Source organism: Dermacentor variabilis, chromosome 7 (genome assembly GCF_050947875.1).
Source record: "Dermacentor variabilis isolate Ectoservices chromosome 7, ASM5094787v1, whole genome shotgun sequence".
Taxonomy (NCBI): domain Eukaryota; kingdom Metazoa; phylum Arthropoda; class Arachnida; order Ixodida; family Ixodidae; genus Dermacentor; species Dermacentor variabilis.
In genome coordinates, this window is record NC_134574.1 from 43,561,635 (window position 1) to 43,686,728 (window position 125,094).

Genomic DNA, 125,094 nt, shown 5'->3' on the forward strand with positions numbered 1-125,094 from the left:
TTCATAGTGCAACCATGAAGTTTACACTCACTAACTCGACTTTTGAACGTGGGATACTAGGTTCGGAACTCGTTACCGCCAACCTGTTCCTTTTCTTATTTTATTCATTTTTTCACTTCGTTTCCTTGTACTTCATCTTTGCAGAGGCCAAACTAGAACGTAAGCTGGAGCTTGCGCGAACAAGGAACGCGCGGATAACAAAGGCTACTGAGAGCGAGAGCAAGGCGGACGTGGCCTCGCGGCCAAACCGTCTCCCTTACGCAACAGCCGGCGCGCCAGCGTGGCATCAGGTGTTCCCCTTTGCTGAGCGTACACAGCTCGACTCGTTGGTTGTGAATAGCATTGTGAAACATCGCCGGTGAGTGAAAAGCCGGCGTTCTTGTTGCTTCTTCCTCTGCTCGTCCGTGTTTACTTGTGCACTGTAACGATGTTTCTTATTGCTGTGCCATTTTGCCCGTTCTGCTCCGACGAGGCATGCACGTGACGTGGCATCATGCCCAAAGGGAATTCAAATGTCGTTTCATTAGCATAGATGACGGCTTTTCTTCTCACGGAGCCATCTGATGGTTTGGCGTCAATAAACGTAACTTCAGAAATGCGATGTTTTGCTACAGCATTACGATCAACATTCTTCGTGATATGAGTTCTTGCATATTGTTTTGCCCACAAGGACACCCTCTTATCTTTAAATGCTGTCTATAGGACCAAATACACATTGACTTAGGTTTTAATATCACGCCATCTCACATGGCTTCTAACAGCGATGGTGTTCATTGTGACGTGCTGCCGCTTCATTACTAGCGGCATTTATACAATACTATCATGATAGATCAGGACGTAGAACCAATTGCTTCTTCGCAGTGTGCTTCATAAGCTTTTATAAGCATTTTATAAAGCATTTATAAGCTTTTACCACAAGGTATTATGTGCGTCATCCGACCCGTCGGTGTATCTCCCCCTTCTGGATGGCTCCTCCAGCTGACTCCACCTTATAAGTACCATAAACACAATTCCAACAAATAAAGTGTTTTCTATGGAAGCCAAGATCATCGTGGTACCTCTCAATGAGTGTTAGTATAGTTGAAAAGGAACGTACTTTTCATCATGTAACGAGTGCACGGAATAGTCCTTCTATCCAAGCCACTCACTTGGTCACGTGGAGCAGGTGCAACGTCGATGTTCATTCGACAGTTTGGCACCGGTTGTGGAACTGTCTCGGCCTTGTGAGGATTAGAGGCACCCGCAGTGAACGGCGCTATACGTCCCTGGAGGCATCGACGACAACACCACTTCAGGCCTATGCCCTGGAGTTATGAAGTGCCTATGGCAGTTTCGTGCGAGAGAAAATAAACTTTAGTATAAAACAGCCTATATTCCAAACGTTTTTCACGTGGAATGCCGGCCAGTTATGAACGAGTTATTTCTGTTATATCTCAAAACTCATTTTATTAAGCCCACTACGGACCATCATCCAAGCTTAGGCTGCGCACCATCTTTCTTTGTGAAGTTTCTTTAATATATATATATATATATATAAGACCATTAATGTTTCTGCATCCAGGCAAATATATACAGTGAAGTACATGACGATGGCCGGGGTGCGGCCATCGTCAGCATCATATTATTATCTTATTCATCATATTATCAATCTTAATATTCCTCAAGGCTCTCTTTTGGTTACACTTGATGTGGCATCCTTGTACACCAACGTTCCACATGAAGATGGCATCAGGGCAGCCGTCAATTCTTACGAAGCAGCATTACCCGAGAAACTAATCAACAGCAATATGTTATTCACTTTGCTGACTCTTAATTTAGAACTAAAAAGCTTCGAATTTCAAGGTCAATACTATGAACAGGCTAGTGGAACGTCAGTGGGTACGCGAACTGGCCTAAACTACACCAATATATTTATGGGTGAGCTAGAAAATAAACTTTTGCTAAAACGGGCACTAAAACCTTTGTATTACAAGCGTTACATCAACGATATTTTTATGATTTGGTCACATGAACAGAAGCTGCTTTCGTTCATTTCTGACTTTAACAATGCCTATCCATCGATATCGTTTTCTCAGATGTATTCTGCATCTACAATTCACTTTCTTGATGTCAGCCTTTCAGGGCTAAATAATAAATTTGTCACCCCTACAGCACATAGCTCCACCTATGGTGCTACAGGCGAGCATCCTGAGCACCGCCACAATGTAGAAGACATATGCCATAGTCTAAGCCTGGATGAAGTTGGTCTCCTTAAACGCGGTATGAGCTTGTGTCCCATCAACAACGCAGTAAACGAACATGAACTCCACAAATGTATACCAGAGGTTTCAAGAAGCATGCGCATCAAGGAGTTCTTTATCGATAGACCGGACGTAGGAAAACAAGATAAAGACTTTCTTAGACCACCTAGCACGTGGACACCGGAAGCCGAACAGCGTGCATACTTGGATTTATAAATAAAGCTAATCTCAAAGGAAATTCTAGGGTCAGCGTGGCATTGGCGGAAATGCAAAAGTTGGTCCCCCGCTCAGCACCAAATCCTTAAAAAACTCGCGGAAAGGAATAATACTATAGTAAAAGGAGCAAACTAAGGCGGTCGTATCGTAATCGTATCTGGCGTATAGAGAAGTGCAAGCATGAGGCCTCCAAACAACTGAGCTACCAGGCTGATTATATGAAACTCGACTCTAACGCACCTTCAGGTTACACCAATACTGTCCAAAGCACAGTAGTGGAGTTCCTGTCTAGGGAACTAATCACACAGTCGAATATCGCTTTATGATGCTCAATGACAAAAAAACAGGCCGCTTTTATCTTCTTCCTAAAATACATAAAGTGTACGTCAAAGAAATATTTACGACAGAAATCCCAGGCCCACCAACTGTGCCTTTTAGGAAGACACCTACCGAGTCGCTACATAAATTCTTATATCACCACCTGTCAAACATCCCCACCTCCCTCCCATCATTTGTTCAAGACACGCCGCACTTTCTTCGAATTATCGAGGGCACCAACGCCAACCAAATTCTTTCCGACCCCGGTATTCTAGTCAATTTGGCTGCTTCTGCCCTTTACACTGACATACCCACGAGTGAAGGAATTGATGCCGCATTGAAATCTCTCACAATTAACCCCCAAGCGCACGCTCCTGAAGATTACCTGTCGCTACTTACATTAGCTCTCCCACTCTCCTATTTCGAATCGGGTTCTATTCAATATCTGCAAACTTTCGGCACTAGCCTGGCAACGCTATTCGCTCCCACGTATACGAACATTTTCATGGAACAGCTTGAGGTGGACTTGTTGAAATCCTACCCTTTAAACCCCGACACCTATCTTCGTTACATTGACGACATATCTATAATGTGGGAACGTGGCACAAGCCTGTTAAACAACTTAATTAGCTATTTCAATAGCTTTCATCCGAGCAATAAATTTACTGCTCACCACTCACCTAGTTAAATCAACTTCCTCGACCCGACGGTCTGCATAGAAAACGAGAAACTGAGAACGACTCTTTGCCGGAAGGCTACGAATAACCAACAATATTTAGACAACAACAGCCATCATCAGCGACACTGCCAGCAAGGCATTTTTGTCGGACGAGCGAAGCGAATAAGAACAAGGTGCATCGAAGAGAACGATGATATCCCCCACCCAAGTGACCTTGAAACAACGTTCGCAGAAAGAAACTATCTCCCCAGGTTGCTCTCAATAGACCTTATGATGTCGCGCCAAGATTGAAGAGACAGTGGGCATTTGGTACACCAGAGTCTGACAGACCGGCAACTTTTACAACAAAATATTCTAATGCACTCCCAAACATAAACAACATCCCACAAAAATAGCACTCAATATTACAAAGTAACGAGTGTTGATAAAAAACGTTCCCGGATGTATCAAGGGTGACCTGTCACCTCAACAAAAACTTTGAAGATATCTTACTGGACGCAAAAGTCAGCCAACACCATTCCCCCGTAATAAAACCATGTCGTCGTCCCAGATGCAAGACCTGCAGGCACCTTCAAAGTTCCATTAAAATTAAAGCACCGCAAATAGTCGTGCAAACCAAGTCAACAAAAGCTTTACTTGTGCAAGTTCGAATGTGATTAATGTGCTTGAATGTTCATTCTTTATGAAATATTATGTCCGTGAAATCCGACAATCAATGAACATCAGATTAAACGAACATCACGCAGTCACAGCTAAAGAGCTTCCCAAAGCCATCGCCGAGCATTTCAACCAACCAGGTCGCAACGTTGATGAACTCAAAGTCTACGTACTCCAGTCAAATTTTAGTTCTGAACCACAAAGAAAATACAGAGAATCATAACTTATCTGCAAGTTCAAGACATTGTAACTAATAGGAATAAACATTTCAAGGGGACCTTTTGAATCTATTCGGTATGCTAAATTTCTGCCTGTAGGCAACCACAGGTTAAGGTTGCTTAGTGTCTTTTGTTCTCTTTCCTTCCTTTCATTCCTTTCATTTATTTTGTCGCGAAGCACTTTGAACAGTAAGCGTTCGCGACTAGAACGTTGGAGCAGCGAGAGGTAGTGTAGCCGACCGAGCACCGAAACAAGGTTGTTCTTTCTCGTCGTCGTAGTCTCTCTCCTAGCCACAGCCCCACTGCTCCCTATTTTACAGTACAATTTATTCATTTCATTTCTATAGTTTCAGCTTATTTTTCCCAGCACCGGTCGCTCTTTCTATCATCTCATTCAGACACACGATAGCCCACGACGACCAGCAATGCAGGTCATAGCGGGTCGCTGTGCACGCCGTTGACAGGTGGCTGACAGACGGCCCTGTCAACGACCTTGCGCACTGCACTCCTTTATTCTCAATGCTACACTTTCGCCGCTAACACACCTTCGCTCGTTGGTGCTACCCTTTAGGGGAACCTTACCTATATAAACTGTGCCGAGGAAACCATTTGTCGCCTTGAAAAAGACAAGTCCACTTGTCAAAACGTTGTCTCCCGCTTTCACATTGTTGTTGTTTTGCTCACGGTCTTGAATTTCCATCTGCCGCCATCCGCCTCTTTTGCTTGAATATTGCGTGCAGTATTCGCGCTATCCATGTAGAAAAATAGTACTGGTAAGCTTTAAGTGGGAGAGGCCTGATTTAAAAGAAAAGTCTGTAAGACTCTCTTTGTACAATCAAAGAAGATCGAGGAGAATAACTTTTGTTTTATTACGAAAACGGATACAAAACACAAAAGACACCAGCCACATGCACGCTCTGTTCTGTATGCGCAGAATCACCTAAGGTTTAAGGCAGCATGGCGTCAACACTGTTTTTCTTAAGCTTCCTATCTGTGTTCGTGAATTTTTGTGTCCTTGCTCCAGCGACACGTAAGTACAATACGCAAGTTCACTTGTGCTTAGGTTAGTGGGTAACCAACCACATGGTTAGCAATCTCCAAAATGGAGCGATAGGGCCACTGGCATTTACATTACTGTGTGCGTGGGCAAATGTGAAGCCTTATTTGCTGAATAGTTTCTTTTTCGTAACTCCTCGTCGTCTCTCACTTTGCCGTTTCATTTCATAAGACAATCTTCTCAGCTCTTGTCTATCAACGGCCTGATGAACACGCGTCATGTACACCCCTTTGATAGAGTACGCGCAGACAGGAACGAGAAAACGGAAAATGTTTATTTTAGAAAATGGCGAGCTTCTCGTAAAAGTAAAACTCTTTGCTATATGACTTCTTAGAAAATAATATTGCAGAAAATGAATATCATTGTTATGGTGGTCGGCGCATCTACAATTTTATTTATGCTTCAATGTTTATGATAATGAATATTTACCTTTGAAGATCGCATAAAGTAAGAAACGCCATATAGAACCCACATTCTATGCGTCGTCGTGTCGGTGCTTCTGCCTTGTTGTACTGTTCGATATTCTATATGTTAAATCATAAGCCCAAATTCTGATGGCTTTCTTTATGTAGCTACGCATGTATAAGCAGACGAATATATCGTAAACATTAACGTTGTTTATGTGAAATTTTATGGTGCCCTTCAATGAAGAGACGGAAACCAAATATTAAAATTTAACAGCAACTTTTCATCCAGTAGCTCCACATTTGTGGATAAGTAGGAATACAGGCGGCTTTCACATACACTGCTGTGCCACTGATTTTTCATTATGGGCGTTATATTTGTTATCAGCAGCGGTCTACATTCAGAACCGTGAAAGATCTAATGCGCCCTATAGTACTTCATATCAAGATCATCACGCCATATACCCCTCGGCTATGGTGTTAGGCTGCTGAGCACGAGGTCGCGGGATCAAATCCCGGCCACGGCGGCCGCATTTCGATGGGGGCGAAATGCGAAAACACCCGTGTGCTTAGATTTAGGTGCACGTTAAAGAACCCCAGGTGGTCAAAATTTCCGGAGTCGTCCACTACGGCGTGCCTCATAATCAGAAAGTGGTTTTGGCACGTAAAACCCCAAATATTATTATTATATACCCCTCTTTTACATCTCCTTCCTTGCCCTCTGATTAGAGTATCAGGATGGAGAATATAACTTCAGACGAACATCTCTACGTTTTCTCAATAGGTTCTCTCCTCTTTCTCACGTAGGACAATACGCAAGGGATTTGCACGAGTAAATGAGTGCTAATTGACGATGTTCAAATGTGAAACAGAAAATTATCGCTCAAGATTTAGTATAATGATATGAAACAGTGATAACAGTACGAATATGCCTACGCCATAGTGGGAAAGTTCAAATGTCATTTCGTGCTGTGCAGGTTGATTGTTGCACCATTTTATCTTTGTACACTAAAACATATTACGCGAACACATGTGTGAAGATGCACCAGAAAGTTAAGGAAGGTAAATGAAGAGTCACTAGAGAGATTTAGTAAACAGTACACTTCGACGTGCCATAGTTGCCCGATGCGGCATCGATGGCAACTGCGCGGTGCCAGAAATACGCTTACAGTAAGATATAGGTAACAAACTGGAGGAATGATTCGGTATTGTTGGGGAGTTAATTCCAAGAAACCGAGATATGCAAGGTATGGCGCTGCAGATCGCGCAAAGGCGTTTTATTCAAGTCAATTGCATTAAGCAAATGGTAAAATTTTTCTTGCACACTCTAGTGAGCCTCCAATAGAGGAATTTGGAACAATAAGTGATTCGAATCTTGGAAGCAATGGAAATTTGTTAAGCAATTAAGACGGGCATGACAAATTATGCGCGATTTCGAAACACTTTGAAGTTTCCCAGTTTAAAGAAAGATTGTCTAGGTGATTAGGGCTTCAACGGCAGGGCACTGCTTGAGATATGTGTGCGCATGAAATTATACAAACATGGACCCTGAGTTTGCGTCATTTATTGTTCGTGTATGACTCGACAAGCGCGCGTCCATTGAATCGACAATGACGAACTAGCTAGCCTATTATAGCACCTGAGAGAATATTTGGGCGTCCGCGTCAAAATGTGAATGTATGGGTTGGGCAGTGTTGAAGCTCCAAAGGCATATCTTATATATTGTGCTGTTTACACTCCCATTTGCAAATTAGAAGCAGATTTTAAAATAATGCGACATTCCTCCTCAGCCTAAATGAATTATTTGCTAATATAGATATATTATGCAGAAATATTGAATAACGAATTCAATATTTATTACAGTGTCGATGGCGCATCATTCAGTCCACTATTAAAAGAAACAATATCAGTTACCTTATCTGTTTGGTTCAAATATAATAGGGCTGACAGGTGCGCTTGGACATTTACTTTAATTTTTCGTGATTTGTGAGATATCTATAAATACAGTGGCCAGGTTTACCTAACGGTATTATCCAGTTATTTATTTGATTTCAGCAAATGAAGCTGTCTTTGAGTGCCTGTGCTGGTACTCTCAAATTCATACGGCGACATCATTGATATAAATGAAGTTTTGTAACCAGCCTAGGAGATGTATTGTGTGACTAAGCATTTCGTGCCACACAGAACGTTAGCAGAAATCCCATTTCATAGATTAAGACGCGCATAAAATATCGTAGAAAGTCAACTAACTTCTCTAATGGATGACATCGACAAGGTTCCTCGCAGGGTATATTTATTTACAAAACACTTACACGTGCAAAGAAATTCCGTTTGTAGGCCCGTATGAAGCGCTGCAACAGTAAGTACCAAAATATTAGGCCTTCTGCTTATTTTTCCTATGCGGCAGCTGCGTCATTATGGCTTTCTACTACTAAAACGAAGTTATGGGTTTAATAACTGGCCCTACAGGGGAATTGTGGCAGTATAACGCGAAAAAAAAACGCTCGTGTAACTTCGTTTTACAAGTCAAGAGTAAGGAATGGGTTTCAGCCACATATACTAACTATACAGACTCTCTCTATTTGCGCCGCTCTCAACCCACGCCTTCCATGAAACACTTCAATGGGCGAGATGAGAAACGTAATCTGACAAGCTCCACGTTTTACTAAATATGAAACATCTGAATCTTTAATATTAGATAAGCATACGTTGCCTTCAATATGTTTGTTTTTGCTTCATTGTATGTTTCCCGGTATGGTCGTGTTCATCACATCACAGATGTAATCTACATTGGCCAGAAAAGCAGTGTCTTTTTAGAAAACTTGTCTTATAAGGTGCCTTTGTTCAATATAGAAGTTCTCTATCCCAGAACAGTGATAAAATGGCGCGGTTCTTTCCACGTTCCAGTGACTGTGCCAAGCCACCATGATTGGGAGGTTAACATAGTTCTCATCGAGGATGGAATGAATCAACACCCTGGAACTAGCGTGCATTCGAAAGAAGCATACTACCAGGAGGTGTTTCTATCCGTAAGATCTGAACTGCATATTGTGTATTCTTCGGTGCTAAGTGGAGGACCATTAGTTTTGATGGGGTAACGACATCGTGGTATTGTAATGATATATATATATATATATATATATATATATATATATATATATATATATATATATATATATATATATATATATTTATATATATATATATATATATATATATATATATATATATATATATATATATATATATATATATATATATAATTATATTCCACGACAGTGCTGGAGTTTATATTAGGCGGAGCTTCAGGCACTCATTTAACTAAACAATCGGTAATTTACGCCAATGCATAGATTTCCTTTTTGTGTCATTCTTGGCAGCTTGTATTTTGCAATGCTTATGTTCATTTTTCAAAAGGTTAGGATTTATTCTGCCTGAATTTCCTCTGTGCTCTACACCGCTCTCTGCAGGCATCAAACCAGGCAGATAAACGATGTTAGTAATCTGCACAGCAATGCCACAAATACGGATGAAGATGTATGAAACACCCTGAAGGAATAACGTTGATGGCATGTTTATTCAGAGACATGCATTAGGGGGCTACACTTCAGAATTGCGTACCTCTTGTGCCACATAGGCACGTAAGTAATGTGGAGGATTGCTGAAGAAAGGACGTACACCCGGCGACACATCGCGAAAGGTTAAACCAAAGAATGTTAGGAATGTAAATTATCCGTTGATAGTATTCCACACTTCAATTAACGGGACGGCATACTTTAGAAATACCTGTTAGCCCACATGATGAGTTGAGTTTTTTTTGCAGGAATCATTTTGGTTACGCAGTTCAAATGTGCGGTTACTGATACTAATTTGGCTGTCACCGTGAAATTCATAAAGAAAGAAAGGCCTATTCATACTTGAATTCGCAGCGCATATAACGTTCGTACGAAACCTTCACTTATAACCTTCAATCAGAAACTTATTGGCCGAGATAATTACCGATGCAGCCGAAGCAGTTCGCATGTCCAACTTAGGAATATTCAATATAAAGCTTCAGTTTAAGATCACAGCATAGCTGATAGGATTTGCTAGCGTTACACTCGCTGTGTAATTTCCAACACCGGAAGCAATCCAACAGTAGGCCAGAACGAGGCTTCTTCTAGAACTTTAGCAGCATGGACCGTAAACTAGGCATGCTCCGCATCTATACCAAAAATTATTTGCCATACTGAGCAAACTTACAGAAAAGAAGAGTTTTTTGGTTCATTGTTCTTACTGTGTGCTGGCCCCACATGTGTAGAAGCTAGAACGCCAGTCGTTCGCCAATGCTCATAGCAAATCGTCTTTCCTTTTCCGAATGTTCGTCCATTGCAGGCTTTCCCTCTTAAGCTAGAAAATTTGGCTCTTAAACCTGGCGTCACTTTGAACGTTCCACTCATGCGTGACGTGGCACCAACGCACACACTAGAATTTGTATGGAAGTCCTCTCGTTACAGCAGGCATGACCGGCATAGCAAGTGAATTAAAAACATTGCTCCATAGCGGTATTCAAAACATTCTGTTAGGCCTCGCTGCGTCGTTCCTTCGTGCGACCAGAATATACTGAAGCCGCAGACACCATGGACGCGAAGCAAGAAATACAAGGTGCCGTCCACCTGTTGCTCGGAAACGCAACATACAAGAAGAACGAGATGAAGGAAACCGGCTGTTTTCGAAGTAACCACAAGCTGAAAAGCTACAAAAATTGTGCATCAGATAGACAATTCGTCACAGACAATACCTATTCATTTCAAAGCGCCAAGTTGCAAATCGCATATATGAGTCAGAGCAATCTGGAAATTCAAGAGATACGGAGGATGCGAAGAATATGGTAGATAAAATATATTGTTGTATCTGTACATAACATGTAGAAAGAGAAAACGCGAACAGGTCGGAGAAAGCACCAAAATTATTTTTTTTTTGCCATAGCCAAAGCGTTATTCTTTTTTTGCATTTGCTGCATGTCAAATTGAAAAACAAGCAATACTTGTACCACTGTTACTATAGTAATCTTCTTATTCCAAAAAATGTGTTTTTCTTGCGAACGCTACATTTGTTTGCGTAATATAAAAGGGTGCACTAAAAACAAAAACAGCTCTGGAATGGGACCTCGAATAAAACACCGCTAAGCTTGAACGGGCTTGTCTTCCGCAGACGAGCGCTGTGAAAATGTTATGGAGCAACTTTATACTGACAGCTGGAAATTCAACTAACAAGTTACACGATACAAATTGCAGTCTTACTTTTATCCTTGCGGTCCTGCCTTTTTTGAAGGCTTGTCATTCACAATGACATGGCTAAATAGGGACAGCAGCAGAAAAGAAGATGTGAGCCATAGTCTAGCAGATTGTCCTTTTGGAGAAGCTCCGTGCATACAGTTTTAAATTGGCGGATGACGGTGGTGACTAAAGAATAATAATTAGTCAACACAGTATGAGATATATGGAAAAGCAGGGAAACACATACTTCTTGTGTTTCAACCTCGGGCTGCTTTTTTAAATCATGGAATATATTTTTTTTACCATAGTAAAAGCCCACTTTCAAATTTTATTATTGTCGATCTCGTCCGTGCTTGTGAGGTACAACTACACCAGCGGCGCTTGTAAGTGCGGTAAAAGGGATGTGGCAGATGAAAGAGAAACTGCCAATGTGCACAAACCGTCGAAATGAAGTGTGTTTAAATGAACCATTTCTGTGTACAGCCTCCCTAGGTCCGCATGACTATACATGTATCGTCCGCCGAATGGCTCGATGTTTTAGCTGAAGAAGCAGACAAAATTATGGAAGTTGGCAACCGAGGCATCGCTGCCGTCCACCTATTGCCGCCGACGCACCATTTCTTGATGACTATCTTGAGAGCATCATTGAATCGAATGCATACGTTGCATGACAGGTCGACAAGCTTGCGACTAAGCTGGCTGGATTTCGTCCACAAGCTGCTCGTTCATTACTCGAGCCGCCATTATATGGGCGCAACTACCGAGTTTCTCCTTCACCACCTCGGTCATCTTGAATCTGTTGGTACCACGCTCATTACAACACCCTACTCTACGGTACTTGGGCTACTCAACGCTACGCCCTAGGACTTTAAAGTGGTGGTAAAGGGTGTAACTACATTGTATCGACTGACCGTCTTAAAACAGCTCAATTAGACAACGAATCGATGAGCATACATACCACCGCAAATGCCTCCGAACGTATATATAGCCATCCTACCAGCCGTTTTGCTACAGATAAGAGATTCATTTTATTTCCTGACGCACCACTCAGCATCCCCTTAGCTTAATAAAGGGGAAATGAGAAACCCGCTCAAACGTAGCATTTACTATAAAGGCAACCTATCCGTCTTCCTCGAAAGGAAAGCCTCGCCGTTGAAGAAAAAACACTCTTTTCTTCAACTGCGAGCTTTTTCTTCCGACGAACCCGTATGGGTCTCCTTTGCAGCAATTGCTACGTTTGGGTGGGTGTTCTCATTTTTCCTTGCTTATTCTCTCCACCTTGGGGGTTTCCGCAGAACTATTACGTCAGCCCCTTAGGTTCCCCACTAGGCGCAGGATCTGTCGTGTCTACTTCTTTTCGGTGTGCCGGCTCCAAGGGTGAACAGAAAGATGAAGCCGCACGCGCTTAGTGTACTGCTTGTTCCCCTATCGCCATGTGTTAGGGAGGGTAAGTGGTAAAGTATATTGTACCGGGACTGTACTATGTACCGGTACTGAATGCGCCTCTGCATTACCTACACTCTTTCTACGCCAACTTGAGCAACTATCCATGTACCATTGGGAATGTTCCAATCTATAATACAGAAAGACTGCTTAAATTTCCTTAATGCTGAGCAGAATCAAACCCGCCATAACTTTTCCTCGATGACGTCAACGTGACGCTTTCGCAGGCTGCACCATATATTCACGTGGTAGTCCCAGTGCCTCGAGTTGATGATTAATTCGCCCTCGCTCTGTGATCGGCTAACCTGCTGTTCTGCCCAGATGGTAAAGCGACTGCCCGGGATAGGCATTGGTCCCTGGTTCAACTTACGGACTAGGAATAACTTGTTTTTCAACTGCAAGGCTTTCTTTCTGAGAGACCCGCATGGGTTTCCTCTGTAGCTTCGTGCTACAATTCGGATGCATGGCAATTTTTCCTTTTCGTGTACTTTCCTCCACCTTGCGGGCTTCCGCAGAACTGATTAGCTATATTCAGGGTCCCAGTGCCGTGAGTTGGCGCCTAGTTCACCCTCGCTCTGTGATAGACAATCCTCCTCGATAGCTCAGTTGGTAAGGCTGAACTGATTTGCCATATTCAAGTGGTATGTGTAGCTGTTCAATGAACGACTTTCACGCCAACGCTTTAGCGAGCTGCGCGATGAATGAACTGGGTATCTGGACCTGGTCAATGAACCTCTCGCCGACTTGATTCACTACTACATAAAAGTGTTTTTCCGAGCGTGAAAGAAAGCCGCAAATGCATACAAAATTTCCGCGCGACGCGCTGCTCGAAGCACTTTGCGTGTATTCGCGAGCTTCTATCGCGCAGCGAAAAACACTTCTATGTAGCATGCATTGGGCAACAGAAAGTTGTATCGGGAGTTTTTCACATTGGTATACAATTTTCTCATTGACACTTTTCATCTAACTATAACATTTGAGAAGTGTAATAATTAATTAGGGTTAGTTACGCAATTATGTAGGATGAAAAAATTTTCTCAATTGCTCGAAGCGATGGAAAACAACATTACCTTGTGTCTGTCTAGCTACATGGCATTCGAATATATTAAACTATGGCTAAAGTTAGCTGGGACATATTATAATTGCGCCGTAAGGCCCGGTTTACTTGCAGGCTATTTACAGAAAATATGTATACAGATTACCTACTGGAAAAGACGACCTAAAGAACGAGATGTAGTCTTGAGAAAGAGAAGGGACACAAGAGAAAAGGAGACGTGTCGGTCGCTGCAGTTACGGAGGTCCTTCCGAGGCCCGCACCTCACAAATGTGCGATGAGGAGGTAAATAGACTAGGGGTAAGGCGTATTTTGTAGGAACTAATTCCAGGTAAAGGTACTCATGATTACCGCAGAAAAATCACTTCCCCCATTGTTGCGACGTTTTTCTTCTTTGTTACTACGTCGAAACGGCTAGTAACCATATCCTTGCTGTCAAAAACCCTCTATAAATAAATTTCAACTTTGGTTCGTGACGTAAGGTATACCGCCGTCCCTCGTTTGCTACATCTTGGTACCGCCGAAAATAAAGTTAATTGAAGATGCGGGACACCTGCAAAATCACGTGCAATGAGCAATACACGACATTCGAGGCGTAGTCGAACTGCTGAACACATCACTTATCTAAGCTGCGAGCATTTCATTTGAAATTTGTTTGCAGCTCTCACAATGAACAAAAGCTTCTTTTTTTCTGTGGTGCAGCACGTATTTTAGTCACATCCTTTAGAAGATAGCAATCCCTCGGCATGTGCATTATTGGCTATTGGCACTGCTTTTGTTGGCAGTATATTGAGCCAGCACCATTGTTGCCCCAAAGGCGTTTAAAAAGCAATGTATATATAGCGCCTCTGCCCCGTGTGGATTAACGTCCTTAACTAGCATTCCGATCAACAAACCTTGTACTATAATTTTTCATTGGAGGAGTTATATCTGTGCCACTGTTCTCCATATATAATAATAACGTTAGCCTCCGTTGAATATAGTCAGTTTAGGTAGCTGATCACACCTGCTTATATCGAATCCCAAGGTGTAAGTAAAATATTAAAAATTTGGAATGAAAATGAGTGCAAGTGCAGTTTATTGAATGCTTTCAAACAGCACAATGCACGAAATAACAGTACAATGAGAAAGCAGTTTTATATATAGCAATATTTTCTTGCGTAAAAAATGCAGCACTCAAAAACCTACAAACATAGACAATGTTAGCAAGGGGTAGTAGATATTTGCGATATCTTTGTTGCGAACATCCTAGCCATTAGTGAGTGTATTACCTAAATTTTATGTTGCTCTATGTCGGACTGGTTGCGCAAGCGCCAGACGAGCATATCAATTATCACTGCAATAGCTATGATCATCATCAGCAGCAGCACCCGATTTATATGTGCACCGCATGTCTAATGCCTCTCCTAGCGTTCTCCAATTAGCAAAGCCTTGTGCTACCTGATTCCAACTTGGGCCTGCAAATTTCCTAATTTCGTCACCCCACCTAGCTTTCTGCCAATATCGACGGTGCGTCCCGCCCTTTCGCACCCATTCTGCAACTCTAGTGATTCACAGCTGACCCACTCTACGCATTACACGTCCAACGCAGCTCCATTTCTTTCGCCTAATGTCAACTAGAATATTTGTTATTCCCATTTTCTTTCTGGTCCACATCACTATCTTCCAGTTTGATAATGTTAAGCGAGACATTTTTCATTCAATAACACTTTGTGCGGTCCTTAATTTGTGTTCAAGCTGCTTTGTTAAAATTCAAGGTTCTGGTCCATATGCTAGCATTGGTAGGATAAAATGATTGTACAATTTTAATTTCAATGTATATTGGTGGCATGCCCAATTAGAATTTGGTAACACCTGTTGTATGCAAAACACTTTAATCTTTTGTAAATTTATTTTTCATATTCATGGTCACCTCTGAGTAATTGACTTAGGTAAATCTACTACTGCGCAGAACGCACAGGCTCTGTGTGTTCATGAACTCTTCTTCCCTTCCGAGGCTTAACAATACTTTCTTCTTCTTCGTATTATTATTCAACCCTACTTTTACACTTTCTATGATAAATTCATCAATCATTTATTGCAATCGTCAGTATTGCTGAACCGAACAATGTCATCTGCATGCCGAAGATTACTGGGATCTTTGCCGGGGATACACACGCCTAAGCATTTTCAGTTTAACAGACTAATGCCTTCGCAATCTCGGTGCAGTGAGTAGCAATGTGTCTCCTTGCCTGTCCACTTCCTTCAAAAGCAATTTCTACTTTTCTTGTGAAAGGCAACAATCGAATTATTGTACATATTGACACGTGTACTTGTCTTTTTCGAGTGACCGCTTTTGTCCGTCTAACAAATGTCATCACTATGCACGGGACGTGCCCGCACATATCGGAATTTTCTGTCACCGAATATTGTGTAATCTGATTTCATGTATGCATGACGCAAATGGTGTAGAACTTTCTAGAAGTCACGCGGGCACCAGCGATTACTCTGGAACCTTCGATGACTGATGTATAAAAACCGACTCGCTTGACCCGCTGATCAGACTTTAGACGCACGTCGACTGTGTTTGCCGCTGTCGCCGTTCTTTTAGTGTAGACTGTTTTAGGGCCCTAGTTCGCCCAATAAAACACGAGTTCCGTCATTCCCAGTTTTGTGGCTTTCTTTACCCTCACTACTACGTGACATCTGCCTTGTTAGACGGCGGAAAGCGGTCACCCGAAAAAGACAAACAAGTACACGTGTCAATGTATTTATGTGTATGACTGGCGTTGCGGGGAGAAATAGTGGCCTGGTGAGGGCGAACGGAACGGCTGTTGAGAACTCCACTGAGTGGCGGTGAAGTAGTCGGCGATGTCATAAGGGCGCTCTCCAAGCTGTGGACGCGGCGAGTTGAAGGCGAACCCTCCCATCCACAAGTCACGATATGGGCATCGGCGGTACACATGACCTTCTTCTCCGCAGTGAAAGCAGAGCGCGTGGTTATCGGCGGCTCGCCAAATGCCCGTCTTCCTCGCGTAACTGCGCTGGGTGACGGGTGGGCGTCCTGGCGGCGGCCGCGGCGGTGGACGACGGAATTGCGGCGTTACGGGGCTCTGGCGCGGGCACTGAGGGGAACCTTGACGGCGGGCGAGGGCGGCATAGGTCATCGCTTCCGGAACTGGAGGGGACAATTCGGGTTCCACTTCGAAAACGCCCCGTGACCGTCGAAGTTCGTCCTGCACCATGTCAGTTACTGAGGACACCTGAGGTTGTGACGAAAGTAACATTTCGCGCTGCTCTTCGCGCAAAATGACCCTGATAGTCTCATGGAGGTCACCAAGCCCAGTGCTTGTATGGCGCACTGCGGCATGAGCACTTGGCGATTATATTGCCTAGTGCGCATTTGCAGAGTTTTCTCAATCGTGGTTGCCTCTGCCAAAAACTGAGCTACGGTCTTCGGTAGGTTGCGGTCAGTTCGGCGAAATATTCTTGCTTTATACCTTGCATCCAGATGTGGACTTCTTTGTCTTCGAACATTTCTGGGTCGGCGTGCCGGAAAAGACGATTCATCTCTTCCGTGAATATGGCGATGGTCTCATTGTGTAGTTCTCCTCTGGTTTCCAGCACAACTTCGGCCCTTTCTTTTCGGACAATGCTCGCGATGGTCCTCAAGAAGTTGCTGCGCAACAGGCACGTCCCACGTTGTAAATGTGGACTCCCGAATCTCGAACCAAGTCCTCGCGGCATCTTCCAAGAGGAAGTACACATGGCGTAGCTAATTGTCAGAGACCCAGCAGTTCAAGGTCGAGTTCCTTTCGAAGGTTTCAAGGGAGGATTCTGGATCATCCGACGTAGCTCCACGGTAGGTAGCGGGCTCTCTGGGTCGCTGAAGCACGATAGGTGGCCCTGAGGCTGCCCATGTTGTTCTTGAGCTGGTCATGGTTTTCCTGGTCGTATCAAGCAGAAGTCTGTGCTTCGGGGGCAGTCCTTGTAGTATGCGGCTAGCTCGGTGGCCTTAGGTGACGTTGGTATGTTCCTCTGGCTTCGGGCATGAATCGCGGCTTTGCGGGGGCGTTAGGTACAAGAACGCCCTAGCACATCCTCCAGATGTGACGTAGCTGTACGGTGAAGAAAGCAGCAAAACTGGGAATGACGAAACTAGCGTTTTATTGGGCGATCTTGTGCCCTCGACAACAGGCTACAGTCGAAGAACGGCGACAACAAAGAACACAGTCGCTGATGGCCGAAAATCTGATCAGGGGGCCAAGCGCGTCGGTTTTTTACTTCTCCGCTATTTCTACACTATTACACTTTTACACTATTTGCGTCCCGCATACATGAAATCAGATTACACAAGGTTCGGTGATAACCGACAGGAAAAGAACCATCGATAACATTCGAGAAACTTCCGATGCGTGCGGGCGCGCCCCATGCTGAGATTTAACGTTTCTTAGGCTATGAAAAGTGGTCACCCGAAAAAGGCAAACAAGTACACGTGTAAATATTCTTCAAGATAACCTCATACACCGCCTGCACTCTTTCATTACGCATCTCTCCCATTGTTGCTAGTATCCCTTCTAAATAAAATGTCATACCATAATATATAAAACCCACATAGAGATAGATGTGCAGAGTTCAGGAACGGCGACCGCCGGGGCTCTCCGACGCCTAACGTTAGTCAGCGACGTCTAACGGTATCTGCTGGGCTCAAAATAAGAAGCGCCTTGGCACGCATGGCCGACGCATCTAATATTGGGCCCAGCCACTACCGTCAGAAGTCGCTGGCTGGCGCCGGAGCGCCTTGGCGTCAGCCGTTCGCGCGCTCTACGCAAGGGTGACGCGCACTGTACTCGTGAAGTTTTCCAATCACCTGATCGCTCACATGGACGTGAGCTATTGTAGAATATCCTATTATGAAGCCACCCTGTTTGCTTCTGAGATTCAGTTATGGTGTTCGCCTCATTTCCCAGAAAATTATCTTGATTATTATTTTCTACAATACAGAAACAATGTTTGTGGGCATATATTCTTCAATTCGTTAACGCCTCTCAACTTACGAATTAGTACGTTGTTGGTAATCTTCCAGCTCTCTTGTACATTTGAAGTCACGTGGAATTGGGTGTAAAGTGCTGTCTAAGCATGTATTCTCCCCTTTGAAACACACACGAGGCCTATTAGAAAGTATGCGAGGTGCGGACACCTGATGGATATGAAACAAGCCCGCTTGCATCAGCCGACCTCGAACCTTCGTGCGCATGTACGAATTCGTTCCCGCCTGCCGATAGCGTCAGTCGCTGGAACGCAGCGTTTGAGGGAGGTAGTGCGCAGTGCTCTCATCGGTTTTTTATTGCAAGGAAAATGGTGGAGCGACTTGAGTGGCGCTACTCTATCAAATTTTGCCAGTAACTAGGTCACAGCCAAGTAGGAACCGTTCGGAAGATTCAGACGGCTTTCGATAACAATGGTATTAGCAGCACACAGATTAGGCAGTGGTAGAACCGGTGTAAAGATTGCCGCACATTGGTGGAGAGCTCCGGTCGGCCATCAACAAGCCGAAATGACCAGGTCATTCCCTATGTCAACGCTGTGGGGATGCGTGACCATCGTGTGACTATTCTAGAAATTGCGGACGAGGTGGGCATCAGCAGTTTTTCTGCACATTCCATTATGACCGAAGATTTGGCCATGAAGAGAGGTGCGGCAAAATTCGTGCCGAAGCTGCTCACGGCGGAGCAGAAGCAACTTCGTATTGAAGTCTCACAAGACATGCTGGACACCACAAAGAGTGACCCGGACTTCGTGAACATCATAATCACTGCTGACGAGTCTTGGGCGTACGGGTACGACCTGGAAACCAAGTCCCAGTCGTCACAGTGGAAGCATTCCACGTCACCAAGACAAAAGAAGCCCACCAAGTGCGCAGCAACGTCAAAGTTATACTGAGTGCTTTCTTTGACTCCGGCGGTGTGGCACGCCACAACTACACATCCCAGGGTGAAAAAATCACAAAAGAGTACTACAGGGATGTCCTCCGTCGCCTACATGATGCCGTGTAGTGCATGAGACCGGAGTTCTGGCGAACAGGAAATTGGCGCATCCACCACGACAATGCTCCTGCACATCCCCCGCCCTGGATTCAGACTTTTGTTGTTCAACAAACTCCTGTTGCTCAACAGGCTCCTTACTCTCCTGATATTGCCCCCTGCGACTTCTGCCTGTTTCCCAAAATAAAGAGGCCATTGAAAGGAGCGCGATCTCAGACAAGAGAGGCCATTATGGCTGCAACGACAGCTGAGCTAAACTTCATTCCGAAATAGGGCTTATCGGAATGCTTCCCACAACGGTAGCACCGCTGGGAGAAGTGTGCATAGTCCCTAGGAGACTACTTTGAGGGTGATTAGTTTCCAACGCTCCAGTTCTGTCAGTTTTTTTTTCTTCGTCCAAAGGTCGGATACTTCTTTAACAGACCTCGTAGACTTTTATTAAATCTTTTCCTACCACTTTTCCCCGGACATGTCTTGCAAGACCCAAATAACCTCGCCGCTGGTTATAGAATGAGCTTGTTATAGGCTACTTCTACTTAAAGGGGGTGTGGCTAATCTGGGTACTGAACAGGTCCGTAAAGAATTCTTCTACTGGTTTACTATATCATTGAAATCACTCATGAAATTACCCTGCTTATATTTCATTGGTTACGTCTAGCCCTATCTTACGCAAAGTTATGTACTCACGGTTATCATGTTGCGGCTATTTTGCAAACTTTGTCAATTTCTTCAGTGTTACTTCAAATATCACCTAGTTTCATCTTCTTTATCAAGTTTGACAGTTTAGCGAATTCTGTCTGATTTCATGAGTTGGACACTATTGGGCTTTGTCGGCTTTCACAGGAGTCAGACAAGAGTTCTGAACAGGTTTCCTGAGGGTATGTAAAGCTTCGCCTGGTTGGCATGAGCAGGAAAAGTGGATAGGCGACGGTTGTGATGAAGGCTGGGAATTGCGGCTAAACGAAATGACACAGGGCCCAGAACGTCCGCAACACGGAAAGACCTAGAAAACCGGGGTAAGCAATTTTCCGCTTCCTCGATGTAAACGTAGTGTACTTCGAACCATGACTAAATCACCCGGCTAGAAAGAGCAAGCAACACTTTTCTGAGAATACTTGTTGAACTGCCCTTGGTGGCGCAGGTTTTTTAGCCGAGGTCTGAGACGAGCTGGTGCAGGGTCTTGCTGGAATCTACTTTTGCGGGGTGTTTTTGCAGAGACGTGTCGAAGCAAAGGAGGTGTTCTTTCGATAACCTTGATGTCCTCCTGTACAGCAGCTAAAACGGCGTAGTACGAGCGACTTCATGTTGGGACGTACCTCGAGTGAATACCACAGCGCAGTCCTCGCAGCTGTAGTGTGTGGTACATACGTAGAAATGAATGCTGTCTTATTTAGTGTGGCTAGTGCACTCAACCCGTCCATTTGTTTGTCGATGTTGAATGGGGCGTGGCGGCTTGTCATATGAAATGTTTAGGCAAGAAAATATTGAAGGTACGCGACCTAAATACCCTGCCACGTTCGGAAATCGCGAACTTCGGCGTCACCGGTCAGCGCCGCAACCGCTGTTGTAAATTTAACCTGTAAATAGTTGCTCGTCTTACTGACTCGCCCTTCGCGTAACATTGTGGTGGAGGTGGAACGTTCCCTGTCCTCGCCATGAAGCTCCGAAGCGGCCGCACCGTCCTCTTCTCAGCCATGGCTAGCGATGGAACCACCCCGAAACCGAAACCTGCGGGGACCAACCACAACGTACGTTACGGTTCCTAGTCTCCATGATCCTTGGAAATTCTCTGTGCAAAATGACGTTGATGTCGACGACTGGCTCAGCATGTATGAGCGTATTAGCCAAAGCCACCACTGGGACCCTTCCATCATGCTTGCCAACGTGATCTTTTATCTGGACGGGACACTGCGTCTCTGGTTTCGCACCCATGAGATTGAGCTCTCCAGCTGGGACATTTTCAAAGCTGCTTCGCGACCTATTTTGCAACCCGTCAGGTCGCCAACAGGCTGCGCGAAAAGACCTAGCCACCCGTGTCCAGTCGCCGACCAAATCGTATGTGTATGAGCACATACAGGAAGTGCTCACGCTATGCCGGAAAACCGACGAGCACATGACCGAGGTTGACAAACTGGACGATACCCTAAAAGGCATCGGTGACGACGCCTTCAATTTACTCGTCTACAACGACTTTTCTATCGTCGACGCCATCGTCAAAAAATGCTGCAGCTTCGAGGTAGCCAAAAGCCGCCGCGTCGTCTCACAATTTTCGCGGCTCCCAAACACCCTGCCACGTCCTCTCGCTCCGCTTTAACCGCCACACGACCATTTGAAGACACCGTCACACGTATCGTTCGCCGCCAGATTGAAGTGGCGCGTCCGGCCCCCCCTATTTCACGACCCCCTGACGGTACCTTTGATTATGCGGTCCCCACTATTTCTGTTATTTAAGCAGTTGTGCGGCAACAAATTGGAAACCTTGGAATCTCTACCACCTGCTTTTTCTGTCAACCTCATTCGGCACCCATTCCCATGTCCACAACCTGCAATGACCAGTATTTTGCTCCCACTCAGTTGAATATGACAACAGAGGTTGCCTTCACTACTACTGAAATTTCTGTTGTACAACAGGATTTTTCTGTAGTTACTACAAATTCCTGATAGAGCGACAAACTTTTCTGATATACAACAGACATTTCTTGTTGTGACTACAGAAGTACACTTTGTTGTATGTATGTTGTTACAACAGAAAGCTGAAGCTCTACAACAGATTTTTGTAGTACTACAGAAGAATTTGCCATCAAAACAGGCACCCTGTTCTCACAACAGATATGTTCCTGAAGTAACCCGACAAACTTCTGTAGTGCTACAGAGACCTGTTGAAATACTACAGAAACCTAGTGTGGCAACAGGCCCCCAATTGTCACAACAGAAGCGCTCCTGAAGTAATGCGACCAACTTCAGTGGTACTACAGAAAAAATTTTGTAGTACGACAGAAATCTATCGTTGCCACAGGCCCCGATTGTCATAACAGAATTGCTCCTGGAGTAATGCGACAAACTTCTGTTGTAATAGAAAGAACTGTTGCTTTACGACAGAAACCTATCGTCGCAACAAGCGCCTAATGATGACAACAGAAGTGCACTGAGATTATGCGAGGTCACAAGCTCTGTAGTGCCCAGTTCAGAAAGACCACAGGAATTCCTGTCGCAACTACAGAAATTTCTGTTGTACGACAGAAGTTCCCGACGTTTCTGTAGCTGTGACATACATTTCTGACGTTACGCCAGAAATTCTGATGTCGCAACAGAAGCATTCTGTCGCGAAGACCAAGAGTTCTGAAATCGCAACAGAAATGTTCTGTTGCGACAACAAGAGTTCTGAAGTCGCAACAGAAGCGCTTTCCGTCGCGGGCCTTTAAAATTGTATGTCAACTTCGCATCAATGGTGTACACTGTACTTTTCTCTTGCGCGGTATTCAATCGTGCTTCTCTCAAGCAGGCAATGCCGATAGCACCGACACCGGTATTAAAGTCGAAGTGGCCAATCGTTATAATTGTGCCATGACGACGCGGCACCAGCAACGCGCTACCGGCCTCCTCAAAATCGGCCGCTGATCAAAATTATACCATCTGCGGGAGTGGCTGCGTATTCGTTTTGTTTTATTTGGTAAGATGTGGCACACAGGCCTGTGAACTTGCACGTGCGGTTACACTGACACATTTGTTAATTTCCCGGAAATATTGCACAAGCTTATGCGAAGCGAAAAAGAAGTTTAGGGTTGTTCCACAAAGTTCCGTGAAAAGCTGTCTCGCTCGGGTCTCATTAATCTGGTACAGATTAATGAGAAGCCAGTATACTGCCAGAATAAAGACTTTTAGTTTAGTGTTTACGTAGCTATCTTGAATAAACACACGAATTATATGCGCGCTCAAAAGTGTAAAGAGCGCGAGACAACTGTCGAAATTAGCAGTAGCAACACTAACAGTGTACACGGTCACCATTGTCTATTTCTCAATTTATTATTCAATGTGGATATCGTACAGAAAAATCGAGGTTCTAGCACTCCACGATGTACCTGTCGATGGTAACAACACTTTTGCTCTTCTAGAGATGCTGCAGTTGATGCGGTGGAGTGAAAGCGCATCTTGCCTTTTAAAATACAAATGTAAACAGCAACGTAGACAACAATTTTTACTGTTGACATAGCCAAATGTACTTTGACAGGCATGTTCAGCGTGCTGCGTGTGCAGCCTCAAGTCCGAAGTTCGAATCCCAGGCGGGAAGCTTTCTTTCTTTATATTTTTGTTTTTGTACTAATAAATTTACATATCCAAACGAGGTATCAGTCAATTTTAATTAAATATTGATCAGGAAGTACAGAACTTTCGACTACAGGACGTCACAATACAGACAACAGAACGTCAGACAACAGAAATACAGACAACAGGACAGAAACAACGTCCCAAATTACGACAGACTGAAAATTTCCTGTTGTGTTTTTCAAGTGGGCAGTCCACGCAATCCTGCAGAATGGCAAACCCCAGACTACAAACCGATCTGCTTCCGTTTCCACAGCGTTGGTCATGTATCCCGCCACTGCAACCCAACCTGGATGCCGCCGCAGTGGAGCTCATGCCCTGCCCTTTGCCCATACGCGGACGCTCGCCGTTATTCACCTCGCCATCTGCACCCTACTTATGATGCCCCTGACAGCCGCTCCTCCATGCGATGAACGTCGCTTTTCCTCCCCAAACCGATGGACGGGAAACAAGGCCATGCAGCTCTTGGAGGCAGTGTTTCATCATGTTCGTCCTCTTCAAATCCTCCATTGACTCGCCTCACAAACATGAAACTAATTGAAGTAGACGTAGATGGTGTACCGTTGACGGCATTAATTGATACTGGAGACCAAGTGTCCGTAGTGCTAGCTAACCTTTGTCGTCACCTCAAAAAAGTTCTTACGCCTGCCATCCCTCGAGATGTACGTACGTGTTGTCAATGGCACCACTGTTGCCGTCAGGGGTATATGCACTGCTCGCATAGGAATTGCTGGCCGCCAAGTTCCAGTCCTGTTCACCGTGCTGACCAGTTGCCCTGATGACCTAAACTTCGCGCTCGGCTTTCTGAAGACGCTTTCTGCCCTTATTGAATGTACCACCGGTACGCCATGCCTAGAGCTTCCGCTTAGAACTTGTTGCTGGGCGAGTTGGTTGGGATCTGAAGAATACATTGTTGCTTCAAAAAAGGAAAATAAAGACTTGAGAAGGAAGAGTACGAAAAGACAGATTGAGCGCTGAATCTCAGCGCTCAATCTGTCTTTTCGTACTCTTCCTTCTCAAGTCTTTATTTTCCTTTTTTGGCGCAACAATGTATTCTTCAGCTTCCGCTTGTTCAGACGTTCCCCCCGAAAAACCGAACACCGTCTGCACTACAGAATTTGTTCGCTTACCTCCAAAAGCCCTAACCTTCGTCGAATTGGCCACAACAGCAACCGTTCCTATAGGTGCGACTATGTCATCGCACCTATTTGTCCTCCTGGGGCACGACATCTCTGTGCCACACTCCATCGTAACACTTGCTGCTAATCGGATTTGTATCCCCGTTGTTAATTTTGGCTTGACGAAGCAAACCTTACCTGAAGGCATAGCGGTGTCCACGCTCCGTTCAGTGACAGATGACCACGTCACTGCTTTGACAGCCGACGCGTCTCCAGATCCTACTGATTACCCGCAGGATGCCTTGAACCTCGACAGCCCATTACGTCCCACGATCGCTCCGGACCTCGCATCTGACTAAGCAGCCGTCCTATATTGCCTTTTGCTTTCCTACCGGCACATATTTGACAGTGACAATCGATCACTTGGTCAGACGTCCCTTGCAAAGCATTGGATAAACACTGGTGATGCCAGTGTTTATCCTTCCCGACCATAGCGCGTCTCCACGGCAAAGCGGCAAGTTATTCAGCAGGAAGTAAAGAGGCTCGCCAGAGGCATTGTTAAGCCCTCGTTGAGTCCTTGGGTGTCCCCGGTCGTGCTCGTCAAAAAGAAAGATGGCACGGGGCGTTTCTGCGTTGATTACCGCCACTTAAACCGAATTACTAAACAAGGACGCTCGCACTTTACCACGAATTGACGACGCTCTTGATTGTCTTCACGCAGCCAAGTAGTTTTCGCCCATCGACATTGGATCTGGTTATGGCAGATTTCATTCGATAAGCAAGACCATGAAAACACCGATGTTGTCACTCCAGATTGCCTCTACCAAATCAAGGTTATGCCGGTCGGTTTCTGCAATGCTTGCACCATGTTCGAACGGATGATCGACTCTCTGCTTAAACGTTTCAAGTGGTCAACTTGGGTTTGTTGCCTCGACGAGGTCCTTGTGTTCTCTCCTACATTTCAGACGCACCTTGAGCCTGTGGCTGGTATCCTTGACTGCTTTAACAAGGCTCGGTTTGAATTAAACTCATCGAGGTGCCACTTCGGGAACTTCGATGAGTACCTGAGTACTCATCGCCGTCCGTGGTTTTGTGGGGCTCTGTTCTTATTTCCTGCGGTTTGTGAAAGATTTCGCAGCACTTGCTCAACCACTCAGTGAAGTTCTGAAGAAAGAAGTGCCTTTTACATCGGGTTACCCTCAGACTGCCGCACTTTCAAGCCTTATCATGATTATCACCAATCCGCTAGGCTCGACCAATTTTGACCCGTCCGCACCTAGAGAGGTCAGAACCGGTGCCAGTGGTTGTGGGATCGGCGCCGTCTTATCGCAACGCCAACACGGGCACGACCGCGTTATATCCTACTCTAGCCGGCTACTGACAACTGCAGAGCGCAACCATTTGGTTACCGAGCGCGAATGTCTTCCTATAGTGTGGGCTCTGTCAAAGTCCTGCCCATATTTATATGGCAAGCCCATCTCAGCAATAACAGACCATCATGCGCTCTGTTGGCTTTCATCGCTCAAGGATCCTACCGGCCGGTTTTGTCGTTGGGCCCTCCGACTACAGTAATATCCCTATACAGTGACTTACAAGTCGGGACGCCAACACCACGATGCATATTGCCTCTCTCAATACCCAGTCGAAGACGCGACCTCTACGTCTGATATTGACAGCGACGCCTGTGTTTTCCCTGTTTTTCCACTGCTCCATGGCACCGAAGAGCGGCGCCGTGAGCGGTCCTAGCGTGTTATCATTGACCGCCTGGAATCGTCGCTTTCCCACAGTTCCCTTCGCTCATTCACACTTCAAGATGGCATACTCTACCGCCACAACGTTTACTCCGATGGCACTGCGTGACTCCTTGTGATCCCTAAACACCTTCGCTCGGCTGTTCTCCACGAACTTCACGACCTGCCCACTGCCGGTCACCTGGGTGTGTCACGTATCTATGAGCGGATCCGCCGACGCCTCTTTTGTTCAGGGCTTCCTCGCTCCCTTCGAAAATACGTAGCTGCGTGTGAGAAATGCCAGCGACGCAAGACACCATCGACGCTCCCTGCTGGGTATCTTCTACCAGTCGACATTCCCGAGGAACCATTTTTTCGGTCAGGTGTGGACTTACATGGCCGTTTTCGTTTTTGTACCTCTGGGAACAAAGGGATCGATATGGCCACGCATTACGCCACGGGCTACGCCATCACCCGAGCACTTCCTTTTAGCTGCGCCACCGATGTCACTGATTTTCTTCTACGCGACGGGATTTTCTTACATGGTGCTCTGCGACAACTTCTCACAGACTGTGGCGGAACATTCCTATGAAAAGTTATCGCGGACATCCTGCAGTCCTATGCTCCGACGCACGAGCTATCCACGTCATACCATGCCCGAAATGGCCTCACGGAGCGTCTCGTTCGTGGTCTCACAGACATGCTCGCGAAATATGTCTCTTCAGATCACACTGACTGGGACGTCACTCTACGGTGTGTCCCATTTGCTTATAATTGCTCGCGCCTTGACACAGCCGGTTAATCCCCATTTTCCTTTTGTTCGGTCGAGGACCAGCACTGCCCCTCAAAGCAACCCTCCCAGTTCACGCGGTACCGACCAGTGTATATGTACTTGACACCACCGCCCGCTGCGCCCACGCAAGGAAAATTCCCCGTGACCGCCTTCTGAAATCCCGAGAGAGTCAAAGGCGTTTGTACGACCGGCGACATCGAGACGTGCACTTTCCACCTGGTTCTTGTGTGCTTCTGTGGTCTCCGTCGCGTCAGGTCGGCTATCAGAAAAACTGCTGTCTCGCTACACAGACCCATACCGAGTGCTTCTTGCCGTGATTCCCGTCACCTACGAGATCACCCCTGGCGCCCCATCTGCTTCCCAGTCCAGTTATATCGTGCACGTTACACGACTGAAGCAGTATCACACTCCCAGTGATGACTTTTAGACGCTTGGGACGTTCCTTCTGCCGCCGGGAGGAGGAGGAGGAAACAAAGGAGAGGAAAGACAGGGAGGTTAGCCAGTGTAAGTACCGGCTGGCTACCCTGTGCTGGGGAAAGGGGTAAAGGGAATAAAAGGAGAAAGAAGAAGAGGGAAAAAATGGAAAATGGATTATGCTACACGCGTGGGGTATTTGATTGTATGAACAAAGCGCGTGGACGCGATCACTCAAGAAAAGAAGAGGAAGAACGAACTGCGCTCGCGCTGTGAAGCTAACCGGTGTTGTAAATATAACCTTGAAATAGTTGCTCGTCTTACTGACTCATTCCTTGCGTAACGATATCGAACGGTGCGTGAGGAGTGTCTATTGGCTGTAAGGGAACATGTTATAGGTTCGTGACGACCTTACGAGTTTTAGAAATGATGCAGGGTGACACGCACAGGTAGACGTCAGCACGCGTGCGAAAGCACCAAAACCTTTGCTTAACGCGAGCAAGGTTCTTCTGCTGACCATGATGGCCAGCAGAGGGAGCGTCATGACACAAGAAAAAGATGAAATCTGGGTATGTATAAGCTGATGAAAGGCTCTCGAGGTAGTGATTAGGTGCCAGAGAGGGGCCGGAAGTTGTAGCAAATTTTGGTACTCTTTCATTGTGCAGCTCAGAGATCGACTACTACAAATGCCGGTGCAGAGTAACTAGTATCCCCACAGTTGCGTGAAGAATGACAACCCTTGGTGGCAAGAAACACTGCGGTAGACAACCGTGACGCTGTAGTCTCTCGAAACATGAGGGAACACCGAGCACGCTTGGTATTTAGGTCTTTTTCTGTTTATAGCCAGTGGAATGCAACACTGTCCCTAACAATAATGAATTGCTCCCTGTAGACGTAGGGGAGATACTTCTCAATGACCCAGACTACCGCGACACACTCAAATTCTGAAGCGTGGTATCGGCTCTTTAGTTCACGGAGGCGGTGGCTGGAATAGGCAAGGGTGTTCTCGGTCTCAGTCGGAATGTTGAAGAACCGCGCCAAGGCCAAGACAAATGATGGATGATGCTAGGTGCGTCCTCTTGATAGGGTGTGACGGTCGGTGGAGCCGTAGGGCCACTTTAATGTTCTGGAAGGCTGGTTAATGGTTGGGGCAACAATGCAACTCCTTCTTTTTCTTCGGAAGTTTATTGAAGGGCCAGCGTGAGGGGTGAAGCGAGGGACGAAACCGCGAATGTCGGAAGCGAAGCCCAAAAGCTTTTAACTTGTTTGGCCATTGTGGGAAGAGTAATGCTTGATAAAGCTTTTAGGATCGGACGGTCCTGGCTGATGCTGTGGGTGCTCACAACATGACCCAACTTCATAATTTCTGAGTAGTCGAACAAACAATTTGAAGGCTTCCTGCGGAGCAGGCCATCATCTACAGTGCATAAGACGAGTTCCAAATACCGTTGGTGTTCGGGAAACATGGGGACGTAAATGATGATATAATCCAAATACAGAACGCCATCAATCCCTTAAAGTGTCCAAGGCACCTGTACAAGCCGTCGATTGTGACAAAAAGCAGCCTTCTCCACGTCTTTATTGTCGTGCCCGACCTGGCAGTAGCTTGAGCAGAGGTCGAGTGTAGTAAAAAATCTGGCCCGTGAAGCCGATCTAAGAGGTGGGCGAGGCCTGGAAGTACTTATGCTTCCGGTTTGGTAACACTGTTTAGGCGGCGATAGTCTACGGGAAATCGCGTTGTGATGTCCTTCTTGCTCATGAGAACTACAGGGGCCCAGCAACGACTGAACGAGAGATACATGATGCCACGCTGTAACATATCTGCTACTGAAGTTGTAATTCCAGGGCGTTCACAAGCAGAAACACAGCGACAGCTGTGTCGAACGAGTGCGTGAGAACCGGCAGGCAATTTCGTGCGGTTATAATCTCAAGCGCCTTTCAAATTTCACCATCAATACTTTTATTTCAGACTTCTCGGACGACGTCAGGTTTGGGCCAAAAGGAAATGCAGTCTTGTCGTCGAAGTCATCGCCCCTCTCAGGAGAAGTACAGTGCTGCACTGTTGTAAGGATGGAGCAGCGCTAAAGGGTGACCCTGGACACCACCACGCTTCTAGAGTGTAGGTACAGCGGGCTGTCTGATAGGTTGGAAACCAAGATAGCAAATGCAGAATAAGAGGAGCACAGTGAAGCCGTGGGATGGCAAATTTATTGCCTGGTCGCGAGCAGATATAGCAGTCAACAAAGACATCCAAATCTAAGCATGCGTACATGTCGCAACAATCGGGTACCCACGCTGCAGACGACAAGGCTACATTTACCGTAGATATTGCCAATACAGGAAAAGAAAGCGGTGGTAGCGGACGTATATGTTCATTTTCTCTGGCTTCGTAGAAACATAGTTGTTAGCGCACATACATATGTTAAGAGGGCGCATATTCTCCTACAAGAGCACAATAAATGCTTGCGCAAGGATCAAGTGCTATTGCTCAGAAAGGAGCTAGCTCCTGCGACGGCATGGCTGACCGACCTAAATATGTAGCGCACATACAAGGACACTGCGACTGTGTTACCTTCTAGGTGAGATGTTTGATCGTGAGGGAGCTGCAGCTGCAATCAGATGCAGCCAAAAAATTTAGTATATGCAGAGCTTTCCCCCGCAATGAGAATGGACGCTTACACTTTTCTGAAGAACAGATATGAGGCTCGCAGTCTCGACTGTAACGACCGACCTCATTGCATTGAAAGCAGCGCATGCATGGACAGCGCTGGCGCTATGTGTCGGAGCGGCTCACTTGACAGCTGAGGCTTGCTGACTTGGAGAAAGACAGGAGCGGGAAACTGCTCAGGAGCGTTCCACTATGTGAACCTCTGGCTGCTGTCACCAGATCTGAAATTCAGCGGCAGGAGCACGAAGGTCAGCCACGAGGATTTGAGCTTTGTGATGGCGTGACCTGGAGTGAAGTGGAAAGCATCAACTGGCTCAAACTGCATACGAAAAACAGATCATGATGTGCTACCTTCAAAGGTAGGTGAACTTCGAAGGAATCCCCGACAATGCTGCGTGGCGTAATAAGCAAAGCGGGATTGAGGTGGTGAGGCACGTGTAGTTTGAGCAGTGGAAGAAGACGATAGGAGGCTGGAAACACGTCTGGGGAGGTCATCGATACGACTCTCTGCGGAAGACATACGCTGGAATAAACAATTCTGAAAGGCAAGCAGTCCCTTCTGAAGGCGTCGTTCAAACCAGTCCAAGGTAGTCGCTAAGCCATGCGCATGCTTGCGGCGACTGGAATCCGAATTGGCAGGGTGAATGTTTGAAGGTAGCGTCCCAGAATCAGAAGCCTGAGATGGTGGCGATGGCTGCGTAGTGGTGGCGTCGCTCAGTCCAGTCGAGTGTCCGATGACGGTGCCGTCATATATTATGGTACTGATGCGAGTGAAGGCATCGTACTGGAGGAGGTCTTGCGGCGGGTTAGCATGACCGCTGCCACCAAAATGTACAGTTCCGGGCCTTGAACCGTTGTGAAGTGGTAGACAACGCACCCAAATCTATCTCGTCTCAAAATCAACGAATGCCCTGACCCACTGCTACTGTATTGTGCTCCTCGCCCTTGACTTCCTCTTCTTTGAGTTGAGCCGTTCTTCGTGTCCGGTACAATACTCCAACTCTTCATGAGTCCTTTTATACAGGGCAGTTTCTGAAGTGCTGCTTCAGAGTAGCAAAATGTGACCCATCTTGGAACTGTCTCTTGCAGGAGGTGTTGTACAGCAGCACGCAAGGCAGCAAGCTCCGCCGTCATTGATGTCATGTGTGACAGATTGAATTTGATTGAAGTTCCCTTAGCCGGAATGACAACGCCAAATCAAGAGTTTGTAGATGCGACCGAACCACTTCTATCAATGTGTATTCGGTCCCCATATGTCGCATTTAGTTATAGCAACGCCATCTGCTTCAGATATACTTTTGGATGATTTACCTTTATTACACCCGGAATACTTAGGCACACTTGCGGCTGTTGGAGGAACCACATGGAAAATGAAGACCTTGCAACTGGTGGGTATCTTGAGGGAAGGCAATGTAACTTGGTTATGCGAATTCTCTGCAAGGGCGACCGAGGACGCGGGAAAGATAATGAATGTGTGCCGTCAGACGATCCGCACCAACAGATCGGTGGATACAATCATCCTTGGCGAGCACTATTGATGTATGTGTTGATCTGCAGCGAGGAAGACCTAAATGCGTGCACAGTGCATGACAGTGTAAGCTATTGTGTAATAAGAAATTTTAGTTGCGTGCATGGGACAAAACTGAAAGGCTGTAGTGCAGAAATACTTGAAATAGAGCTCTGAATAACTGAAGCATGGAGCCTACACTGTGCCCCAAGCTTTGCTACATATTTATATCAGTACATGGGTAACCGACAACAGCTTTTCTTCAGACATGCTCTATGAGGGTTGCAGAAAAAATATCGGTCGATTAATGCAGTCAAAAGTCCATGAGTGTTTGCATAAGTGCTACCGTGTCTATTGAAGGAGAATGGGTATCGTACCATAGGTTTACATGTGAAAATTATCAACGCATATTTCTCGGTTGATACTGGAAATCCGCTAGTTGAAAGTAGGCTGATGTCAAGATTGCTGCCCGCTGCAATCGCATATCTACCTCAAGGACAGCAACCGCAGGAATTCAAAGGCAAGTGGACATCTGCGTATATCGTGAGGTAGAGTATTTTTGAAAAAAACTTCAGCTACTTCAGTGAATGTCACATTGAACGACGGGTCACTCCAAGCTCCTTCCTGAGGCACGCCGCCGTATGTGCAGTTGTGCGCACCGCCTACCTTCTCTTCATAGAAAAAATGACTGGCGAGTTACGAATCCAGATAACGAAAGAAGCATATTGCCGCCGATTCTAACAGTTGCCAGGGTGTTGATGGCGTCATGTTCAACGTTCTCATAAGCGCCTTTTACGTCAGGATAGAGCGCAACTGATATGTACTTACGGCTTTTCGACAGTTGCACAAACGTTGCGAGGTCAATGATGCTCTCAATGCTCGAACGGCCCCGACCAAAGCCTGCCATGAAATCGCGGTAGAATGGTAAGGCTCTATATACTGTTCTAAGCGTCCAGGGATTATCTTTTCTATCCCCTTTCCGACACAGTTCGCCAGAGCAATGGGGCGATTTGCCGCCAAATGTAATGGGGATTTTGCGGGCTTTAGCAATCGTTCGAGCTGACTCAATTACCACGGTACTCAATCTCCATGCCATGGGTTGGTAAAACTGTTGAGAAGTGCTGCTCTTACCTCTTGTCCAAGGAGCGAGAGGGCAGCATAGATAGGCCTTTGGTGCCTTGAGAAGATGATCCTTTAGAAACAGCCAGTGGAGCTTCAAGTTTTTCTACAGTAAAATGCACGTCCATTCCTGGTACCAGCGCAGTAGGGGGAACGCGTACATAACCGTTGTGCTGGCAGGATCAGCAGTGTTCCTCACCCAGAAACCCGCGCCACATCAAGCTAAGTTCGGCCTTCATGGAGAGCCAAAGATGCAAATGGGCTGCCTTGAAGACCACACACTGTGTTCTAAATATGTGACAGCGGTTGGCGAGGGTCCATTCATTCAGAGAATGTCTTCCATTACTAAGTCTATTGTGTGAATATGCGACGCTAAATTTTCTTATTAATGAGTTAATGCGTCTCGCAGATGATAAAATAATTTAGTCTCTTTATCGTTGTTTCGCATGCCATCGAAGAGCACGTAGTTTCTCAAGCTCAACGCCGAAATCCATTCCGTTCGATGGCAGCGATAATGAACACCTGGCAGTTTTCATTGTCGCTGATATGGTATCTTCTATTTTGATGTAGCGCAGGCTGAGCGACAGGGGTAACAGAAAGGCACATTTGACACAACGCTTTGTCGGTGTCAAATGTGCCTTTTTGTTGTAGCTGTCGTTCAGCTTGGGCTAAAACAAAATAGAATGTATCATACCAACAGGCCCGTATAGCTACCCTCAGCGATGGCATGGCCACGTCGACCTGTTTATACTCTTCTCGCGAGAGCTTTACACCGTCAAAGAAATGTTATCGGTCAGCGCAGAACGCGCCTGCATGTATCTTAAGTTTCTCGAAGGGTGTCGATGGTTCTGTCCACTGACCATCCTCACCGAACTTTGTGTAAACTAATTTAATGTATGCGCCACAGGAACGGCGTAGAACGTTCTGGAAGAAACGCGGGCACCAACGATCACTCTGCAACATTCGATGACTGAAGTATCACCATGACAAGCGTAAACCAGCTGACGTGAGGAAGTATAATACGGATACAATTGAACATGCTCTCCGGAACGGAGGAAGCCTAAAAGCAGTGACGAAGAAACTAACAATGGGCAAGAATCATACGTATGCGTTACGAGACAAAGCCGGCAACATGAATGCTAATACGGATGAGATAGTTCAAGTGGCTGAGAAGTTCTATAGAGGTTTATAGAGTACCAGTGGCTCCCACGACGATATTGGAAGAGAGAATAATCTAGAGAAATTTGAAATCACACAAGTAGCGCCGGAAGAAGTAAAGAAAGCCTTGGGAGCTATGCAAAGGGGGAAGGCAGCTGGGAAGGAACAGGTAACAGCACATTTTTTGAAGGATGGTGGGCAGAGTGTTCTAGAGAAACTGGCCACCCTGTATATGCAATGCCTCATAACCTCGAGCGTACTGGAATCTTGGAAGAGTGCTAATACAATCCCAAGAAAGGGGACACATGAGACTTAAAAAATTATAGTCCGATCAGCTTACTGTATGCTTCATACAAAGTATTTATTAAGGCAATCGCAAATAGAATCAGGAACACCTTAGACTTCTCTCAGCCAAAGGACCAGGCAGGAGTCCGTAAAGGCTACCCAACAATAGACCATATTCACACTATCAATCAGGTGATAGCGAAATGCGCGGAATATAACCAACCCTTATATACAGTTTAATTGATTATTAGAAAGCGTTTGATTCACTGAAACCTCAGCAGTCATGGAGGCATTACAGAATCAAGGTGTAGACGAGCCGTATGCTAAAATACTGAGGTATCTATAGCAGCTCCACAGCCACCGTAGTCCTGCATAAATAAAGCTACAAAATCTCAATAAAGAAAGCGTCAGGCAGGGAGATACGATCTCTCCAGTGCTATTCTCAGCGTGTTTACAGGAGGTGTTCAGAGACCTAGATTGCGAAGAAGTGGGGATAAAAGTTAACGGAGAATACCTTAGTAACTTGCGATTGCCTGATGATATTGCCTTGCTTAGTAACTCAGGAGACCAACTGCAGTGCATGCTCACTGAGCGGCAAAGCAGAAGGGTGGGTGTAAAAATTAATCTGCAGGAAACTAAAGTAATTGTTAACAGTCTCGGAAGAGAACAGCAGCTCACGATAGGTGGCGAGGTACAGGAAGTGGTAAGGGAGTAAATCTCCTCAAGACAGGTAGTGACTGCGGTCTGGATCATGAGACTGCAATAATTATAAATATAAGAATGGGCTGGGGTGGTCATTCTGAGGTCATGAAAAGCGGGTTGCCATTGTCCCTCAAGAGAAAAGTGTATAACAGCTGTGTCTTACCAGTACTAACACATGTGCCAGAAACCTGGAGGCTTACGAATTGGGTTCTGTTCAAATTGAGGACGGCGCAACGTGCTATGGAAAGAAGAATGATGGTTGTAACGTTAACGGATAAGAAAAAGGCAGATTGGTTGTGGGAACAAATGCGAGATAATGACATCTTAGTTGAAATCAAGAAAAACAAATGGGCATGGGCAGGACATATAATGAGGAGGGAAGATAACCGATGGTCATTAAGGGTACGGACTGGATTCCAAGGCAAAGGAAGCGTAGCAGGGGGTGGCAGAATGTGAGGTGGGCGGATGAGATTAAGAAGTTTGCAGGGACAACATTAGTACAGGACCGAGGTAGTTGGAGAAGTATGGGAGAGGCCTTTGCCCTGCAGTGGGCGTAACAAGGCTGATGATGATGATGAGTGAAATAGACTTTGTTTTACTTACGCGGAGGCATACGTGTTGGTTGTACTCATGAGGCTAAACACTCTGCGAAACATACGTGAAGTCTGTGCGTATATAAGCGAGGACTTTTCTCCATTCGTGCCATGTGGAAAAAGCAAAAACTTTACAGCCAAATGTACTGTGAGGAGTGGATATGCTTATTTCGCAAATTACAAGTATGGGAAAGCGATTTTTGAAGGCAAATTGGCGAAAATATTAGATGCGTTGCTTCGAGCGTATGGTGTTCCATTGAAAAATCACCGCACTTCTAACTTCTGTGCGAAACGAGTGTATTACGTAGACCGTGGTGCTTATACGAGGCTAGCAGTACTGGCGTTATTTTATCCATTATTTCCAACACGATTAGAGCGGCCTGTGTTTGCCGCTTGTTTAGTAGCACGCAAATTGTATTTATTAGGGATCGCACAAAACAAACCGCTCTCGATTCCTGTTCACCAACTCACAGGAAGGAGATGCCCGGGTTGTTCTACTACCATCGGCTTGCAGCGATTATGCATGTCGTTGCTGTTTTGGCAACGCAAGCCAGGCTTCGTTGTCCATATGCATCTGACAAGACTTGCCCTAAGCATATTTTTCTGGTTTGCATGGCCTGGGTGGCAATGGTAGAGGGGACCTTGGACGCGGCATATGCTTCGCCGATGCAGGGGCTTTCCTTAAGGAACGTCAGTGACGGGAGTCTCCCTTTCTTTGTTTCGTCGACATTTCTCGATGAGAGGAATGATTCATTGCCACCTCTTTTAAGATAGCCATCTCCTTTCAAATCCTTGCGCAGTCCTGGGCTGAAGCCGGATGAGATGCGTAGCAGTTGTGACGTTTCGTGACAGTAGCGGTAAATTTATCAGTGGCGTGTGCCTCAGCGCAGCGTGGGCGCAGTGTTTCGTACTCACAGACGCTGTTCAAGTGTCCGAGTTCCTTGCAGTTGCGGCATGGCAGAGGCTTCAGAATAACAGACCGGACAGGATAAAGAAAGTTGCCCACCTTAACGAGCGACGGGAGACAGTCGCCCCCGAAGGCAATCTTCGTGCAACTTTAGTTGCCTAGGCGAAACATATAAAGAATGACGTCATGATCACTTGCTGCTTCATGCCAGAATCCGCAAATTGTTGCTGAGGATGGCAGAGCCTAGGTCCTATATTACACTGTTTATGACATCAGAGCCCAGCGCAATGTGACAGCGCACCTTCGTGCCATCAAGGACTGCTACTTTCCGTAGCGTGCTAAGAGCACCCGCATGCTGTACATAAACCGCCAGCACATTTTCGCATGTATCCACTCTAATGGCCGTGAATTCATTTGGAACTACGATCTCTAGCAGCGTCTAGTCAGATTGGCTATAAATCCGCGTCTTGTTATTGTTGTGTACCAGAAGCATAAAAAGGATAGTGTCGCCGTGTGAGCTCTGTGTAAGTCCAACAGTTCTCATAATGGAGGATGAAAAGTGCCTGGTGTCTTTTCCCTTCGCCTTAAGGCTCCTCGCAATATCGAAGTCATCCTGGTAGGAAGGGTCCTCGCTACTGAGCTAGCAGACATGGGTACCTACCCTCTAGCTGTCAGTCTGTAGCCCGGTCCCTTTCATGGAGATGGCCGGTGCTGACGCTGCCGTTTCCGGCAGACATCCGAGGAGGTTCATTTCAATCGCCGCTGAACAAGGCCTGACGGCTAATACATACTCTGAAAATTTCAGATAAGTAGCCAGAGGTATAAATAACAACACTCCGCAAGAAACGCTTGGTCGCTGTCCCTGGGAAAAGCTGAAGAAACTGACAACCTTGGCTTCTAAACTGTAGCGTTGAAAACAACCAACGCTTGTTTTCTTTAGCCTGTACCCCTGTCGGAGCCAAGGGCTAAGCCAATTGCGTAACTAGGTCGTCTAGCACCCAGGGCCCATAGGTCTTCTGTTGCCCCCCGCCCAAGGTGTAGTGGGAGGCGAGTATATCAAAAATTCCGGGGAAGGGATTGATGTTTTAGCCCCAACACAGCCGCCTTGGATACCGCGCATGTCCCCCCCCCCCACAATTTGCTTTCGTTCCCAGAGATCGCGAATGCAGGTATACACGCTGTTCTATTTTCTGCTCCAAATAACACAAGGTGCTGCAATAACAACTTGTGATAAGCGCAATTGTACATCTGTTGTCGAATGTAAGGTTTGGCAGCCAATACAGATGCGGCATCGTGGAAAATATGGATCCCAAGTAAAGTAAAAAAATATTTTAATAAAGTTGTATTTAGAGATTTTAGAGGAAATATTGCATTCGCAAAATTGAAGCCGGACACACATATGTTGCCCAACAACAGCTTCACAGAAATCGTCGTAGGTACTACTGCGTGCAGTTTTTCTTTTGGTTGCGGGCTGCTCTGGATCCAAACGCAAAATTAAATAGAGCGTCAGTGACGTTGAACTCCCCTATCTATTAGAAAACGCTACCTGCTTCCATGCTGCGCGGGCGGCAATGCTATGACAATTACGAGTTGTCCTCATTCTGATCCAAGAAGCCTTTCTTTATTTATCCGAGCTGCGGTACCGTCAGAAGGTTCTGAATGAAATAGAGCACGCTTCGAGATGATTTCTGGCGTCACCAGGCAAAAAATGAGTGTGTGAGAGAGAGAGAGAGAAAGAGATAGGGAGAGAGAGAGAGAGAGAAGGACGCCATCACACCCGTTCCAGCGAAAGCTTGCGCGAATTTTCGCCTGCACTCGCGACTCGCGCCGGACGTGGAACGTCCTTCTTTCCGCAGGTGTCACGTTGTCGTGACACCTGCGGCAAGAAGGAAGTTCCACGTCAAGGTTCCACGCCGCCAAGGTCTGTGAATGGTGGCGCTGGCTAACACACCCAGGATTCTACTAGGACACATCAATACCCAAGAAAGTGGATGGGGAAACAGCGCCGCGGTAGCTCAATGGGTAGAGCATCGCACGCAAAATGCGAAGGTTGTGGGTTCCGTTCCCACCTGCGGCAAATTGTTTTTTCATCCACTTTAATTTCCATTAATTTATCGTTGCTTCGTTTCATTGATTAAGCACAAGTAATTTCCCCTATATTGTCCTTGGTGTGAGTGTTTGTTGGCTTCTTATGATGTGACTATATATATATATATATATATATATATATATATATATATATATATATATATATATATATATATAGCTTCTCGTCTACTAACGATGGCCCGTCTTATAGTAGCTGCTTGGACCTGACATTCGTTTCCTCGCAACTACAGTCCTCTATTAGCTGGTTCAGCGATGTGGAAGCACATGGCAAAGGTCAGATATCAACGTATACCTGCTTGAAGTGGTTCGCACCTACCACTTCGTCTCATGTGCGGTGCACAGACTGGCCCACTTTCAAGACTTTGGTGGAGAATTCCTGTGTGGATCTAGACTTACCAGACCAAATAGAAGACTTGATCACCTCCGCCCTCGGTGAGGCCACGCGGAACATATGTGCACCTACACCGGGGTCTCCTATCGACGAGGAATTTGAGAGGTTACGCGCAGTCCGACGGCGCGCTGAAAGGAAATACAGAAGGATAAAATCCTCGTACGATCTCGACCTTTATCGCCGAGCTCAACGACAAATAAAGCGCCGTCTTGTGAAATTAGGAAGGAAGCGCTGGAGAAAGTTCTGCTCATCATTGGATGCTCGCAAGCGGCGTCACGTATTTAGCATGTAGTCAGGAACCTACGTTTTCCCCCACAAGAAAGGTACCCTTTCAGTGCTCTGGTCCTTTAACAACGCTGCAACGATGTTGAGAAGTTGCGGACAACTTCTGCAAAATGATTGTCGGCACAACTCAACCAGCCTCAATCCAAGTCGAAGTTTTCGAGCCACCTTCCCCAAGTGACCACTCCGACTTGCTCTTTACGATGCCCGCATCAGAGGCTGATCTTGCGTCGTGTCGGCATTCATCTGCCCCTGGCCCTAACGGGATCTCGTACACGTCTCTCTCTCACATTGGCAGAGCAGGTCGCACTGCGCTGCTCAATTATTACAACGACACATGGGTCTCCGATATTGTTCAGGAGCAGTGGAAGATCAGCCGCCTGGGTGCTCTCTTGAAGCCTGGAAAGACTCCTTAAGAGCTTACCTCATACCGGCCAGTTGCATCAGCCAGCTGTGTTGGAAAAGTTATGGAAAGAATGGCGGGGGGCGAGGCTCGAATGGTTTCTGGAGAGAAATGATCTTTATCCGAACATGATGGCCGGTTTTCGGCGGAGTCGTTCGTCGATAGACAGCGTAATTGACGTCGTTACGACAGTGGAACATGAAAAACGTCGACGCCGACATGTCGCCGCTGTTTTCTTAGACATTAAAGGGACCTACGACAACATCCTTCATGATGCCATGCTCGATGCCCTTGATGACTTGGGTATTTGCGGCCGGCTCTACCTCTGAATTGTGAGCTACATCAGCTGCCGTTTCTTTTACATGTCCACGCCTGACGGAGAGACTAATCAGGTATGCCGTGGAGTTCCTCAGGGAGGAGTTCTCAGCCCAAAGTTATTTATTGTGGCACTGATTGGCCTGGTGAACAAACTTCCACCTCATATCAACACTAGTGCATATGCAGATGACATCTGCATCTGGGCTTCTGGTACAACACGCCCACCATTACGTGCGAAATTACAACGTGCTGTGTCATGTACTTTACATTACATACGGCATCAGGGTTTGCTCTTAGCCGCTGAAAAATGTGCTGTGGTTGCATTCACGCGCAAATCCGTTTGCCGCTACCCGATCTCGATTAACGGTGTTATAATACCTTAGGTCTCCCACCACAGATTCTTGGGCATTATCATTGACCGCGGTTTGCCATAGTCGAGGCATCTTAATATGTTGAAGCAAAAACTTAATCTGTTTTGCCATGTTCTTCGCTCCGAAGCAGTCATGAAATGGGGCCCCACGGAAGGCTCATTACTACGACTTTATCAGCCTCTTTTCGTAGGCTACATTCGATACAGCCTTGCGGTACTCTCAATCTTGAGCATTTCCTGCTTACGGACATTAGAGAGCGTTCAAGCGCAGGCGCTCAAAATATGCCTCGGCTTGCAACGGCGTGCCTCCAACAAAGCACTATTGAGGAAGCCCGCGTATGCCCATTATCGATATACCTGTCCCACCAACCACTTCGTGTGTGTTTACTCTTACTGACACGACACCATTGCCATCCATTGACGTCGGTTCTACATGATAGGCAGGACAGCAGTTTCACAAGTGCAGTCCGGGGCCATCTACCCCAGATAACATCAGCCTATGCCCTTCCATATCACCCCGTCAAACGACCCTGGGTGATGGTTCTACCTTCCGTATGCGTGCATCTCCCCGGCATACGAAAGAAATCATTGGTTCCCGTTAGCGGACTACAACACCTTGCTCTGGAATACATCTGGTGAACATACCAGACATATGTTCATGTTTACACAGATGGCTCCACGTCACCAAAGGCATCAACAGCAGCTGTGGTGATACCAGCCCAACAGATGACTCGAGGTTTCATACTAGATCATAATTTTGCATCAACCGCTGCAGAGCTTTTGGCTATTAGGGAAGAGATTCGCCACATCTGCAGGGAAAGACCTCAAGAGTGGTGCATTTTCACGGACTCAAAACCCACGCTGGAAATTTTGGGATACTTCCTGAGCCACGCCGCGTATTAGGTTCTGGCACTGCAGATCACCGAGCTACTTTCATGCGTTCAAGAAAAACACCACAGCATAGTGTTCCAATGAATCCCGGGACACTGTGGGCTCAACAGTAATTAGATGGCCGATGCTGCAGCAAGGCGCGCCCTCAGCAATGGCCTGCGAACTGTAGTGCCATTCTCCAGACTAATTAATGAGGAGTGCGACGTGAAGATACTGGGCGCAGCCAGAGGCTCGTCACGTCCGCCTTAAAAGGCTCGATCCCGATTTGAAATTTCCTGTTCTGGGTGGAATTCCACGCCCTCATACATGCCTGCTACACGGACTGCGATTAGGTGTCGCCTTTACGTGCAAATACTTGCACATCATTGGACTGAGAGACTTCCTGGACTGTTCAGTGTGGGGCACGGTACATACTATCGACCATGTCCTCGGGGTGTGCCCTGAGTGTGCGCGCGAAGTAGTGACAATTGCAAATACCTTGAGACATTTACACAATAGACCACTGTCGGAGGATCTCTTGCTAGGCGCATGGCTACAGAGTTGGCAGACGATAGAGAAAAAGCGTGCTCTTTCACGTTTTTTAGGCGACACGGCCTGGACTCACGCTTGTGATACCAGTTATGCAATGTGTCCTTCACCTTGTTCCTCCCATTATCATCCCCCATTGTGACCCTTTTTTCCCTTCTTCCCCTTCCCTTACGTAGAGTAGCAGGCCAGATGCTCCAATTTCCGGCCGACCTCTACATTTTCAAGTCATTAAACTAGTATACTTCTTCTTCTCGTCTGCGTCTTGCTAAGTAACAATATTTTATGTCCTGTTTGGGTCGGTGTTCAGAAAGCGCTAGCAGGACTCACTCTTGGTGGCGCACAAAGAGCACACCAGCGGTTTTATCGGTTTGCTTATTCTAGATCAATCCGGTGGTTTGCTGTTCATTATAGCGAAAGCTCTGTCTCAATAAACCCATGCCTGCTATCAACCAATTAACAATGCATACCTCGATTACCAATACATACAATGCGATTAACGAAAGCATTGAGATTCACAATATCACCACATGCCAAGTATTGGCAACAAAGAAAGCGGCGGCAAGATTATCTCAGCCGTGCGTCATGACTCTGAGTAGTCGATGGACCTTAAACACGGCTTCCATGTGTTCTGTCGTCGAAAACGTATAGCGGCGGCGCGGGTGAGCTAAAGCTATCATTTCATCAGACAAATTAACGAAAGCGGATAACTTACTCATAAAATTCAGATTTTGCGAAGCACATTTAAGAGGAAGCTTTAGCTCGAGTGCTCCTATCTAAATACATGTAAAAGGAGAATTAGTTTTTCTCGGCAACCACTGCACCAAATTTGACGAGGTTTGTTGCATTTAAAAGACAAACTTAAAATCTAGTGACTGTTGGTTTCGAATTTTTGAGTTAGATTGTCAATTTTTTATTAAAAATTGGCAAAAATCGGAAATTTTCATAAAACGAAACGATCAAGTTTACAACTCTGTAACTTAACCACTAAAAATGATAATGCAATTCTTTGAATTGCAACTAATAGTACATCTAAAGCGGACAAAATTGATGTTTACACATGAATATAAAAAAAAATTAATGATAGGGAAATACAACTTTTGCAAAACCTTTGTAACCAACGTAACAAATTCACGTAAGATGTAAAATGATATATTGAATTTGTCCGCTTTGAATAATCTAATCAATTCCGTTGACAGAACCGCGATATCAGTTCTTGATGCAGAGCTATGAACTTGTAAACTTCGTGATTCTATTTTTTTCAAACGGTCAAATATTTGAAAATCGTTTTAAGAAAATTCAAGCCCTAAATCGAAATTCCGCTTCCAACAGTCACTAGAATTTAACTTTCTCTTTCAAATGCGAGACATTTTATCAAAATCGGTCCAGGGGTTATCTCATAAAAACGTTTTTGCGTTTTACATGTATTTGAATAGGCCGCGTCGGAGTTGGGCCGGAGCTAAAGCTTCCTCTTAAGAGTGCTGTTTCGCACTGCCGGTGCACGGCACTCGAGTAATTTGTCGATGTAGGAAACGTGGAGTTCTGTTCATAAAATAGAACGACGCCTTGAGTGAGCCAAGGCCTCGCGCATTAACGCGGCTGAGTCGAGAAGCTGCGTTATGTACGGGCACGTTTAAGAACGCAGGTTTAAGACGCAAATAATGGCATCGAGTGCACTGTGTATATTAGGCACGTGCGAATGACATGCGTGGTTCTGTAACAGTTCTTAAAGGAAACAGTTGTACTATCAGGATGCATTAATTTTCTTAAGAAAGGTGAAAAAAGTTGCTGATGTATCGAGAAATAGCTCACTCGAGTGTACCCACTGCCCGTATTTGACAATGTTCGCGTTCATAATAACGCTATTTTTCGTGAATAGGGCTGCTCTCACGTTCAAATAGAATTTCTTTGTAGGAAAAGCGGGGGCACAAATCTTAGGCTACTCTAAATGGCGTTGTCAGGTATTTCTCAAAGTTTCAAATTTACTTATGTCATTGAGTAAGTAAATTTTTCAAGTTAGCTTGTAGAGGAACTCGTGCACAAGGGAAAACAATCTTCATAGTAGTCACCATGAACAACACCCGTTAAACTAATGTCGTGCGTTCTGATAATTTTTAATTCTTCGTGACATTCAGTTCGAATACTTGAATACCGAAGAATAAATGAAAGATTTCTTCCCACCTCAGTGGGCGTCTGCCACCATTGGACATTGTTCACGAAAACAGAAACTGATATTTGAAACGAATGAAAAAGAAATTTAGGCTGCCTTACCTCTCTCCGTCGTCGCACAGTATCTTGGAGATATCGTCAGGTGCCCTTCAGGGGCAACTTCGGCCATTTTTGACCATGTCAAGATGATGGAATATTTAGGCTCCTGAGACCCCCCGTCACGATTCTCATAGTAGAAGTGTTCCTAAAGCTTGAAAATATTGCTAAATGATTAAAAAGCACACAAACGAAACCAAAACCTTGCCAAGCAGCTGAGCGACCACCTTCGTGTGACGTCGCGAGGGTCCCCAGCTCGGTGGGCACGCAAGACACGCCTGTGTTGTCCGCTGGCTGAAGGAAACCAGCGAAGAGCAGGCACTCGGCTCATTTATGACCGCGCCGGACCTTCGGGCGACAATGTCCGCTGCACCAACTCTTCAGATCTGTCAAATATTGACACTTATGATATCGATGAATTCAATAGCCCCGAATTGCCCCTCGCATTCGACCCGCCACCACGAGAGCCAGCGCCCACGCGCTACATATTCTGGCGCAACACGAAGACTAAAGGTAGCCGTAATCACTGAGCTCGTACATGCCGCTAGCTTTTTTAGGTGTTTAACCCTTCTCAGGGAAGCGCTTCGCATGCTCATTGTGAGATGTGGCGCCCATCTTTCCGCATTACTATGCCGCAAAAATACCGCTAGCAATCCAAAGCACCGACCGGTGCATTTGTTTACATCGGATGGTACAGCGACCACTGCTCATTCGCTTCAGATGAAATGCTAGCCGCTTATCGGTGACCTCAATTAATGACAGGATATATCGATAGAGGCATATTTTGTGCATATAAGCACCGTTGCATCACTCTAAATCGTGATGTTATGAGCGACCACACACCTTCGAAAAGAGCAAGCGAGAGACCATAGCACAGGGTCGTTTCTATGCTGCCTTATTAGCACTCTTCGTATTCTCTTCATCTATACAATGTTTTTCGTATACATAAACTAGGACTTTGCGCGTATAATTGTTTATTTAGACAAAGCCTAGTTTTCTCGCGGGAACGCCGATGCCAGTATTGACACCGTTGGGCGCTGACCGAGGTGGTTGTTTGCGCTAGACTATATCGCAGGGGCCTACGCTTGCTGCCCATTTGGGAAACGAGGCGAGATGTGCACCTCGGAAGATAAATAGTGAGTCTGCGTGACAATACGTAAAAATACACCCATACTTGTCGTATTTAATTTAGGGATGTGCCGATGAGTGCGGCTGGCAGCTTTCCGTCGAAAATGACAACGTGCCGATGTTGATTCTGCTGTGTGTCGTCGCTCCTTGCTTGCTGTGTGTGCATTTGATGGAATGAGGAATGGTTTATTACATATATGTATGGCTAGAATTGAACAGAAGGAGCTTTCTTCGTCCTGGTGGCGTAATTAGCTTCACGTTGCACGTTCAGGTTCGCAAGCAGTAGACGCATGACCTACTCGACTGTGACATACAGGCTTAAGCTCGGCGTAACGCGATCGACATCGGCTCACACTGTGTTTCCGGATCGCCAGGGCTAAAGTTCTTGCAGGCAACAACGCAACATCATTTGACTACCACCTCTGACCCGTCTACAGCGAACGCAACTTTTCCCGACAGCAACTACTCACGCCATGCATTAGCCCACGACCATCGAATCCTCGACGCTCTCATCGCTGTCGTCTGCATGATCCTGGCATGCTCGGCATGGAATACTCCTAACGCCATACACAATGCGGCTTGTAACTGAGGAGAAGGTAAGGTAGGGTGTTCTTGGCAATAAAGTAAGTTCATGTCTAAAAGATATGTGCGACCCTCGAACCTGCTTTTTTGAGGACATGACAGAAGTGTTCAGAGGAACGAATCCAACGAATTTCATCGAAAAATAGTCGCAGTTGCCCTTTAAAGCTATGCAAACAGACGAAAAATATTTTGAACGCCAAATAACAGTTTATTAAACGTTTTGGACTCCATCTGCGCAAGTCACGTCATCGGCATCATTTTCACGAACGAGACATCGCTCGTTTCAGTTTTTGCCGAACTTTTACTACCGTAGTTTGGTCGCTAACGTTGGGTAAAATAATTTCTCGCCAAACAATTTATATGATGCCGGATTAGCCAGCGAAGCTGTGGATAGCACACAGACCAACTACGGCCAAACTCGCGTCCAGAAACGTTCTCTTGAACTCGGAAGTAGCCCCAGTGAAACTCGAAAGAGGTGGCAACTCACGCTTCTGCCGCTTGGGCGCCGACTCGAACGACTTAGCATGACGTTTACGAGTGGTTTCCAGTGCGCAATATGCATCAGTAGCTTGCGCTCGATGCTGACGATTATACTCTCGCATCTGCTCTCGCTAACGTTTTCCGGAGGCTAAGTCACTGGCCGCGTTCTCCGATTTCGCATGGTCACGTTGTCGTTGGTTATAGTCGTGCCTATGCTGCAGACACCTCTCTTCGTACTCGGCTTCTCCTTCCGTCATGCGCACGATGAGTGGTACTTCTATGTTCCCCACTTTTGTTGGAGTTGCAACTGTTGCTATGCGCTACATCCGCATTCATAGGAGGTAATAATATAACCAACCCTTATATATAGCTTTCATTGATTACGAGAAAGCGTTTCATTCAGTCGAAACCTCAGCAGTCATGGAGGCATTACGGAATCAGGGTGTAGATGAGCCATATGTAAAAATACTGGAAGATATCTATAGCGGCTCCACAGCCACCGTAGTCCTCCATAAAGCAAGCAACAAAATCCCAATAAAGAAAGGCGTCAGGCAGGGAGATACGATATCTCCAATGCTATTCACAGCGTGTTTACAGGAGGTATTCAGAGACCTGGATTGGGAAGAATTGGGGATAAAAGTTAATGGAGAATACCTTAGTAACTTGCGATTCGCTGATGATATTGCCTTGCTTAGTAACTCAGGGGACCAATTGCAATGCATGCTCACTGACCTGGAGAGGCAAAGCAGAAGAGTGGGTCTAAAAATTAATCTGCAGAAAACTAAAGTAATGCTTAACAGTCTCGGGAGAGAACAGCAATTTACAATAGGCAGCGAGGCACTGGAAGTCGTAAGGGAATACATCTACTTAGGGCAGGTAGTGACGGCGGATCCGGATCATGAGACGGAAATAATCCGAAGAATAAGAATGGGCTGGGGTGCGTTTGGCAGGCATTCCCAAATCATGAACAGCAGGTTGCCATTATCCCTCAAGAGAAAAGTATATAATAGCTGTGTCTTACCAGTACTCACCTACGGGGCAGAAACCTGGAGGCTTACTAAAAGGGTTCTACTCAAATTGAGGACGACACAACGAGCTATGGAAAGAAGAATGATAGGTGTAACGTTAAGGGATAAGAAAAGAGCAGATTGGGTGAGGGAACAAACGCGAGTTAATGACATCTTAGTTGAAATCAAGAAAAAGAAATGGGCATGGGCAGGACATGTAATGAGGAGGGAAGATAACCGATGGTCATTAAGGGTTACGGACTGGATCCCAAGGGAAGGGAAGCGTAGCAGGGGGCGGCAGAAAGTTAGGTGGGCGGATGAGATTAAGAAGTTTGCAGGGACGACATGGCCACAATTAGTATATGACCGGGGTTGTTGGAGAAGTATGGGAGAGGCCTTTGCCCTGCAGTGGGCGTAACCAGGCTGATGATGATGATGATGATGACCTCCGCATTGCACAAATCGGTTCTTACACACCACGGCGCTCATTCCCGGGTTTTCCCGCCACAACTGCGTTGCCATTGTATCGAGGTCACATGACAGCAGACGCATCTGCCAGCAACGGCGGTTAGGGCGAAAGCAAACCACAATCCCCCAGGTACTGCGCGCGGTGTAAATCACGTGTACTTTCATTCTTCCCAACCGTAATATCGTTCGCTCTCCCCTACTCTGTGTTGGCGCCACCATTTTTATTGTTCACTTTACAGACGTTGAACGGCGCAGATACACCCTCTAGGAGACCTCGCATATAGCTCATTTACGCAGGTGCGTGAAGCAAACAGCTGCGCTGCTAAAGCAAAAAAAAAAAGAAAATAGGTCCTTAGATAGCGCATTGCGGCGAAATAGTCGTATTTTGTTTTGTGCGGTCCTATCTACTACGACAACTTTATGAAACAATCGCTGTCCTATGGAATAAAAGGAAACACCAAGTAACACAATATTTCTTAGATAACGGTAGGCAAAGAAAGCGTTTATTAATATGCGCTTCGAGTACTTCTTGTTGGACTACGTGCTCGCATGTAGCTAACAGGAGCCAAAACTGCCCAATACTCAAGGCAAGAAGACAGGACCAGGACCGTTGTAATGTTCTTAGAGGGATCAACCGTGGCCGAATAGGCAGTGTAAACCAATGATTGGCGAATGTCACTTGTTCAAGGCAAGTCATTTTGTAGGAACATTGTCGAAAGCTATATTCGTCGTTCTAGCAATGTTGATTACTAGAAACCACCATCCTTCTTGAGCGTGTGCCATGTTCTAGAATAGTCCACAGATTATTCACGAGCTCCTTCGTAATGCGCGAGATAGGTGAGTGCCGTATTCATTCTGCGAATTGCCGAGACATCTACTTGGTTTGCCTCGGCCGATTCACTTCATCAAACAGTCGACCGTAAATTCAGAGGAGGATGTGTGCCTGTGGAAGCTGAAGTGCAGGTTGGGTGGCCTTTAGTAAACCAGGGCAAACTGTCATCATTCTAAGTGGACGAGTCTGCTTCTTCTGATAAGTAGGTTCCGGATAAATTATATCATGAGGTCCTTCGAGGAAAATCTTGCATACACACAAAGATTTACTAAACCAGTAATGTTAAATCAAATTATTTACGATTTAGCAAGTTCATCAGCTGGCAGCCAGCCAGATATTGAGTTGAATACATTTGCTAAAAACACAACATGTTTGTATGTGCAAAGATCATTACATGGCCTTCTTACTTTTCCAGTTGGGGGGTTACGTTCGGTAGTAATGGAATGTTCTATCTAGGTTTCCCGACGCCTCCAACTGCTTCATATCGGAACATTCTATTTCATGAGAAAAGGATTCTTAACGGTGAGTGCGTACATTTGCAAACTTTTCACCTTGTACACATCCTGCTTTAGTATGCAGCTCCACGTGGATTTCATCCCTACATCGTGTGTCAAGGTGCGCCCAATGTATGTAGTGTAGACTGTAGCCGCATGCCTTGAATCGACCGTTTTATTAAGCCGCATTCACGAGTCGTTTCAACTGTCATCAAATGTTCAGTGTGAAAGAATGAGGCAATGCAGCCAAAAATTATTTTTTTAGGCTGAACTTCTGGCAAGTTTCTACCTGCCACTGCATTATTTTCTTTTGTCTAAATACAATGTACTTAACGCTCTTGTTGCTGTGTGCCGCAATTGGTTTTCTGTGTGTAGTTGTGAGGGGAAGTGTGGTTAAAAACATTTTGATAAGGCTTTCCCAGCAGTTTAGATTTTCTGAAGCACCATAAAACGAATGCTGTCTTGGAAGCTATCGTGAATTGGAAATAAAGGCAACTTACGAACAAATTTGGGCACAAAAAAAATTCTACGAATGAAGCGCATTCAGCGCTTCATTCGATGTTTGTAAGCTCAACAAAGTTGTGATTCCTCTCGCTGCAAAGTGGAGCGCCATAGAAGAAATACATACATACATACATACATACATACATACATACATACATACATACATACATACATACATACATACATACACATATATATGTATATATAATATTGGTAGCATAGGTGTGAACTTGAGCACTTCCGCCAATAGTAATCGTCAGTAGATTCACAGAACAGCAAGAGCAGTCGCAGATGGCGACTAAAGCAGAAATTTATACCACAGGGGTGAATCTCCGGATGGCTGCCAATGGCTGTTTTCGTGCAGACGCTCTTTCGGTGCTAGCGCCAAGGTTCCCTTCAGTTACGGCCCTAACCGTAGGGCGACGCAGAAACAAAATGGCGGCGCACACGATTGTTTACGTTGTCATGGCAACAGGAACAACAGCCGCGCGGCGCCTTCTCTCCCAACCGTTTTTCATTTCTTTTGGTTTTAATTATGCCGACCTGCTTCGCTCCCTTTCCTTCTTTCTCCCATGCCGCGGACGCCGCTTACTGTTATTTTGTTTTTACCAGTACGCGGCGTGTTTTTTTATCGCGTGCGTACTACTGCCTACCACGGGCCAGCTCCCAAACAATGCGTGCGCTACGCCGCGCATCGGCTTTGCTTCCGAGCTGGCACGTGGTGAGCCGTGGGCTTTGCGTTGGCACGTACGCAGTCTTGGCCATACTTATATTATACCAGCATGTGCCAGGACATAAAAAAATCCACTTCTAACACAGCAGATCTTTGGTCTCGCTTTATTGACTTCATTCCGAAAACAGATTTTTGTTATAACGTGGTGTGATACACGCTCAAAAAATGAGCAAAAGTGAAAGGTGCATGACATATAGAAGAGTACTAAACGCAAAAGTTCACAGACGGTGAAATAACAAAAAAATAGTGCTAGAAAACGCGAAGGCCGTTTTAGGTGCACACACTACACTCTAAAAACTAGGAAGGGTATCGCAGGAGTGAAGCTGCCGGTTCACTCTTCAAAGCGTCGTTTTACTCTCGCAAAATGTCGAGGAGAGTGAAATGCATTGTTCACTCTGTCAGCAAGGAGAGAGTGAAATGTGCTTTTCACTCTCCCCTTCAGAGAGAGAGAGTGAAAAGACTCTTGCGACAATAGAAAAGAGAGAGTCTTGCGGCAATAGAAAACAAAACGTAGCGTAATCTTCTGCTTCAACTGTAGGTGGCTGGCCCCAAACATGGCAATGTATCATTCATGCACGCTGAGCAAAGAACACATCGTTTTGCTTCTAAGAGAACAGGCCGCCGCAGTTCAAAGGAACGCATAGCGAGCGCTCTAGTTTTTCACTCGGAGTGGCTCCACCGCGCGCGCGCGCGCGCTCAAGGTCGCGGAACAACACAGCACCGGAGAAAGGTGAACCGTCCAGCGAGCAAAGGCCAGCCGAGGGAGATCGTGTTTCAGGCATCTCGCGTCGCCACGAAAACACGACATTCGTTCGTCATGCCTTGGATATAACAACAAATCCTCCACGGTAAGTGAGTTCTAACTTAGGTGCACATTCTCCGTATATGTCATGCTATCGCCAGGAAGTCGTCGCTGCGCTTAGCCGACGCGATTGACAAAGGACTAGGCGTACGCGCTGTCTCTCGATGTCAATCGAAAAAGCCAGTCGTCGCGATAACTGCATGTGATTTTATCACTTTGCCGTTGTCCGTAAGAGCTTTAAAAATCGCAAACGCTGCCAGAACTATGGTATGTTCAATAAGACGCCAGGCGAGAGGACGCTTAAATTGGTTAGTTCACCAGCCCGTGATTCCGAGCCTATGCGGAGCGTGATTAGCGTGCGTTTTGTGTGTTTGAATTTATTCAGTTTGGCAGTCTACTGTGTACGGAACGCTGTTGAACTAAGGAATCACATAACAGAAGGCGTCATTTTGCTGGCAGCATGCTTTTTTTTTATAAATAAACCGCGCGCTTTACGGTGTCTCGCGCAGGGGGAATCTGCGACCACTGAAGTTACGTGCAGCACCAGTGCTAGTTTGAAACTTTGCCGCAGGCATTCAGCTGCATGCTGCAAGAGGTCAGTTGTGCGCGTTATCTTGAACTTACTGAAAACGCATGAGGAATCCATGTTTTATGCTGAAAAAAGTATAAACCCCATATAAGCGATCTTGCGCGCGGCAGCTACAAGCGACGCGACGGAGATGGCTGTCGCGTTCGCTCGTCGCCTACAAGTCGTACTCCGTGCGAGCGACGATTTTGAGCGACGCCTCCCCGGTGTTGCCGGCATGAGGGCTGCAGTCACGCGTGACGCGTGCTTTAGTAATTTACGTTGATGGATATTACTATAAAAAGTAGCATAAAATATTTCCGGAGGTCTTGCAGTACGTCCTTATCCTTGCACGTATAAAAATTGAATCATTTGCTTGTTCCGCGCGACAATCGGTAGTATTTGAGCGATGTATGTACATCCAGTTCCGGCTTCGCGCTATTGGCTAGTCGCTCATAGCACTTCTGGGCGACGAGCGACGATTTCTAGATTTCCAGAACCGAGCCATCTGTTCAAGCGACGGCCCGTTTTGTCGCTCGAAGCCGTCGCTCGTCGCCGTCGCGCACTAAATCGCTCTCACAGTGTTTATCCCTAAGACTGAACTGTTTTTGCTCATGTTGAAATGGTGTGATTATAGGTCTGGTTTTGTCTCCTGTTGCGGTTTTCGTGCACGGTGCGAAACTGAAAGGATGCTTATGTCTACGAACTCGGTGAATTGTCGAGCAGCTAGTTACGCATCGGCATCGAATATAACGGCTGCTGTGTGGAATTACAATTGCAGGGGCGCTTTGCATACGCTTATTGTTTTGGACATGCCTGTGCATTTGCTAATATGAGTTGACGTGTCAGAGTTATGTCATATGAACAGCTAAATCAGCCTTCCCATGGGGGTTACAAGCGTAATGTGTGCATTTTGCTATAGCATGGCAGATAAAGATGTGTTTATCGCTTGAATATTTTTAGTAGAGAAATAAAATATCAAAATAAAATGTTGCTTTAATTCCGTGTTACCAGTCTGTCGTACACAGAACAATAGGTTGGTGTAATAAACTAATAACTGCGTTTTAACTGCAACTTTTACATGCCTACAAGAATCTAAAATGCTAGATTTCAAACTGCAGCAGTAGTCGGGTCTGTCAAAAATGAACTCCACTGCGCACCTCATGCATGAAAATAAGTTCATGCCTTTCAGTAAGTTTAGATGCAGGCCGCAGTGAACTTGTTAGTATTGAAATCTGGGTAAGCTTGCCATAACAAGCCTTGTTGCCCTTTTTTATAGGCACATCCATATATCCATTGAGCTGAAGGACAATATTTTCATCCCTACTGAGCATCATGTTTGCAGCTATAATCCTGAAATTATGGCTTCAGCAGTGGCACAACCAGGGATGGTGCGGGTGGGGGGGGCACACTGGGCACGTGCTTAGGATGTGTCACAAGTGGTGTTTGCGATACACCAGACTCATGACAGACCTATGACGTCTGAAAATGACCAATATTCTATTCATTAGCAGGAGTATTCTAACATTCATGAAAAACAAGGATGAACTGTGGTTTATTTGTTTTTTTGCTTAAATCTAAAAATAGAAGTTAGTTTAGCAGTTGACTGTTGCAGTCATTTGGATGTTTTGCATGCATTTCACTAGGAAGACTAAGAGCTAAGACTTTTTTATTGCCATGGCGTTGACTGTCTTGATGTTGTTTTGCACCATGCCCGTGTGTTGACTTTTGCATACGATATTTTTCAGGCACCCGCTTTATATAACGCAAGAAGGCAGCAGCAAGGACACGAGGATGTGAAAGAGCCAGTGCAGCGCGACTTCACGTAGTGCAGAGGAGCCAATGCCAAAAAATCAAGATACATTGGCATGTTATTTGGACAAGAAAACTAGTATGTGGGTATATTGGGTGTACCATTTGACCAAATGTCAACAAAATCAAGATACAGTATGTTACACAAAGATGAAAATTCTCACGTGCTCCAGGCAGTCATCTGAACATGGTATATTTATGTAATGTCTCTGATTGGAAAGTCAAATCAAGTATGCTCTCTGGAGACAAACACATAGCAGCAAGTGTCATTGAAAAGTAAAAAATCTGTTTTAAGAAAGCTGATTAGTTCTGAGAAGTGACTGCTTTTTGTCTTGCCTCTCAACAGATATATCAATGTGATAAAAAAATAGTGGTACAATGAAATTGCATATTTGCTTAGCGACATGATACATACTTGCAATGAGCACGGTGCCTGTGTTTACTATAAAAAGCAACAGCCCATGCTTGGTTAGGTTAGGCCCACTACAACATGCAGGCATGGATGATTGGCGCTTTTTTTATTTCTGTGTCGTGAGGTTTATTGACGTGCGTATAGGTGCAATGGCACGCAGTATGGCTAGTACAAAAAAGGGGGGGGGCAGATATATGTAGCTCACTGTACACGACACAGGGCAAAGGAAATCCGTGTTCAGCAACTATGTTAAATGCCATGTACGTAAATTTTACAACGCTACTCGTTCGAAGCGCGCACAGGTGCATATTGAAGAAAAGTTTCCAGGGTAGATAATTTAGTTCGTAATTTACACTAATTTTGCTCTAACCACGAGACATAATAATTTGAATATACTGCACGGAAAAACTTAGAGCGAATTAAATTGTGTGTCAGCTTCGTGTGTATACATATAGTCTTTCCTATGCATTAGGTTTTTTGCGTAATGCATTAACAGTTGAGAGCCTATCTTATGATGTGTACTCTGTTTACATTACAGTTGTTTATTAGTTTACTCGTTTGTTTTGCGACTGATGAAATGCCGGCATATATATATTTTCAACATTTGAAATAACCCTGTATGTTTTGCAGGGACAACCCAGGACGTGCATTTCTCAGCACCCAGTCAACTGCCAAAAGTGACTCAAACACAGGCCACCAGTAAGTGGACATCAGTTCCAATTTCACATTATGCAGTTGGCGGCTGCCTTGTACGGAGGCTTTTTTTTAATGAGATGGTGATGTCGTTCTAATGTACATTTTGACCACAAAGGTGCGATCATGTCTCACAGAGGCATATATGGTTGCTATTCTCTGCGAGGGACGTGTTCTCGTGTTCATGAAGCATTTGTGTTTGGCAGTATTGTCGCCCAATGAGTCGGATATAAACACTAACTCGCCACTGCCGGCAAGTAGTTGCCAGAAACGCATTATGACACTGTAAAGTTATTTCATTAATTCGAAGGAAAGTTTTGCAGCAGGAAAAAAGGTTGCTATTCCAGGTAAACATGTCTTTTTCTCACAAGTTATTTAGCCAAACTGTGGATGCATGAAATTCGTGACTTATGAATAGATTTTAATTTATCCTTTAGTAATGCTTCTAAAAGAGACTAGAAATAGCATGTGACTACCTCTACAATCAGCAGACCATACATTTACAGTCATAAATGGCAGTTCCATGCAGTCTCGCACTTTATATTACCTTTCCTTTCAGCAACATTGGAACTGGTGGCTGCGTTTTCAGAAGGAGAAGTGCACTTGACACTGTATATGTATGTGTGAATTCGGTTTTCTTTGTATGTGTCGGCTCACTGACAAACAGTGCAAAAATCTGTTGTACCATGAGCCTGACGACGCCTTCTGCTGCTAGAAATGCGGCACTTCGTATTTTATAGTACTGCATGACATTTAAATCAAAGCTACCACATAAAATGATCAAGAAAACTAACCGCTGTTATAGCTGTTTTCCTCAAAGAACGCTTGTCGTTTATGGGCTGTGTTAATCTGAGCTCTCCACCGAGGTTTCCGTAGTATTATCCCTTAGTGAGTGAGAGATTGGGGGCAATTAATCGTGTTAGTGTTTAAGTGGTGTCCTAATTATGTGCATTTGTTCCAACAAAGTTGTCTAGATTACTTTATTGTGTAGTGTAAAGCTTATGAAACCATCAGCAACTACTGAGTTGCTAACACGCATATGGATTTGTCACTATACAGGTGAAACTCGGCTGTACCACTGCAGTGCTGCGGAAATTGCCTTCACCAGCGGCTTTGCAACAGCTGTTTCGCAGCATGTCGGTATGTGTTAATTTATAATTATGTTGGGATGGGCTAGTATTATGGACCACTGCTACTCTGTATTGTGACAGATCCATATGATAAGGGATGTAATAGGCACAGCGAAAACCTTTGAATTTTTTACTATGGTACATAAACAGGCTCTCCTTTTCGTCACTGGAGCAGGAGAGAAGGGCATGCAGGCACTCCTGAATGTACATATATTTCAAAACATGAGACACACACACACACACACAATTAAACTAAAGGCAGGGACGTTCCATCTTTCATCTTGAATTGAATTGTGCAGCGCAAAAATACAACACAGACCACAGAGAAGCACACATGTTAGCAGGTTTGATACACACGTTAGTTCAACAGATTTGATACTTCAAGTGTGCTATTTTACACAAGGGGGAAGGGAAAGGGGAGAAAATCTGAAAAAAAAGTGGAGTGGAAAAAAAGGAATCGTGCCAAAAAGCATGAGAAGCATCGCGCAGCCAGGATCACCAGCAGGACAACCTTACGTATAGTTTGTTTCAATCAACTCAGATCACATGCAGCCATTGCTGCAATCAAGTTGTTTCCTTATGTCATATGAGGGAATGATGTGGGCCCAAAAAACTGTTTAGAGCTGAAGGATTGTGTTCCATTCTAGCCTCATTGCCTGCTTTTTTATCATATTGTTATCAGCTGCTTATGTTAGGGACAAAAAGTAAGAGTACGAACTGTTTCCCGATTCGCCATTCCACACAACATGTCTTTGTGACTATATGTACATGCAGATGATCCATAGTTGAAAAATATTCAGTACAGTAGAATCTCATTACAAGATGCACTTGGTTGTAAGAGACATCTGAAAATGGTTTGGTTGGTTTTCCGATGTTTGCCACGTTAACAATACTGTATACAAGAGACACCTTTGTTACTAAGGATTACTTTTTAAGTATTCACTACTTCGAAGGCACACAACCCAGACACATTCACTTTGTGCACCTTGTGTGCTCCGAAGGGCGTAAAGATCACGCAATCCTTACACAAGTCAATCGCGCATGTCTCTTTTAGCATGAACCAAAAAAGGAGGGCAACGAGGACAGTGCAGGGCAGAAAGTGTCGGCAGTTGAAGCTGATGAGCGTCTAAGAGCACCTCAAAGGTACTGCGAGCAACAAGGCTTGCAAAGTGAAGTGTTCAAATTCCAGAAGTTGGGAAGGAAGCTAACACGATCTACAGTCGCTAAAAAGCTGTGAATGTCTTCTTTAAAGGGCCTCTAAACCACCGAGGTTGAAATTTAGTTGTGGTGTTGCAGTTCTACACAATAAGGCAATGAACAGGTAGCCACGAGAATTTTTAGAAACGGGGCAGTAATAGTGGAGCTACGTGTGTTTGATTATCGAAAAGTAGTCCCCAATCATTTTACTCTTTCATCTGGTACACGCCATATGGACAGTGTCGTCTTTTCCTTGCCTAGTACACCTCCAAATGTTACGGGACAGGCCAACACCAACGAGCTCTGTTGCTGCCGCGCTGGCCCGTCGTCCTGCGAGGAGTGGCGCTAATACAACAGAACTGTATGGTGACTCATGTTGAAGAGCCTCATAGGGAGACCCTTCTGTTGGCGTTTCTGTTCTTTGCCCCCATTGGCTGCCCACAATAGCATCGCGCGCAACGCGACGAGGAAGGTGTGTGTGTATTTGCTTGCAGGCCTTGCCGGCAGTCGTACATTTTCGTTCGACCAATCGACAGCACCGGAAACTGGTGACATCATCAGAGACAGCCTGGTGACGTCAGGACAAACTGGGGGGTGCAGGATAGGTCCAGAGAGGCGCACGGGGTCATTTTCTTCATATTGTGGTGCTCCGGCAGTGCTACGCACTCTGGCATTTGGCTTCGTCGATCGTGACGGCATTTTGATTTCGATACGCGTGTTTACTTGAAATGTTCAAAAAATGTCGAGAAGTGGTTTAGGGGCCCTTTAAGCCACCCTGAGCATTTATTCCTTCAGATATATCAAAACATACTTTAGTGATGATGCATAATAATGTGATCTAGTCTGGCTCCTCAGTGTCTTAAAATTTTTGGTTTCGAGAGACATGTTTCCCGTGCCTCTTGAATATCTTCTGATGAGGCTTTACTGTAATATACACAAACAATTGTGTAACTCCTCCTGCAAGTATTATTCATTAAGCGCGGTCACTTATGTGCAAAGCTTGTGGTTAAGTCTTGATGTCTGTACTTTTTAGAGCTATGTTTATTAATTCATGCTGTTCTTATTGGTTCTTCGATGCAGGAGACAATGCCTACGAAATTATTGGCCCTGATCATGAGAGACCTCAAGGGGCAAACAACATCTCTGTTGCAGAAGTGAGCCTGATACCACTTGGAAGTTACCATGACAGATGACACGGCAGCAATAGATACAGAGACTGCCATGTCTACTGCAGCTGCAACAGTGTATGAGGCAAGCAGCAGCGCGTCAGCATCAGCAGCAGTGTCAGAAGGAACCACACCAGGCCTGGTAGAGCAACATGTGTGCTATCACTGACTTTTTTTGTAGTGGATACAACTCATTTGCTCAACATACAAAAGCTTTTCACCACGACTGTGAGCCAGTGTTATTGTGCAGCAAGTGCAAGACTAAGTTAGGTGTTATAACACAGTACAAGCATCACTTTAATATATGCAAATGCAAACATATTACAGTTGTTGCCTCCCCAGCCAGCCCACATAGTGACAACAATGTGGAACACATGGTGGGACACACCTCTCTCCCATTACAAGATAGTAGAGACTGTCAGTGTTGTTGCTAGATTGACTGGTCTTTGTAGGCAACTAGAAGGACAACACAGGTGTCATAAGATTGTTGTTGATGTTGTTGTTGAAAAGGTAAAAAAGAAGTTTGATGCAGCTGAAGTGCCAACTGATATTGAGCAAATCAAAAGCAACCACATGAGAAAGCAACACTGTCGAAATTTGGGTATCTATGTGCCGCCAACTCTGGTAAGAATGGCATAGGACGGAAGTGTGATGAAAATCACACAGACACTGCTGTTGCATCACTGGCCGCAGTGAGCAGCGACTTGTAGGGCAAGAGAGTCAACTGAAACTAACATTATGATATAGTGTCATGCCCCCATGTGACCACTTTTCAAGTTATTTTGCAAGATACAGCTCAACCTCCAGAAACGAGACTGCAACTTGTCTGTAAAAAAGCTTTCGCAAAAAATTATTCATAACACTATTAACATAGCAGTATCTTTATTTTTGTGTCGGTTCGAGGTTCCTGGCTGTCCATTAATGCAAAAATTGAGGAAAAAAAACATGTGTCGTACTTACACCATTTTAACAAGTACGAGGGGGACATAACTTTTCTAGTCATGCATCTTCATCACACTATCAAGTTTTTAAATGCCTTTTATAATTATTATTACCAGTTATATCTGAGTGCATTGTATGCATGTAGCAGGTGTAAAATCAGGTCAGTTGGATCAGATGCCTTATCTGCAAGCGAGCCCTATATTCAAGAAATTTGAATTAAAATAGTTACGTTAGAGACGCAGTCTTTCAGCACTTTATTGCCTGTGGTTTAAGCATTGCTCAATACTTTTGTGGGTGGCAATTTCAACCGGCACAGCACTGCGCTTTGCCACAGTCACATTTGTCTTCAAAGCGGTGTTTACCATTTGTGTTGATCTGTTTGTGTATGCATAGAGCAAGTTTTTAATTTATATTTTTCTGCGTTCTTGTGCTTGCACTAAGCTTGTATAAGGCAGTTACAAAATGTGCGTCACTATAACGAACTGTTCTGTTGAGCTTGCACTTGCAAATAATCGTGTTCAGATGGCCGCACTTCTATGCGGGTGCACCGCTAGCTTTGTGTATGTTCTCATGTTTGTATAAAGCTTATATAAGCTAGTTAGAAAATGTATGTCACTAAGCATTGTGATATTCTTTAAAGAACTGCTTGGTTGGTTTTACACTTGTGAATTAGTATTGAGGCGGTGGTATTCCCATGTATGCCCACTGCTAGCTTTCTGTGTCCTCACGTGTTTGTATTAAGTTTCTACAAGGAAGTTACAGCATGTACGTCACTAAGCGCTGTGATATTTTTTAAAGAACTGCTTTGTTGGTTTTACACCTGTGAGTATTAGTACTCGGGTGGCACTAGTCATGTGTAGGTACACAGGGACCATTTGTATACATTATGCTCATGTAAAGCAGTTACAAAGTGTATGTCACTAATTACTGTGATATTTGTTGAATTGCTGTGATGGTTTTACACATGTGAATAATAGTGGTCAGGACACAGTACTTCCGTTGTATAGTTGAATTTATACACTGCCAGGACATCGGCTGTATACGTACCAAAAGAAATGTATGTCATTATATTGTTGTGATTATTACTGTTTGGATTTTATTAAACTGTAATAAAATTGTTTCTTGTATCTATTGAGGTATGGCAATTTGTCATGCAACCAAACTGAGGACCTGAACTTGTGCATACAAATAAACAGCTAATTTAAGAGTATACTGCTCATATTCTGCTAAACCAGTTTAACAATTCATGTACTACAATGCTGGAAAAATGACAGAGCTGACTCGGATGTACAGAAAAAGTTATGCACTGGCTGAAGGACTGCCCCACACTGGAGTTCGTAATGTTGCGTTTATTGGAGTAGAACAGAACGTGCACTTCTATTAAAAATGCGACAGTCGGTGCAGAAACATAAGGCAGACGAGCGGATGTGGCACATTTTTTTCAGGGCCCTCCATGCCTACTACTGCATTTCTAGTCTTCCTGTGCTCTGCATATAAGCCCCTGTTCAGCCAAGGTTTTTACTCTATGACAGTTGTTCTACTGGGTTCGTAGCAATATTGAAGAAAAAAATTCAATGGTTTTCAAGGAATTTCAAGGCCCCGACACAGTAACTTCAAGGACCTCGTGCAATGTGTGTAGTAGTTTGGACAGGCAATAACTTGTTCAAGAACACCGTTAACTTTAATGCAAACAAAAGAAAACAAAACAAATCGCATTTCAGTGATTTCAAACATTTGAAAGACTGCTAATTTGCCTTTCACCGCCCACCACTAAACGCACAGAAGGAAGCATTTCAAGAAAGCGCTCAGTTTTTCTGCAATAGCACAATTAACTACTTGGACCTGCAACATTTGCAGTTTTTGAATACTGTTTGGTTTGACAGTGTATGTGATGTCATCTGTTGCCTCAGCTTTTTTCACCATCAAATAAGCAATAGTCATTTCTAATTTCTTTTTATTGTGTCTGTCGCTCTCAATTTACTCTTCACGGCTTCTCTTTGAATGCCTCAACTGTTGAGCTTCCTGCTTCTGCTCCTCCAAGCACATTTGTCGCCGGTTCCATGTGCATAAAACTGGTATCTGCAGCTCCTTTGTAATTTCAACTTTAAGGATTTCGCTTTCCTTCTATTACCTCCAGAGACAATTTTCTGTGACATGCGAAAGAGTGACACAGAAGGGAAAAAAAGCACTTGGCAATGTCTGCTAAGTCTAGCCAAGTGTACAAGTTTAAGGACTTTCCAGTACTTCTAAAAATTCAAGGGTTTTCAATGCCTTGAAAATGGCATTTTAGAAATGAAGGATTTTCAAGGCTCGCTACAAACCCTGGATTCTAGCACCTAAATAATTTTACAAGCTTATTTTGGCATGGAGTTAGGAAATTCATGCTTTCTAGCTAACGCTGCACTATCTCTGTACAGTGAAGCCACGAGAGCGCAACTATTTTGGAGTAAAGAAAAATACTGAAAGCTTTTAATACCACACTTCTGTTTTTCTATGGAGCTTCGTATTGCCTAGTTAAGTTTACGAATGTGCCTGGTTTTGGCGGGCGTTTCTTCGACATTTTCTGGAAGAAGCAGATGTCTAGCCCCCGTATTCAGAAATGTATCTTAATACAAAGCTCATGCTTGACTTGATATAAACGACGCCTGGTGCGAACGTCCCCCAAGACGCTCACTGCCTTTCTTTTGGTGCGTTCACGACTTGCGTCGTTTAGATCAAGTCAAGCATGGGCTTCAAGTTATGATGCATTTCTGCATATGGGGGTAAGCGTGCACAATTCCGGGCAACGCACTGTGCCATTGACACTGAGAGAAAACGGGGAAAACAGAGTTAACCACTTATGCTCCTAAACTTTCGCGTACCTGTGGTGTGCGTGTATCGTGGAAGAAGAAACAGCGCAAACACAAGGACGAAAAAAAGCATCAACCACATCAGCGCTTCGTGGTGTGGCATGTTTTTGCGTCGTCCTTGTGTTGCGCTGTTTCTTCTAAAATGCTCAACCAACTAGCCGGCAAGTCCATCCTGTGCATATATAAATTGAACACACGCATGAGTGTAGATGGTCTTCGAAGCTTTTAGAATGAGCACTGCCACAGGATACGAGCAGTGCACGCGTAACAAGTGGACACATTAGTCATTTAAACATGCGTGCCAATGCATTTGACGCGGCTATCGGCATAAGCAGTCTCCAAATGCTGGAGTGCATGCGCTTCAAAACGCTAACGATCCGCTGCTAATGCAGGACAACAGCTCACAGCGGACTGAACCAAACTCTAAACGAATGCACTTGAAAAGAACGCCTACACGGCAGCGTGAGGCACGTCGAAATGCCTGGTACTGGCGTCGCAGTTGCTCACCAGTATACGCGCGAATTAAATTCACATACGTGGATGGTTGGCGCAATACTTTGTATCCGCGTATTTTGGAGAACATATAATGCATGGACTGGAAAAGCACTCGATCATGAGCTGAACGGCACATTTGTTATTTTCCTGCGGTGACGACAAGCCGTGCATAGTTCTCACGTTGTCGTCTACGTTGTCTTCCTTCGTTAGTCGTAGCAAGGAATGGAAATGATGCAAACGCACACGTATTCCAGTACACAACAGCACAGCACACTGCAGAGAAACCCCACCCACCACAGCCAATTCATCAAATACGTTTCGTATATATATAACCTCTAAAAGAATACGACGGGGCGTGGCGGCGCTGTGGTGTAATGGTTATGATGTGTGTTTTGAATTGTACAAATGCGAGTGTACGCGGGTTCGAATTCACATGATGTATAGAGCATTGTGATTCTTGATAAGTATGTGATTCCCTTGACAATTGTATTTCTAATTAGATTGTGTGACTCCTGATTGTGCAATCTGCGAAGATATTTCCAGATTAAATGTTAATTAGCTTTTTTTTCTCCGCAGTGGCGTTCGTGACGCATACGTATAGGCCGCTTCAGAGCAGTCACGCCTCACGGTAGGCAGCAAATAGGCAGGAAAAAATGACTTTAAAATCCTGCATAACTTTGCTCACGCCTATTCTGAAGGCCGCTTGGAATCGGACCAGTGTCTCTGAGGAGCCGCCTAGGGAACAGTATATCAGCGGCCCTAGTTTGATCTGATTTCCTGCCTGCATGCGTGACCAGGACTAGGCTAAGAGGGTATTGGGAAGAGTACTAGCACTCTGTTCTGAAGGAGTACAAGCACTCTGTTTGAGGGAGTAGAAGTACTCGGTCTGGCGGTGTACTATTAACCTTGCAGGGAGAGTATTAGCACTCTGCGGAAGAGTACTAGCACTCCCTGTGGGAAGAGTATTATCACTCTGCGGAAGAGTACTAGCAATCCCTTGCGGTGGAGTAACAAAACTCTGTCAGGAGGAGTTGACCTACTCTCTCTCAAAGAGGGTCGATCTACTCTCGAAAAGAGAGTGAAATATGGGACAAGCAGCTACTCCCTCAAAGAGAGTGCCCGGCACTCCCTTAGTTTTTAGAGTGTATAAGAAAACACGATATTTATATAACGCCCTCAAGACCGAAATGTAGACGAATTGTATACTACAGAAAGAGAAAACTGACCGGTAATGTCAGAAACAATGACGCGGAAAATACCTAGAAAATAGAATAAAATGCTAACATTGTTTCATTGACAGCCATGCCAAAAAAAGAGCTTACTTATAAACCTACATAAAAGTATATGAAATGCGTCACATGCCTATTACTACTGAAGAAATTGAAAAAGACATGGCAGAACAAAAATAACATTGTACTAAAAACTGAAATACACATTATCACATTATTTTGCACTTGGCCACAACTTGAGTAACGGTGGCAAGGGGAACATAAGGTGGCTTTTGCAGTAGCACATAGAAAACATTCGCAGAAGGGCCTATTCCTCAATCAAAGACCAAGTAAAATAAGCCAACACGACTTTTCTTTCGCCCCCAATGCAACGCTTAGCAATATAATTACGTCACTTAAGTCACTAAGTCGTACCTACTGGGCATTCATGTTTATGATAAACACGAACTACAAAAAGCTGCATGTAAGACACTTGCAATGCTCATGCTTTCCAGAAGAAAATAAAAGCGTATCATGCCTACGCATGAAGGTTGTTCGCGCGGTTCTCGCATCGGCGATTACTGAGAGAATACACAAACACGAACAGTAATATTTCAGCTGCTAATACGTTTGTAGAATGTGGTACACAGAAAAAGCACTGAGGGCGGTATGCAAAGCTGGGCAAGTTACTGAAGTTGCAGAATGAGACTTGGCACAGAAAAACATAAGTCATAGACCAGGTCATAGACCAGGACCAGACATCTATTTGTCAGCTTTGTCTACCGGCAAACGAGAAGTGTAGCACAATCAAGACGCAGTGAAGTCCGGAGGCTCACGCAGCACACACATTGTCAGGGCCGTGTTCGTGTACATGTGCCTTCTGATGCCCTTGAGTCTGCGCGCTCACCTGTTGTCCTTAGGCACCTGGCACAACCTTTCAGGGCTTGTTTTTGAGCTATTTGTGCACCATTGCACGATTCACGAGCGGTACGAGTCGTGAAACGGGTGAAACATCGCGGAACACAAGCACACAGCTACCAAGGACCACGAAACTGACGAAACTACCCACGCCGCTCAACACATAACAGTGCACGCTTCCCGATAACAGCAGATAACGAAATATGAAACGTCATGGAGCGGGCTAAGCTGGCGCAAGGCCGGCGGGGCCGCACGGCGCGCGCGCGGAGACAGTCGAACGGGAGGGAGTTACGAGGGAGGGCGAGGGGAGGGTTGTGGGGGGGGGGGGCAGAAGGGCTCTGCCACCCGGATCGGTGCTCGTGCGCGCGACGATCTACGATGCCATTCAAGGGAAACGAATTTTCGGCTTCGCCCTCTTCATAGATGGCGCCAATTACCTCTGCCACAGCACCGCGGTTTATTCTTTGGGGAGTAGCAGTCTTAGGAACCCAATATTTCAATGTGCGCTGCTGGGGCTGAAGCGGGCAAACGTTTGGAACGCGTTGTTGTGGCTGATTGGCCGGAGGCCACATCTGGTAGTCGATGATGTCGCCTGCTTATATCTTTGTGGCAGGCTCAGTATCGTGAGTTGTAAATGAATCGAACTCTTTTACTGCATGATGGTACTGAGCGTGCGCTGCTGTAGAATGCAGTAAGATTAAGGGTCTGCGGCCAACTTCTGCCTAATGACTCACAGGCACTGTTTCTGTGTGCGCAATAGCCAGAATTTTCATACTCTTCGTGATAGTGATAATAATATTTGGGGTTTTACGTGCCAAAACCACTTTCTGATTATGAGGCACGCCGTAGTGGAGGACTCCGGAAATTTTGACCACCTGGGGTTCTTTAACGTGCACCTAAATCTAAGCGCACGGGTGTTCTCGCATTTCGCCCCCATCGAAATGCGGCCGCCGTGGCTGGGATTCGATCCCGCGACCTCGTGCTCAGCAGCCCAACACCATAACCACTGAGCAACCACGGCGGGTTGATAGTGATAGTTCATTGGGTGTTAGGACACAGAAGTGCAGTGTTCATACCTGAGAACCGTGAAGTTTGTCATTGATGTGGCTTGTCCACTTCTGTCGTTTATCTTTCGTTATGCTTTGAGCTTTCTCTTGCTCATGGCGCTGCAGATTACCATCTTTTTACTACGTTTCGAGGCTTTAATTCTCCATGCGAGATGAAACAGTGAAAAAGTGCGTAGACATTTCAAATTATCAAAGCTTCTCGTTGCACAATTCGCTGTCGTCTTCCAGGCTGTTAGCCTCAGCCTTTTATTATATAGCTGTCAGCTCCAATTCAGTGACGCTGTGATGTAAAATATACCTCAAGAAGGAGGCGAACAATCGTCGGATGAATACACACGGGCACACGCACGTACACAGGAACGCACATTTACATTGACACAGGGTGTATAACGTAATTTTGGCAAGAATTTAAAAAAAAGTATTTAGCTGCAGCAGGATGAAACCAGCGGCATATGGTTCGCCGTGATATGGCAACATTTATATTCATTTTGGCAGCAAGTGCATTTTGTTGAGTTTTTTGTGGCAACGTACACGCTGCGTAGCGATTTATTCAGGCGTGTTAAGATAGCCCGCAAAATAGGAAATCAAACCACGTGGCTGCCCTCTTGCGCTATCGTGCCGGAGTGCTCTCCACCGTGCATCGACCCTATCGCTTATCAGGGACGACGGCGCTTCCCTTCCGTGTGCCACAACCAAAAATGCTGACGCACTGTGCAGCCGATGCCTAGAGCCGGAGCGCTAACTTCGCCACGGTCAACGCGCAACGTTATTGCGTACGAACCACGATTGAGAGCTCTGCAATACGATAGCGCTTGGGCGCATTCACGGGGTTGTATTTCATATATCAAGGGATTTCTTTAAATGCCGTAAAAAACCACCACGCTGCATGTTATTGCCGCAGGAAATTGGATCGCTTGTTTGTGAGCCCCATCTGCAACTAAACTAAATCCACTTCGCCCTCAAGTGAATATTAAAAAAGTTTGCACCATTCATTTTAGTTATTATCGAATGAAGAGCAATCTAAAAAAATACTCTAAGGAGCGCCACATGACGGCAAACCATTTTCCGGTGGTTTCATTCAGCTGCGGCTCACCACTTTTTTTTTCAATCCTTAGCACAAGTTACGTGATACCCCCTGTAGAGCCACACTGACTAGTATCCCCGGAGGTACTCCATTCTTGCTAAAAAAAATGGCGCAGCACAACGTTCATAAAGAGGCCACTGAGTTTTTCAGCTGAGCCGCCTTAGACTAGTTTCTAGCGTTTCGTGATGTGTGAAGGCAAAAACGATGGGGGCGTCTATATATGCAAAATAGCTTAGGCATGACAAAAAATCGTATCTACGTACGTGTCCCAGCTGCGTTTGAGGGGAGACGTGTCCAAACAGGCAATAGATGACGGTTGATGCGTTGCGACCTACTTGAAGAACGACAGTGTGGCCGTTGCACCTTATGCCTTACCGATTACGGGCGAGAGCCTTGGCGTTGATTGTGCCGACTCATGCGCCCTACAGACTGGGGACGGAATTGTTGTCGCCACCATATACGTTCATCCCGGAATGTCAACGCGAGACCTTGAATACCTTATGATCGACACATTTCGGTGGATCTTCCCGGTGGACGCCAATCTCATCGTCATTGTGGTTGACTTTAACGTCGATGTGTCTCGTCCCGACTAAATGGGCATCTTGGCGTTGCTTTTGGAAAGGTTCGGCCTTCAGCGTAACACCAAGGTCAATGCCTCCACGACGCACCATTGGTCGCACATAGACGTAGCGTTCACTAAAAACACCTACAGTGTCATCACAGAGCCCATGGTCATACTGGATTACCGTGGCGCATACTGTATTACCCAAGCTGCAAGTTGTTCACTCAAGAGCCACACATACCCAGCGCAATCAAGGCGTTTCCAGTTGAAAAGTTGGCGCGAAAGATCTTCTACTTGAAACGTGACAGAGACAGAGTTCATCTGGGGGACTGGGTCGGATTGCTGTCCAAGAGGAAACGTTCTGACGTGGGTTTCATTCCGCAGGCATAAGAAATCGGAGCGATATTTATCGGCATTATAGATCGACACGTTCCTGGGGCAAATACCTAGTTACCCAAGTTGGCGTCGAAGACCCTCATTGAGGCGACGCGCACATACTGCCACATACTCAATAACCTGGCTGAGCTGGTATAAGAAAGGTTTCTAAAAAAGCGAACACCGATCGAGTGGCGCATATCCTGTGCTCGAAGTTGGCGTCAAAGATCTTTGCCGAACAGCTGCACCTAATCAGTCTCCCAACCACTGTAACTCATGTTGGCACGAAACCTGCGCGTGGCCTCGAAAATGTATGGCTCACCGATGCGGGCAAATGCGTCGAAAAGCGTCATGCGAAACCCAGCTTTTCTCGCGAACCTGTTTCTGGCGCGTTGAGCCATCTAGGGGCGCTACAAAGAAGTTCGCGGGTGGCCTCCCGGACGAGAATCTTGACCCGACAGTGCCTGCGAAAGCTGAGAATGGTCTCCCGCTTGCTGTATACCCTCGTTCACTAACTCAGGTACACAATTCGCAAGACTGCTTTAGGGAAGAGAAAAATACGCTCAGCGCATTGATAACACTGCTCATTAAAGCACTGGCGAAAAATGCGATGACTGTTAACATTGAATAAATCCAGCGGCACAGCGTATTGTAAGTGTTTAAACGAGGTATGTATAGGACGGATACTGCAGCGGGATACTGCAGCGTGATTCGCTAAGAACACTCGCCCACATTTAGCGCCGCCGCCGCGAAGCCTGCGCTGGTCTCGGAAACTCATGACGCGCCGGTGCGTGCGAACGCTACGAAAAGCGTGTGCTCCTCGCTCACACTTCTTTCTGGGCACACTGCGGAGAAGGTCGTGTGCGGCCGTCGAGGCGAAAAGCGCTGCGCGGCGGTTCCTTCGGAAACTGAGAATTGTTCCCTCGCTTGTCCTTCACTCACTGGCACAATGCTAATGCTAATCCCGCCAACGTTCCCATTCACTGCAGCATAATCTCCGCTGGAATTTTATTGCGATTAGTGTTCTAGGGTGCATCACGCACTTCCCCTGGGTTAACTGAGTCTCAATCGGTCTATATTACCGTATTCCAAGTAACCTTGGCCAGGGGTCTTGCTGACCTTGCGCACTGTGTGAGTCAAACGACCTGCGCTGTTCTCCAATCAGCCTCTTCGATACCAACTTTGATAGCCAGGTATCCACTGGGAATGTGCCCCTCTATATTCGCAAGAGCAATAAGTTAATTTATCCTATGCTCGATGGAATCAAACCAGCGCCGAAATTACGGTGGGGGATATACGCCGAAGCGCATGGAGTCGGAAGCAGCCTGCAGTAGCAGCCGCGCAGCTCGAGATGTCAGCAGTAGTATTTGCTCGTGCACGCGATCATACCGACGGTGCACAGTGGACTTTATTCATTGCCGAGAGCAATCTTAGGTAGCATCAGCTACGTGTTTACGGCTGAGGCCGTAGCCTACCCGCGTGAGCTCAGCAGGGACGCTAGGGTGCTTAAATTGTCTGCGTTTAACCCTCGTGCTAGCAGCGGAAGTCAGAACGTGGGCCTTGCTCCCTCATTGAGGCTATTGAGCGTGGCGTCGGCGGGGTGCCCAGTTCTCTTCGCCATACGTTCTTTAGACAGCAACTAAACCTCTGCGCACGAATCGTGCATACGTCATCCACGAGAGAGCACTACGACGGTTACAGAGGCAACGATTAACTCAGTGCTCCTCGTACATTTGTATAATTTTAGTCCGAATAATATTTATACATGTTTGCTTAACACATAATATAGCGGCGGTAATAAACGTAAATATTTTTTTTTTCTAAACAGGTCACCTTCGAGCACGCGGGTTTTTCAGTCCCTTAGTGACCAACGTATCCTATATGCTGCGTGGTATCTTGAACTGGAAAACGGTGATTTAGGCCTGGAAATTGAACTAGTTCCCATAGCGTTCTTGATTAGCTCTAACGAATTTTTCTTTTTGCAGAACTCCAAACACTAAGGTATAATAATTATACTCGTTAATTTAAAATATCGTTTTATTGTCCTCGTTGAAGTAGTAAATAAACGCGAATAACTTCTAATTTTCGTACATGTGGCGATGTATGTGAACGTTTTGTGCTTACCAAGCCAACATTTAGTTTCAAGTTATTTGTAGTGCTAACATGCCTTGAACTACAAGAGCTCACACATCCACCTTTTTATCAGCAATTGAATTCAAATATATTTTGTTATTACGTGTTTCTATCAATATTTACCTTGGGATGAGGTAATTATTAATGTGAAAAAATTGTGTTTTCTATCACTTTAATAAATTCTTGTTAAGGAATTAACAAATGTTTCACGGAACCAAGCCCATTCTATCTTGAATTTTTACTTCGTTTAGCTGTACAAGTGAACAGACACCGGCTTAACAGTTGGGAATACTTGGCATTATGTTTAAGCTGTCTAAATTACTTCTGAAAGTCAATGTTTTCTCCTTCATTTTAAAGTTATCACATGAAGAAAGCCAAGCTCTGTTTGTTAGAACTGGGAGGCCAGCGAACATAAACGAAGTATTTCTCCAATGGAAGTCAACATTAGCTAAGAAGTATCGAAGACATACCGCTGGTAAAGATCTGGTCATTTTACTAACGAGGTAAGCAAACAGTGTCCTTCTATATAACTGCCTACTCATAGTTTTTCCTAACTTCTAGTTATTTTAAATTGTGATCATGAATGTTTTTTGCAGACGGACAATCACAGCACCTAACGGGGCAGGGGGCTCTGGCAAGTATGGCATACATAATATTTTAAATGTGAAACTTGTTTGTTTCAGACAGTCAGTATGCATAGTTGCCTAGGGGATCGACGTGAAGGCATGCAAAGCCTGACAGAGCGCTGATCACTAAAGTAATCATTAGAAAGTAGTGCAGTGAACACAAGGGCTAATATTAGAGAATGATTTCATGTCGCTTTTCCAATTTCTTGCTCGTTTTCCGCGCAGACAGGCTACTGAATTAAAATATGCACTTCGGGTTAATATCGCTATTTGCAAAATATATCGTAAGCGCGCGTGTAGATGGTGTTGCAAACCAAATCCACCTTACAATTACGCGCCTCCGAAGTAACGACGATACCGACGTCGAGGACGGTTGACGACATATAAAGTAGTTAGCGCCCACAACCAATGTGACGATCCCGCCGAACCGAGCTACATTCTCTTCTATCTCGCGCTGTCACCAGTCTCGGGTACAACCATCATGAGGTACACTTTCCGACGTAGTCCTCCTTCAAGGCTTCTATGGTCACTGTTTTTGGTCGCCCTCCTGTGCGCAAGCTTCGAGCGGAATCGCGCCGAGAACATACACAGCAGCCGGGTGAATCATTTACCATGTGCATAGAATATGTGCTCGACATGTGTAAGTCTATGCGACGCTCTCGGAGTGGCGACTAAATCAGAAATGTCTTAAAATAGATAGAGGACGGTGAGTTTAACATCCTACTTGCCAAGATCCTCAGTAAGTAACAGACATAATCAATATATTCCAATATTACGAGGAGCTACGCAGGCAGCGCTCTTTGGCACGTCGCCCTTCCTCGCGCGACAACTTCATTGCTAGTTTGGCTACCATCTCCGACTAGCCAGCGTTGCTTGTTGAAATTAAAGCGTTGATTTGGGAGGAAGTTGCAGGCCAGGTATCCTTGATATCCTTCGCTCGGCCGTCAAATCCCCAACAGCATGTATTGAATTTTATGCATCCGCTCCGTCACGCGATCTACCAAGAAATCAACGAAGTTTTGCCATACCTCACCCAACATCTTTTTGCGGCTGCACCACTAAGCTACGCTGGCGTCGTTGCGCCACCCCGACAGGTCGCGGCGGCTGCAACACTCAGCTGAGCTGAAGTCGTCGCGAGGACCATGCCACTCACGTCAAGTATGCCTCTCTGTTCTGCCGACTTCGTGGCTAGACCCCGACTGCCGCCCACCGTGCACTCATGTCATCAGCCTGTGGCAAAGTGCGTCCTGTGGCATGGATGGAAGCTGGCCCGGCGAGGCGGGGGCGAACTCCGGAAAACCCGCTAATATTCTTTGCCTACGGCAACGCCGGTGGCGTCGCACGTTTTCGTAACTGTGGGCAGCCGCCTAGCGCCGCACCACTCGTAAAAACTCAGTCCAACCGTTCTTATTACGCCGCCCTGTCAGCTATGTCACCGACACTGCGCGTGGCCGCAACTACCCGCGGTTCACGTTCTCCACGACTACACTCACTGTCATCCATGCAACCTCGCCCCGTAATTCGGGACGAGGAAAACTAATCGAAGCAGTCCAAGACGCGAGGCATGCGACAGCGCCGAAGTGTGCAACATCTCACCACAGTACCTCGAACGTAATCGAAGTTTTTGTTGACGGTGTCAACGCATATGCACTAGTGCACACTGGAGCCACCGCATGTCTTATGAACGCTAAGCCTTGCCGCTTACTTCGGGAAGTAACGACGCCCCTTTGTGGACTAGCCCTCCGCACAGCTAGTGCTCAGCATGTTCACCCCATGGCGGCTTGCACTGCCCCTTTTATATTTGCCGACGTCCTATCCTTCCCACGTACACTCATGACTTTATCCTCGGCTGGAAGTTTCCCTCGCTTCACAATGCCGTTATTCACTGCTCAGGGGCCGCAATAGAAATTTCGTCGTTGTTAGATTTGCCGCTCACCTACAATTTTTCACTTTTGATGAAACCACTTGTACAATCCGACACTCCCACATTCATCCGAACGCCTCAACAATTGTGCCCATATCCTGCAGCGAAATCTCAGACGCTGTTGCACTACTGTCTGCATTTTACTGCTATCTCACACGGAATGGTCTGCTGCTGCCTTATGCTACAGTTAACATCACACAGGGCTGCTGCACCACTTTTGTTTGCAAGCCGTTGCCATACTGTGTGTTGCTGCTTCGAGGAGATCGTCTTGGCAGCGTAGAAGTGATTGAAGACGTGCAAGTTATGGACGTTCCCAATGATAATTACTGCGCTAGTTCCAGTGCGTTCAGTCGTTTCTACGTGTCACCTGTCGCTGAGTGATATGTTCTGTTTTTCTATTGTCCGATGCCCTTGCACCGGCGCAGCGGTCTCAGGTTTCGTGGCTTCATAAACAATTTGTTTTTCTTTCGATGTAGGACAGTCTTCCTTGGGACGGACGCCTAATCTTACACATGGCATCGATATGGTCCGGGAACCCCCATTGCGGCAACGTTCTATCGTTTATCTCCTGCTGAACGTCGTGTAATCAATGAACAAGTCGACGATCAGCATCGCCGCGAGATGACGACCTTCTAACAGCCCCGGTCATCCTAGTTATGAAGAAAGGTGGTTCTGTACGGTTTTCTGTTGACTACCGCCGCCTGAACAAAATCACTCGCAAGGAAGTCTACTCTCTCCCACGCATAGACAAGGAGTCTGACAGTATACAAGGCGCAGAATTCTTATCATCTCTAGATTTGCGCTCAGGGTATTTCGAAATGCCCGTGGCCGATGTCGACCGCGTAAAAACAGCTTTTGTCAGACACGACGGCTTATACGAATTTTACGTAAACCGTTGTCCATATTGTAATGCGCCCGCAACTATTTAATACATGATGGACACAGTTCTGCTCGTCTTGAGGCGGCACATGTGCTTGTGCTATCTGGAACACATTGCTGTTTTTTTTCTCTTGACTTCCACACGTACCTTCTACGGCTCCTGTCGGTTTAAACGTGTTTAACAAACGCAGGGCTACAACTACGCCGGCAGAAGAGCCGATTTGCTGCTTGGCAGTGGACAGTTCCAAGTTACGTCGTCTCCAAGAATGGAATTCTTCCCGATGCAGCAAACTTCGGACTGTTGCCGAGTTCCCTAAACCTACATATGTGAAAGATCTGCGCAGTCTTGTAGTTCTGGTTTCTTATTTTAGACGCTTCATCCGAAACTTCACCACCATCATATGGTCCTGGCGAAGCTCCTTGAAAGCAGCGCGCCCTTTAATTCGTGTTTGTCAGAGTGTAACGAGGCGTTGGCAATTTTGCACTGCTTGCTGAAGTCACCTAAAATTTTGCGTCACTACGACCCAACGGCGCCTACAGAGGTGCTCGCTGATGCTAGTGGTGTTGGCATCGGCGAGGTCCTACGCAGTGCAAACGCGGGCATTATGAATATGCTGTGGCATATGCAAGTCGCACGCTTACGAAAGCCGAAAGTAACTACACCGTAACGGAAAAAGAATGTTGGCGATCGCTTGGGCTCTTAATAAGTTCCGTTCATATTTTTATCGTCTGGCCGCGCGTTTGACGTCGCCACGGACCACCACACACTTTGTCGGTACTCGTCACTGAAGGACCCCTCTGGCTACCTGGCTCATTCGGCACTTCGGCTGCAGGACTACGATATTCGCGTGCTCTACCATAGCGGCCGCCTGCACTCCGACACCGACACCCTCTCGTGCTATCCCTCGCCCACCGACAATTGCCGCTGCTTCGTATCCCAGCTTGCCGTTTCTTCCCCCGACGTTCGCACCATCGCTTCCGAACGCCGCAAGAACCTCTGAATCGCCTCCATGATAGACTTCCTCTCTAATCCATCGGCACAACCAACCTCTCGCACGTTACGTCGTCAAGCCCAGCATTTTGCCATTCGCGACGACGTACTCCACCGACACAATTACACAGCCGATGGCTGCCAGTGGATTCTAGTAGTACCCGGCAGTCTGCGTTTTGAAATATGCGCGTGATTTCACTCTCACGCACAGTGTGCATACTCGGGAGCATTCGGAACTTACCAGCGCATTCGACGGCGGTACCACCAGCACGGTATGTGTAGCTATGCTCAGAAGTTCGTTCCCTCGTGCCGCGACTTTCAGCGCCGGGAATCTTCACCGTGCTCTCGCCAGCCAGTCTGCAACGAACACCTTGCCCTACCCATCCGTTCAGGCGCATCGGCACCGCTTTGTATGGGCCACGTGACCTGAAATCTGCTGGTAACTGCGGGGCCTTCGTGGATGTTGACCACCTCATGCGATACGCTGAAACTGCCACTCTACCAGCAGCTACAGCAGGCAATGTTGTTTACTTACTTATTAGGCAATTGTTACTGCGCCATGGTCCGCCACAGGAGTTGCTCAGCAATTGTGAATGTGTCTTCTTGATGGAGGTCGTCGAAGCCATCCTCAAGAAGTACCACTTTGTGCACCGCACAAATGCTGATGACCTTCCGCGGAAAATGGCCTTACGTAACCCTTTAACCGTTGGACTTGCGAAATGTCGCAAAGTACGTAGCCTCCAAACACATAAATTGGGATGCTATTCTGCCCTTCGCAACTTAGGCCTACATTACTGCCACTCAATGTACCAGTGGCTTTTCACCCTTTAACTTATTTTACCGCTGGGACCCGTCGCAGATGATCGGCATAATTCTTCCGTACAAGCCAGATGCATCTGACTCTGCACCTATTTCTGCAACAGCCAGACAGGCCGAAGAATGTCGCAATCTCGCACGGGCCTTTACTTCAAATGACCAAGAGCGTCCGAAGAGCGTTCGCCGAGACACCATTTCTGCGCCCACGTTCATATCAGGAGCGGTTGTGTGGCTCTCGGTCTTTTCCACTGCTCCTGGGCTCTCGCCGAAACTACTGCTCAAGTATGAAGGCCCGTACTGCGTTGTCGAATGCACATCTCGCATCAATTACTTGATGGAGGCCGTTGAACCGTCTCTGGACATGCGTCATCGTGGACGAGACATTGTCAGCGTCGACCGCCTCAAGACCTATTGTTTTCCACTCATAGTGACAAGCTCTTGAGTCGCTGGGTGGCTCCCTTTTCTTTCCCGATGGTATTGTAGAGAAGGATTGAAACGAATAGTAGGTCGTCCTCTCCAGCGCTTTCTAATCTTTCGTTCTCTTCCGCGATTTTGCTCATAAATGCTGCTCGGGCTGAGAGTCTCTGCACTATGCTAACAATCGGCCTCAAATGCCGGTGACTAACGAACGCCTTCACATGACCACAATTTGAGCAGGCCAACATTTCCATATAGTAATTGAATGTAGTTAATGACATTTGTGCAATTGGCGCGAATGTGAAGACGAACCAATTCGACACTGTGGGATTCATAGGCAGAACACTTTGTTATGTACTTGATAGAAATGCATTTTTTGAACTATAAGAGAGTCCATGAGCTTCAAATGTCATTAACATGATACGGACAATTCTTATTCAACCATGGTAGCGCACAGATAGCAGCACGCTAAATACCGGCAAAGCCGAAAGTAAACGTCAGAAGCACTTTGAAATGGTCTTGTAGAAATGTTGAAGAAGTTATTATTGTTATTCAAGCATGTTATTGTTATTCAAGCATGGCTTTTTTGGTCGCAAAATAATACAACCATATTGATACCAGTGGTCCCTCAAGAAGGCGCCTTTACTAAAGACGTGGGTCAGTGGTTTGGCGAACTAGAGCATAAGTAACACGTTTAATGTCACTCATAGTGAAGCTTCTTTATCTAGAATTGGCTAACCAGTTCCACCATATGTTCTACAATACTTTGTCATAGCGGGAAGCTTGACTAAACGTCACACGGTCACGAAGCAGTGGAATGTCAAATGTACGGATAATGACCGATTCATTAGTTTAGAAAGTACCGGAATTTAGGCTGAAAAGGAAACCAAATAAGTTCAACAAGCTTGATATGCGCAGCTGTGCACAAGTATCTGCGTGCTGCGCGTGGCTATGACGAGCGCAGAGCGAGGCAACTGTGATAAAAGCAAAGAAGACACCGAATAATCATTACCCATAGCTTCATCTGGGTCGTGGGTAAGTCCAATAGTTACGTGGTTCCGCTTGCCGCAGTACCAAAGGCAGTCAAATTTTTTCGTGAAGTACAAAACAAAATAGCGGCTGTTTTAGCTCTTCCGTCAATGGAGAAGTGGTGGAAAAGCGCTCTGCAGGCGCGAGTGTCTTAAATATACAAATTGGAACAAAAATGAATTTACAGACTATTGAAGGCTGTGAGGGATGAGCAGTGACCGAACAAGGAATATCGCCGGAGCCCACTCCTCGAGAAGTGGACATCTGTTCGCAAAACCCCGATGAAGGCAAGTTCCCTTGCCCGGACATAGACTCCAGCGACATTCTTTGATCGACCACTGTTCCGTATACGAAAAAATGACAGTCATTCGCTGTATATTAGGTGCTCTATGTAAGCGGCGTAGTTATTGAAAGCACATTACATTGCGGAAGTAAGCGTTATTTTTTCACCGTGCGATGTTTAGGTATACCTGCACAATGATGACATTGTTACTATATAACCTCCTATGAAAAACGTCTACTAGAAAAATAAATAAAAATACATTCTGTACTTTTCATATATAGATATCGACTGCAAGAGCAGTGGTCTATTCAACCAATGAAGAAATCTAATAGGCGTGACGCATATAAATAAGACAGCTTTCCACTAGATCTGGGTACAAATCGAGTGACAAGATAGAACTAAAATCTAGAGAGGGACATACAAGTGCCAACGAAGGTAGACGCACAGTGTGTTTTTATTTACTTCTGGCATTGCAAGTATTTCTGCTATTTCGGCGCAGGTCAAAATTAACGGTAATTAAGGAGTACATATAAAACCGGTTGCTTAAAACAGTAGAGTTAGATGCAGCAAACATGTGGTAGATGCCATTTTAGTTAAAACTAACACGTTGAAAAATTTCACAAACATTTGCCTTCATGCGCTAGTTTCTGTTCTAACAGTGACATTCCACATAAGCGCTGTTTGACCAAGGCCTAGTAGCCTGCGACACATTCGTAACTCGATATATGGGGCATGCACTAACACAACTAACGAGATTCAATGCACGATTAACCCAGAAGTGCTGAAATATCTCATATTTACAAGTTATCATCTTCGCTTTCCAGCCATAAAAATTACGATAGGCCCATTATATTCCCTTCGTCAAATTTACACTATCATTCATGTCGTAAAGAGTATAGTAAAGCACACCAGGAACACGCGAAGGCACAGTAATATGTCGCAGGTCGAATTTCGGTAAAACGAACTTTTTAGGGCTAATGATGTACTAATACACGCGAGTGCAACCAACTTATTTCACATCATGTTTCAAGCCGCTACTGGCTTTTGCGATCCTGTCATGTTGCCTCCTTACAATTGTTGCCTGTATACGTGGAAAAATTTCTGCATCAGCAGTCAAAATTCTTTCAAACTGCCCAGCAAATGAAAAATTTCTCAGAATCGCAGTACAACATGTTTAAAGCGATATTGCCTTTTCAGGAAAAGCTATCTTTGACGAACTTAGGAAATGTGTGTTCAATCATTGTGCTCGTAAAGGTTGTGGTAATAAAGATTACGCTGGATCATTTTGCCACCTTAAATTTTCACATGGGAATTTCATCGTCATTAGGTCTACATTGCGTTACCCGCCTTGGTGGTGTAGCGACTGCGGTGTTGCGCTGCCAAGCACGAGGTCATGGGATAAAATCATGGCAGCGGCGATCGCATTTTGATGAAGCAGAAATGCGAAAACGCCCATGTTTTCCAATCGGGGCACGTCAACAAACCCCAGGTGGTCAAAATTAACCCAGAGTCCCCCAATACGGCGTGTCTCATAAAGAGGTCAGGGTTTTGATATACAGAACCCTAGAAAATAATTTTCTGTCCGCAACGCGCTGGGTAAAGTGTTTATGTCACAGGACAATTGTTCTAAAAAAAGGAAAACATTGTGTTTCTTATTACGGAAATCTTAGTGCAATCTTACGTCAGTTTATGGGCAAAAATTAATTGCGCAAAAACAAAGCTCGCAAGCTTTTCGTTCCCAGATATATGGCGGATATCTGTAGACAATTTGGAGATAAAGGAACTTTGCCGAAGCTCACGTTCTGGGAAGAAGGAATTGTTCTTATAAATGAAGGTGAACGGCTTGCGGTCGGTCAGAACGTAAAAGCTACAGCCTTAAAAAAAGAACATAAATGCTTTACATCGCAATAGATGACCAACATTTGCCTCCCGAAGGTGCTGTAGCAAGATTCCTTAGGTTTCAGTCGTTTTGAGAAGAAGCCCAGCTGCCTCTAGTCTGTGCCATTGTGTCTACCATAAGGCGAATCGGCGCGTCGGGAAACAGATGAATTAGCAACACTGCAGTCGCCAACAGCGTTATAGATTCTTGGAACGAGTGTTCGTGCTCCGAACGCCACTGGCTGGTAGGCGTATTTTTTTTCATTTGAAGCCACGACAGAGCAGGTCGGTAAGCGGCTGATGAACTTGAGCACATGATGGTATGAAGCACCAGTGAATGTTTGTGAGTCCCGGAAAATCGCGCAACTTACGGAAGGAGGTTAGAGAGGGTAGCTCCTTGATTTCCCACACCTATGATTCATGTCGCTTTATTATTTCGGGTGAAATTCGACGACTGAGAAAATCCAGGGTTTCAACTCCGAACATGCATATCTGGGTCTTATGGACCAGGCCGTGTTCATCCAGCCGCTCAAATAGAAGGCGATTGCGCTCTTTGTGCCCGTTGTCTCTGCGAGTTGCGATGGGAATGTCGTCAAGGTACACAATAATGAACGGGAGTTCGCGCGTAACCTCGTTCATGAGCCTTTCAAACGTTGACACCATTCTTTAAACCGTAAGGCCTACGGGCAAACTCAAATAGGCGAAATGGAGAAGTTATTGATGTCTTTGCAGTGGTGCTGCTTTCGACAGGAATTTGGTGGTAGGCGCTCATCAAATCGACCGTGCTGTATATTTTTGTTCGCGCGAGATGGGCGCCGAAGTCATGTATGTGGGGAAGAAAATATTGACCTGGAGTAGTGACCGCATTGTAAGGTAGATAATAATCACAATGTCGCCAGTCACCAGTGTCTAGCTTTGGTACTAGGTTAAGGTGAAGGCCAATTGATGGAGGAAGGACGAATAACGCCGAGCTGAAGCATGTGTTCGAGCTCATGGCGGGTGACTTCCAACTTTTGTCCAGCGAGAATTGATGGCTGGGCAGCGACAGATGGGGCGTACGTGGTAAAACAATGCCTCACGTTGTGTTTCACTGGCCGCGCACTGTTTCCGGGCTACCTTATTTTCTGGTTCTCAGGAAGTGTTTTGTCGTACGCTGAGACTGGCTGAAATGTACGGACGCCAAATGGGATATTAATTCGGACTACAGGTAAGGTACATGGAAGAATGTAATGTTATTCTGCTGGCGCCGATAGTGAGCACTTACATCTAGGTTGAAATGACTGAGGAAGTCCACCCCAGTAAGGCAAAGCCGACGTCGGCGATCACACTCACTTGTGCTAGCTACGGAGTCCGATATCTAACTTTATGGACCGGAGACCATACGATGCCATGTCAGTGATGTTTACTGCGTGGAGCGTCGGTGTGGACTTGCGGCATTGGCGGTCTGCGGCCATGGCGGGATCCATAGACAGCTCGACTCCTGTGTCGACGAGGAGGTGGGTGCGGGCGAAACGGTCAACTACGAAGAATGCGTGGATTGCTCGAAGGCCGACTTTGTATGCCGCCGTGAGCGACAGGCCGGTGCGTTTCCCATCCATGAAGAGTGCCGAGAGTTGCTTGTTCTTGAAAGCAACGGTGGTACTAGCATAGCTCCCGCGGCGAGTCTCTAGGTTCATTGCGAAACTATGAAGGGAGGGCTGGCCGAAGCTCTACCGGAAACAGTGAGCGTCTCAATCTACACCAACGACATCTGCATGTGGTCATCAGCGGTCACTCGCCAGCAGGTTCGCGCAAGGCTACAGAAAGCAGCAACACAGGTGTCTGACTATCTCCACACACAAGGCCTTACCACATCAACAGAAAAATGTGCGCCTGTCGCTTTTATGCGAAAAGCGATGTCTCGTTATCTAGCATGCATCAATGGCCAGCCTATCTCCTACAAGAGAAATCATCGGTTTATAGGTGTCAGTATTGAGTTGGACCTCTCTTGGAGCCTTCAGGTTGCTCACTTGAAGAATAGGCTCACATGTTTTGTTCATGTCTTCAAGTTAATCGCCGGGAAAACATGGGGATCTTCAGTGGGCTCCATGCTACGGTTATATCGAACACTTTTAGGGAATTACTATGGTATAGTTCTCCCGTGCTTGCTAAAATATACAAGTCAAATGTTAGAGAACTTTAGAGCGTGCAAGCACAGGCAATGCGTGTTTGCCTAGGCCTTCCGCGGAGCGCCTCAACAGCAGCAACCATTATAATGACTCAAGACCCTCCGATCACGGCTTACATTAGCACTGACACGTTTAGCGTCCAGATTCGTCATGTTTCACGAATGCAATTAAGCTCTCTTGCCTGCCTGCAAGAACGACGACCACAGGCATCCTTCTCGAACGAGGTCAACATCCATCGTGCGTCTCTACCATCGGGCGTCACACACTCAGCACGTTCAACCTCATCTTTGTGGTATTTAAAACAACCTGAAGTGCGCCTTACGGTTCCAGGGATAAGCAAAAAGACTGACCTGCCTCCCTTGGCCTTGAAGCAAGCAGCTGTGGATTGTATGAACACTTTCGACTTTGACCGAGTCCTCAGATATACGGATGGCTCTTCCACTCAGAGCAGCTTCACCTGCGCAGTGCTTATACCATCACGACCAATAAGCATCCGATACAAGCTTTCTCACTTGATAACATCGACCGGGTCGGAGCTTGTTGCCCTCCGAGGTGCCATTGATAATATTAACAACCAAACCGCTAATCGGTGGGCAATATTCTGCTATTCAAAGGCGGCCTTACAATGTCTTCTATCATCTCTTCGTCGCGTATACTGTGAACAACTAGCGTCCGATGCGAGATAAGAGAAATGCACCATTGTATGATCGCGAAAGGACACGACGTCGTGTTTCAGTGGCAGCCTGGCCATTGCGGTATCTCTGGCAACGGCCTCGCTGACGAAGCTGCTAGAAAAGCACACGAAGGAGCCACCCTTGTTTCCGTACCTTTATCGCGGACTGACGCAGGTCAACACTTAAGCAAGCTAGTGCACCGTATGGCATAAGAGAAGTGGCGCACACCTGAATTCATCCAAGATATATTGCATTCCCTCGAGCCCTCTTCCAACGGCGGCAGTTACCAGGGCTAACACGAAATGAGGAAACAAGGCTGTGCCGCTTACGCTTGGGCAGCGCATTCACCAATGCATATACGTTTTTTATTGGAATGGCTGATAGCGCCGACTGCAATGCCTGTGGTGTCGAGGAAACTATAGATCATCTACTGTGCTACTGCCTATCTGTTGAAAACGAAAGACATGACCTCTTCACAGATCTCAATCAGCTAGCTAGAACACCGTTCACCTTGAACCATGGGACCATGGTCTCGCATATCGCATCTACAGAAAGCCACTAAAGCTACCGGATTGCGTCACCGTCTGTGATCCGGAGTGATTGACCGAATGAGATCCCCAGTACACTTTCTCTTCTTCCTGTAATCTTTCCGTCCCATTTTCCTTTTCGCCAGTGTAGGGTAGCCAACCGGGCTCAGTCGTCGTTAACCTCCCTATCTTTCATTTAACATTGGCTCTCTCTCTCTCTCTCTATGAAGGCGAATGGTTGCGCCGAAGTTGGTGTCTATTGTTGCCATCCGTCGTCAGCTCCTCCAGTGCACTGGAAAACGGTTGACTGTTTCATCCAAGCGTCACAGTCGGTCTCCTCGCTCTGAAACTGTCACAATGCCGATAGGTAGCTTAGGCGGAAACGAGTAATCGCGTATGCGGTCAGGTAGTGCAGCTAGCCGTGTCGTTAAACCCACCAGTATCACGCATGCGTTCTGTGGGAGGCGTTGGAAGAACAGCTCGCGCAAGCTCGCTCTCGTTTTCGGAGTGTTCACCTAGTGAGTGACGCAACTGGTGCAGGGTTTGTGACAGTCGTTGGTTGCCGAGTTCCTCGGAGTGGCGCTCTTGGAGCTCACTCTTTTGCAATGGGTCGAGGCCCTGCATGGCTATGTGTCTCCAGTCGTTGTATGCTGTGGCCAAAGGCGTAAACGCTTGCAAGTCGTCCATGCCATTGGCGATGTCGGAGGGCCTGTGCAGGGATGCGCTGGAGTTGAACAGCTCCTTCCAGTCTCATAAAGCAAACTCGGGGGGATTCTTGGGCCAAAATGTGCGAAGCTGAAGCCCTGCGGTTATGGCAGGAGACGTTATCGTGGCATCGTCTCTGTCAGCTGGAATAAGAGCAGTGCCGTGCATGTATAGTGCTCGAAAAAGAAAATGTAAATGTCCTGGGTCACCACTTGTTGGTAGCTCGGTTTAGCGGAGGAAAGGATTACGCGTTTTGCCAGGTTTAGAATGGACAGTCGATTGGCTATAGTTAAAGGTAACTGCAGGTTTGGTGAGTGGCAGAGGTGATCGCTCAGTCGGGCAGCCGCCTCGTTTCCAAGAAAGAGCAAGGTGCAATGAACCGCACGACGAGGCAAGGCGCAGTGATGGATGGTCGCTAGATCATCATTATAACTTGGACACCCGACTCTCGTGATCTCGTCCTTATCACGCTTTCGTTTTGCCATCGACATCGCTTCAGTTACGTCATCCTTTTATCGTCATACCGTTGTCATAATATGCTTTCGTCATGTCTACAGGTTAGCTTTAATGCAATCAAGCTGTATTCTTTCAATCGCGACTAAGCCAGCATTATCATGCCATAGTCATCATTGCGTCATCGCCAGACACCCTATCAGGCATGCATTGTCTTGTATTGCCCCCATGCGGTCGTAGCATATACCAGCGTCGCCATTCAAGATTTTTATTCGGCTGTCGTCATATCGCTATCGTCACAACATTGTTGTCACGCACTCGCCATCATTTCATTATGCTCAAGTCACGCTCTCATAGTTAAAACAAACCTCTTCTTTTAAGAATCGTCCTCCCATTGTGAACATGCCGGCGTCGTTATATCACTTTGTCTTCGGCGCTACATTCCTTCATCGTCATTCCATGGTCTTCAGTACGTCAGCGTCATATAGTGTTCGTCCCGCCACCATGTTCATGGGCCACTTTGGCAAGCGTATGTCATCACAATATGGGGCAATACTGGCGTATGTCACATATAAACGAACCAAGGCACGTCGTACAATGACCACTACGCTTGTTAAATAAATCTTACTACATGAATAAGGATCGCCAGTACATTGGTTGAAAGTTTGTCGCCTTACAAGCGACAGTCGTCGTTAGTTGACTTCTGTCGTAATTTGATTTGTGCAAATAAGCCAAAGGTTTCTGGACTTCCGCTTTCATAATTCTTCGTAAACAGCCTCATTTCATTACAAATTGTATATTGTATCCGGTTTAAGATAAAATTTCTATTTTAGGCTTTGCACTGAAGGGAAGTTTGTGCACGCCAGACAACCTTGTGTTGGTGAAAGACGATGGAAGCTTTTTAGCCGTGAACACACTTGTGAAGGTTTTCCTGAATTCGTAAGTGATGCTCTTTAATTACTCAGCCAACTAACCACAGATGCAGAATGTTGACATATTTCATATCTACCAAAATAATAAATAACTAAACATTAAAATTTAATGGGCACCTAATTATCCCTACATGCATGCATGCGAAAGTATTGCGGCCGCGTCAGCAGAAGCCGGGCGACATCCGATGGCGCTACTGGTGCAGTTAGGCGACTCGAGTGGCCACGTCCGAAGAAGCACCACAACATCACGTGACCAACATGTTAGACCAGCAAGCTCTTTAGTTTGGTGAGCTAGTGCGGTGGTTAGCGCTTGCGCGGAGCACCAGTTTGTCGGGTCAGAGGAGGGCAGTGGTGGCACCACTACGTTACCTTCACTGTAAGCAAACAAATCAGTCTTCTCGTACGCTAAAATTGTTGTACTGGAAAAATTGTCGTAGTACACTTTGTTGTACAGGCGTTCACAATGGACAGAAAGTATAGAAATTTGGTCAGGAATAAATAAATGCTTTGTCATACCATTTTTCACTCTAGAGGCGTTAACCATATAAGTGTTACCCTGCACTTGTCTTGAAACAGGATGGACAATTTTATCAATTTCTAAGGTTTACTTAACATTTGAAGGCAGTGCTGAGTTTAAGTCGATTTTATATTCAAAGCCTACTCTTTCCCCTAGAGCTGTCCTCAAAGGCTATCCGAAACTCATTTACTAGCAAGTTACTTCGAGGACACTGAACTACCACACCGATGTGGTCGTGTACAGACAGGAACACCAATATAAACCTACCAATTTCTACAGCGTTAATGTGCCGCTGATCTTATATCAATGCATTTCCAAATAGACAATTCCATATGTCTCGTGATCGAAGGAGTTTGTCGAAAAGTACGCACGTAGAGACTATGATTTGAGGGAATGGGACAATATGGCACAAAAAACTACTTTTGAATAACATCTTTCAGTTATCTTTCTGTGTTACCTAACCATGTCTTCATGTTTCGATCGATACAGGATGGGCATAGATGTAGACGGCGTAGGCGCTGCTGGCTCCTGTCGGAATGATGAAGGACACCTCATGGGAACAGACCTCCACCTCCCTTTGACTTTCTCGGAGTGTACAATGCGTCAGTTGCCAGAAGCAATAAGGTGACAACTAAAACACAGGACATTCATTTAAAAGCGCATTGAGACTGATGATATTAGGAAAGCCATGCACCATCTCAAGTTTCCAGATGTGCATTCGCACACCCTTTCTGAAGCAAACATATGAAACTTTCAGGTTTGTGTTGGCCCGTGTGTGAATTTAGTGACAAAGTAAATTGGAGCTCCGACTAGCGTGACCTTAAAAAGTTGCTGCACCAGTAGAGGCAACAAATAATGCATCCGCACCAAATGTGCACCAAGAGAGAATGGCGCGGAATAACTGACGCAGCTGTGCAACCGACCCCAGTACAAGCTACCCCGCACTTTAATCACCCGCGCAGCTTGCGCCACCACGAGCAACTTGCTCATGCGTGCACAATGTGCACCCTATGCTTACATCAAGCCTCAAATATTGCACAGATTGTAAGTCAGTGAGCAGCAAATTATTCGAATTAAACGATTGACCGGGAAATTACCAGCATATGGTGCTTAATCGCATCAAGGCCGACTTGGATTCTAGGCCTACATTTGATGTTCCGAGGATCATATATGAAAAACGAGCCTTGTCTTTTTATACACTCAGAACGATATAAAAAATGTAATGAAACCAGGGAAAGCATGGAGAAAACTCATTCTTTCATTTATTTGTAATGCTTGTATAGTGAAATAAGAGGAAACGACTGTGGATGGAAAGCTGACCTGCCACATGTGGGAGACGAACCCACACATTTCGTGATACGCGTGCGGTGCTTTAACAATAACGCCTTACTTCCATTCACTTATTCTGTTATTTTTATATGTGTGCAAGACCATCCCTGGAACTTTTAGACAGGGCTGTTACGGCCAAGGTGCTGGATGTGGAACACCCATCTAGCCACAGGCGTTCGGTAGTACGTTAGTTTGGGAGGAGGCCACTGACTCATAAATCCTCGTTTGCTACTTGATGGCAGCAAGACTAGCAAGTTTTTAGCCGATCTATGCAATGAACGGGAACATAGAGAACTCAGAATTCGTCTGTTCTTTTCTTGTTAGTCAGAGCCATACGGATGAACACATACTGAAGGCATGGAGGAAATAATTTATTATTGGAAGTATAGGAAATACGCTGAAATAATAATATGTTCAAAAAGCCTTTCGCATTATTGGTTGCAGAAATGCAAGAGTTTATACTTGTGTACAGATATAGTCAGCATCCAAAGAAAGAAAATTATTTCACGGTTTCTTTCTGTATGTGCGGTATAAGCGTCAAGTACTTTCCTTGTTTACTGCTTGTAAAATGTTCGAAGGCAGTGGCGGCGGATGCTGTTGGTGCAGTATTTGGTATCGCACACTGTCCACGAGTACTGCCCAAGAGGCAGTCTGTCATTACCTGAGTGAATTTTGCTTTCAGAGTATTGTCCGACTACTATTTCTGATAAAGCTGCATTGCACAGCACAGGAGTGCTGACTCATGGAGAGTAAATTACTGGGCTCTAGCGAGCATTTAGTAAATTTTGAAAGTTATGCGAAAGCAGTACAGTACACGGGTAAGCTAAAATACATTCCCCGTCTGTATCTGTGTTTGCCAATTTTCGGCTCTTCGCACCAATTCCTTCCAATGATGAGTAGAAAGGATCGTAACCTGTACTTATCCAGAACTATCAGTACCTAAAGAAGGTGATACAATTCGCCAACGCTTTTATTTTCCGCGCCTCGTTCATAAAGGTTCCATAATGATGATTAGCAATATGCTTTAATAACACCTTATCAACCATCAGTGCAAGCAAACATATTTGCGCAAGAGTGAGTAAAAAATGGCAATGTTCTACCTCTTTTGTGCCGCAGCAAATCAGGTTCTCAGTGTTTGCAAAATGGCACCACCAATGTATAGATCCAGTGTTATCCCATGGAGTTTTAAAAGGAAAACATAATGAGACATCAAAGGGCTAGAACTTGAGATTGGTAGCGTTCTGCATTTTTGCTTAAGAAAGGTATGCCTTACTCAATATGTCATATATTGTCCACAAATTTTACGCAAACTTCCACGCGCGGACAATGCTTCTTTAGAGCAGACAACTTGACGGCAAGGTTGGGAGTGGAACCAATTGAGAAATGGATGCTTACGTTAGAACGCATTTGCACCATCCGCATTGTCTCTCATTATTCAAAGTATTCATGTAATCTTAGAGCTTATTCCTTCAGGCAAAATCTATTTAGGTATTTACATTCTCTCATGAAGGTTGGTGGCTGGTATGTACTTTCAGTGCATCCTGTGGACTGTCTGCAACGCTGTGGGCTTGGAATCTAAATATTTCCGCCTTGAAATAATTGCCCATTGGTGCCGTGGGGCTCCTAATAAATGTGAGCAACTGCTATAAAAGTTTCAACAGCCAATGTTGGCGTTGGCATATTATTTGCGAAGGCAGCCGGCCAAAACATAGAGCGCTTAAGAACGAAAAAGCTTTGTGAATTCGGCTCTTACATATGGTGTATGTGGTAGGTACTTCAGATAGCACACAACCAGATTATTATATCGTCTACATCTAGTTCAGCGGCTCTTATATTCGCTATGTTCTTTACAGGAAGCTGACATGCCTAAGGAAGATTGCTTCTTCAAAGTCAGCCAAGACTCTTCCAATACCTCCGTTGATTTCAAGAGTGGCATATTGTTCAGCGTTGAGCTTAGGACACTGTGACGTAAGCATTTAGGGTCACAAGGTTTTGAGAATTTTTACGTATGTCTTTCCATAGTTGACGCATGTCAATATTATGGCGCTCAGGTATATGAAGAAGGCTATTCGAGCCGGACCGCGTCATAGGCACATAACACCAGGCGGTAATTGTGGTGAATGGTTCCCATTTGCTCAAGCGCATTTAGCCCTGTGTCAGAGAATGTTTAGGACAAATAATCACAGCCTTTCTTTTAATGTTCCTACGAACAAACTCGATGAGCTGATTCAATTTTTTTACGTTGCTGGTTGAACTACTCTATGTATTGTGAACTAGATATATGATTCATATTTAAACGAGCGCCAAAAACACGGACAAGGGAGGACACAGGACGAGCGGACACAGGACAGCGCTCGTCTTGTGCCCTCCCTTGTCCGTGTTTTTTGGCGCTGTTTTAAATATGAATGATCCGTACCAACTAGCTCGCACCCAAACCCTTCTGGGTCATCAAATGTATGACACCGGATTCTAATGAGGCTAGGCCAAAATAGGTGTGCGTTCAGGTAACTAGGAATTGAATTAATTTTTCTGCGGTTACAAGCTTACATGCCCCTGGAATACCGGTAGTCTTAGGTAGTGCAACTAGGTGTGCAGTTTCACCGTCATGACAGCGCCATCGTCAATATGCAATGACATATTGGGTCTCAACTCTTCATTCAACCAATGCAAATATTGTGCTGCAAAGCTGCATAGGCCAGTAAAGAATAATTTTTCTTACCAGTGCTGTCCCTTCTATTGATAAAGTGCTTTCTACACGCATGAAGAAGCTCTGCAGCGCTGTTTCAATGTGGTAAATATTGTTATGCTTTATTGTACTATACGTGAGTTAATGCTGCTGTGGACGCCTAGTACAAGTATTTCTAGCTTTTATGCTTTCGGGAATGCAAAATATCACTGTAAAGGTTCTATCCAATAATGATATCCTTTAGCTTCGACAAACAGCGTCTTATCAACTAAATATGATTGTTCAATGGTGCCCTGAAATGTATATTGCCGGGGATTGCGCAAATGTCACCAACACTTATAGCATAATGAAAAGTCGCAACAGCGTTTGTATTATTATCGCTTCCCATACTGCTTGACACATTGAAATATCACAACATTCCACTGCGTTCAAAGCCTCTATAAAAAGTGTTTGGCACTTCTGCTGTTCGGGGGCCGCGGGCTGCTCGAGTCAGGCTAGGTACTCCGGAGGTAAAAGCGATGCTCCGCCAGAGGGGATGCGTCGCTTTAATCACTCACGAAGGCGATAAGCTGCGAAAGTCCTGACCATCGGGAAAAGGCAAAGCTACAAAATTTCAGCATAGCTTAAGTGACTCTTATGAGCCGGCACCGGAACTAGAGGTGTTCATGTCAACACAAATACAACGTGCACTACGACATGCACTTGGCGGAGCGTCACGGGTAGCGCCCGTCTCAGGCGTAGCCTCCGCTGAGGTTGCGTAGTCCCGTACCTCCACAGTGCCCGGCTTTGAAGACGGAGTGCTAGCAGCAAAAAGTATATGAAGGGCGGTATTCGAATGCCATTGACTGCACTTCTATGGGAGACAATCTTATACTTCTTGTCCGAAAAATATTCGGAAATCTGCAGTCCTTAATGGAAAATACCAAAAAATCGTGCTCCAATACACGCTGTTAAGGTGGTTGGCAAGCGAAGCTGTGGTATAACCTGATGCGGTAGACCAATGTAACACGCTGAGCCTGAGCACGACGCCGTCTTGCACATCGGCGTTGCTGTTCCCGTCTCGGTGCATCGTGTTGACGCTCCTCTTCATGGCCTATGCGTGGCCTTCCTATAGCACCATCAAAACACAAATGAAATCTTTTACTAGGTGAGTTAGTCTTTTGAATATGAAAGTGTAGTGGCGTCACGCCCTTCTCTGTGTGCTGCATTTGCCGCTTCCCGGCAACTGCAGCTCATGCAAGCATAATCTTTACCGGGAAATGTATGCGGCAAACGCTACTTGCTTCGCGTTGTTCGAACGCGCCCTATATTCCATCATGTGTTTTTGACATTTGTTTGGTGCTTTTATTCATTGAAACGAATGATGAGGCCCTATAACGTAAATCTACTCAAACCTGTTTCTATTACAATATCCTCACGTCAAATTTACGTAAGCACCGACGCCAGCATCGGGCGGTAAACCACAGCGTTATTTGAAATGCCAATCGAACGCACTGCTCGTTTATAGAAAGTCACTTGTTTTCTTTCAAAGCGAACGGAGCTGCCTCAGATTGAGAAGATTTTCTGATCGAATTGGCTGACAAAATGAGAAGAGCACGTTCATGTGGAGAGGGTTTCAATGGATCGAAGCCAGCAGAGCGAAAGCACAGAACCTGATGAATAGGGTGGTGCCGGCATGTGCGATTAATCCGCTTTCCCTTACTTGCGGTGGCTGGTCGAAAATTGTGGCGGCGTGCACCTGAACGTAAAAAGTGCCACCAGAACACATCCTCAGCAAAGAATAGTTGGCATGGTAATGTCGTATGCGTGCCCAAAGGGCATGATAACGTTATAGTTCCACTGAAGAATGTTTATTATGCTCAAATATGTCCATGCTCTGTGACCACAGTGAGTGGCTAGTGCCAGAGCTACCGGGGGGCAGCCATTTTCTATTCTTTTCGGCACGGGGCAGTCTCCGGCTATTTAGCAAGTAAAATCAGTTTTCTTAGGCTTATTAAAGCGTCTTTACCGCGTACACATCACTTTGTCGCGGTGACTTCTTGCGAATTTGACATGTCGCGTGAAAGACAGGCGAAATTGGTCCAGCCCGAATACTTTTGATCACTGACACCGTATTTGCAGGAAAAAGGCGTCGCATCAAAAATAATTTTGTTGCCTTTGTTCGGTACAATCATGCATAAGAAGTGTTCACACATCATATCAAAAGCTTCGGAAGAACCCGGTTTTCATTCTCATTTTTGTGAACTTTTCCATTTCAAGATGCGAGTAAAACAGCTAGCCCAGTTGCCCATTCTGTTAAAGTAAGTTAACTGTTTGCCCTACGTAAACTAGGACCGCAAGTATTCTTTCTTATACTCCTCGTCTCTCACATAGACGCTGAGCCGACTAACGTGCAATGGCCATACTCAGTCCTATGTGACAGGACGCCACATGGTAGCAAGGTCTAAGTAATTGACTTCATTCTTTTTTACGCAGGTCAGCACCGTTAAAATGACCCCAAATGATTGTTTACATTCTATAAATCAATCCTGCCTATATTAGCACCAGTAACAAATCACCCCAAATCTTTAATTACATTCACTCGCTCAATACTGCTCTATATTACTGGCTCCACTCGTTTCATAACGCCTGTTTATGCCTGAAATGTAAACAGTGAAGTGTCGCTGTGTTAGGGCAAATTATGGTGTCAAGAACTCGTAGCCCCATTGAAGCTTCAACGTACTCACCTCGATTGGGATTTCTTTGACGAAAAGGAGAGGTTCTTCCTACTGGCAATGAAGAAGAACAGAGGCATAGAAAGAAATAGAACAATGGCAGGAAGTTTAAGCAGACGCACGTCCGGTTTACTACCCTGCAGTGGGCGAAGAGGTATGAGAACGACGAGCGACAAAGAGAGCAGATAGAGAAAGAATAACATTCTAAGTAATGTGCAGAGCAGCCACTCAGGCACCAAATATCTGCTCACACGTTCGTTGGGTTTTCTCACGAGGTTCAGCTCAAATAATGGACGAGTTAATGGTGCATATAGATTGCCTTCTTTGTCAGAATGCCTAATTGCAGACCAACGCTATATTTTCCTGGAATATGCATGTTACTGCTGTAAGGGCGACCTGGAATAATGAGAGAGGCATCAACTGTTTTTTGGCTGTGCTAAAAGCTGTAGAAGTGCAGTAAAATGGAAATGTGTGTGGCCATTACTGCGCGCCACCAAGCACACTCACTGTGCAGGCAAACACTCAAGTTATTACAATCGCAAAAGGTCAGCGCATTTCCTAACGCTGCAGTTCACCCTCAAAGGAGCCTACACAAGGTAATATTGCCACGTGGCAGTATTAGGCAAGCATACACGTATGTACAAGGTATGCACAAGTTGCAGCAACTGCGTACACAAGATGGCTGCCCAAACTAGCCTAATGCTCTTCTCGCCAAATCATCGATTTTGTTCATGGGCACATTATGCCCCACTGCTAAGAAAATTACACCCCAGTTGGAACGCCGTAGTGTCGGCGGTAATGTTTATGGAGGCGAAGTCGCGGCGAAGTAGGGTTTCAGCCTAGACACGTGGGCAACATTAATAGGCACAGGGGCGGACAATGAACGTCACTTGAGCGGAAATACTTCGCTGTTTACTTCGCCGAACTGGAGCAGGGTCTTGTAAGGCCCTCTGTAGAGAGGGAAATGTTTTTAAGACAATTCTATGCGGTGGCATGGTGTCCATAAAAAAGCTGGGGACTCAGGGAAGAAAAGAACGTCCAGGTGGCGGCTCTCGTGCCTCCTCCTCGGTGCAACCTGTGAGGCAGTGAGCCGTGAATGGGCAAATCGGGCGAGCTTTACGAGCGCGGCCGAAAATGTCACGGGCACACTCAATTGGAAGGTTTGTCGTGAGCGGAAGGCGTGTATCGAAGGGAAAGTTTGTTGGCGGCCGAACAGCAGATAAAATGGAGAAAAACAAGCGATGTCTTCACGGAAGGAATTATATGCAAATGTTATGTAGGATAACGTGTCGTACCACTCACTGTTACATGGATAACATCTCCGTCAACGACTGGTTGAGCCACTGAGTTAGTCCATCGAATTTCGGGTGACATACGGTGGAGAGTTTGAGCACGGCAGAATAGCAACTAATAAGAGCTACGAAACGCGGGACAAGAAGGAGCACGCGCGATCACTAAGCAGCTGCCTCGGTGCATCGTGCTGTAGTATGACGTCATACAGACGGAAATACGCAACATCCACAGCGAAGCCTGTCGGCAATGCTTGCGTGATGGTATAATACATCGTGTTGTTAGTCGTGACAGCAATCTATTTGTTGCCGATTTAATACGCACAAAAAGGGTCTATGAGATCAATATCGACGCGAAAGAACGGTTCGCAAGGCGCATCACTGGGGCTTAGCCGTCCAGCGCGTAATGCCGCAGGTCGTTTGTCGCGCTGACGGAGTGAACAGGCAGCAACTTAGTGGCGCACGGAGCGATAAAAGCCGGGTCAGGCTAACTGGCGTCGTACACGGTCGTACATAGGTGAGACACCGAGGTGGCGTGCTGTGGCTGCGTCACGTAGCTGCTCAAGAACTTTTACCCAAAGATGGCGAGATAGGACGTGCCAAAGTTCGGGGTCATCATGGCGAAAATTGCGTCGGCGCAGAATGCCGTCACGGTGTAGGAATGCGCTGACAGCGGGTTCAGGATGCACATAAGCTAAGCGATCGAGGAGACGTAGAGTCATCCAGGCATTGTTCATTCCATTGTTACGCAAGTCTAAAATGCCTAGGACGCAAACATCGCAGTCGCCGGCATCATGGTCTGGATTGTCGATTGGATGACGGGGGAGACAGTCGGCGTCCTTATGTAAACGGGCAGATTTGTATAGAACTTTCAAATGTATTCTTGTAGCTTCATCGCCCACCAACCCAGTCATCCAGTCAGGCCTTTCAGCGATAATAGCCAGCACGGGGCATGGTAATCAGTTATAACGAAAAATGGGTGACCAAAAACGTAAGGCCGGAACTTGGCTACGGGCCATACCAATACCAGGCACTCGCCGTCCAAGATACAAAACTTCCGTTGTATGGGCCAGAGAAGGCGGCTAGCATATGTAATTATGCACTTTGCGTTGTTCTGATGTTGAACGAGAACAGCTTCTGTTTTATGGTCGCTGGCATCCGTGGATTTCACAAGTACCTAATGATTCGTATTGAGCAAGCAATGGGGGAGCTGTTCGCAAGCGGACGACGGCAGTGAAGACGCCTGCATGCACAGGGTCCCATCAGAAGAAAACATCATTTTCGAGTACGTCATTTAGCGGTCTGGTGGTGTCGGCAACGTTCTTGACTAATCGATGGAAATTGGAGCGCAGCCCAACAAAGTTTCTGATATCTGCTATGGATGACGGTAGAGGAAAGTGCTCGATGGCGCGAACCTTGTCAGGGTGAGGTAGAACTCATGTGGCATGAACAAGGTAGCCGAGAACATCAATCTGGTGACAGCCAGAGGGTCACTTAGATAAGCTGAGTTTCAGGCTAGTACGTAGCAAGAGAGGCTGACAGACGCGTAAGAAGACTCTCAAATGTGGGCCAAAAATCTATCATATCGTCTAAGTACCATAAGAAAAGTGTACCATTTATTGCCTCCAAGTAGAGTCCAGCATTCGCTCAAAGGGGCATTTCAAAGACCAAACGGCATAACCTTGAATTGATAAGGGCTAACCTGTGTTACCTAAGCGCTCTTTTGCGGTTCATGTCTTCTACAGAGATCTGCGAATATTCAGAGCAAAGGTGTATGCACGAGAAGTACTTGGCTCAATGCAGCCAGTCCAAGGCGAAATCAATACGTGACAGCGGGTAGACGTCTCTGCGCGTGATCCTATTAAGATGTCGGTAATCGACGCAAAAGCGCCAGCTGCAGCCCTTCTTTTGAATAATGGCAACTGGGGACGCCCACGGACTAGACGAATGTTCGATGACGCCTTTAGTCAGCATTTTTTCTACCTCATGCTTTATAGCTTGACGTTTGGCATGTGAAAAGTGGTAAGGACGTCGGCGTATGGAATTATCGTCTCCGTTATACATACGGTGAGTTACCACTGACGTCAGACCTAAGGGATTATCACCAAAATAAAATAAAATGTCGTGATACCCTTCTTTTGTAGCGCTTGTGTGAAGAAATTTGAGCGGAGTTCCCCATTGTATTCTGTACTTATTCCGTGTACCAGGCTGCTAAGATATTGTTACGTGTATGAGATTGTAGTGTATGCGTATGAGATGGAAGTGTATGAGTTACTGTTTGAGATCGCAGTACTTACAAATAAATAAATGAATAAATAAAAAAGACGTGACATGTGTATGCAGCCTGCGTTGAAAGAACGCTAGGTGCGATCATCTCGCTCAGGCCGTCTGGTTCAGGAGTTAACTGACCAAACTTTCCTAGGGGTAATGATCGAACTTCCGCGTCTAATACGGTTATCTCACAATGATCAATAGGTGTGGTACTGGCAAGAGGCATATGACGGTGGAAGATGACGGCCACTCTGGATAACCTTCGCGGAGTAGTTAAAGTTCAGAAGGACTGTGGTACGGCTCTCTTCAACAGCGCATAGGGTGCGCGAAAAAGTGACGTTTCTTTCGAGCATTATGTGAGTGTTCGAACACGCCACATAAACGTCACCAGTAGCAGGTAGAAATGAGGTCACATTTATCTACGAGGTGGCTTGCGGTGGCAGGCGGATGTCATCGAGGACACATAAGCATGGCTACGACTTTTGTAGAACGTTGCAGCCCTTGGCCAGTTGCACTTGAATCACGGCGGATGCACAGTCGTAGAGGGCCGCATAAGAAGATAAGAAGTCTGCTCCTAGGATAATGTAGTGAAGACACAGTTCTAAAGTTGCAATAAAAAAAGTGGCAAGGTGTCCTGCGATGCAGACGCGAACAGTGCGCATTCCGAGCCGGCTAGGTGTTGCTCCATCGCCAACCCGGAGGGTTCGTGATGCGGCAGGTGTGAGGACTTTGTTTAGGCGGCAGCGCAATCGGAAACTCATCACAGATCGTTGCGCCGCAGTGTAGTTTAACGCGGGAATGTTTGCGCCATTGACTATAACGTCAATGAAGTTTTGTCGTGCTGGTAAAGTGAGCAGTGCATTTTTAGGACAAATCATCAATGCAGCAACCCCTACGGGAGCTGCAGCAGTTAGCTTTCCTGGGAAGAGTGTCGCAGGTTTATTGGGGACGGTGGGCAATGAGCCTGAGGCGATGAGAACGACGGCTGACGAGGTGGTGGCGAATGAGACCAGTGACAGCGTAATGACGGTGACGAACTACTGCATGTAGCAGTAGCGTTGGCTGTGGGCCGTTGTGGCCAAACGAAGATTCGAAACGGCGTAGGTTCAGTGCCGAACGGTACTAACCTTAAGTCAGTTGTGGAAACGAAAAGGCTGAACTGCTGAAAGTTGAACTGGCTGGGCGCTTGCCGTGTGAAGAGAAAACCCAAAAAGTGGCGTCTTATCTTTTTCGTAAAGCGCGAGAGAGGCGTTTGTTTAGGACAGACACGGCTGCTCCAGTATCAATTAGTGTAACGGTAGTGACGGCGTCAGCAGTAAGGTCCTCAACACTCGAAGGTGACAATGGAAGACTTGTACAGATCGATGGCGATGCAGTTCCTGCCTCCTGTACTGCGGCGCTTTGTTTTCCTTCTGTGTGTGAAGGGCACCGACGCATGGGGAACAACGAGCAGCGACGCGGGGAAGGTGAACAACGTGTAAGGAACGGGCGCTCGGCTGGTGGCCTGTTCGACTGCCCACTAAAATAAGTGTCGTGGAAAGGTTGCACACCGGTGTAGGGAGGAGACTGCACAAACCTATGAGAGTGCAGCATGCGGCGGCGGCAGAGTCGAGCAACATGGCCGGGTATACCGCACGCACAACATATGGGCATGTTGTCATGCGTGTGCCAAGGATTAGCAAAGGCAGGAGCAGGTCGATGAACAGGATGATGAATGGGTTGTAGCGGCCGTGGATGTAGCGCAACGAATGGTTGACGAGGAGGCTGCGCGGCGACGGATGCGTAAGTGGTGCAGCGACAGGGTACTACTGATGCTGCATTGGTAGAGCCTCAGCAAATGACTCGCCTGGACGTTGAGGCGAGCTGTGTAGGAGGCTGTTGCGGCAGCCGCCGCTGTTGGAAGGCTCAGCGAAAGGTAGTAGAGAAAGCTGACGTGGAACTTCCTCGCGCACCAAAGCTTGGATTCGTGTGAGCAGGGGGGTGCAATCAGAAAAGACTGTCATGGAATAGAGGGCCTCGTCACTCACTGAGGGGCGCCTGGTCAAATCGTGCTGCCTCCGCAACTCGTCGTAGCTTTGGCCCAAGTTTATGAGCTCTGCTACGGTGTGCGGACTCTTGCCGATCAACATTTGGAAAATGGCATCGGCGATTCCCTTCAGAATGTGCTTCAATTTGTCATTTTCGGGCTTAGAAGCATCCACACGTCCGTATCGGTCCAGAACATCTTCGATATAACAGGTGAATGTTTAGCCTGGTTGTTGCGCTCACTCTCGTAACCGCTGCTCGGCGCGCAACTTGTGGATGGCGGGGCGACAGAAAATTTCAGCGAAACTGATCTTGAACGCGGACCATGGCTGAAAGTCAGGTTTCTCATATTTAAACCACAGGAGAGCCACTCCCACAAGGTAGAAGATGACGGAATTCAACTTGGCGGTATCGTGCCACCAATTGTGCAAGCTCAGCCGTTCGTATGTAGACAACCAGGCATTGGCGTCCTGTTCATCCATACTGCTGAAAGCCGCTGGATGGCATTGTGGGAGAGAGCCAGAGCAGGCAACGGAGGGTGGCGGCGACGTCGGCTGGGGAGAGTCAGGCATGAGGGGAGGTAGATCCCAGACCGGAGTTCCAGTGTGTAGATGTTCTTGAATACCCGCGCGTTCCAACAACTATATTGGGGTGTATTGAAAAGTTTAGATGGTAGCGTCTATTCGTAACCGAGAAGGCAGGTGAGGCAGAGCAGGAAGAGCTGGTTGCCCAAGGACTCACACACGTGCTACGCGCTGGCAATACGACTGGCCCACTGGTTGCATTGAGGGCATTGAACAGACGATCCGGCTGTCCTTGTCCTTGTGCTCTTCTTCTTCATTGCAAAATAAATAAATAAAATAAAAATAAAAATAATGTCATCGACGAATGATACAGCAACTTCGGCCACACTACCTTTGGGCAGGGCTGTTCTTTCGGCACAATGGGTAAGACAGTCTGCAGCCTCAAAGATCCACGCATACCCCAATGTTGGCGCGGGAATTGGTCCCAACAATTTAATTCAGATTTGTTGCAATAGTGGGCGAGGAGTCTTGGATTGGGGGTCTTGTTGCTGATGCCCTTGGTAGCAGACAGTGGTGTCATGTCTTCGCGTAGTGGGCGATGTCGGCGGACAGGCGCGGCCAATACTACTTCTGTTGTGTTCTTGCGAGCGCACGAGAAACCCAAGTTGCCCGGCTGTGTAAACATCCTGTAGAAGGATCGACATTTGGGCGAGTTGGTACTGGTTGAACATCTTGAAGGGGCAGCGCGAAAAAACGACGACTGAAGGCAGGAACACACAGGACAGCGCTGAACTCACAACTAACTTTATTCGAAGGCATAGGCGCTCATAGGCGCTCACATAGGCGCTCACTAACGGGTAATGCCTACTCGCATGTCGCGCGGCATTGCTCTGAGCATGGGTGCACTCCAATATATAAAGACAACACAATACTTTTCACGCACAAAAATCAGACTACGAGGGAGATTAATGAGGCCTTCTATATCAGAAAAAAAGGGTCGCGCTGTGTAAGCATGCCATCGATAAATTTGCATGATAGTGAATTTGAATTTTTAAGCAGCTCCATAACGTAGTATTAGATTAAATGGTTTCGCGTGTTTTTTTGTTTTTTTGCCTGCGCACTGATATGACGCCATGGATGGGAGAGCACGTGGCTATGGGTTGTGTACTTAAGTGTATGTATGCCTTCGAATAAAGTTAGTTATGAGTTCAGCGCTGTCCTGTGTGTTCCTGCCTTCAGTCGTCGTTTTTTCGCGCTGCCCCTTCAAGATGTGTAAACATCATGTGGATCGTGAAGGACTTATGTGTGGAGTCCTGCATTTGAGCGGACTGGACAGAAGTTCTTCATTACGAGCATGCAGTCCTCTAGCAAATGGGAAGATAATCCACGCCTAAGCAACCTCGGAACGTGGTCGGTCTCGCCTTGCAAATGCCTAGCATGGCGTCTTAGTTCTGGGATTGCTCGCTGTTGTTCGGCGAAGTAGACGGCGCATAATTTTCCCAGGAAGGTGGACTCGCCCTTGTCACCTAACGGTGACGGATTCATGGTAGTGCTTGAAAGGCAATCGGCATCAGTCTTTCCGTCGGGACTAGTAGACCACGATGACGTAAATTATTCCACTCTAAGCCTCCACCACGCTAGGCGTCCTAAACGATCCTTTAAATTTGCCAGCCAGCACAAATACATTATGTTCGCTAATAAATTAGAAAGGCCTACGATATAGGTAATGACGAAACTTTTCCGTAGCTCATATGATGGGTAGGTTTTTTTTGGCCTAGTAAATTTGGCTTCGGCTTTCGATGGTGAGCGGCTAGCGTAATCGATTATCTTTCCAAGCCTGTTTTTTTTCTTTATAGCAGCATCACACCGAGTCCTCTGCTGCTTGCGTCGGTATTCACTTCCGTATCAAGGTTTTCGTCGAAGTGGTTGACTACTGATAGCAACTGCGGGCATCGTTTTAGATATTTCAATGTTTCTGGTTGCGGAGCTTGCGACTTGTACTCGACGTATGATTACGTGAAATGGGTCAATGGTTCGGCGATGCGAGAAAAGTCGTTAACAATAGCGCCTATTCTAGGCACAGAGGCCAATGAATCTGCGCACTGCTTTCTTTAGGTCGGGCTGCCGGAATTTCGCTTCCGCAGCTGTTTTCTGTAGACCGGTATGGTCTCCGATCTTTCTAATGGCGCCCGGCCCAGGAACATGAGCTCTTTATACGCAGAGGCATTTTTCCAGCTACATGGTGGGCCCGGATGATTCGATTACATCGAGCATGGTTCAACGCCGCCTAATATGATTGTCGATGTTTTTGGCAAAGATGACGTCATTCAAGCAGATGAGACATGTCTGCCAATTTAAACCTGCCACGATCGTATCCTTCATGCGTTTGAATTTCGCAGCTGCGGAGCAAAGTCTGAATGTCTTGACCTTGAACTTGTAGAGGCCGTCCGGCATGATGGAGGCGGTCTTTTCGCGATCCCTTTCATCGACTTCCGTTTGTCAGTAATTGTTTTTAAGGTCTATAGTTCAAGAGCGCTTAGGAAAGCAGAAACGGTCTAATGCGTCGTCTGGACGTTGAAGAGGGTATACTTTCTTCGTGAGTTTTTCAAGCGGCGATAATCGACTCAGAAGCACAGAGTTGCGTCCATCTCCTTCGCTAAGGCCACAATACGCGCTTGACGACTCGTTGATGGCTTGATAATTTAGCTGCTTTATGGTTTCTCGTTCCCGCGTCCCAACTCGTAGGGGCGCTGATGGAATGGCCGAGTGCATCCTTCGGTAACCATGCGACGTTTAGCAGCTGGTGTTTCTTGAATCCGTAATGATTACGAAAAACAAAGCTTTTATTGCTGGAGTAAACCCTTGAACTGTTCTTGCTTATCATCGGGAAGACTTGCATTAACATCAAAATTTGCTTCAGGAACATGCGCTGCCATTGTATTTTCCGTAGAATCTTAGAGGACAAATGCATCACTCACAGCTGCAACTTCCTCCACATATGCAATGTTGGTACCATTGAGTTGATATTTGTGCTCGTGGCTGAAGTTTATCACCATTCCCCGCGCTTTTCTGCCGTGTAATCAACGTTACACTTTGCGCTGCAGATTTCAGAGCCGAGTAACAGGCGCTCTTCGTTCTCGAAGATGGCTTCCATCTATTCGGCTGCTTCTGCGCGAGCAGAAATCACGATGCTGGCACGCGGCGGAATGCTGACTTCGTCTTCAAGTACACTCTAGGCACGCCTGGGGAAAGTCCTCTCCGGCAATATCGCTTGGTCTGTGGACAACATCATGGACATCAATTTTAGGCCAATGGCAAAACCGCGCTGTTTGAGAAAGTTCGCGCTGATAATTGCATCGCGTGCGCACTCTTTCAGTATAATGGACATCACCGTGTAAGTGCGATCATGCACTATAACTCTTGCTGTGCGAATTCGAGTAGGCGTTATAAGGGGTCCTCCCGCTGCCCGGCTATGAGGGCCGTCCCATGTAGTCTTGACTTTTTTCAGTCATGCGCCAAAGGGTCCACTGATGACAGATTAGTCGGCTCCTGCGTAAACAAAGGCGGTGACGATGTGACCGTTGAGAAGCTCGTCGAAATCGTTGTTTCTTTGTCTCTTGCATTGCAATTGACTCCTGGCGTCGCACCATGGCTGTATCGCGTTGTTCAATAGATGGTGTATCTTTGGCGTCGAGGCTTCGTCGGGTTGGCGACCTGTCGTTCCTACGTCATTGAGATATATCTTCAAGCGTCTTTATCCTCGGCCTTGGGTCTTCGGTATTTCAACTTCCAGTAACTGCACATCCATCAGTTGCTACATTTGGTTTTCCTGATGTGGGCTTAAGGACCCGCCACTGGCTGGTCCTGTGCACCTGTGGTCCTGTGGCCCCAGGTATCCTGCTGACAGCAAATGCGAAGGACGTCGGGGCTCGCACTGAATTGCTGCGATGTAGTCGGCGATATCACGAGGCTGTTCGCCAAACTGTGCATGAGGCAAGTTTAGGGCAAAAGACCGTAGTCCGAGTTTATATTGTTGGCAGCGGCGCTAGAAATCTCCCGCTTCTCCGCAGTGGTAGCACAGCGGACGGTGGTCTGGAGGGTGCTATACATCTGTCTTCCTTGGGCAGCGGCGCTCGGCGACGGGTGGGCAACCGGTGGGCGAGAGCCATGTTAGCGCGCCCTGGCGTGGGCGCAGAGAGAGAAAGTGACAGTTTCCTACGCCGGGGTAGGTAATTACTTCCGGCTGAGAACTCCGTGATTCTGGGACTCCAAGTGAGGGCGGAATCTCCGCTCGGATGATATCAGCAATGGATGCTACTTGAAGCTGTGTAAAAAAGAAAATCCTGCACAGTTTTTTGTGCACAACGCATCTGATGGCCTCTCTGACCTCGTCGGAGCCACGTGTTTGAATTTCGATTTTTGTCGAAAGCAGCTGGCAATGGTATTGCCCGGTACGCATTTCCAGAATCTCCTCGATGGCTGCGACTTCGCTGGAATTAGTACAGAAAATAGGTCTTGCGTCACTCCGTGCACGAGGAAACGAGCTTTCCTCTCCTCAGACATATTCGGGTCGGCATGGCGGGACTGACGGACCATTTCTTACGCGTAAATAGCAACGTTTTCGTCCAAAAGGTGCACTTGGGCTTCCAGCTTCTCCCTTTTTTTGCACACAAGATTCGTAAAGGTCTGCAGGAACTTCTCAACAAATTGGTTTCACGTCGCTAGGGTGGTATCACTCTTTTCAAACCACGTCCGAGCTATAAAAAAACATAGTACAACTAGCCCTCGCTGCTTCAGTTGTCGAATACTGCGGTTGGCTTTTATGTATCCAGCCAGATTGCCGAGTCTTCAAATTATCATCAACGGAAAGTCGGTGGCTCAGTGGGCTGTCAAAGTACGATGACTGCTGACGATGCCGATTCCGTCATCGTGGCTGTGGACTTCGTATTTACCTTTGTGCTCTTCCCTGGTTCAGGTTTCTTTCTTGTGTCACGGCGTTGTGGGAGTTTTCGGTACCTGAGCGCACAACCACTTCCTCCGCATGTCACGCTGTAGTGAGAGGCAGTAACACAGTAGCAAAACTGTTAATAACGAAACTAACTCTTTATTGGGCAAACTTGTGCCTGCGGAAGCAAGCGAGAATCAAAGCATAACGATAGCTGTTAACACAGTCGGCGGTCGTCTAAGTCTCATCTGTGGGTCAAGGGCGTCGGCTTTAATAAATGATTTATTCAAAGCTACCAAATAATCGCTGGTGCTTGCGTGTCTTCAAGAAATTACTACACAATTCGGGTCTCGCATCAATTCACATTATACAACATTTGGGGATAACAGACGACGGATAGAACCATCGGTAACATTCGAGACTAGTACTTGTATCCTGCGTTGCATAAAACGTTTAACATTTGTTAGCCGGCGAAAAGCGATCACCCAAGAAAGAAAACGAGTACACGCGTAAGTGTTTTGAAATGAAATTTTGCAATTTTGCATAACAATTACCCACATAGAGATGGTTTCAATAGAATAGGACGAAAGAAATTCATACAATATGTTCGAATATACAGGTAACGTTGTAAATTTTCTCCAAATGGGTATTTTTTTCAGTTTGCTTATTTTTTCAAACATTACTTCCTCAACATGGCCACACGGTGTGACACAGCGGGGCACTGAAGAAGATGACAACAAGGTCATTTTGGCACCGCGCGTCGATGTTTACGTGCAGTAAAGGACTAACGCCTGAAGACCAGCGTGCACTTGAACAGGTTATATACGATAATTTCAGTGGAGGCGCTCGGTAAGCCACACTTGTCCAGAAGTGCCCACTGGGCAGCAAGAACACCGCCCCACAATTGAAGCTGACTCTGCTTCATGGCACAAGCTGGCGAATCAGAGGCATCACCCCAGAACTTGGTAACCTTCAAGAAAAAGTAATGGCTACGATCAATGCTACCGCTACCGAATGGGTGACGCTGAATTACTTTACGCTGCTGAACCCGCGAGTGGTAGCAGCTTATCATGGCCACACCTGTGAAGACTTGGAAGATTGATTGGCTTAGTTCGAGCACGTAGCTACATTTGACGAGTCGGGCAACGACACCAAACTCAGCAGCGGCTACTTCAGCCTGGCAACTGGTGCTCACACCTCATATATGAACCCTGATTGCACCTTGTCTTCATAGCTTGAGTTCCAGCTCAAGCTAGTGGGGGCACTACAGCTCCGATTGGTGGGAATAAGCGAACGATCCGTTCTCACACGCGTTGACAAGCCTAACCAGAGGGTCACAATGTATGTGGAGGACAAGATGCGCCTATTGCAGACTGCTCATCAGAGAATCTCGGAAGTGAAGAAAGTGCTTATCTGGTTACAGATGTAAGAAAACGACTATAGGGCGGCCTTTTTCAATATCGCCCGAAGACTGTTGCGAAGTTTCTTACCGACGCCACCGCTATAGAAAAGGCACTTCAGGAGTAGCCCATCATGTACAACCGATAACTTAATGCCGTGTCCTTTTCTGATATGCCAGTACGCTTAGGGTGTTACGTCACTTTGGTTTGTGAGCTGATTCGTTCAGTAATTCGCGATGATCTGCAGATGCAACACGGTAGGTCGCCTCCTCCAGCCAGCTGCCTCGCCAGCGTCGTACTCAACGAAGTAAAGCACGCGCTTGGGCCATCTCTTTCGAGCTGAGAAGCGCCGCATCTGCCGAGCAATTCCCGGCGTAAGACGTGCGCAGCAGCATTGCTGCGCCTCGCCGAAACTTTCACACCTACTTATCTTGCTTTAGCAGTCGCCTTGCAATCGGCGCAGGCCACCCCGACAGGCCCACTGCCGTACTTGGACGACCGCCAAACACCCACGAGGAAATCAAAGGTTTATTGAGCACCCGATTGACGACGGCTGCGATACCACTACGGGGAAGCTGGTCATGTGTATCGGCAGTGCTCCTACCTGCGGCTTGGACAGCGCGGATTTTCTAACGATTCGCCCCGACCCAGGTTCGGTCAGAGGCGTCGCGATATCGCCTAATTCCTCTACTAGCAGCGCAGGTCGGGCACATCGCAGGGGTTTGTCTCGCTTACCCTCACCGCTACGATATTTCCTTGTCATTGGTACCCCCTCGATGGCGGTGCAAGGGTGATCCCCAAGTACGACTTACATTCGAACCCCTAGAAGAAAAAAAAGACCATCGATACCCTGGGTTATCGCTCAAGGATTGTCTTTTTTCTTCATGGCATGGCGTCTGCTACAATAAATCCGCAACCAGCAACCATACGCTTTCTTCGCTTGTCATGATGAGCCTCCGTCTGGCCATTTGGGATTAAAGCTTCCCTTGCTAGAGTGCGCAAATCCTACTACTGGCTGAAACTTGCGGCGTCTGTTAAGCGGTGCGTCCAGCCCTGCCGTGAGTACCAGCGCCGGAAATCGCCAGCTGTGAAGGCTGCGGGATTGCTGAATTCGATTGACCACCTACTAAACCTTTAGACCAGGGTGCCAGAGATTATCAGGGCCCATTACCACTGTCATCTGCGCACAAGTAGGTAATCATAGCCACACACTATTTAAAGCAATATTCTCAAACAAAGGCGCGTCCTCGAGGGACAGCTTCCGAGGTTGACGAGTTTTTCACACAGAGCATCGAACTGCGGCATGGGGCCCCATCGTAGTGCATCATCACAGATCAAGGCAAAGCCTTTACAGCACAGCTCATTGAAGACATTTTTGAACTCAGCTATACGACCCACCGAAAGACAGCTGCCTATCATCCGCAGACAAACGGCTGTTCCGAACGACTGAAGAAAATCATGACTGACATGCTGTATATCTACTTAGACATTCAGCACAAGACGTGGGACGAGAAACTTCCTTAGGTAACCTTTCTATATAGCAGTGCTACGCAGGAAACCACACGCCTCGCCCATATTTTGCTTCGTTTACAGCCCTGAATTGGACACTATACGAGAAGCAATGTTACAACGCTACAACGTTGATTAACTCGATCTGGTCCAGAATGCTGAATTTTTCGTGCAACGCACGGGAGAAGCATGTCAGCTTGCCCGAGTGAACAAAGAAACAGCAGACCATCGATGTTCACCATTGAAATCTCCGCCATCCCCAAATGTAGGTCTAGCCCAGTGATCAATTTTTTTATCTGCACCAGAGCCCGTCGAAAAGGACCGTCCGATAAACTTTTCAGCCCCTACTTGATACTCTAGCGAGTGTTGCAGCGAATCAGTGACGCGAATTACGAAGCAATTCCCGACAGAAGCCAGCTTCCCCAGCGTCAACAACAGGAACCAATGACTGTGCACGTTGTATGGTTAAAACTGCTTTATAGCCCCTAGTAGCTCGCGTATTCCGCAGCTCACTCACTTGTCACTACGTATACTATACACCACAGCGATTGTAACTATATCATTTGCGTTCCTCCTAGGGTCTCTCGGCATTTTCACATCAAGTCTGTGTTCTCTTACTTTTTCAATATATTTTGGAGGAGTGGGTAATGCCGAATCGTGGTAGCACAGCAGGAGACTGAAGAAAAAAATAACGAGTATCATCTTACCAGCGCGCATCCACGCTTACGCTTTTTGCTAACACATGAAGACCACCGTGTACTTCAACAGGCTATACGCGACAGTGTTACATTATATTTAATTGTTCATTGCATAGGTCCAAGAATGTGCTACATAAATTTCATAGGCTTAGCAGAGCAGAGCAGAGCTCGTGCACGTGTGTTATCCCGCGATGCAGACCGGCAGCGTTAGATAGCTGTTTAAATTTCTTTAAACAGATAATAAACAGGCGTATTTACACGTCCAACGGTTTATCATTTGGGAAACGCGGAAGAGAACATCTGAAAAAACAGGTCACATTTGGCATCCAGTTTTGCTTTTGGTCCAGTTTTCTGTTAACCAGTTTAAGATAACAGACAAAAATGTGGAAATTCCTTAAGACGCGCTCTTACTTATGCATGCTGCATGTGCGCACCTTGCCCTTTAAGGTCATAGAGAGTTGTTTGCGAGTATAGAAACCATTTCTAAATTATGGCTGTCCAGATGTGCTAAATTATATCCACCGATGTTCCCTGTTTAGAATTTTCCAGATATTAATCGCGCTTTGATCATTTTGTTAAAGGCTGACAGACTACAAGTTGCACATAAAATTAGTTCTTGCGCATTGATTTCATTTCAAGAGGATGCTAATACACTACGTGATAAAGTTCAGTAACATTTACAGGCTTACGAACAGTTTTTCACATTTCAAGTGGGTTACGGCAACGATGTCGGAACGAAATGTATTTTGTTTTGGTTTTAGTTTCGTTCAATAGAAACTAGCTAAGTTTGGTTCAACTCCGTAACCAGGAAAAAATTATTTCTAGCGATTCAAAATAATTTTTATTTGCATGCAATAAATTTTGACACAGATTAACCACAAAAAGACAGTAATCCTTGTTCTAAATAATTGAATTGCGAAATAATGCTCCGGAAAGGCAGTGAGCACGATCTCAGAGTTCAGAATTCAGATTTATACCATTAGGCATGACCTCTGAGCAGCACGTTATCGAGTCTGCTAGCCGAAATCTGAGACCGCTGTTCCGATAAAACAGGCATAAAATGAATGATAATACATCGGGAAGAAAGCGTTGTAAGCATTGTAAGCCTTGTAATCGTCATAAGCTTGTAATACTTACTAGATTATGAACATTTTTCCAAATTCAAGTTGGTTACGACCAGGATATGGGAAGGACTTGTATTTTGCTGTGATTTTTCTTTCCTTCTATAGAAAGAAGCTCTGTTTTGGTTAAGCTCCGCAAACAGCAGGAGGAGGAATAAACTTTATTATTTGGAATGAGCCGACGGTAAAATCGTCCGAGGTGGGCGGCGTCCCTAGTCCAGGATGTCGTGGGCCTGAGCTGATAGCTTTGCCCTGCTCACCAGGCAATGCTGGTCTTCAGGGCTCGAGCTTGTCAGCTGGGCCTCCCACTGCTCGACGGTTGGTCCGGTGATGGGTGGTGTCGATGGGTTTTGCTGACATTCCCATACCATGTGGTAGAGGGTATTGGGCATAGAGCAGAAGGTGCATTTGTGATTATAGCTCGTAGGATACATGGTGTGTAGCAGGGTGCCGTGCGGAAATGTGCCGGTCTGTAGTCTTCGGAAGATCACCGCCTCTTCTCTTGTCAGCTGGGGATGCGGGGATGGATAGATCCGTCTATCCAGTCTGTAGTGGCTCAGGATATCGGCGTATCTTTTCGGGACGCTATCTTGTTGGTCTACCGGTGCTTGTGAACCTGGTGGGATAGCCCGGAGAATGCGATCTCGGGCAGCGCCATTATCCGCTACATTACCCGCCAGGGATTCGTGTCCCGGGGCCCAGACAGTGTACACTTCTGGAAAATTGTCTCGTTTTTCGAGGATGATCAGGGCTTGTTTGTAAATGCGGCCTTTTTGGTAATTTCTACATGCTGTTTGTGAGTCGGTGATGACTGTGATTAGATCTTCCTCTCGCTGGCCCGTAATGGCCGCCAGGGCTATCGCCGTTTCTTCCGCGCAGTCAATGTCTGGAGTGCTTACCGAGGCCGCTGCTTCCTCTTGTCCTTGGCCGTTGATCACGCTGATAGCGTGGGCCGCTCTGTTCTTGTACTTTGCCGCGTCGTTGTATCGGACTTCTTGTTTTGGTCCTTCGTAGGCCTTACGTAGAGCTTTCACTTTCGCTCGCCTCCTTTCTCTGTGGTATTCAGGGTGCATGTTTCTCGGTATGCTGGCCACCGTGATCTTCTCCCTCAGGGGTAGAGGAACCCGATGTTTTGTGGACTCATATTCGACTGGGTAGCCCAGTCTTATTAGCGTGTCCCTACCCGTGCTGGTGAGTTTAAGTCACTCTATCTGGCTAGTCTTGTGGGCCTCTACTAGCTCCTCCCAAGTATTGTGGATGCCCAGGGTGACTAGCTTCTCCGTCGATGTCGTCGGTGGAAGCCCCAGTGCCAGCTTTTAAGTCTTTCGTATTAGGGTGTTCAATTGGTCTCTCTCGCTGTTCTTGAGACCCAGGTACGGGGTGCCGTAAGTAACTCTGCTGATTATCAGGGCTTGTATTAATCTGATTGTGTCCTGCTCTTTCAGGCCGTGCTTTTTGTTTGTCACTCTTCGCACCAAGTGCGCGACTTGGGTAACTGTCGCTTGCAGTTTTTTTAATGGCGGCGAGACCGGCACCATCCTTCTGGAGAGTGAGGCCCAGAATACAAAGTGTGTCCACCTTGGGTATGTTGACTCCATGTAGTGTCAACGTTGGGTCAGGTGTCTCCTGTGGAGGCCGTCCTCTTGTCCTCTTTTTGAGGATCAGGAGCTCCGACTTTTCCGACGCGCATGAAAGACCGCAGCAGTGTAGATAATGCTCGGCCCCGTCGATGGCTTCCTGCACGGCGTCTTGTTCGCCGGCCGATCCCGTGCACGTCCACATGGTCAGGTCGTCTGCATACATTGCGTGACGGATACCCCTGATGTTCTACAAGAGGTTCGGCAATCCCCTCATCGCTATATTAAACAGCTGCGGGGTGATAACCAACCCCTGGGGGGTTCCTTGCTGCGGTATTTGGAACTTCTCGGTCCTGAGATTCCCCAGGCCTATGGTCGCCGTTCTACCCATCCGGAAGTCCCGGGCGTAGGTGTATGCCCGCCGTCCGCAGTTGGTGTGTTGTAGGCTGTAGGCTGTTTAGCACTGCTTCGTGTGAGACGTTGTCGAAGGCTCCCTTCACGTCGAGTGCCAGGATGGCACTCTTGTGGAATGTGCTGAGGCCGTCAATGACTTCTTCTTTAAGCTGAAGTAGAATGGCCTGGGTGGAGAGGTTAGGCCGGAAACCGAACATAGTGTTCGGCAGGTGCCCACCTTCTTCCAGATAGGGCGAGAGACGATTGTGGACCATGTGCTCGAACATTTTTCCCGCGCATGATGTGAGAGAGATCGGACGCAAGTTCTGTAGGTTGATAGGCTTGCCGGGTTTCGGGATCATCGTTACGTCCGCGTGCTTTCAGGAAGCCGGTATACTGCGGTTCTCCCAGCTTCCATTGATATACTTGAGTAAACTCTCCATCGCCTCGTCGTCCACGTTACGGAGGGTCTTCCTAATTTTATCCCTGCCGGGCATCTTGTTTCTTGTGAGATTTCTTAAGGCTGCCACGGTCTCCGACTTGGTGAAAGGTTGTCTAAATCTGGATCGGTTTCGCCCTGATACTGCGGGTAAAGGGCTGGCTGCGTCTTCCGTTGTTGCTCGTCTCTGATGTATTTCCCGGTGATGGCTTCGATCGCTTCTTCGGTTCCCTGGAAGTTGTGTATAAGTTTTTGTATGTGTTGCCCCGTGACACTTCTTGATTCCATCTTTAGAATGGCCCAGGTCTTTCGGTTGCTAAGGGTTCCCTGTAACTGGTCGCACACTTGATTCCAGTTCTGACGTCCGAGTTTTTCAGCATACTCCTCCGCCTGCCGCGAGACTGCGGCAATGCGGATCTTGAGTTTGCGGTTTCTCTTCTGCTTCTTCCATCTCTTCAAAAGTCCTCGCCTAACCTCCCAGACGTGACGTAGGTGTGGGTCGACTTCGGGATTATCCGCAGTGAGTTGGATGGTCTTTGTGTACTTGGTAACCAAGTCCATCACTTTCTTGGTCCACTCCTCGATGTCCTCCAGGCTTCTTGGGTGTTCATCTTTCCAGAAAGCAGGCCAGTCCGTAATTTTGGCCTGACCTAATCTCACGGGGGTATTGTGGAGCATGATTTCGGTCTGGATGATATAATGGTCGCTGCTCAGAGTGTCGTCGAGTCCCGACCACTCGACTTGCATTAAGCCAGTGGAGAAGGTCAGGTCTGGGCTGGTGTCTCTGGAGACGCTGTTGCCGATTCTAGTTGGTATTAGAGCATCGGTCCACAGCGTCAGCTGGTGGTGTTGTGCCGCGTTGCGCACGTCGATACCCTTCTTGTTGTTTGATCGGTAGCCCCAAGCCACGTGTGGAGCGTTAAAGTCACCCACCACGAGAAGTTTTTGACCATTGATGACTTTCTTCACTTCTCTCAGCAACTTGTCCAAGTCCTTTAGTGTGTCGCGCGGAGGACTGTAGAGATTCAGGATGTAGAGGCTCTGTAGTGTTTTCTTGGGAGGGACCAGCTCAATCAGAGTGTGTTCGATTCTGTGGTGGATTTGGTGCTGCTGCGTCTTGTAGTGCTTCTTGATGAGGACGGCAGTCCGGGTCCTTCCTTGGGCAACGTGCGTTTTGTAGCCTCGCATCGTAATATTATTTGGTTCTGTTTCCTCTAATGCGATGACGTCAGGTTGGTGTAGGGTGCATAGGTGAAGTAAATTTTGCCGTTTCCGATTTATTCCTCTGCAATTCCACTCCAAACTTTGAGGGTTCCGGTCGCTTATTTCTTCTTTGCTATCTTATTCGCCATCATGGCTTCCCAGAGTCTCCTTCATCTGAGCTTCTCTGATGGGGAATTTTGGCTTTTTCCTTGCCTGCTCTTTTTCCATTTGTAGGATGGAGATGCGTTGGCTGAGCTCGTTGCCCATCTGGGTGATCTCCTGGCGGAGCGTTTGTACGGCTGCTTGGACAGTGGCCGCCACAGATTTGCTTATGGTGTCGACGGCCTGAGCCAGTTTGGCTCGGAACTCATTTCTCAGTTCGGCCGTGTCTTCAGTTCTGGCCTTGTTCATCTAGTACTCTATTCCCGATTCTAGGTCCTCTATCGGGGGAGTATGGTCTCTCGACGGCGTTGGTGTTGTGGTCGGTTTCTGCTGTTTTTGCAATTGGTCAATGAGATGTTGGAGCTTCCTCTCCAGCGCTCGTTCTCTGGCCTGAGCTCTTCTGTCCCGTTCCTCCTGACGACCTTCTTGCTCTTCTAGACGCTTCATGAGCACTTCATTCCGCTTCATCAGGTCGGCGTTTTGCCTTCTGAGGAAGGAGATGGTTTCCTCGTATCTCGAATTTCGCTCTTCTGCCGGCAGTGAGGGAAATGGGTCGGTTGTCGACTTGGAACTGGCTATCACTTCCGCCCAGGTGATCTTCTGCTGTTCTTGCTGTGGCTTACTTGTTCCATATTGCGAGGAGCTTGAACTTGTCTTCCTTGTTATAGGTGGTTATCGGCCTCTTGATTTACTTCTCTCCCTCAGGTACAGGGGTGGGGGTCTTGGCTTGAGCCTTTTCTCGCACTCCTTGCTTGCTGTCTCGTGAGGTAATCCTAACAGTTTGCACTGCAACTGGCAATCATGATCTGCTTTTGGGTTCTGCACCCCGCACCGGTTGCAGATATGTCTGTCTGGGTTGGGGCATACATCCTGCCGGTGGCCGATTTCTCCGCAGGCCTTGCAATACTGTACCGATCTGCGGTATGGGCAGCAACGTGTGTACGAGCCGGCCACCTTCACATAGAAAGGGATGTGCGGACCTTCGAAGGTGATAACTGCTGAGGTGGATTTGCCGAGCATCCTCGCATGCAGGATGCCACAGTTGTTGGCTGCCAGTAGTTCCGCAAGTCGTTTCTCCGTCGTACACGCAGTGATACCGTGCACGACTCTTCGTACTGTTCCTGGGAGCGGTTTGATGTACGGCTTCATCTCGTATGTGGCTGCCCCAAGTTCGATGCCGTTGATGGAACCGAGCTTCAGTGCACAGTCCTCGTCTGCGGTGCTGGCAATTATCAGGTTCTGCTTCCACTGCGTTTGGATGGTAACGTTCGCGCAAAATTCGTTGAAAGGGGAACCACTTTCGATTGCAAATCCTTCGGTGATCTCGTGCGGCCAGCTGGAAAGTTTCATGCCGGTTCTTGGTAGGTATACCACCTTGTAATCATTCACTGGCAGCGACGGGGTCACGCGTCGTGGCGGTGGCTTGCCGTTGGTTCGGCTTTTCTGATCTTGCTGCCGTTGGTGGTTGCTGTTGGCTTGCATGCTTGCTTCCACTCTCGCGTTGCTCCTCGCGTTCACTCCTACTTGCTGGTTCTGGGGGTTTCCTTGCTTTCCTCCCTCTTGTATGCGGTCCTCGTTCAGCGCGTTCTTGTTTTTTCTTGCCTTGATTGCTTGGAACCATGGGCCAGCTTGACTCAGCGTCTTGCCGCTGTTCTCATCGAATTCCATGTTGCTCTGGACCGCTGTGGAGTCTTCGCTATTGTTCTCTATGTCCATTTCGTGAGCACTGCCGTTCGTTTCCCCTGCCATTCTCGATGCTCGCGAGGCCATGCGGGCCCGCTCCTGGGGCGCGTGCGGCGTTCGGAGAACGGTGCTCGAATACGTCGAGGTGCTTGTTGCTCGGTGTGTCAAAGTAAGGAAATCCACTCACCGCAGTAATTCTGCCGTCTTTCGATGCCGATTGCCTTGTGGAGTTCAGTGACACAAAATCGTGAAATTTGGTTAAGGTTAACCGCAATAACTCGCGATCCGCAAACAGCAAAAATATATATATCCGTAGCGGTTCGTAACGGTTTTGTTCACATGCAAAAAATTTCGAAGCAGACTAACCTTACAAAGGTAGTCATTCTTGTACTCGGTAGTTGAGTTACGAAATATTGCTCCGGAAAGGCACTGAGCAAGATCTCAGAATTCTTAATTCACATTCGTGGCATTAGGCATGATCTTTAAGTAGCACATCCTCGAATCTATTTGCCGAAATGCTAGACCGCTGTTCCGATAAAACAAACGTAAAATTAACGATAACACATCGGGAAGAAAGCGTTGTACCTTTAGAATACAAAACGATAAGCTCTACAGGGCCGGGGCCCTGGGTTTTTGCTACGATACCGATAAGCTAGTGCACCAATCAGCAGGCTTTGGTCAGTGGAGCGCTCTACCGGTTATCGCTTGCACTGTCCTTTCCTGATACTAGCACAAATGTTAACGTTGTCGGGCGACAGTTGTTTCAGAGCCTGACTTTCCCTATAAATAATAATAATATAATATTTGGGGTTTTACGTGCCAAAACCACTTTCTGATTATGAGGCACGCCGTAGTGGAGGACTCCGGAAATTTTGACCACTTGGGGTTCTTTAACGTGCACCTAAATCTAAGCACACGGGTGTTTTCGCATTTCGCCCCCATCGAAATGGGGCCGCCGTGGCCGGGATTCGATCCCGCTACCTCGTGCTCAGCAGCCCAACACTATAGCCACTGAGCAACCACGGCGGGTTTACCTATAAATCGAAGACCGATATAAAATATTTCACTTTTGCTCCAAAACAAAATAATAAGTAACGTTTCGGTTACATTTTTGTTCTGGTCAAAAATACAGTTTTTTTCGTATTTGATTTAGTTTCCTTATGACCCACTTGCTACGGCACCGTAAAAGGCGCCTTTTTTTCGCAGGCAATATAACGCAAATTTCTGCAGGTATTACGGTCGAAGTATCAATTGCTTTTCTTTTGTGCCTTCAGAAATTGGGAATGGGCACCCTAGCTGGCCTAACTTATCAGGTAAGTAACAGTTTCTTTAGATTTCACTTCTAAGGAGGACATTTTTTTAAAGATCAGTGGCATGCATTAGCATAGAACAGAACGATAATGTTATCTAATTTAGACAGACATGCATGCACGTTATACCTCAAGCATTTCTACGGTACACTTGCAAATATCACGATAAAAACCTGATCACTGCTGATTGACATTTAGATATAAAGCTGGAAATTCCTACAGCTTATTGAATTTTGGTCGAAATCACACAAAAGGCCTACACTGAGCTTTGGAAGAGCGCGATTTCCGTGCCATTAGCAAATGTTCACGGGTCACCTGATTTAGCCGGATCGTCAGGCAAGCGTGAAGATACTGAGATCGCAAGTTTCTAGTACCGCTTGCTTTCCGCTCGCTTATCATTTCGGCGCACATAGGCACTTTGTTCACGGACGTCTATTGTGGTCCCGACAGTTTGGCTCTTCCGCAGCTGAATGCAGTCTCGGGGGAAGTTTGCCGATATTCATTACGCTGCATAAGCCAGCAGCCAAAGCTCTTTGCGGGTCTACAACGGGTTATGATCTTCCCAAGTAACATGGTTAATCTAGCCACCACCGTTCTTCTCACTCTTCCTGCTGGAAATTCTCTGAAAAATAAGTATTTTTAAATACCTCCATGGTGTCACATTAAAGTGTGTGTTTCTTTTTGTAAAAAACACGAGAACAACACGCTTATTATCCCACCTTGAGTATGGTTAAGGAATCTTCAAGGTATTCTCTGTAAGACCATGTACGCAGAGCATCGGGCTCGTTGCAATTTACTTAAACCGCTCCTTACTAAACGCCATATGCTACCTTTCCTGACATGCTTGAAATTTCTGTGACAGGAAAAGTTTTGCTTCGTTTTCTGCTGCAGAGGCTTTGCGCCTCTTAAGAAGATGGTCGCACCTGATGGCCTACAGTGCGGTAAAGATGTCACTGGTCTCGTGGACAGGGTAAGAGTACGAATTTTAACTGTGCGCAGTATTTTTCAGGCAACATACAGAAAGTTTCAGTTTGTATATTTAAGGAAGTAGCACAAGCAGTTATTCCACAAGCATTAAATTTCTGCACGTATCTGAAGGGATGTGGCAGAAAATAAATTAGCTTCATGAAAATGACGCAAATGCTCAGTTTAAATATAAGTAAGTTTTCTCGGCGGGTTTATTGCATACTAATGGTCCAGTCATATTGAGAGTTGTTCGTATGACAAGTAGGGACATTAGCCTATGTGGAACAAAAAGATAATATAGAAATTGCTCTCTTGAAATGTTACACCTTCGAATTTCCTTGGACATTTTTGTTGAGCACTTGATCGACTTTCAGCCTGGTACACTTTCGTTATTTAGAAATTTGCTAAGCAATCCTGCATCTCCACACTATAGTTCAGCACAATAATCGATAGCGTTTCTCACTGCAATACCGTGGCCCCTGCGAGAAGCCAATCAATGACATTACAGGCCACAATACATATTTCTGTGCCACACAACCGGAGCTCCTGCGGTATTTCGCAGAGAGGACAAGAGTACAATGCAAGCAGTGTGCTCCTAGCAATGTAACAGGACGAAGATTAAACAGAACAGACGATCACAGGTTCCCTGCGTTTTCGTCTTTGCCTAATTGATGCGCCGCCAGACCATGAACATATTTGAACTCGCTCTGTTCTCAGTAATTGTTCAGTATATTTAGTACGTATACGGGCTGTTATCAGTGGCTTCAATAGGCAGCCGCTCTTGGATGCAGGAGGCAGAATAGCATGAAAAAGACGAGGAAACAAAGTAATTACGGTGCAACTCAAACGAACACACTCGGGGAATTAACGGGAGCTCGTGCCGCAAGATGCATGTTGCTCATGAAAGCATTGCATGTTAAAGGTAAACTAAACGTTCATGGAAGAAAACGGGCAAGGGGAGTGACTTTTTAATGCCTGTTTCTCGTCTGGACGGTATCTTGTAAAGCGATATTATCACTTACTGTCCTGTTCTATCAGTGAATGAAAAATCTTTGTCATTTCAATGCTGTAAAACATATAAAAATGTGAGAGCACAGCGTGAATTTCAGTGTGTTTATTTATTTCGGAATCCGCCTTTTTCTTTCATTTCAGAGATGTATAAATGGCGAATGTGTTCAAGTGTCATAGCCAATGAACACTTTGTGGAGCCTAGAGGTAAACTTGGCAATGAATAAACCGCCGAGGGAAGCTTGCAGTCCGCCTAAAAGCTTTGGAGTGAACTAGGGTGGTTGCTTGAGCTAGTGGTAATTCATGATCAAAAATAACGTACAGCGCGAAGGACAAGGACTGCGAAGACGACATACACAGCGCTGTGTATGTCGTCTTCACAGTCCTTGTCCCTCGCGCTGTACGGTATTTTTGATCATCGGAGTGCTTATGTTATTAGCAATAATATGGTACCTGGCACGCTCTTCTTGTGCTGACTATCTACATATCTATCTCTCTAACAACTTCCCCGCCTGCGCGTGTCATCGGATAGTGTATGGTCTACACGGTAGCGCAGCGGAATGCGGTGCTGGTGGAACAGGGTTTGACGGCAACGGCTGGACCAACTCGGGTCACTGGGCATGTGGCACTCTGGCGTCCTGTATGCCGCTTTTCAAAGAACGTCTGTGAGGCCGACATGGGTCGCTGCAGATTGCGTGACTTGACATGTGGCCCTGTCACCATTCTTCAGTGAATTTTTTTGACCCGAACTTGAGCAAATGGATACGAGCCACTGTGAATGTGCACGTGTACAACGACAAAAGAGGATTCTTTAAGCTTCTCCGATGCTCGCCCTAATCGAACCAGTGTCGCACGCGTTGCTTAAGGGCCACCGCTTGACGCCTTAGCAAGCTGCGTAAAAATGCACTGGATGTGTGCCGCTTTTCAATCAACACCTTTCACGCCAACGCTTTATCGAGCTGCTTCATGAGTACATTTGGTATGTGGCCCTCATTTATAAACCTCTCACCAACTTGGGCCACTGAGTGTAAGCCACTAGGTGTTGTGACAGCTAAGTACCAATTCTAAGTGTTAGCACGTGCCGGCATGCCACACGTTTGGTCCCAGAAGTCATGCGCGGCCTTCTCGGCAACGCCTTTGCATGACGCGGCGTGTCCAGAAATGAGCGCGATAAAGGAGCTCTACTGCCGCATGACCTGCTGCGAAGCTTTCGCATGTACTGTCGCGTAATTACTTTTGGAGGCCAAGCAGAGCTTCGCGGCAGCCCCACTATATTTCACACTGTTCATAGGGAACAGTGACAGAGGAATCCCGCTGCAGTGCCCGCCCCACATAAAGACTGCGGCAACAGGTTGTTTCGCCAAATTGCTTCAATGCTAAACACACTACCGTCGATAGCCTTCGTAAGATGGGTTATATCGAATCTCTATGGTTTGCATGTTCGTTGCCTTCAACTAGAGTGCCATTTGTGCTGGCAGAGAAACGGGCAGAAACTGAACTTCATTCGTTCGCACTATTATTTATTTATTTGTATTTATTTACAGCATACTGCAGGCCCTTAATGGGTCCTAGCAGGAAGGGCAAAATAAAGAGAATGACAATAACAACTGAAAAAAGCACAGCAAAAAATTATTGCAGTAAAGAATATATAAACAATGACACATAGCAGGAACAATAAACAATAACTCGGCAACTGTAAATAATAATTTTGTCAATGGCCTCAATACTGCTTAGTACATCAGTAGGTAGTAAATTCTATTGAGTTATTGTGCGCGGAAAGAAAAAGTATTTAAAAACATTGACTCTAGCTTTGTACGGTGACAGGAATTCCGCGTGATAATTCCTCGCTGGGCGTGTTGTGTTGGACTTAATAAATGGACCAGGACTCATAGAGAGTTTGTTATTTTTGATTAAGAAAAGTAAATTAAATCTTTGAATTTTTCTTCGTATTTCCAGTCTCTGTATGTTATGTTGTGCCATGAGAGTGGGGGGGGGTGGAGTCAGTAGAGCGGTAGTCATTAAAGATAAATCGAACAGATTTGCTCTGGATCATTTCCAACGCCTCAATGTTATGTTTTGTGTAAGGGTCCCAGACGCTGCATGCGTACTCGAGTTTAGGTGTGATGATTGAGGTGTAGGCTATGAGCTTTGCGTTAGTAGGGGCATCTTTTATTTTGTGCCTGAGGAGGCAAAGTTCCTCAAAAGCTGACGTGCATATGTTTGATATATGTATATTCCAACTAAGATTATTCGCTATAGTAACACCTAGGTAAGTGTATTCATTAAATTCTTCGAGCGGATGAGATGGAAGGTTATAAGAAAATGATAGGCTGCTCTTTTTATTGGTAAACTTCATGAAGACTGTTTTGTCATGGTTAAGCTTCATGTCCCATCGATTGCACCTAGAATGAATGTTCCGAAGGTTAGAATTAAGGATGATTTAATCTTCACAAGACCTAATATCATTAAACAATACACAGTCGTCGGCGAAAAGCGTAATCTGCACTGGTTCAGTAATCATATTAACAATGTTATTTATGTATATTAGAAAGAGTAATGGTCCCAGCACACTTCCCTGCGGTACGCCAGAAGTGACTGGAAGGTGGCTGGAAAAATGAGAATAAATACTGATGAACAGTGTGCGGTCGGATAGGTAAGGAGACACCCAGGTAATTATGAAAGAAGGCAGCCCAGTAGATTAAAGGTTACATATTAGTTTGTCATGTGGAAAAAGATCAAACGCTTTCTTAAAATCTAGAAAGATAACGTCAATCTGCCCGGACTCGTTTATGCTAGTTCGGTGGCTGTTGAAAGGAGCTTTCTAAGTCCGTGTTTAAATGGAGATGGAATGTCTCTCTCAATTAGAAAAGTGGTTATATAAGTGGCTACAATGTGCTCAAGACGTTTACAAGAAGAAGATGTAAGCGATAGTAGACGAAAATTTGTAACATATGACGCGGTACCTTTCTTAAGTATTGACACAATCCGCGCTACTCCCCAATCCGAAGGAACGCTGCTAGTTGATAGGCATGCATGGAAAATTATGACAAGATCTTTGGATATCATTTCGCTATAACACTGCAAGAACATATTTGGAATCCCGTCAGGACCGGGGGACATTTTTGTTTTCAAATTTAACAACATGGATAACACGCCTGCAGAATATACAACGCTTGGTTCGGGAGGACACGATGGAGCTGTTTCTCGTATTTGGGAGTTGGATTTCGAAAAAGAAATCTGTATTAAAATGTTCAGCAATGCTTGCTTTATCGGTGACAAGACCGTCATTGTGCATAATTTGGTCGATAGGCTTGTTTTTGTTCGACAAGTGTCTCCAAAACTTCGGCGGAGCGTTTTGAATAAAGCTCGGCTGCGTGTGTTCAAAGTAATGACGTTGTGATTGGCTCACAGCTTGACGCAGTGCAAGTCGTGCAGTTGCTATAACGTTTCGGCAGACACGTGTAGGCTTTAATCGCTTTAGTTTTCGTTTTAAATGAAAGACGCTACGCGTGATCCAAGGATTTCATTTGTGCATTTTCTTTATTATATTGGGAATACAATGTTTTATGCGGTACGTGCAGATTTCTTCAAACTTATCCCATAGTATATGCACATCATTTTCTTTAAGATCGCTCAGGCATAGATCAAGGTAATCAAGCACGCTTTCGTCCCTGGCACGCGAAAAATCTCTTACACAAACAGGCTTTGTAGGCGGAGAGTTGTTGGGATTTTGGATGCTGCATTAAAAATACACCATATTGTGATTGGAGAGGCCGTTTTCCACCGAGACACAAAAATTTTCAATGGATCGGCTGATAAACAGCACACCAAGTATGGAAGCACAAGTACCCTGGACACGCGTGGGTTGTGTAACTACTTGTTGAAGGTTATGTTGTAACACAATATCAAAGATGTAATCGGTGCCAGAGGGCAACCAGAAACCGGACAATTCCAATCCAATTCAGGCAGGTTGAAATCACCAGCAAGAATTAATTTATCGTTAATGTACTTAGACATGTGATCAGCCAAGTCGGGAAAAACGTTTGTGGGGGATCAAGGTGGCCGGTAAACCGCAAATAAAAGGAAAGAGCGGCCCCAGCAGCACAGTCTTAAAGAGACGCTTGCAAAAGCTTGCATGCCCTGCTTCCCCAACACAGCTACACCACCACCCCTTGATTGTCGGTCGCAACGAACCGCGTTATACAACGGCGGAAAAACGTCTTCGTTATTTACTTCATCTTTGAGCCAAGTTTTGGTGATTACCATAATATGCGGATTATAATTTAAGATTAGAGCTTCAAGCTGGTCGCTTTTAATATCTATACTACGAGTATTTAGGTTAAGTAGGCGTAGCTCCTTATCGCTGGAAGCCTGATGTCACTCACTGCCTGAACTGGACTGACGTCGGGGCAGTTTGACCCTCGCACACGTGGCGTCGTCCCAAGCGTAAATGTCACTGTCCACTTTCAGCTTATCGTTTATCAGCATTATTTTCCATCCGTATTATTTCTCCCGTTTGGCACTACCCCAAAGAAGCTTTCTTTTGCCAAGTGTCTCCCGTGAGTAATCGTGTTGAACCGATAAGTCAGTTCCTTTAAGTTTGTAAGCGTTCTTCATAATTTCCTGTTTTTCATTGCAATTTTGGAAGAATAGTATAACTGGTCTTTCCTTTTCAGTTTTTCCAACTCGGTAAATTCTTCCAATTGATTCGCAGGTGATGCTAAGCTTTTCAGTAAATTTATCGATAACTTTTTGTTTTAGTTCCAACGCAGTTTCACCCGCGTCTTCGGACAAACCGAAAACCATCAAGTTCGAGTGCCTGCTTCTGTCCTCTAATGTGACGACTTTCGACTGAAGTGTATTGAATGTTTCTGCAATGTCCTCTATTCTTGCTACACGGCTTTCCAAATCGGCAAACTTCGAGGTGAAATTACACATCAGATTTTCCATGTTTGCCGGTTGTAGCCGAAGTGCTGCAACCTTGTCTGTAAGTTTATACTGGCCAGCCAGCAACTGCCTTAGCAGATCTTTTGTATTGGGGTCTCCCGTATTCGCACCGGGATTTAACTCTACTTCTCCGCAGAGCATAAGCTTGCACAAGCTAAACACTTCACAGCCAACAGAAATGCACTCTCATGGGCACGGCAAAACCAAGAGACAGCGGTAATCACTCACAATTGTGGAGTAATATTCACTGACCTGCGTGAAGTAGAGGAAAGGCCTGTTAGGCCACATGCCTATGCTCGGTCCGCCGTGCCCACTGAACTCGAAGGCTTGTGGATAGTCTTTTATAGGAGTGCTTGATGAGGTAACTGCTGGTAGACGGCGCAAGGCTGGTATTGACACGAATCACAGGAGGGCAGCAACAGGGCGTCGCTGATATGGATGAAGCCGCCAGGCATGCGTCGCTCGTTGAGCCATTTTGCTGAGATGGCGTTCCGGCAAGTCTAACCAAAAAAAACCTGCGTGAAGCAGAGGAAAGCAGAGAACTAAACATGCTTTCTGATCAGAACAGAGCATTACTTTTGCAAGCTACGAGCTCTAGATACCAGTTTAATATTTAGAGCCGGATTGAAGAGGAATATAAAGTATATCGTTAGTAGTAGACAAGGCTTCTGCCAATTAAGGGTATCCTCCCTTATTACAAGAGCATGCTTTGAAGGCCAGCAAATCCGCGAAAGTGAAAGAAGGGAGGCCCTACAATGCTGTTAGTTGTTTAACCAGTTGCACTTTATTAAACAAGTTATCGTATCGTCTGTGCAGCCATTCTTTTCTTCATACATAGCACGCAACGCTACTGAGGCTCTAAGGGCATTTGCCTCTGCTTGAAATCGCGATACGAACATCTTGCGTCACGTATAAAAAAAGAGGCGCCATGGACGTCGATGCAATATATAGTCGGGTACTTTGATCCCACAAAATATGACGCGACAGACTGGAACAAAGGCCCGTATTACAAAAGCGCATATGCTGAAATTACAGCCACTCATTGTGCTGGTCATGTATGGTGGGAAAACCGCCAAGTAATGGCAAAAACATTTCCAAACGAATAGGTTGTGCATTCAGCGGCTATTTACCACCGAACGAGCTAATTAACAAATTGCTGCGATTCGCGGTCACTCCCGCTTGCGCTCACCACCGCATACTGTACCGAATACTGGAAGTACAAAGGCGGATAAATAATCGGCGACTTGACGTAGCCTGACAGTCAAGAGTTGTAGTTTGAATATATGCAATACTTATCACAAAGAGAGGGTCGGAAATCAAAGCAACTCTACTGTCACATACGCGGAGTGAGACTTCTGTGATCGCCCTACTTACTGAGCTTTTAAGAGCGCTGTGGGGTAACTACAAAGGAGAGTGTTGTTGTTGATCCAGAGAAAAATTTGATTGCATTCTAAACAACCGCAGGTGCAATGAATTGAGTTTAGATAGCGTATGCTTAGCGAAAACTACCCAAATGAGAGAAAATAGGTATAAACTAACATCCCCGCATTGACGTATTGAAAGACTGGATTCAATGGAAAATTCAACTAGGAAAAGTTGGGAATAAGTTTAACCAGTAATAAAGGACAGTTCCTTTCTCGAATCAATGAAAATAAATCTTATAAAACATAGTTCACTATCAGAATGTACTTATATTTGTTCTTCCTTAGACTCCCTTTGAAAGCATCCAGGAGTGATCGCCGGTGTAGCGTTCACCTACATACCACTTTGCGAAAATAGCGCAGATGGCCTGAAAAGAAGAGATAGCGGCAATATGAATTCTTCGGAAAGCGTATGTTTTTGAGCATTAAATCCTTTTAGCTCCCGTTGTCGGCGACCTTCAAGTTATCTTGAGCCAAATGTCAGAGACGCTATCCGGAAACTCAAACGAGATTTTATCCTGAAAACCAGTCAAAACTTAAGAAAATTTGGTATCCGGTACCACACCCTTTGTGCACGACCGCATTATATACGCTATAGTTTCTGCCCTCGCAAGTTACATGAAGTGGTATGAGCCTTAGAATAGAAGATGAACAAGCGCAGGAGTCTGGGTTCAGGAGAAGAGAAGAAGGAAGTGAGAATAAAATGGTAGACAAGATGGACGCCAGTTCCATAGCAATACTTTCCGTCTATTGTGTCCATTAACTAGGAACGCTAGATTATTTTGGCGCAGCCGACAGCGGACTCCAACATGGGGGTGACATTTTTCCTTGAGGATACCTCCGCAGAGAAGATCATCTTTTCGAGATACCAAGCTTAAGATGAACCAGCGGCGGAACTACCTGGCCAACTCAACTCGGCAGAACTCGTGAACCTGGTTTTAGAGAAGCCTTCCATGGACAATGATGAACTTCGTCGAAAGGGTGCTGTGAAAGTGAACTTGCGTCTGGCGATCTTCGACGAAATAGTTCTTCAGCCGATGCGTCGAAAGGACTCTGGATCACAGTCGTCGACGGAAGAGGTGTGCCTCGTTCGCAACAGAGCCAGCTGGTGACATCGCTTATCAGCTCTTTAAACGCTGAGAAGCCGCTGACTAAATTTGTAGAACCCGATGCGTTCGGCGGCATGCCTTCAAGTCAAGATTCTTCGCTTGATTTCTATGAATATGCCGCTGGGAACAACAATTGGCACTCTAATGTGGACAAGATTACTAACATGCGTAGTTACTTAAGCGGTGTTGCACGGATGTGGTATGATATGCACATTATTGAAGAGGCTGGCAACTCTTGGAATAAGTGGAAAGAAAAATTCTTGACGACATTTCGAAGCAATCCAGTGCAAAGGTGGGACGCCGCGCTTAATTTCAAATCCAAGCAAGGCTCCCTCGTCGAGTATTTCTTTGACAAACGCCGCCTTTTAAAGCTGGCCGAGCCTATGCTTCCTCCTTCTTCAGTAGTAGCACTAATAATGCACGGACTGCACGCGCAAGTCCTGAAGCAAGTGCAAATACGGTCACCTAAAACTATGGACAGGCTCCCGGAGTGCCTTCACGACATAGCATTTACTTCAGAAGAAAATATAAGCGCTAGCCCAAGCAGTCACTTCACACTGTCCGGCGCGGATTGGTCAAGCCGTAATCAGCGAGAATGGCGCCACCTTGCAGGCTGCACAGAGAACTTGGGTTGGCGCGCTCCCAGAGGTCGAGCGAATAACGTCGACAGCGACCCTGTCCCCCTAGTTTCGGATGCTGAAGAGGCTCCGACGACAAAAAAAAAACTGATAAACAAGGGTGATCGGTCCGACCCGATGACCACAACTGAGACTGTTTATTTAACTTGCTCTAGCCTACTTCACATCCCTGTCAAAGTGGGAAACAGACATATGATGGCTTTGGTTGACAGCGGTGCTTCTGTGTCTATAATAAATGCCAAGCTGGTAGATGCAAGTCACCTGCAGTGTGGAAGAGTACTACGGGTGCAAGGCTACGATGGAAAAGTGACAACGCATAATCAATGGGCCTCAGTAAACATCGAGTTGCAAGGTCATGAAATAGAGAGTGAAGTACTGGTGACTTAGGGGGTGACGTATGACTTTCTGCTATCCAGACCAGATATAAAGAAACTAAAAATCAATGTATACTGGGACGATGTGGTTTTAGTGGAAGGCCTATCATGGCAAGAGACAGAGCCGGATAGAAAAGATAACCTGCGAGTTGACAAGTGCGCGGAGGATATTGCAACGACCTATCCTGAACTGGTATGCATAGGAAGCTATCCACCAGCGATGAAGTCACACAAGGTGCCCTTGGAACTAACCGACAAGACCGTCATCCGAAAATCACCTTATAAAATGTCAAGAGAGCGCAATGTATGGTTGAAGAAGCAATTGCAGGAGATGCTAGACGCCAATATAATCCGGCCTTCGGTGTCACCCTTCGCCTCTCCCATAACTATTGCGCCGAAAGAAGATGGAACTTTCAGACTGTGCACAGATTACAGGGTTCTCAACCGACAGACAGAAC

General features: G+C 46.1%; 2 protein-coding genes and 1 non-coding gene across 8 annotated transcripts; all 3 read left to right on the forward strand.

Moving 5' to 3' along the window:
* The first annotated feature begins 202 nt into the window (after window positions 1–202).
* Window positions 203–116,444, forward strand: LOC142587412 (uncharacterized). Of its 6 annotated transcripts, none has more exons than XM_075698409.1 (12): window positions 206–358; window positions 5,263–5,358; window positions 8,697–8,839; window positions 49,392–49,457; window positions 70,434–70,579; window positions 70,673–70,710; window positions 84,280–84,385; window positions 85,385–85,519; window positions 88,078–88,192; window positions 114,138–114,176; window positions 115,036–115,143; window positions 116,292–116,444. In XM_075698409.1, the coding sequence occupies exons 2-12, from the start codon at window positions 5,286–5,288 to the stop codon at window positions 116,325–116,327; spliced, it is 1,005 nt and encodes a 334-aa protein (XP_075554524.1). In that variant the 5' UTR covers window positions 206–358; window positions 5,263–5,285; the 3' UTR covers window positions 116,328–116,444. The 6 variants fall into 6 exon arrangements, with proteins under 6 accessions (XP_075554529.1, XP_075554527.1, XP_075554528.1 ...); XM_075698410.1 differs by having other exon boundaries at window positions 208–358; window positions 8,697–8,818; XM_075698412.1 differs by lacking the exon at window positions 5,263–5,358 and having other exon boundaries at window positions 204–358.
* On the forward strand, window positions 38,889–38,961 carry TRNAL-CAA (transfer RNA leucine (anticodon CAA)). The gene has a single exon. It is a non-coding gene; the product is annotated as a tRNA-Leu (tRNA).
* LOC142587411 (uncharacterized) lies at window positions 53,443–60,388 on the forward strand. Its single transcript, XM_075698408.1, has 4 exons — window positions 53,443–53,924; window positions 54,888–54,956; window positions 56,010–56,090; window positions 58,358–60,388. The coding sequence occupies exons 1-4, from the start codon at window positions 53,876–53,878 to the stop codon at window positions 58,468–58,470; spliced, it is 312 nt and encodes a 103-aa protein (XP_075554523.1). The 5' UTR covers window positions 53,443–53,875; the 3' UTR covers window positions 58,471–60,388.
* Window positions 116,445–125,094: the final 8,650 nt, after the last annotated feature.

Coding starts and splice junctions, on each gene's coding strand:
- LOC142587412 (XM_075698409.1), top strand. CDS start 5,286: ATGGCGTCAACACTGTTTTTCTTAAGCTTCCTATCTGTGTTCGTGAAT. Junction 8,840..49,391: donor TAAGATCTGAACTGCATATT/GTGTATTCTTCG, acceptor TGTTCTATCTAG/GTTTCCCGACGCCTCCAACT. Junction 49,458..70,433: donor TGAGAAAAGGATTCTTAACG/GTGAGTGCGTAC, acceptor TTCATTTTAAAG/TTATCACATGAAGAAAGCCA.
- LOC142587411 (XM_075698408.1), top strand. CDS start 53,876: ATGCCAAAAAATCAAGATACATTGGCATGTTATTTGGACAAGAAAACT. Junction 53,925..54,887: donor TTATTTGGACAAGAAAACTA/GTATGTGGGTAT, acceptor TATGTTTTGCAG/GGACAACCCAGGACGTGCAT. Junction 54,957..56,009: donor GACTCAAACACAGGCCACCA/GTAAGTGGACAT, acceptor GTCACTATACAG/GTGAAACTCGGCTGTACCAC.